Genomic DNA, 144,179 nt, shown 5'->3' with positions numbered 1-144,179 from the left:
GACAAATCGATCAACCAATGTTCCAGGTTCATCACAAACCTAGCGATTCGATTACCAATGCGCCCTAAAGACAAAAAAAAGCAGAACTCGAATTGCCCAAAACAAAAACAAAAAATCATTTAAAAAAAAAAAATAGTACATGCCAATTAAAGAGATATATATATATATTCTATATTATTTAAACGTTTTCCTTCAATAGCTCCTTCAAGTCACACAATACCAACACTTAATAGAAGATGCAATAAAGCAGATGTTAGGGCTTATTCAGACGAACGTGATATACGTCCGTGCAACGGACCTATATTAGTCTATGGGGCCGTGCAGACAGGTGCGTGATTTTTACGAAGCGTGAGTCCGCTGCGTAAAAGTCACGACATGTCCGTTCTTTGTGCGTATTTCGCGCATCACGCACCCATTGAAGTCAATGGGTGCGTGAAAATCACGCGCACCACACGGAAGCACTTCCGTGTGCCGCGCGTGATTCGCGCAACAGCAGTGAAAAGGATGAATGTTTACAAACATACAAATGGAGTGTCATAATGATGGCGGCTGCGCGAAAATCACGCAGCCGCGCATCATACAGGGCTGACACGCGGAGCTGTTAAGTGCCTTTTGCTCACACAAAATGGCGCGTTGAATCCGGCCTTAGGGTTTGGTCAGACTGGGGCAGTGTCTAAAGTTGTCAACCAAGAGGAGGTGCAGTGAAGGAAATAAGTATTTGATCCCTTGCTGATTTTGTAAGTTTGCCCACTGTCAAAGACATGAACAGTCTAGAATTTTTAGGCTAGGTTAATTTTACCAGTGAGAGATAGATTATATAAAAAAAAAAAAAAGAAAATCACAAAGTCAAAATTATATATATTTATTTGCATTGTGCACAGAGAAATAAGTATTTGATCCCCGACCAACTATTAAGAGTTCAGCCTCCTCCAGACCAGTTACACGCTCCAAATCAACTTGGTGCCTGCATTAAAGACAGCTGTCTTACATGGTCACCTGTATAAAAGACTCCTGTCCACAGACTCAATTAATCAGTCTGACTCTAACCTCTACAACATGGGCAAGACCAAAGAGCTTTCTAAGGATGTCAGGGACAAGATCATAGACCTGCACAAGGCTGGAATGGGCTACAAAACCATAAGTAAGACGCTGGGTGAGAAGGAGACAACTGTTGGTGCAATAGTAAGAAAATGGAAGACATACAAAATGACTGTCAATCGACATCGATCTGGGGCTCCATGCAAAATCTCACCTCGTGGAGTATCCTTGATCCTGAGGAAGGTGAGAGCTCAGCCGAAAACTACACGGGGGGAACTTGTTAATGATCTCAAGGCAGCTGGGACCACAGTCACCAAGAAAACCATTGGTAACACATTACGCCGTAATGGATTAAAATCCTGCAGTGCCCGCAAGGTCCCCCTGCTCAAGAAGGCACATGTACAGGCCCGTCTGAAGTTTGCAAATGAACATCTGGATGATTCTGAGAGTGATTGGGAGAAGGTGCTGTGGTCAGATGAGACTAAAATTGAGCTCTTTGGCATTAACTCAACTCGCCGTGTTTGGAGGAAGAGAAATGCTGCCTATGACTCAAAGAACACCGTCCCCACTGTCAAGCATGGAGGTGGAAACATTATGTTTTGGGGGTGTTTCTCTGCTAAGGGCACAGGACTACTTCACCGCATCAATGGGAGAATGGATGGAGCCATGTACCGTCAAATCCTGAGTGACAACCTCCTTCCCTCCACCAGGACATTAAAAATGGCTCGTGGCTGGGTCTTCCAGCACGACAATGACCCGAAACATACAGCCAAGGCAACAAAGGAGTGGCTCAAAAAGAAGCACATTAAGGTCATGGAGTGGCCTAGCCAGTCTCCAGACCTTACTCCCATCAAAAACTTATGGAGGGAGCTGAAGATCCGAGTTGCCAAGCGACAGCCTCGAAATCTTAATGATTTACAGATGATCTGCAAAGAGGAGTGGGCCAAAATTCCATCTAACATGTGTGCATACCTCATCATCAACTACAAAAAACGTCTGACTGCTGTGCTTGCCAACAAGGGTTTTGCTACCAAGTATTAAGTCCTGTTTGCCAAAGGGATCAAATACTTATTTCTCTGTGCACAATGCAAATAAATATATAGAATTTTGACTATGTGATTTTCTGTTTTTTTTAAATCTATCTCCCACTGGTAAAATTAACCTAGCCTAAAAATTCTAGACTGTTCATGTCTTTGACAGTGGGCAAACTTACAAAATCAGCAAGGGATCAAATACATATTTCCTTCACTGTATGAACGGTTTTTCGGCTGTGTATGGTGAGGTTTGTTCAACTGTTTTACTATATGCCAAGTGGGCGTTGTACAGAGGAGTGTATGACGCTGACCAATCAGTGACCAATCAGCGTCATACACTTCGTTCCATTCATTTACACTGCAGATAGCGATATAGCTATATCGCTATATGCAGCCACATAAACACACTATAACATTACTGCAGTGTCATGACAATGAATATACATTACCTCCAGCCAGGACGTGATGTGTATTCATTATCCTGACCACTTCTGTAGCGTCTGTGTGAGACTAAAGCACAGCACAGCGAGATCTCTCTGTAAATGACAGTTTACACCGTAATGTCGCGAGACTACGCCTGCTGTGCTGTAAATCACAGAGCAGTGCAGAGAAGTGGTCAGGATTCTGAATAGACATCACGTCCTGGCTGGAGGTAATGTATATTCATTGTCCTGACACTGCAGTAACGTTATAGTGTGTTTATGTGGCTGCACATAGCGATATAACTATATCGCTAGTGCTGTGTAAATGAATGGAGAGAAGTGTATGATGCGGATTGGTCACTGATTGGTCAGCGTCATACACTTCTCTCCACAACGCCCACTTGGCCATATAGTAAAACACGAACAGTTGTCCATTGAGAAACTCATTAGCATAAAGCTAATATAGGTCATAACTCGGTCAAAAATTATCATTTTTCCAAATAAAAAACACCGCTGTTATCTACATTACAGCGCCGATCACATCATGTACATTATAGGCCATTTATAATGTGGTGACAGAGCCTCTTTAAGATGTGTTTAAGATATGTTTAAGATTCAGAAGTGTCCTGATAATGAAAACACATGATCATCCAGCCTGGACGTCATGTGTATTCATTATCAGGACACTTCTGAATCTTTTCTGTGAGATTTCCAGCAAGGGAAACGAAATCTCGTTTACCTCCGTAATCTCGCGAGATTTCGTTTCCCTTGCTAGAAATCTCAAAGAAAAGTGTCAGAAGTGTCAGAAGTGTCAGCGCCGATCCCATGCAATAGGAGATAGTGATTTGAGAATCTGGTGACAGAGCCTCTTTAAGCATATTCTGCTATACATTTCAGTTTTTAGCATTTGAAATACCACAGTATATTTATAGTTTACAGAAAAAAAATATATAAATTACAAACGAATCAATATGACAAAAGCAGAAACTTCAAGGCCGATACATACTAGGCGAGACCCTCCCTCAGGCAGCGCTTTACACTATGTCATCAGCAACAATGATGAATGGGACAGGCTCAATTAGTTTTGCATGACATATGGCTTGTTTGCGACGTAATCCTGCAACGCATCCTACTGTATAGGCATTTAGTGACATACTCTTCACTCAGCCCCCCATCCTTCTGTGTAAATGCTGCACGGGGCAACTGACGGGCTGTGGAGAACTGTAGCAGCTGGAATCCCTGATGCTATGTCCAGGGAATCAGGCCCTGGGGAAGCTCCTGACAAAAAAGGTACGTCAAGCACTTCCCCAAAGTCCCCAGGTACTCACCTTCTTCACTGGGAGTGTACTCACCTCCTGCACCACCCTCGTCCATGCTGCCTGCACCCCGGCCTCCCTGCAACAGAGGATGTCTGGTGACCCCTCTCTTGATGCCCCATTCCCAAGGCCTTTGTAACCCCCTGCCAACCGCACGGCAGCCCGACTATCCGCCCTGCAAAGAAGTCGGAGCCCCAGGAACATAATTGTCCATATATGCATCAAGGGACTTCAGCTGATTTGAAGGCGGAATAGTCGGGCCGCCATGCCAGTGGCAGTAGCGTACAAAGGCCACACAAATGAGGCATCAAGAGAGTCATCTGACTCCCTCTAGAGCAGGGAGGCCAGGATGCGGGCAGCATGGACGAGGGCAGTGGAGGTGGTGAGTGTGCTCCCTGACCACTTCCCCCTGTGGCCCTGTTCAGGAACCTACAGTAATAGAACTGTCCATAGAAGGACAGTGACATCACTGGCAAAGAAGAAAAAATATCACAGCACCGGAGACATAAAATAATTTAAATATAACGGGTGCAAGCCTCAAAGGAGCCTGATCCAAAGTTCCATAGGTACAATCCAGAAATAAGAGACAAGGCAGCACATCCCAAGACAAGTTGAATTTATTCACCCACAACTGCGACGTTTCAGTTCAACAGGACCTTTCTCATGCACTGAAATGTCGCATTTGTGGGTGAATAAATTCAACTTGTCTTGGGATGCGTTTTGCCTTGTCTCTTATTTGTGGATAGTGACATCACTAGGGCTTCCCAATGTATCCATTAAAACAGAGACCAGTGACAGATACCTTTCCTAGACACTTTTCATATTTGGAAAAGTTGCAAGCAAAAGCAGGGGAAATGTGGTATTACATGACACCTATTTAAAAAACAAATAAAACATGGATGACCATGGTTGCACCTAGTCTGCCAATATGGAAGGTGGACTTTCCAGACATAAGTATCCATGAGAATAGTATTTTTCAATAGTGACAAAGGGGCGCACATACAACCAATGTAGAAGTTGCAGCTGCGTAGAGGCACCAGAAGCGAAGTAATCAAGAGACCGAAGTCTTGACAGACGTAGGTAGTGCAATGTATTAGAAAAAAAGAAATCTGACAGGTGGGACTTAAAAAAAAGTATAAAAAAAAAAAGTGTAAAAAAAAAAAAAAAAAAAAAAGTGAAAAAAAAAAAGTTTTAAAACATAATAAAAGTTTCAAGTAATAAAATAAAGCACAATCGCCCTGTTCCCTTTTTATTAAAAAAATAATAAACCATACGTATTTGGTATCGCCGCGACCGTAATGACCTGAGGTATAAAAATATTATATTATTTATTGCATGCGGTGAATAGCGTAAAAAACAAACCCGTAAAAAACGATACCAGAGTTTCTGTTTTTTGGTCACTTTGCCCTACAAATATTGAAATAAAAAGTGATCTAAAAGTCGCACATATCCAAAAATGGTACCTTTAAAAACTATAGCTCGTCTCGCAAAAAACAAGCCCTCATACAGCTCCGTTGACAAAAAAGTTAAGCAGTTATGGTTCTCACAACTTGGCGACAGAAAAAATACATTATTTTTGCAAAACTTATTTTATTGTGCAAAAAGTTGTAACACATACAAAAAAGTGCTATAAATTAGGTATCGCCGGAATCGTACTGACCCGCAGAATAAATTTAACATGTAATTTATAACGCGTGGTGAACGCTGTATAAAAAAAACCATACCACAATTGCGTTTTTTTGGTTACCTGGCCTCCCAAAAAATAGAATAAAAGGTGATCAAAAAGTCGCATGTACCCCAAAACGGTACCAATAATAAATACAGCTCATCCTGCAAAAAAAAAAAAGCCCTCATACCATTACGTCTATGAAAAAATAAAATTAGTTAATGCTCCAATAAGTCAGGAAATAGAAAATATGCAGTTGTGCCGGCCTGAGGGGAGCATTTCCTCTGTTTCAAGAGGCGATTTATCAGGGCCCTAAAATTAGGGAACCAGGAAGGGGAGGGTCCAAACATATCCGCTGGAAGCGACGGAGCCCGTATTATACCAGGACAACACTTTCCAGCAAAATTCCCCAAACTGCAAAGGTGCAGAGTGTGGACCAAAAGGGGCATAAGAAAGGACACCATATATCAGTGCGACACCGGCCTGTGCAGAAAGGATTGCTTCACAGCGTAACACACATCTATGGATCATTTTATATTTTTTTTACCCCACTATTATACCACCTGACTATGCCCCTTATATACTCTGCCCAGCTTACATGTACCCCCACATTATAAACGGAAACACCAGCAATACTCAAACAAAACTACTACCAAGCAAAATCCGCTCTGCAAAAGCCAAATGGCGCTCTCTCCACTCTGAACCCTACAGCGTGCCCAAACAGCAGTTTCCTTCCACATATATGGCATCGCCATACCCGGGAGAACCCTTTTAACAATTTTAGGGGTGTGTGTCTCCAGTGGAACAAGCTGGGCATGGCATATTTGCCACTGAAATGGCATATCTAGGGAAAAATATAAATTTTTAATTTGCACCTGTGGGGTGAAAATGCTCACTACACCCATTAATAAATGCCTTGAGGGGTGTAGTTTCCAAAATAGGGTCACTTTCTTTTTATTATTTCACATCTGGGCCTCTGCAATTGTGAACCAATACTTTGTAAATCGCCAAATTAGGCCTCAATTTTACATGGTACTCTTTCACTCCTGAGCCTGCTCGAATTACAGGCAAAAGATTAGGGTCACACGTTGGGTGTTTCTAAAACCGGGAAACAGCGCATAATAATTAGAGAGCCGTCTTGTTATGGTGGCATAAGCTGGGCACCACATATTGGCATATATATGGAAAAAAATCCCATTTTTACTCTGCAACATGGAGTGCACACTAATTTCTACAAAACACCTGTAGGGTTAACATGCTCACTACACCCCTAGGAGAATGCATTGAGGGGTGTAGTTTCCAAAATGTGGTCACTTCTGGGTGGTTTCGACTGTTTTGTTCCCACAGGCTCCCAGAAACCAATCCAGCAAAATCTGCACTCCAAATGGCGCTCCTTCCCTTCTGAGCCCTGCCGTTGTCCAAACAGCAGTTTATGACCACATATGGGGTATTGCCGTACTCGGGAGAAATAGCTTTACAAATGTTGGGTTCTTTTTTTCCTTTATTTGTTAAGAAAATTTAAATTTTCTAGCTAAAGCTACATCTTATTGAAGAAAAAGGATTGTTTTTATTTTCACTTCCCAATTCTAATATATTCTATGAAATACCTGTGGGGTCAAAATGCTTACTACACACCTAGATAAATGCCTTAAGGGATGTAGTTTCCTAAATGGAGTCACTTTTTGGGAGTTTTCATTGTTTTGTCCCCTTAGGGGCTTTGCAAATGCGACATGGCCTCCGCAAACCATTCCTGCTAAATTTGATCTCCAAAAGCCAAATAGCGCTCTTTCCCTTCTAAGCCCTGCCGTGTGTCCAAACAGCCGTTTATTACCACACGTGGGGTATTGTTTTACTCGGGAGAAATAGCTCTACAAATTTGACAGTGCTTTCCTCCTTCAGTCCTTGTATAAATGAAAAAAATAAATAAATAAATCGCTAAACCTACATTTTCTTTGAAAAAATGTAGATATTCATTTTCTCGGCCTACTTTCAATAATTTCTGTAAAAAACCTTTGTGGTCAAAATGCTCACTACACCCCTAGATCATTTCCTTGAGGTGTGTAATTTCCCAAATGGGGTCACTTTTGTGGGATTTCCACTGTTTTGGCACCACAAGAGCCCTTCAAACCTGACATGGTGCCTAAAATATATTCTAATAAAAATAAGGCCCCAAAATTCACCAGGTGCTCCTTTGCTTCTGAGGCCGGTGCTTCAGTCCAGTATCACGCTACGGCCACATGTGGGATATTTCTAAAAACTGCAGAACCTGGGCAATAAATATTGAGTTGGATTTTTCTGGTAAAACTTTGTGTTACAAAAAAAATTGATTAAAAATGAATTTCGGCAACAAAAAAAAATACGAAATTTGTAAATTTCACTTCTACTTTGCTTTAATTCCTGTGAAACGTCTAAAGGGTTAAGAAACTTTCTAAATGCTGTTTTCAATACTTTGAGGAGTGCCGTTTTTTAAATGGGGTGACTTATTGGGGCTAATATATAAGGCCCTCAAAGCCACTTCACAAGTGAACTGGCCCCTGCAAAAATAGCCTTTTGAAATTTTCTTGAAAATGTGAGAAATTGCTGCTAAAGTTCTAAGAAAACGTCCTAGAAAAATAAAAGGATGTTCAAAAAACGATGCCAAACTAAAGTAGGCATATGGGGATGTTAATTAGCAACAATTTTGTGTGGTATAACTGCCTGTCTTAGATAGTTTCACTGTATAGTTAGATAGAATCTAATTGTGCTCCCACAATATAAAGAATTTTAATTATAAGGTTCACTGAATTGACAACTGAGTAAAAAGATATCTTTAATAGTAACTAATTTAAAAACAGGGGTAACACACCACTGTGACATAAGCCCCACCGTGAAGATTTAAAAAAAGTATTAAACAAGGAAACACTGAGTTATTATGATACCTATATCTCTGTGTATAAACGATATTTGTAGGAATCAGCATATACCCAGGGCACAACAGTAGCCTGTCTTACAAGCAGATACATTTAAATTGAGAAAAATACTAATTTTTGCAATTTTTCGATAAAATTTGGTCTTTTTCACAATTAAATACTGAACATATCAATCAAATTTTGCCAGTTAAATAAAATCCAATGTGTCACGAGAAAACAATCTCAGAATCGCTTGGATAGGTGAAAACATTCCGACGTTATTACCACATAAAGTGAAACATGTCAGATTTGAAAAACGAGGCTCTGTCAGGAAGGTCAAAAGTGGCCAAAGAGGGAAGGGGTTAAAAGCTATGATCGGTCATGTATGGGGATGAACAAACGTTACTATGCTATGATCGTTTGTCCCCATACATTTTCAGCATGTCGGAAGCACATCTTCCTGTTTACATATGGAGATGTGCTGCCGACCACGAGTCGATTAGCCGATAAACGAGCTCGTTCATTGGCTGATCGTTGCCTAGTTTACACAGGGCAACAATCGGGAACGAGCGCTCATATTAACAATCGTTGCCCGATCATGGGCCCGTATAAAAGCAAACGCTTGTAAAAAGGGCCTTTACATTACGACATTGGAGGTGACTAGCAGCTGCTCATCCCTCCCGCCTGTAAAGAAATAATATAGTATGTACATAAAGCGGAGCTAGGTGGCTCAGCAGTAAGTGCCAGCAGAATAATATTACGTCATTCATATACTAATCATAATGCGAAGGAAAAAAAATAAAGAAAATCCACTTACCAGTGAGAGGATGGGCTCTTACTATAAAACTTCTGTCACCGAAGAGCAGCCAAGTAGTGGAGATATTGTTACTGCAGCTTGCGGGGGTTCTCTGCCCGGCCGAGCGTTCATCCCACTGACAAGAGTGCAACCCTATCTGGAGCGCTATTGTACGACTGATGTAATGAGCCTGTAATTACCCTATCAATAATGTATACATCTATCACTTTTCCTAGGCCTGCCTTCAAATTATAATGTGTATATATGTAAAAATCCTTTATTCCAGCAGGAGTGAGCAGAGAGCGTCCAGAGAATCACATGGATTTAGAAAAGGGAATTATAGGGTACACGTAGCGTATACACTGTGGATTTTCCGCAACGGATTTGAACAAATCTCTTCCACACGCTGTGCAAAAAAAAAAAACTTTCCTGAATTGACCTGCGGTGAGGTTTTTTTAATCCGCAGCATGTCAATTTATGCTGTGGAATCGCTGCTTTTCTGTTGCAGGCTTTCCCCATTGAATTCAATGGGAAGGTAAAACCTGCAACAAATAGCAGATGTTGAGATTTTTGCAAAGGCAAAGATGCGATTACGCCACAAAAATTGCAACTCAGAATAATTTAAAAAAAAATAAATTTTATACTTACCCAGCTTTTCCGTCCAGGCCGGCCTCCCGGGATGATGTTTCATCCCGTGTGACTCTTGCAGCAATAACTACGAATAAGTGTAAGGTTTTTTTTGTACCTGCTGTTTTCCACAGCACAAAAAAACTGCACCACAACTTGGTGCGGTTTATCAGACGGAATTTCCTGCATGCTCCAGGGCGGATGCACTGTGTGCTTTTACGCGGCGTATCCTTCCTGTGTGAACACACTCTAAAAGGACGAGGTCAGAGGTATTTATAAGGCCGGATTCACAGGAGCGTGTGCGTTTTGCGAGCGCAAAAGGTCAATAAAAGCTCCGTGTGTCATCATCATATGATGCGTGGCTACGTGATTTTCGCGCAGCCGCCATCATTATGACACTCTATTTTTATGTTGCACGTGGTGCTTTTCTGTTTTCATTCATAGTTTTGACTATAGTAGCGCGCATCACATGGAAGTGCGTCCGTGTGCCGTGAGCAGTTTTCACACACCCATTGACTTCAATGGGTGCGTGATGCGCGAAAAACTGGCAAATATAGGACATGTCATGAGTTTTACGCAGCGGACATACGAGGCGTGAAAATCACTGACAGACTGAACGGCCCCATTGACTAACATAGGTCCGTGCGAGGCGCGTGAAAACGTATTATACGTTCGTCTGAATAAGCCCTTAGAGAGGACATGCTAACAAAAGCCCCCAGACCTGCCCTGGCTATTTGTCTATTAGGCCGTTTTGCACTGAAAGGCCATAAAGCTTTGGTATACTAAAAATTATTTCAGCAATACAAAGATCGCAAAGTGAAGTTCCCTAGTGCAACTAAAACAATAATGAAGATGAAAAAGGTACGTTTAAAATGCCCTCTCCCTCCCCCACATAGCTTTTTCAGCAGTTTTGATGTTTAAAAAAAAAGCTGAAAAAGCGATATGGGGAGGGAGAGGTTCCATTTAAATCTACCCATTCAAAAAATTTAGAGCTGTGTATCAGAAACCCACAGATTTTTTTTAATTTTGAACCTAATTCCATTTAAAAAAAATTAATTCAAGGGTGAATAGTCCCTTTAAAGCCCCTGTTTCTCATCCATTCCACAAAGGAACCGACGACAAATTACTAAAAAAAAATTATGCCATTGTCATAAATCCCGCAACGCATAGCAGTTGTTGCCTTTTTTGCAGCGGATTCGCAGCGATTCCGCCACAAAAAACGCAACTCAGAAAAAAATCTTATACTTACCCAGGATTCTGTGTTTCTTCCTCTAGGCCGGCCTCCTGGGATGACGTTTCATCCCATGTGACCGCTGCCACAGCCAATCAGAGGCTGTAGCAGCAGTCACATGGGATAAAAGTCATCCCAGGAGGCCGTCCTGGATGACATCAGAGGGCAGGCCTCCTGGGATGACGCTTCATCCCATGTGACTGCCGCTGCAGCCAATCACAGGCTGCAATGGTCTCCTGGGATGAAACAAAGCAGACCGGCTATGTGCTGCAGTTTTCTGCAGTGGACATTCCGGGCAAAAAACGGCACCACAGTTTGGTGCGGTTTTTAAGCTGCGTGCTTTTACGCAGCATATCCGCCCTTATGAGTTAGTGCACCGCTCACTCGGCTTTCCGAGGAAAGCCGATCCGAAAAAGAAGCGGCACATCGCTAACTAAGATCGCTTCGCTTTAGCGATCGATGGGGGTCTCAGTGCTTGGACCCCCACCGATCAAAACTTCAGACATGTCACTATGACGTGTCAAAAGTTTTTTTAAAACTTTAGTTATATTTGTCCAAGCCAGAGAGTGCCAGCATACAGTGTCAGCTAATGTTTCCAATTAACACAAAAAAAAAAAAACGCACATCCTCCGCCTCCTCACTGCCAGGAAGTGACATGTACACTGCCAACAAGCAGCGCCTTGCACGCCACTTCCTCTCCTGCCGCTGATCTCCATCAATAGAAATCACCGCACTAGGAATCTGGCATATTCAGTGACTGCTCCTGCTGAAGAGACAGACTTATCTGCAGGTAGTCGGGGAGATCTCCCCTCGTTTTACGAGACTCTCTGACAATCCAATGGGGTTGGAAAATATGTGTATTCATAAACAACGTGAATCTACAGTTCTGGTCAGTCACGTCACTGGACCCATTGATTCCAATGTTAAAGAAGAGACAGATCGGATGACGTCATTTACACCAAATGCTGTCCGTAACTCCAGGGTGTAACAAGGTGCTCCTGGGCCCAAGTACAAAATCTGGGAAAGGGCCCCACATCTACGATCTGCCATTTTGGCCACGTGCACATGATGCGTATTACATGTGGATCTGCTGCACAGATTTTCTTGAAGAATAATACAAGAACCAGCAAAGTAAACTAGAACACAAGTAATCGCAGCTACACGTTGAAGAATTTTCCGCATGTAAATTAACCTGAAGTGCGAGTTTTAAATTGTTTCCGTTCTTGTTTACTGCAGTAATGATGTACCGTTTATCCACGTGACCAATCACTGGCCTCAGCGGTCACATACATGCTAGAATGGCGGAGGCCAGTGATTGGTCACGTGGATAAACGGTACGTCATTACTGAAGTAAACAAATACAGCGGAGAGCACCGGCGCTGGAGCGGAGGAGTTTTTATTGGCGATGTTACGTTTGGTTTGTTACTTTTTTTCGGACACGCCCTTTAATAATACCAGTGTCTTCTTATGTGGCAGAAGGGCCTTTGGGCCAACTCAAGCACCATGGCCTGGGTGCGGCTTCTACCTCTACACCCCCTATAGGTACTATACAGTCATTGCCACAACAAACAATTAGGCATGTTTATCAGCGCCATTACATTAGCTTTCTGGCGTAACCGCACTGAAGATTATTGCGTCCATGTTGAACGCCATATCTATCGAGCCCTCCGACACATTCTAGTAAAGTGGGTGTGGTCTACAAGTTACACGGTCCGACTGATTCATACATTTTCTGCGCAAAAAAGTGTCGGTTCGGTAGCCATGTTGTATTCTTTGAATAACATGCGGCCTTGTACGTGAGCCTGACTGATACCTCTACTTATATCTGATATTCACCAAGCTTGGTGACAAACTTTGATATAGCATTATGGATCTGGAGATTCATCACTTCAAATAAGTCAATGACAAGTCTAGGAAAGTTGGGTGACGACCTGTATGGGCATAGCAAGGGCAGCTATAGGCACAGATACAACTACAGGAGGAGCATAGAGCAGATTAGATTTAGAGGGGAGTTCTCCATTGTGAATGAGTAATGTAGCAGAGTTGTATCTAATCACTGGCGCCCTGCACTGTGCAGGCGGCCACACGGTACACACTGAGGAGAGGACAGACATGGCTCCTACCTCCCGTACAGTCCGGGTCCTCCGGTGTAGTATACCACAGACGTTACGTAGTCAGCAGTCCCGCCTCTTACTCTACGGCGGTGTCATCCGGCAAGCTGAGGCCTCGCGCCGTCTCCTAGCAACACAGCAACCTTCTCCGTGTAGTCAGGGGGCGCGTCAGGACGTCACTCGCTGCTGAGATTTCGCCATTATTACAGTGGTATACCTCCCAATGTATAGTGACCACGGGGGTGACGTCTTGACACTATAGAAGAAGCAGGCTTTATTTTCATTACAAGCCACTCCCGCACAGGGGACCCTGAGGATGGCTGGAAAGAATGCTGGAACGTTAACAGCGTCCCTAGAATACTGCCGCCTGACCGCACTATACAGTACAGGCTGCGGTACCGTCACTATACAGTACAGGCTCTATACAGTACAGGCTGCGGTACCGTCACTATACAGTACAGGCACTATACAGTACAGGCTGCGGTACTGTCACTATACAGTACAGGCTGCGGTACCGTCACTATACAGTACAGGCTGCGGTACCGTCACTATACAGTACAGGCTGCGGTACCGTCACTATACAGTACAGGATGCAGTACAATCACTATACAGTACAGGCTGCGGTACAGTCACTATACAGTACAGGCTGCGGTACAGTCACTATACAGTACAGGCTGCGGTACAGTCACTATACAGTACAGGATGCGGTACAATCACTATACAGTGCAGGCTGCAGTACAGTCACTATACAGTACAGGATGCGGTACAGTCACTATACAGTACAGGATGCAGTACAGTCACTATACAGTACAGGATGCAGTACAATCACTATACAGTAAAGGCTGCGGTACCGTCACTATACAGTACAGGCTGCGGTACAATCACTATACAGTACAGGCTGCGGTACCGTCACTATACAGTACAGGCACTATACAGTACAGGCTGCGGTACCGTCACTATACAGTACAGGATGCGGTACCGTCACTATACAGTACAGGCTGTGGTACAATCACTATACAGTACAGGCTGCGGTACACTCACTATACAGTGCAGGATGCAGTACAGTCACTATACAGTACAGGATGCAGTACAATCACTATACAGTACAGGCTGCGGTACAATCACTATACAGTGCAGGATGCAGTACAGTCACTATACAGTACAGGATGCAGTACAATCACTATACAGTACAGGATGCAGTACAGTCACTATACAGTACAGGATGCAGTACAATCACTATACAGTACAGGATGCGGTACAATCACTATACAGTGCAGGATGCAGTACAGTCACTATACAGTACAGGATGCAGTACAATCACTATACAGTGCAGGATGCAGTACAGTCACTATACAGTACAGGATGCAGTACAATCACTATACAGTACAGGATGCGGTACAATCACTATACAGTACAGGATGCGGTACAGTCACTATACAGTACAGGATGCAGTACAATCACTATACAGTACAGGATGCAGTACAGTCACTATACAGTACAGGATGCAGTACAATCACTATACAGTACAGGATGCAGTACAATCACTATACAGTACAGGATGCGGTACAATCACTATACAGTGCAGGATGCAGTACAGTCACTATACAGTACAGGATGCAGTACAATCACTATACAGTGCAGGATGCAGTACAGTCACTATACAGTACAGGATGCAGTACAATCACTATACAGTACAGGATGCGGTACAATCACTATACAGTACAGGATGCGGTACAATCACTATACAGTACAGGATGCAGTACAGTCACTATACAGTACAGGATGCAGTACAGTCACTATACAGTACAGGATGCAGTACAATCACTATACAGTACAGGATGCAGTACAGTCACTATAAGGTGCAGGATGCAGTACAATCACTATACAGTAAAGGCTGCGGTACCGTCACTACAGTACAGGCTGCGGTACAATCACTATACAGTGCAGGATGCGGTACAATCACTATACAGTACAGGATGCAGTACAGTCACTATACAGTACAGGATGCAGTACAATCACTATACAGTAAAGGCTGCGGTACCGTCACTATACAGTACAGGCTGCGGTACAATCACTATACAGTACAGGCTGCGGTACCGTCACTATACAGTACAGGCACTATACAGTACAGGCTGCGGTACCGTCACTATACAGTACAGGATGCGGTACCGTCACTATACAGTACAGGCTGTGGTACAATCACTATACAGTACAGGCTGCGGTACACTCACTATACAGTGCAGGATGCAGTACAATCACTATACAGTGCAGGATGCAGTACAGTCACTATACAGTACAGGATGCAGTACAATCACTATACAGTACAGGATGCAGTACAATCACTATACAGTTCAGGATGCGGTACAATCACTATACAGTGCAGGATGCGGTACAATCACTATACAGTACAGGATGCAGTACAATCACTATACAGTACAGGATGCAGTACAATCACTATACAGTACAGGATGCGGTACAATCACTATACAGTGCAGGATGCAGTACAGTCACTATACAGTACAGGATGCAGTACAATCACTATACAGTGCAGGATGCAGTACAGTCACTATACAGTACAGGATGCAGTACAATCACTATACAGTACAGGATGCGGTACAATCACTATACAGTACAGGATGCGGTACAATCACTATACAGTACAGGATGCAGTACAGTCACTATACAGTACAGGATGCAGTACAGTCACTATACAGTACAGGATGCAGTACAATCACTATACAGTACAGGATGCAATACAGTCACTATACAGTGCAGGATGCAGTACAATCACTATACAGTACAGGATGCAGTACAATCACTATACAGTACAGGATGCGGTACAATCACTATACAGTACAGGATGCGGTACAATCACTATACAGTACAGGATGCGGTACAATCACTATACAGTGCAGGATGCAGTACAATCACCATACAGTGCAGGATGCAGTACAATCACTATACAGTACAGGATGCAGTACAGTCACTATACAGTACAGGATGCAGTACAATCACTATACAGTGCAGGATGCAGTACAGTCACTATACAGTACAGGATGCAGTACAATCACTATACAGTACAGGATGCGGTACAATCACTATACAGTACAGGATGCGGTACAATCACTATACAGTACAGGATGCAGTACAGTCACTATACAGTACAGGATGCAGTACAGTCACTATACAGTACAGGATGCAGTACAATCACTATACAGTACAGGATGCAGTACAGTCACTATACAGTGCAGGATGCAGTACAATCACTATACAGTAAAGGCTGCGGTACCGTCACTATACAGTACAGGCTGCGGTACAATCACTATACAGTGCAGGATGCGGTACAATCACTATACAGTACAGGATGCAGTACAGTCACTATACAGTACAGGATGCAGTACAATCACTATACAGTAAAGGCTGCGGTACCGTCACTATACAGTACAGGCTGCGGTACAATCACTATACAGTACAGGCTGCGGTACCGTCACTATACAGTACAGGCACTATACAGTACAGGCTGCGGTACCGTCACTATACAGTACAGGATGCGGTACCGTCACTATACAGTACAGGCTGTGGTACAATCACTATACAGTACAGGCTGCGGTACACTCACTATACAGTGCAGGATGCAGTACAATCACTATACAGTGCAGGATGCAGTACAGTCACTATACAGTACAGGATGCAGTACAATCACTATACAGTACAGGATGCGGTACAATCACTATACAGTTCAGGATGCGGTACAATCACTATACAGTGCAGGATGCGGTACAATCACTATACAGTACAGGATGCAGTACAATCACTATACAGTACAGGATGCAGTACAATCACTATACAGTACAGGATGCGGTACAATCACTATACAGTGCAGGATGCAGTACAGTCACTATACAGTACAGGATGCAGTACAATCACTATACAGTGCAGGATGCAGTACAGTCACTATACAGTACAGGATGCAGTACAATCACTATACAGTACAGGATGCGGTACAATCACTATACAGTACAGGATGCGGTACAATCACTATACAGTACAGGATGCAGTACAGTCACTATACAGTACAGGATGCAGTACAGTCACTATACAGTACAGGATGCAGTACAATCACTATACAGTACAGGATGCAGTACAGTCACTATACAGTGCAGGATGCAGTACAATCACTATACAGTACAGGATGCAGTACAATCACTATACAGTACAGGATGCGGTACAATCACTATACAGTACAGGATGCGGTACAATCACTATACAGTACAGGATGCGGTACAATCACTATACAGTGCAGGATGCAGTACAATCACCATACAGTGCAGGATGCAGTACAATCACTATACAGTACAGGATGCAGTACAGTCACTATACAGTACAGGATGCAGTACAATCACTATACAGTACAGGATGCAGTACAATCACTATACAGTACAGGATGCAGTACAATCACTATACAGTACAGGATGCGGTACAATCACTATACAGTACAGGATGCGGTACAATCACTATACAGTACAGGATGCAGTACAATCACTATACAGTGCAGGATGCAGTACAATCACCATACAGTGCAGGATGCAGTACAATCACTATACAGTACAGGATGCAGTACAGTCACTATACAGTACAGGATGCAGTACAATCACTATACAGTACAGGATGCAGTACAATCACTATACAGTACAGGATGCAGTACAATCACTATACAGTACAGGATGCGGTACAATCACTATACAGTACAGGATGCAGTGCAATCACTATACAGTGCAGGCTGCAGTACAGTCACTATACAGTACAGGCACTATACAGTACAGGCTGCGGTACCGTCACTATACAGTACAGGATGCAGTACAGTCACTATACAGTACAGGATGCAGTACAGTCACTATACAGTACAGGATGCAGTACAATCACTATACAGTACAGGATGCAGTACAGTCACTATACAGTACAGGATGCAGTGCAATCACTAGACAGTGCAGGATGCAGTACAATCACTATACAGTACAGGATGCGGTACAATCACTATACAGTACAATCACTATACAGTACAGGATGCGGTACAATCACTATACAGTGCAGGATGCAGTACAGTCACTATACAGTACAATCACTATACAGTACAGGATGCAGTACAGTCACTATACAGTACAATCACTATACAGTACAGGATGCGGTACAATCACTATACAGTGCAGGATGCAGTACAGTCACTATACAGTACAGGATGCGGTACAATCACTATACAGTACAGGATGCAGTACAGTCACTATACAGTACAGGATGCAGTACAATCACTATACAGTACAGGATGCGGTACAATCACTATACAGTACAGGATGCAGTACAGTCACTATACAGTACAGGATGCAGTGCAATCACTATACAGTACAGGCTGCAGTACAATCACTATACAGTGCAGGATGCAGTACAGTCACTATACAGTACAGGATGCAGTACAGTCACTATACAGTACAGGATGCAGTGCAATCACTACAGTGCAGGCTGCAGTACAGGCACTATACAGTACAGGATTCAGTACAGGCACTATAGAGTACAGGATACAGTACAGTCACTATACAGTGCAGGCTTCAGTACTGTATAGTGATCTTGATTACAAGCAATTCCCCATACAAGCAGAAAAAAAACCATTTTGATTCCTATCAATCAGTGTTTGCAATGCAAAAAGTAAAATCTGCATAGAAAATCTATGCCGCATCTGAACATACTATTGGGGCTAGTTCACACGTAACATAAATACTGTGGATTTTCAGCAACGGAATTTGTTGCGGAAAATATGCAGCGAATACAGTAGCAGCAAAGTATCCACACGCTGTAAATACTGAGCAGAAAAAGGCTCATAAATTTACCTGCGGTGCAGAGTTTTATTCCGCAGCATGTCAATAGTATTTACGTAAACACTGCTTATTTGTTGCAGGATTTCCCCATTGAATTCAATGGTGAGATAAATCCTGCAACAAATAGCAGTTGTTGCGTTTTTTTGCAGCGGGTTCGCAGCGATACCGCGGCAAAAAACGCAAATCCGAAAAAAAATAATCTTATATTAATTATACTTACCTAGTAGACTGTGTTTCCTTCTCCAGGCCGGCCTCCTAGGAAGATGCAGCGGTCTCCTGGGATGCTAGCAGGCCGACTAAGTGCTGCAGTTTTTCGCAGCGGACATTCCGGGCGAAAAACTGCATCACAGTTTGGTGCGTTTCTTTGCCCGGAATTCCCTGCGGCGCATACACTACCGTTCAAAAGTTTGGGGTCACCCAGACAATTTTGTGTTTTTCATGAAAACTCACACTTATATTTATCAAATAAGTTGCAAAATGACTAGAAAATATAGTCAAGACATTGACAAGGTTAGAAATAATGATTTTTATTTGAAATAATAATTTTCTCCTTCAAACTTTGCTTTCGTCAAAGAATGCTCCATTTTCAGCAATTATAGCATTGCAGACCTTTGGCATTCTAGCTGTTAATTTGCTGAGGTAAATCGGGAGAAATTTCACCCCATGCTTCCAGAAGCCCCTCCCACAAGTTGGATTGGCTTGATGGACACTTCTTGCGTACCATACGGTCAAGCTGCTCCCACAACAGCTCTATGGGGTTGAGATCTGGTGACTGCGCTGGCCACTCCATTACAGATAGAATACCAGCTGCCAGCTTCTTCCCTAAATAGTTCTTGCATAATTTGGAGGTGTTCTTTGGGTCATTGTCCTGTTGTAGGATGAAATTGGCTCCAATCAAGCGCTGTCCACAGGGTATGGCATGGCGTTGCAAAATGGGGTGATGGCCTTCCTTATTCAAAATCCCTTTTACCTTGTACAAATCTCCCACTTTACCAGCACCAAAGCAACCCCAGACCATCACATTACCTCCACCATGCTTGACAGATGGTGTCAGGCACTCTTCCAGCATCTTTTCAGTTGTTCTACATCTCACAAATGTTCTTCTGTGTGATCCAAACACCTCAAACTTCGATTCATCTGTCCATAACACTTTTTTCCAATCTTCCTCTGTCCAATGTCTGTGTGCTTTTGCCCATATTAATCTTTTCCTTTTATTAGCCAGTCTCAGATATGGCTTTTCTTTGCCACTCTGCCCTGAAGGCCAGCATCCCGGAGTCGCCTCTTCACTGTAGACGTTGACACTGGCGTTTTGCGGGTACTATTTAATGAAGCTGCCAGTTGAGGACCTGTGAGGCGTCTATTTCTCAAACTAGATACTCTAATGTACTTGTCTTGTTGCTCAGTTGTGCAGCGGGGCCTCCCACTTCTCTTTCTACTCTGGTTAGAGCCTGTTTGTGCTGTCCTCTGAAGGGAGTAGTACACACCTGTTAGGGATCTGCCAGGTACTTCATCTAGCTATACTCCTGGGATTAATCAATCCACACCTGAGGCCAGACCTGTTCGACTGACACCATCTCCCACCAACCAGGGTGGCAGGCTCAGGAGTGGGAGAGCCTATCGCGGCCTGGTCTCTCGGAGTTAGCTCCGCCCCCTGCCCTTTATTACCTGCCCTGTGCTCTCCCTCAGTGCTTGTAATTCTTTTGGATTCCTGGCCCCACTGCTGCTTGCTCCAGCCTGCTTCTGCCGTGCTTCTGCCTTGCTGCAGTTCTGCTTGACCTGCTTTGCTTGCCCTGGCTTGCTTCTGTCTCCGTGCCCGCTCGGGTGTACTCACTTCGTCCTGGTCCTGACTGTTCGTTCGCCGCCCCGTTTCCTCGTGGCGTTCAGTGGCTACTGCCCCTTCCCTTGCGTGTTCCCTGTTTGTCTTCCTGTGCACTTAGCCAGCGTAGGGACCGCCGCCCAGTTGTACCTCGTCGCCTAGGGCGGGTCGTTGCAAGTAGGCAGGGACAGGGCGGTGGGTAGATTAGGGCTCACTTTCCCTTCACCTCCTTCCTGCCATTACATAATTACAAGCCCCTTACCTAGTCTACCATTTCTCCTACGCTGACGCTATCATGGACCCCCTTGAGACCCTGACCCAGCAGATGCAGGGCCTCTCCCTACAGGTCCAGGCCCTGGCCCAAAGGGTCAATCAGGGTGACGCTGCTTTAGTAGTACCCCTCACCTCACCTCTAGAACCCGACCTCAAGTTACCTGACCGGTTTTCAGGGGACCGTAAGACGTTTCTCTCCTTCCGGGAGAGTTGCAGACTGTATTTCCGCCTAAAGCCCCACTCCTCAGGTTCCGAGAACCAGCGGGTGGGTATCATCATATCCCGACTCCAGGAAGGGCCCCAAGAGTGGGCCTTCTCCTTGGCTCCTGACGCCCCTGAACTTTCCTCTGTTGATCGTTTTTTCTCTGCCCTCGGACTCATTTACGACGAGACTGACAGGACTGCTTTAGCCGAGAGTCAGCTGGTGACCTTACGTCAGGGTAGGAGACCGGTTGAGGAATACTGTTCTGATTTTAGGAAGTGGTGCGTAGCTTCTCAGTGGAACGATCCGGCCCTAAGGTGCCAGTTTAGGTTAGGATTATCTGACGCCCTGAAGGATCTGCTGGTTAGCTACCCCTCGCCTGACTCCCTTGACCAGGTTATGGCCCTAGCAGTACGACTTGACCGACGTCTCAGGGAACGTCAGCTAGAACGCTTCAGTGTGCTCCCCTCTGACTTTTCTGCGATTCCCCCCGAGGTCCCGTCTCCTCGCCCCTCCACGGAGGACTCGGAGGTACCTATGCAACTCGGGGCCTCCATGTCCCCTCAACAACGTAGGGAGTTTCGCAGAATGAATGGTCTCTGCTTCTACTGTGGGGACGACAAGCATCTACTGAACACCTGTCCCAGGCGCAAGAATAAGAAGCCGGAAAACTTCCGCGCCTAAGTGATCATCGGGGAGGTCACTTGGGCGCACAGGTATTTCCCGTTAATGTGAAACGCAATAAAATTTTGCTTCCCTTTCAGGTCTCGTTTGCTGGCCGGTCTGCCACGGGCAGTGCTTTCGTGGATTCTGGCTCATCTGCTAATATCATGTCTGTGGAATTTGCTATGTCTCTAAAGATGCCTTGTATTGATTTACCTTATCCTATCCCTGTAGTAGGAATCGACTCAACCCCCCTTGCTAATGGTTATTTTACTCAGCATACTCCTGTTTTTGAACTCCTGGTTGGCTCCATGCATTTGGAGCAGTGCTCTGTACTGGTGATGCAGGGATTATCGTCTGATCTGGTTTTAGGCCTTCCCTGGTTGCAGTTGCATAATCCCACATTTGATTGGAATACTGGGGATCTCACCAAATGGGGTAATGAATGTCTTATGTCATGTCTTTCTGTTAACTCTATTTCTCCCCGGGAGGAGGTAAACACGCTTCCTGAGTTTGTTCAGGACTTCGCCGATGTGTTTTCTAAGGAGGCCTCCGAGGTGTTGCCTCCCCATAGAGATTACGATTGCGCTATCGATTTGGTGCCTGGTGCCAAGCTTCCTAAGGGTAGGATATTTAATCTTTCATGTCCTGAACGTGAAGCGATGAGGGTGTATATCCAAGAATGCCTGGCCAAGGGTTTCATTCGCCCCTCGACTTCTCCTGTAGGTGCTGGCTTCTTCTTCGTGGGGAAGAAGGATGGTGGTCTTAGGCCGTGCATTGATTATCGTAACCTGAATAAGGTCACCGTAAGGAACCAGTACCCACTTCCTTTGATTCCGGATCTTTTTAATCAGGTTCAGGGAGCCCAATGGTTTTCTAAGTTCGATCTACGGGGGGCATATAACCTTATCCGCATCAAAGAGGGGGATGAGTGGAAAACTGCGTTCAACACACCCGAGGGTCATTTCGAATACCTGGTCATGCCCTTTGGGTTGTGTAATGCCCCTGCTGTCTTCCAGAATTTTATTAATGAAATCCTGAGAGAGTACCTAGGTAATTTTCTTGTTGTGTACCTTGATGACATACTGGTGTTTTCCAAGGACTGGTCCTCCCACGTGGAGCATGTCAGGAAGGTGCTCCAGGTCCTTCGGGAGAATAATCTGTTTGCTAAGACTGAAAAATGTGTCTTTGGGGTACAGGAGATACCATTTTTAGGGCAAATCCTCACTCCTCATGAATTCCGCATGGACCCTGCCAAGGTTCAAGCTGTGGCGGAATGGGTCCAACCTGCCTCCCTTAAGGCGTTACAGTGTTTTTTAGGGTTCGCCAACTATTACAGGAGATTTATTGCCAACTTCTCGGTCGTCGCTAAGCCTCTTACGGACCTTACCCGCAAGGGTGCCGATGTCCTCCATTGGCCCCCTGAGGCCGTCCAGGCCTTTGAGACTCTCAAGAAGTGCTTTATCTCGGCCCCCGTGCTGATTCAGCCCAACCAAGAGGAGCCATTTATTGTGGAGGTTGACGCTTCCGAGGTGGGAGTGGGGGCCGTCTTGTCCCAGGGTACCAGCTCCCTCACCCATCTCCGCCCCTGTGCTTACTTCTCTAGGAAGTTTTCGCCCACGGAGAGTAACTATGATATTGGCAACCGCGAACTTCTAGCCATTAAATGGGCTTTTGAGGAGTGGCGGCATTTCCTGGAGGGGGCCAGACACCAGGTAACTGTCCTTACGGATCACAAGAATCTGGTTTTCCTAGAATCGGCCCGGAGGCTTAATCCTAGACAAGCTCGGTGGGCACTATTCTTTACCAGATTTAATTTCTTGGTTACCTATAGGGCTGGGTCCAAGAATATTAAGGCTGACGCTCTGTCACGTAGTTTCATGGCCAATCCTCCTTCCGAGAAGGATCCCGCTTGTATTTTACCCCCTGGTATAATCGTCTCTGCCACGGATTCTGATTTAGCTTCTGATATCGCGGCTGATCAGGGTGCAGCTCCCGGGAACGTCCCTGGGGACAAACTGTTTGTTCCCCTGCAATACCGGCTGAGGGTACTCAGGGAAAACCATGACTCCGCTCTATCTGGTCATCCTGGCATCTTGGGCACCAAACACCTCATTACCAGAAACTATTGGTGGCCTGGGTTGCCTAAAGATGTTAGGGCTTACGTCGCCGCCTGTGAGGTTTGCGCTAGGTCCAAAACCCCTAGGTCCCGACCTGCGGGCCTACTACGTTCCTTGCCCATTCCCCAGAGACCTTGGACCCATATCTCCATGGATTTTATCACCGATTTGCCTCCATCTCAGGGCAAGTCGGTGGTGTGGGTGGTAGTCGACCGCTTCAGCAAGATGTGCCACTTTGTGCCCCTTAAGAAGCTACCTAACGCCAAGACGTTAGCTTCTTTGTTTGTGAAACACATCCTGCGTCTCCATGGGGCCCCAGTCAATATCGTTTCTGACAGAGGGGTACAATTTGTTTCCTTATTTTGGAGAGCTTTTTGTAAAAAGTTGGAGATTGATCTGTCCTTCTCCTCCGCCTTCCATCCCGAAACTAATGGCCAAACGGAAAGGACCAACCAATCCCTGGAACAATATTTAAGGTGTTTCATCTCTGACTGTCAATTCGATTGGGTCTCATTCCTTCCCCTTGCTGAATTTTCCCTGAATAACCGGGTCAGTAACTCGTCAGGGGTCTCCCCGTTTTTCTGTAATTTCGGGTTTAACCCAAGGTTCTCCTCCGTCTCCCCTGGTTGTTCCAATAATCCTGAGGTAGAGGAGGTTCATCGGGAACTGTGCACTGTCTGGGCCCAGGTTCAGAAGAACTTAGAGGCGTCCCAGAGCGCACAAAAGATTCAGGCGGATAGTAGACGTTCTGCTAACCCCCGGTTTGTCGTCGGGGATTTGGTCTGGTTGTCGTCCAGGAACTTGCGCCTTAAGGTCCCGTCCAGGAAGTTTGCTCCCCGATTTATTGGACCTTATAAGATCATTGAAGTCCTCAACCCTGTATCCTTCCGTCTGGAGCTCCCCCCATCCTTTCGCATACATGACGTCTTCCATGCCTCCCTCCTTAAACGCTGCTCCCCGTCCTGGTCCCCCTCGAGGATACCTCCTGTTCCCGTTCTCACCCCTGAGGGGGTGGAATTCGAGGTGGCCAAGATTATGGACAGTAGGATGGTCCAGGGCTCCCTCCAGTACCTGGTCCATTGGAGAGGATACGGGCCGGAGGAGAGGACTTGGGTACCTGCCCGTGATGTTCACGCTGGGGTATTGATCAGGAGGTTCCACCTCCTCTTCCCCACTAAACCGGGTCCCCTTAGTAAGGGTCCGGTGGCCCCTCATAAAAGGGGGAGTACTGTTAGGGATCTGCCAGGTACTTCATCTAGCTATACTCCTGGGATTAATCAATCCACACCTGAGGCCAGACCTGTTCGACTGACACCATCTCCCACCAACCAGGGTGGCAGGCTCAGGAGTGGGAGAGCCTATCGCGGCATGGTCTCTCGGAGTTAGCTCCGCCCCCTGCCCTTTATTACCTGCCCTGTGCTCTCCCTCAGTGCTTGTAATTCTTTTGGATTCCTGGCCCCACTGCTGCTTGCTCCAGCCTGCTTCTGCCGTGCTTCTGCCTTGCTGCAGTTCTGCTTGACCTGCTTTGCTTGCCCTGGCTTGCTTCTGTCTCCGTGCCCGCTCGGGTGTACTCACTTCGTCCTGGTCCTGACTGTTCGTTCGCCGCCCCGTTTCCTCGTGGCGTTCAGTGGCTACTGCCCCTTCCCTTGCGTGTTCCCTGTTTGTCTTCCTGTGCACTTAGCCAGCGTAGGGACCGCCGCCCAGTTGTACCTCGTCGCCTAGGGCGGGTCGTTGCAAGTAGGCAGGGACAGGGCGGTGGGTAGATTAGGGCTCACTTTCCCTTCACCTCCTTCCTGCCATTACAACACCGTTGTAGGAAATCTTCAGTTTCTTGGCAATTTCTCGCATGGAATAGCCTTCATTTCTAAGAACAAGAATAGACTGTCGAGTTTCACATGAAAGCTCTCTTTTTCTAGTCATTTTGAGAGTTTAATCGAACCCACAAATGTAATGCTCCAGATTCTCAACTAGCTCTAAGGAAGGTCAGTTTTATAGCTCCTCTAAACAGCAAAACTGTTTACAGCGGTGCTAACATAATTGCACAAGGGTTTTCAAGTGTTTTCTAATCATCAATTAGCCTTCTAACACAGTTAGCAAACACAATGTACCATTAGAACACTGGAGTGATGGTTGCTGGAAATGGGCCTCTATACACCTATGTAGATATTGCATTAAAAACCAGAGGTTTGCAGCTAGAATAGTCATTTAGCACATTAACAATGTATAGAGTGTATTTCTGATTAATTTAATGTTATCTTCATTGAAAAAAACTGTGCTTTTCTTTCAAAAATAAGGAAATTTCTAAGTGACCCTAAACTTTTGACCGGTAGTGTATGTATGTATGTATATATATATATATATATATATATATATATATACATATATATATATATATATACATATAGAATCTCTTTGCTTGGCATGTAGTCAAATTTATTTTTATCTTTTTAGGCAATTCGAGTTCTGCTTTTTTTTGTCTTTAGGGCGCATTGGTAATCGAATCGCTAGGTTTGTGATGAACCTGGAACATGGATTGATCGATTTGTCTTCTGTATTTGCGTCTAGTTCAGAACACAATCGGGCTGCGACTAGACCAAGACTTTTTTTGTAGTGAGCGATAACTCGCTGTTTAGGCTAGGACTACACACAGAGAATTTATCTCCGTACAAATAATCGCTTTCTTTCAAAAATAAGGAAATTTCTAAGTGACCCTAAACTTTTGAACGGTAGTGTATGGCGGATACGCTGCGTGCTATTACAAAGCGTATCTGCCCTGTGCGAACTTAGCTTTAGGCTACGTTCACACAGCAGATTTGCTGCAGATTTTCTGAAGGATTTATCGTAATAAAAGTGGCAGCAGAATACAGTAGCAGTATAGCTGTAGAAATTGTCGGCGGTGGAGATTTTGAAATCTGCTGCATGTCAATTTCTAATGCGGAAAGTGCACAGATTTGTTGCGGATTTTCCTTATTGAATTCAATGGGGAAGAAGAAATCCTCAAGCAAATCCCATAACTGTGGATTACGTGTGAATCCGCATCAAAGTGTGCAAGTCCACGTCATCGCTGCAGGCCGGGAGAGAGACTGGAGGGAGAAAAGGGAAGCGTTGCCACAGAAGAGTAAGGGGAGGTGAGCATAGTGTTTTGTTCTTTTATGCATGGGTGAACCTAGCCCCCCTGCTGCCTGAGGCAAACTATAAAAAGACACCCCCCCCCCCCATCTATCCGAGTTTTCTCATTACTGGCTTTACAAACACGCAATATATACATTTTTTTAAATAGGAAAACATTTGTTTATTTGTTAAAGTGCTGTTTAATGTATAGAAAATATTTAAAGAATTATTTTTACTGTATTACTTTAGTATCATAGATCAACAACGCAGCATTAAGGCTGGGTTCACACGAGCATGTTACGTCCGTAATGGACGGAACGTATTTCGGCCGCAAGTCCCGGACCGAACACACTGCAGGGAGCCGGACTCCTAGCATCATAGTTATGTACGACGCTAGGAGTCCCTGCCTCTCCGTGGAACTACTGTCCCGTACTGAAAACATGATTACAGTACGGGACAGTTGTCCTGCAGCGAGGCAGGGACTCCTAGTATCGTACATAACTGATGTTAGGAGCCCGGCTCACTACAGTGTGTTCGGTCCGGGACTTGCGGCCGAAATACGTTCCGTCCATTACGGACGTAACATGCTCGTGAACCCAGTCTAACACGGAAAATGGTTTAACACATCTTCTATGCCCCCTTTTTATTACCTAATTGACTTATGATTTTTAACTGAGTTCAGTGGCCCGGCGTGGACGGCATGATGCAGTGACGTCATCGTGCCCGGGCAGTTGACATCATCAGCGTGCTCCCGATCTCTTGTAGGCCTCAGGCCTAAACCAGGCTGTGGCCTACAAGAGCAAACGGCGGAGCAGGGGTTTCTATTGTGGCAAATTTATTTATTTTTTTAAATTTTATATTGGTAACTTTTTTTTGGTAGGTTCCGCTGGACCGTTTGCACTACGTCGTAGATTCATTGGATTACTTCAATGATCTACTTTAAAAAAGAAAAAATTGTGAAAGGGGGAGTTTTGATTTCAATAAAAAAAAAAAATCTTATGTCTGTTTTTTTAATACTTTATTATGGCCTTAGGGCTGCTGTCTGATTGACAGCATTCAATTACTAAGGCTGGGGCTTAGCATTAGCCAGTAAAAAGGCTATCACTAACCCCTATTATTACCCTGGTTCCCACTGTCGCCAGGGATACCGGGAAGAGTCGAGTACGATTCAGTACCTGGCCATCTGAAACGACGGTTAGGCCGCAGGCTGGTATTATCAGGCTGGGAAGGGCCAAAAAAGTGGCCCTTCCCACCCTGGGGATGCTAAGCTGCAGCTGCTCTATTGTATCTGGCTAGTTATGAAAAATAGGGGGAACCCCACATAATTTTAAAAAAATAAATGTAAATTGTTTTTACATGAGATCCCCTCCATTTTTCATAACCAGCCAGATACAATAAATGATAGTACCAGCCTGCGGCCACTCCAGTACCCTTCACTTCAGATGGTCGGGTGCAGGATCGTACCCAGCTCCTCCCGGTACTCCTGGTGGCGGTGGGTACCGGGGTAATAATATGGGTTAGTGATAGCCTTATTACTGGCTAACACTAAGCCCCTTCTTAGTAATGGACGCTCTCAATCAGACAGCAGCCATTGCTAAGGTGGTAATGAAGTATTAAAAAACAGAGACATAAAGAAATTTATTTTATTGAAATGACAACTCTTCCACACAATCCACTTTAACCATTTTATAAAAAAAAAAGAAAAAAAGCTTACATCAGCGAAGTAGTCCAACAAATCTACGACGTAGTCCAAATGGTCCAGCGGAACCTGCAAAACAAAAATTAGCAGTATGAAAAATAAAGATGGCTGCCCTCATAGACGTACAAACATATGAATAAATAGTTACTATAGGGAATATATTAAAATAATTAGAAAAATTAGGCCCATAAAATAAAACATATCAAATAAAAAAAAATAATTATAACACCTTTCTTTTAAACAGAACCTTACACCTCCCCATACATGTTCAGTTGAGTGCAGCATGTAATGGGGAGGGCCGCACAAACTCTTGGGCACTTTACTTTTTTTTTCTAGCCTCCTTCGTTATTTAGATATCGGTGCTGTAATATTTGGCGCCCGATATTTAAATAACCCCATGAACTGTCAATGGGGAGGTAATTGGCAGGGGGCGTGTAACATCGCTGTAACACTGTCCAATCAGCTACGGACAGCGTTACAGCAAGAGCTGGAGAGAGAGCGCGTGCACGCGCAGCTCCGCCACCACTAAGGGACAGAAGAGGAGAAGAGTGTGAATTCTTCTTCTTCTGTTTCATGGCATTCATTTAGCTCTCGGCAGACAAGGACGACAAGACTGATCTCTCGCAAGAGATCACATAGTCTTGTACTTGCCTGCCGAGAGCTGAAGAGTGAGAGCGTGTGCACGCGCACATGATCTCCTCTCTCCAGCTCTTGCTGTTGACATTGTCCGTAGCGGGTTGGACAGTGTCACAGCGATGTTACACGTCCCCTTGCCAATTACCGCCCCATTGGCAGTTCATGGGGTTATTTAAATATCGGGCGCCAAATATTACAGCACCGATATCTAAGTAAGGAAAGAGGGTAGGGAAAAATGTTTAAAGTGCCCCAGAGTTTGTGCAGCCCTGACCATTACATGCTGCACTCACCTGTGGGCAGGTGAAAGGTTCTCTTTAAAGTGTAACAACTTTTTAAAAAACTTTTGACATGTCAGAAGTTTTGATCAGTGGGGTCCGAACACTGAGACCCCCCACTAGTCGCTAAAACGAAGCAGCAGAAGTCCTCGGGTGAGCGGTGTGCCGCTTCAATTCTGTTTGGCTTTCCTCGGAGCAGTGTACGGTCTCAATAGAAAGTCTATGAGTCCGTACACCGCTCACTCGGCTGGAAGTCGATCCTAAATGAAGCGACACATCGCTCACCCGAGAACTTCTGCTGGTTCGTTTCAGCGATCGGTGGTGGCCTCAGTGCTCGTTCCCCCACTGATGAAAACTTCGGACATGTCACTATGACATGATAAAAGTTTAGTTACAGTTTAAAGGCTATGTACATATATATATATATATATATATATATATATATATATATATATATATAAAAGATATTTATCAATGCGATTGGTGCAAGTTTTAATTACTTTTTATTGAAAATTATTGTTACTTTTTGAGATACAGCTGCTTTGTATCCTGTATACAGAGCAGCTGTATATAGCGCTGAGACCTGAATCCATTAGGTCGCCTATTATCGATCACATCTAAGTTATGAACTTAGATTTGATCGGTAAGGCTGGGTTCACACACCCTATTTACGGATGTAATTCGGGCGTTTTACCCCCGAATTACGTCCGAAAATACGGCTCCAAAGCATTGGCAAACATCTGCCTATTCATTTGAATGGGCTTTACGATGTTCTGTGTCGACGGTCATTTTTTTTACGCGCCGCTGTCAAAAGACGGCACGTAAAAAAGACGCCCGCGTCAAAGAAGTGCCTGTCACTTCTTGAGACGTAATTGGAGCCGTTTTCCATTGACACCATGGAAAAACAGCTCCAATTACTTCCGTAAAGGACGCAGCGAAAAACTCCGGCAACATGCCATCACATCTGAAATGCCGGAGCTGTTTTCTCCTGAAATCAGCTCCGTAATTTCAGCCGTAACGGAGGCTGCCGTGTGAACATACCCTAACAGCTCGATCCTGCAGGACACTGAATCAGTCAGTCCCGCTTACCTGACGGATACAGGATTCAGCTGTAAAGGATCACATCAGCGTTGGCTTTCCGTTCCGGGGTTCCGTCTGAGGTTTCCGTCGGGTGAACCCCACAATGGAAAGTCAAACTGAAACCGCAGCTTCCGTTTCAGTCACCATTGATATCAATGGTGACGGAAACATTGCTAATGGTTTCCGTTCGTCACAATTCCGGCAGGTTTCCGTTTTTCTGACGGAATCAATAGTGCAGTCGACTGCGCTAATTGTGACGAAAACGGAAGCTGTGGTTTCAGTTTGACTTTCCGTTGCGGGGTTACATCCGACGGAAGCCCGGAACGGAAAGCCAACGCTGATGTGAACAGGCCCTTATACTGCGCTCAGCTTCCTGCCCCTACTAATTTAAAAGGGGTCGGCCAACGCTGGGGGGCCGGGAGTATACTGCAAGCAGAGGGCTCTATAGGGGGGAATAATCCCCCCCATAGAGCCCTGACTAGTTACTATACTGCAAGGTTAGGGGGGTCTGAGCATCTGACTGACTGCTCTAAAGGGGGGGCAGAATCCCCCCCCTATAGAGCCCTCTGCAGTAAGTCAGACCAGACCCCCCCCCACACTAATCCTTCCATTATAGTGATGTGCGGGCTCTATGGGGTGGATGCTGTCGGTAAAATGCCCAGCCCCCCCCCCCTTGCAGTATACTCACGGGTCCCGGTCCCAGCAAGGCAGGAACGTACCTCGTGCGTCTCGTCGCTCGACCGCTCCTCCTGCAGACTTGCTCCTGTCTGGCGGCATGTGCTGCGTACAGCGCCAGAGAGGAGGAGGAGTGTTACAGACGTGCCCTTCATGCGGCACGTCTGGTATGTGTGTCTGCATGGCCCCCGCCCCCGGTCCAGTACGTCCCTGGCTGAAAATGCCGCCCCCCGTTTTCGGGTAGGTGGTGCCGCCTGAGGCTGTCGGCTCACCTCGCCTCATGGCAGGTGCGGCACTGCTTTCATGCTGCAATTTTCCTGAAGCAAGTCCACTACATGTGGACGTAGACTTAGGCCTCATGCACATGACTGTAGTGGTGTGCATGGCCCGTGATTTGCGGCTCGGACAGCCACGGAGTGTCACCCGCGGGCCGCCCGCAAATCACGGGCCGTGCACATGGCCGTGTACATTCATTTCGATGAGCCTGGACCACAAAATGCGGCTGTAATAAGACATGTCCTAACTTTTTGCGGTCCAGGCTCCCGGGCAATGCACGGACCGTGGAAACCACGGTCATATGCATGGGCCCACAGAAATGAATGGGACCACAATTCACAAGCGGATTTGCAGGTGAATTGCGGCCGCAAAAACACGTTCGTTTGCATGAGGCCTAAGGGTATGTTCACACTCTAGACTAAAAACGTCTGAAAATACGGAGCTGTTTTCAAGGGAAATAGCTCCTGATTTTCAGACGTTTTTTAAGCCATTCGCGATTTTAACTGCGTTTTTTACAGCCGTTTTTGGAGCTTTTTTCAATAGAGTTTATGAAAAACAGCTCCAAAAACGTCCCAAGAAGTGACATGCACGTCTTTTTCGCGGCCGTTTCTCAAAACGGCCGCGTAAAAAAATGGCCCATCGGAACAGAATGCCGTTTTTCCCATTGATTTCAATGGGCAGATGTTTGGAGGCGTTCTGCTTCCGATTTTTCGGGCGTCTACGGCCCGAAAAACAGCCGAAAATAGGCCGTGTGAACATACCCTTACTGAATATGGAATGGAGACAGATTAGAGTTGCAAAACTTCAAACATAACTTCAGGCCGGCGCTAATGATGCACGCGGCCAAACTTACACGCTCAGCCATCTGTACAATGGGCATCTCACAAACCACCCACTGCTCGCTCTTCAGTGCCTTTGCGACACAGGCCCAATGATAGATACTAGCACTCGCGGTCCTCACCAGTCCAATGCAGTGTCCTGGTTTCCAGTCCTCTTTTCCTTGAGTCAGTCTCTCCTTCCACTTGCTAGTAGCTTTTTCACTTTCCTCCTGCAACAACGCCATTCACTCATTTAGCACAAGCCGCATGTTCACACTGCGCTAAAAAAAAGCAATGTGTAATCGTGTCAAATACGCTTGTGAAGAGCTTTTTAAAATACAGGCGTTTTTGGACTCCTATTGACTATTGGAACATTTGGCGCATTTTCGGCCTCAAAGAATTTACCGGACCTTTTTTTTCTTTACTCGACCAGTTTTTTTTAAATACTCTTGCATGAAAAAAAACCTAGCTGTATGTACTAACTGCGTGATTTCCCATTGATTTGAATGGGAAGTTTATCAAACTTTTTTTGACGCGTATTTTGGTGCATAGAACGCACCAAAATACACGCCAAATGCACACTGTCTGAACAGGGCCATTCATCCCACCAACTGGACGTGGTTTGGAAGACTACCCGGTTGTTTTATACACTAAGCGCCGACACCAGGTGTGATGATGCACGCACGCTTATGCACAGGGCCGGTGTCAGCACCCGGGGAAGTGCCGGAGCCCACTACCCTTGGGGGGGCCCTCTCGGCCGCCAAGTGCTGACGCTGCCGTTATGGCACCTCCAGGAGTGGAATCCTCGGCCAGATTCTTGCTGGGGATTCTGGTTTTAGAGGGAGTCCCTGTCTAACTACTGCTGTAGAAGCCATAGCGGCTGCCACAGGGTCCGCGGAATGAGGGGGCACGTGCCGCCCGCCGTCGCCCCATGCCCAGCGGCCTCACTAGCAGCGGCTAGGGCTGCTACAGCGGTATCTCCCCGCTCTGCCATTTACTACGCTACAGACTCAGAGTGCTAGTAGCTAATAGCGCTCTGCCTAGGACTACGGCTCTGGGGATGCCCCGGACATCACTGTCCAAATATGGCACTATCTACAGAGGGCACTAAATTTATGGGGGTACAAACTGGGGGCATAACTTCTATATGGGGGCATAAACAGGGCCTAACTTCTATATGGGGGCATAAAGTAAAGTTTTCTGCCATTTTACTACCGCCGTGAGGTTCCCCGCAAAGGGGCCTACTAAGTCTGTGTCGCACAAGGGCCCACATAAACCTGGAGCTGATCCTGCTTATGTATCTATCACCCTGTTACTGAGCGACATGTGCAGCTCTAAAAATGGTGTCTGGGCCGTAGAATCCTAGGACCCTAAATGTAGCTTCTGCAATAAGCCATGCACCTTTTGCCTTACCTGATAAAAACAAAGAACGTAACAGGATGCAATATGTACATGACGTCTTCGGTGGCCTGTATACTGCCGTATTGTATTAGGGGTGTGCGTTGTGGTACGACATGTAAAAACCACAATCCAGGTTTTTAGACTCAGTTTTTAGTACCGTCGTTCTCCCATTTTTTTTACTTCATGACGGGGTGAACACATCCTATGTAGACGATGAATGACTGTGACGTGCCTGTGCCGGTCATTTCAATAATCTCCCTCTCACCACTCAACGATTTTGCTTACACCCTAGTGTATAAGACCTTGTTCACACATTCAGGATCCTATCAGGATTTATGCATGGATTCCATATGTAAATGAAGTATTTTATACCCCACTTCCTCAGGAAAATAGCGCAGAATATAAAACGTGCTTATGATTTTAAAATTCTGCAATGTAAAGCTCCGTATTAGCTCCATTGAATTACAAATCCACACCAAATCGTGTTACAGAAATGCAATCCTCCGTCAGAGGCCTGATCGCCCCTTTTGGACAGTGGAAGTAGAAAGTCGCAAATTTTAGAGCAACTATGTTGTGCGACAAAGTGTGCAACTTACTTACGCCAGAAAAATGGCGCAAACTTTTTAAATATATTCCCCCCACTAAACTCACTTCCTCTGGTGCTCTCATGACAGGGCTCCCCCGCTGGTCTTCGTATAGCTAGCATAGAGCAACGACATGTCGTCACATGTGACCGCCGCACTGGTCACATGTCAAAGTGTCATCAATGCCTGCGGATTTTGCTCCGGAAACTGGCTCTGATTTTGACTCACAAATTCTGAAACAAAATACTGCCCTAAATACTAGAAATAAGTGAAGTGCAAACTGAAATGTGTTCTCTATAAAAAAAAAAAAAGACCCTAAAATGTAAACATACAAAAACTTATTTATAAATGTATTGTTTTTTTTTTATCACAAGATAAACCAGTAGAAACCAATCACTGGACACCTTCTTATTTCTCTAGTGACTCCCCCCTCCAGCTTGTTCTAATTTCAGGCTCGGTTAATAACGCGAGATTCCCAGCGCCCACCTCCTCCCAAAATATGTAGGCGGAATGATCTATCACGCCCTTATTCTCAATGCATGCCGGGTAGTGTAGTCCTACAGGCGCGTTCGAAGCCATGGATTGTTAGCACGCCAACGTGTAAAAAGACTACAAAACCTTGTCACATTAGGAAGAAAAGAACCGAACCAAATGGGGGGTGTGTCAGTCACGTGTGTCTTTGCGGCTGTAGAACTGCTGGTAAAGGTGACCTGCAGCCAGTGTGACAGAAGCTACTGAAACGAAAGACATCTCCCTCCGCCTGCTGCCTGTCAAGCATCATGGTTTGTATAACGCCTCCGCTAGCTATGTACTAGTGCGGCCTGCTGTGACCCTGCAGCGTATGTTGTATAACGCTTGTAGAGGCTCCATTATTCTGTTCCATGGTCGCCTTATTGAGTGTTAGTAGTCCCACAATGAATCCTGCAGTGAGCTGGCCTGTGCCGTAGAACTGTGGCATGTTGCCAGGAGACTAGTACTGCAGTGTCTAACCTTGTGTGCTCTATAGGTGGTAGTTTTATGTAACATGCGACTTGGAGGATATTGATGATCGAGATTATATATATATATATAATCTCTATCTCAGCCTGATATATTTGTGTTTTGTGAAAATTCTAACTATAAGTTGCCCTAAATGCATATAAATTGCAGATCTGTGTTAAGATGTATCAATTCACAATACCATGCATTAAATCTGCTGGATGGGCCATATACATGTGCAGTCTTGTAGATTTCTCCCTGCTCTTATTGGGTTAAAAGCAGTTATAAGATCCCTCTACAGATCTGACAATGGTTAAAAAAAAATTTTTATTCAGCGTTAAAATCCTATTGTGCATAGTCCCAGAAAACAAATAAAATGTCTCAATTATTCAGATGTCCTAACATTTAATGTTCTGTTCCAAAGGAGAGCCTGTTTACAGCTTCACTTGAGGTTGAAGTTCATATGTGAAGACTGCTTTTTGTAATCTAAATCACTGGTTTGGGCCCCCTGCACGCAGCGATAATCCTGTTCTGTGATTACGGCTACAGCCGGCCACGGACAGTCGTCAGCATTTGCCAGCTGAGCTCCCATCATAAACTACAGTAGCACTGTCTGTAAAATAAAAAATAGGACATGCCTGTTCTATGGCCCGGAGGCCTTCCTGTAATTATGCGGGAAGGTGTCTGTCGACCATAGAAATTAATGGGTCTGTAATTCCAGATGAGTCTTTCTGTCAAAAGATGGGGGGGGGGGGGGGCATCGAGGTCTTAGAACTTCCAATCTAAGCTAGCAACTAGCAGTGGCAACATGAAAAGGTTAGCCATGGTGTCCACACTTTCAGATATGCTTCATGTTTCCAGAGTTCCCAGCTCAAGAGCTCCTACATATGGGGCCATCCTACTCAACCACTCATTGAAGCTCCATTGGCTTCCACTGGAGTGGAATCCATAATTTGGCCACTGATCATCTGTGTAACCAGGTCATTCGTTTTTGGGGTGAAAATTGTCTGGGATACAGAGAAGAGGGACGTTAAGGAGGATCTCTATTGATGTGACCTTTTGTATAGCATCAGCCACCATATCCCAGAAGGGTTTAATTAAAGGGCAATCCCTCCAAATATGATATATTACCAACTTGGGATTTGCATCTCCAACATTTGTTGGATGGGATTAAGTTCATTTTATATTTTAAAAAAAACCCCCACAAAACCTGGTGTTCTGTACCATCTGGTTGCGACTTTAAAAGAATTCTCCTGGCTCTTGACACATCTGGAGAAGCCATGTATGTGTTTTCAAAATAAAGGAAGTATTTTTCCCTACTAACGGTGAGATCCAGTTCCTTTTCCCAGGCTAGTAGGAAGCTAGGTTTGGCAGAAGATCCTTCCAAAATCAAACCAGAGTATATCTTCGACAGTAGGCCTCTGGGGATAGTAGGTGATAACGGGTATGTTTCTAGCCATGTGGGTTCTGGGATGTTAGGGAACTTCTTTAGGATGACATATTGTTCTGAAGCCCAGGGGATGCAAGAAAGGAAGGTTGGGGTGTGTATTTCCAGGAAGAGGAGACTGCAAGGTAGGGATCTGACCCACTCCAAGAGTGTGCAATGGTATAGTCCTTTTAAAGAGAGGGCCAGAAAGCTTAAAGAGGCTCTGTCACCAGATTTTCAAACCCCTATCTCCTATTGCAGCAGATCCGCGCTGCAATGTAGATAACAGTAAAGTTTTTTTTTGTTTTTTTTTCAAAATGAGCATTTTTGGCCAAGTTATGACCATTTTTATATTTATGCAAATGAGCCTTATGTCCAACTGGGCATCCGAGTCTGGGGGTTCAGGCAGATTATAGAGTGACGTATAGAACTTAAGCAATTCACCCGTTATAACTCCGATATCAGAAGATGGAGAACCTGAGTGGGTCTTGATGATCGATGTTTTACCTATATTTTATTTTTTTTAAGAAGCTTGTACATAACTTTAGATTCCTTGTCTCCATCCATAAAATTTGAAAGAGCTGCATTGGTAAAGTTTGGCCGACTTAATATGCAGCAGGTCCTTCAACTTCCGTAGGTCACTTAAATCCTGCTGCGTCTCGTGCTTTCTAGTATTTACCCACTCTCTCAAGGGCAGAGATCTATGAGAGGATGGAGTTAAGCTGTTTTTCCCTTTGTGTTTTACAATATGCACCAAGTGAAATGAGTTCGCCTCCGATGAAGGCTGTGTGTTTCCCACACAATTGAGGAGACATCAGAGATCTCGTTCCTACGGAAGAAGTCCGTAAGGTGGTCTGACAGATGTTACGTTATGTTATATCTATGAGGGTCTTATTCAGAGACCAAGCCCTAGGGGGGCAAGTTATCAATGTTGATTATCACGGATATCGGGGCCTGGTCAGAGGGTTATCGAACCAATCAGAGGGACAGTAGCAATGGGCAGGTGTCTATTAGATATGGTCTATTCTATGGTTGGTCCCATGAACGTGTGACTAAAGTGTAGTCGTGGGGAAGTGGAGTTGCCAAATGTCTATCAGGTTGAGGCGTTGGAGACTGCTTTTAATTCTCTTGAGGGAGGAGCAAGCAATATTTGGTCTGGTCGACGAGGTATCAAGAAGGGGGTCCAGTGGAACATTAAAGTCCCCAACTACAAGAATTCCTTTGGCAAAGACCTTAAATAGGTCTAGTGTTCTAATTAACCATTGGGATTGTCTCTGAAATGTGGCATATAAATTGGCAAAGAAGATTGGCGAACCAGCAAGAGTTCCTTTGAAGAGGTACCTGCCCTCTGGGTCTGATTGGGATGTTAGGTGGGTGTAGGGTATGTTTTTCTTAAAGGCTATGCTTACCCCTCTGGAGGGCAAGAAAGGGTGGGTACTATGGAATCGGGTAGTGATGTGGGTAATTTGATAGTTTTAAAATGGATTTCTTGTAAAAGAATCACATCTGCCTTTTCAAGAGTGCAAGGATCTAGCTCCTTTTTCTGGTGTCATTCAGGCCTTTGGTGTTGAGAGGTTACACAAATATCGGAGCTAGCCATAGACCAGTATGTGGAGCGAAGAAAGACGGTCAGGACCACCAACGGTTCCAGTGGTGTAGAAATTAGAAGTACACAAGAAGATAGCAGGCAGAGATCCACACATGAAAGCGATATTTTCATAGTGGCTACAAAAAACCTCTCGATCGATGTTAAACTGATGTAACAGAACAAAATGGCCTGCCTGGCAGTAGGCAGAGTGTGTACCATATGAACAGTACATCTCAGATCGACATGTTGGGATATGTGCTATGAAAAATCTATATTCTATAGAATTATATGAAGAGAAGTAAATGGGGTGCGAATCCTTGATGTCCAAGCCCAGACAGGTGGCACACAATTAAGATCAAAGCTGAAAATCGAAACTTGATCCAGCGCTGGGTTTAAAAGTAGGTAATAGTCCAACTTCCAAATGTATTAAGTCCATATACATAGGGGTGGATGCATCAGATAGCAGGCCTACGCGTTTCAGACAAATCGCTTGTCCTTACTCATGGTGTTATGTATCATAATATATTTGGAATAAAGTTGAAATATTACTTTTTAAACCCAGTGCTGGATCAAGTTTCTCTTTCTGCTTTGAGAATTATATAAACATACATTTTGCAGTATTATGTAATGGTCTAACAGGAGGAAGAAATTGGTAAAAGGTGTTAACCTGCAGAATGTAAATAACATAAGTGTAAAAAAGGAGACACCGCTACAGATAAGGAACTATAGTGCAAAGGATATGAGGGTCAGCCGTCGTCCGCTGAAGTCTTCAGGTAGCGTCCATGGAAATTTGTCTGGGTGTCATTTTCCCAGGTGTTTTCCGGCTCTTGGTCGTCTTTGTGTTTACTGTCTCCCATGGTGTATGCAGAGGGATAGATGGCAGGTTGGTCAAATTTTGAACGGCAGCCCAGTCCGGAACTTACAAATCGGGGATACCTAGGGCTTCTAAAGAATCTCCAAGGTCCATGTGTTTGCCATCTGTAGCCTTCAATCATGAAGGAAAGGCTGAATGGGAATAGCCATCTGTATGCAATATGTTGACGTCTGTTTCAGTAAAGGGCTTAAGGATCTGGCGTTTGGACAAAGTGTCTCTAGACCAGTCCTGGTAAATGCAGATCCTTCCCATAAGAGGGGTTTGCAGGTTCTTGAATTCTTAAAAAAATTATCACAGACCCTCGAGCTGAAAAGTTGGCAGATAACGTTCCTAGGGGGCTGCTGGGGTTTAGGCTTGGCTCTCAGAGCCCTGTGGACCCTCCATGCTGACTTCTTCCTGGTAGTTGTTGCCAAGTATTTTAGTAAATTCTTTTAATCAAAGCGTATAAAGATTCATTAGGGATGGATTCAGATACCCCCTTCAAGCGTGAGTTGTGGTGCTGTTTGTCCTGGTCCTCCAACCAGTCTATGACCATTCAGGTGTGACTGACGGGCAAGGGAAGAGGACGTAGAAGCTTCAGTGTAATTGACAAGCTGGTTGTTCAACTATTGCCGATTTAGCAGACTTCCTGCTTGATGTCACTGAGTTCTCGAATGACCGGTTCAATCGCTTTGGTCAGTCCTGGTGACGAAAGATCTGGAAATGGGTAAGTCCCTATTGGTCAAGGTATCCTCAGTGTCACTTATCTGCCATTGGTGCAGTCTGGGCTCCGAGCCGGGCTCCTAGCAGCATACATGATTACAGTACGGGACAGTAGTTCCACAGAAATGCTGGGACTCCTAGCATTGTACATAACTATGATTCTAGGAGCCCGGCTCCCTGCAGTGTATTCGGTCCGGGACTTGCGGCCAAAATACATTCCGTCCTTTATGGACCGAACATGCATGAATCCAGCCTAACATCAGAAGAGTGATCCTTGGAAGTCAAAGTTTTACTTTTTAATGTTATCAAGGCAGTTGAATTTAGAGGGTACAGTAGCGTCCCTAGATTTTTGTTGACCATTTGTGACCATCATACACTCAGCAAAGTCTGCGGGTTGTCAAAATAGTTGAGTTAGACCATCTGTTACATTATGGAGAATGCATCGAACGTGGGGGAATATTTGGATGTCGATCCAAGACTAGTAGCAGAGTTAATGTAGCATAGATGGGTGTCACACCCACAGGAGATGAAAAACTGTGGGTTGTTAGTCCTCCTCAAATTAGAGCGTGACTCTCTGTAGATGGATGTGGCAAAAGTCAAATCTGGTCCATTGAGGGATTGTGCTGTAGTACTGTGGTGCCGCAGGTAATATGTGGTCTGGCTGCTGGCCCAGCACGGCACTGTAAAGGTGTGGTGTAAAACGGCCAAACCACTTAACGGCGTGCCTAGTGCGTTATGTTCTGTTGAGAGTAGTGACTGGAGGCACAGGATTCTATGCAGTCCCAGAAGCAGGTTGAAGTCGTAATGGGGGGGGTGGCCGTGAGATGGAAGGAGGAATGGTGACCATACCCCCCCCCCCCTGTGTAGATTGTGTTCTTACCTAATCTCACCTGGTCTCTGCCCCTCTCACCCTCCTGCCAATTCGATCAGGACCAAAGGCTCTCCAACGAGGGTTACGATTCTGTCCCTGGCGATAGAGAGTGCCTCGTATGTGTTCGCAGGTGGCCTCAATCTAGGCCACGGTTTCACATGCGGTTCTAGGCTGACGGCTCAGACAAATTGACAGTGCAGCCCTCTATCACTGACGCTGGGGTGGATGAGGGCACTTACTGTGGAGGTCAGCAGGTCTGTACTGCAGTCTGGTGACTTTGGGCTCCAAGGAAGTTCCAGGACGTTCAGAAGAAATTTTGTCCGTGGTTACTGGTGCATTGATAGGTGCACCAGGGGGTAACCCTCCCTTCTGGCGAACTGCCTCTCAAAATGCTCCTCACAGCTCTGAGGAGGCAGTGCCGGCCAGTAGGGCTCCCCAAAATAGTCATCTGGCAGATTGTGGCAGACGCAATGGCGGGAGCAGAAGCAAAGGGAAAATTCCAAGTTCCCCATATTTTGAGCTGAATAGGAGTACTTGACAAGGGTGCCCTTTGTCGCCTCTCATTTGCTGTAGCCATAGAGCCTATGGCTCTTTGCATTAGGAAGGACCTGATATATAAGGGAGTGGGCATGGAAGTCAGAGGTTGGGTTGGCTTGGATGCGGTTGACCTGATTTCGTTAGTGTTGAAAGTGGATGTCCCCTTACCCAGAGTCGCTGATATCATTGACTCTCTCTGCTCCTTTTCTGAATTCCATATTAATTATAATTTTACCAATATTGGTTTGCTATAAGTACCTAGGTTTGTACATTTACACAGAATCCCACAATGTCTCACTCTAAAAATATGAATCCGTTAGAATAACTTTTTTTTTGTGGGTAAGTTTAAGGCATGGAAGTCTTTGCTGCTATCTGTGGTGGTTTGGAGGGCTTTCTCTGCCAAATCTGTCTACTTTCTGGCCTGGCAAATGAGATACTTGAAGCTGTGGGTCAGAATACCCAGGTCTAGAATAATTGCTGGGTAAATGTTTAGATATCCGGGTTTTATGGCCAATCCTAGATGGCCCTGCTGCTTTCCTAAGGAAATTTCTCCCTACATAACTCATGTCCGGTATGGAGATTTTGAAAGACTCATGAATTTAGGTACTCGATAGAGCATGTTCCACCAGGGGATAACCTTATGTTCCCGCATCTACATGGCTTAGATGGTACGAGATTTTGGCAGGATCATGGGATACTCTTGCTTCAGGATTTATATGTAAATCTCATGTCATTTGCTCAAATCCAGGTGAAATGTCCTGTACATGCTTCTATAAACTTCTCCGGCCGCGCCATGCGCTTCACACGCAGTTCATGAATGACTAACTAACCATTGATTGGTTTGCTCAAAACACAGGGCCCGAAAGGTATGGTGTCCAATTTTTGGTACTGACTGTCCCTCTTTTATCCTCCAGCCTCAAGCTATCAGAGTCCTGGTGACCGGAGCTGCTGGTCAGATTGCCTACTCCCTGCTGTACGGAATTGCTAAGGGTGATGTCTTTGGAAATGACCAGGTAACAGTAAAGAACCATTGCAGGGTGACTGTACTGCTCTATGCCCTATAGATGGCATGTACTTAGCATTGTCTTGTCGCTTGCAGCCTCTTGCGCTTGTTCTCCTGGATATTACCCCCATGATGGGAGTGTTGAATGGTGTAGTGATGGAGCTGCAGGACTGCGCCTTGCCTCTGCTGAAAGGTAAGGTCATGTGTTTACTCCATCCGGGTAATTTCATGAATGCAGTACAATATTGCTTGCTTTGGCTCTACACAAGGGTTGCCACACCTATGATACACGTATCCTTGGAGGCACATTTTGCAGATTCAATGGGGTACTTTTCACATTGTTTTAAATAGAAAATTAATGGAGTTTCCAGATTAACAACCTTTAGAAGAGCCGCATCTTGCCCTACATTTACCTTCAGCAACCACTACAGGGGAAATGGCGTATTGGGGCTTATCGACATGTAGCGAAATTGCTGCGTATTTTCCATCCTGAATTGTGGACGGACAATACACAGCAGAATACAGTCGCAGCAAAGTGGGTGAGATGTAACAAATCTCTTCCACATGCTGCATAAAGTTTCCGACCAGAACGTTTAGATACATGAAGTTTATATTGGAAGGGTTTGTGTTTCTAGCTCTGCTTGGGTCAGACTTTAAGTCAGTAACTTATTTTATTTTTTGAGTAGTGTGAAAATTGTCCCATGCGGTATCTTTACAGTTTATCTTGCGTTTTATCCACAGAGGTAATTGCTACAGACAAGGAAGAAGTGGCTTTTAAGGACCTGGATGTTGCTGTTCTGGTGGGCTCCATGCCAAGGAGGGAGGGCATGGAAAGGAAAGACTTGCTAAAAGCCAATGTGAACATCTTTAAGTCCCAGGGTGCTGCATTGGATAAATATGCAAAGAAGACGGTTAAGGTGATTTAATAAAGGCTATTATGTGCATTTGGTTTCTAGAAGGGTATACGCTCAGTTTTCTAATCTGGGGGAGGGGATCTATAGTAGGGCAGTGATCACCACATACTTTTCAGTATAAGTAGCTTGGTCAGTCTACCATCACATTTATCTCCAATGTTTGGCCTGGAAGAAAAATAGGATTCATTTATGTAATTTTATTCATGGCTGCTAAAATAAAGCTTGTATCGTGGCTTCTTTGGGTGGAAGGGACGTGGCTCCAAATTATTGGCACCTTTCACTGCCTAGCACAGTACTAACTAGCGGGTACAACTGAGACAAAGAAACTGCTCCTAAAGGGCCGATTTAAAGGGGTGTTTTTTGCCTTTCCCCACAGACTTGTCAGCTGCTGAGTGGGGTATTGGGTATTGGGGATTGGAAACATGTTCAGCCCTGCAGTGAGAAAAAAATTCCTGTTCCTAGAATTGGCCATACACCTTAACTTACTGTCGGTCAAATGAGTGTTTGGCCCAACGTTTCTTCTTCATAGACATATAGTCTTGGTTTGGCCAAGCATATTTATTTAAATAAGAGGAAAGGAATAAGCCACTGCGGGACCCCTGAAAGTGGCGTGTCTCCTGTGAATATAAAGGATCGCATATGTTGAAATCTAACATGGCACGTACGCGTCGGTATCTTAACTGATGCGTCCGCTATAGGTAAGGATTTTGTATAGTGAAATAAGAGGGGAAACCTTGTTAAAGTGAACCTGTCACCAGCATTTCACCTATTGAACTCTCCTCGCCGGCTGCTGCTGTCAAATTCATTGGCGTTATCCCCTCTCCTAAACCCCTCTGATCGTAAATAAAGGTCTGCAAACATTCTGCACCTTTTATGGTAATTGTCAGTCTCTGTCGTTCCTCTTCTTATGCCCGCCCATCCACCAAAAAATGGCCTGCCCTGAATGCTGTCAATCAAAAGTAAGGAGGCGGGGTTAAATCAGAGGCTTGAATGAAGAGCTGATGCTTTTCAAACAAAGATAAGACTTTTATGCTCATTAGAATACGGCTCAGGAACACTAGAAAACTGAATACTAAAGGTACAGAGACTACTTAGAAGATAATTATATGTTACATAAAAATGACTTCACCCACTTCCACCAGGTATTGCTGGTTGAATAGGTGAAATGGCAGTGACAGGTTCCCTTTAAAGCACGGCCACCCTCATTATGTGCAATGTTAATCAATCTTTTTTTTAAAATTTTATATTTATTTTTAGGTTATTGTTGTGGGAAATCCTGCAAACACCAACTGCTTAACTGCACTAAAGTCTGCTCCATCCATCCCTAAAGAGAACTTCAGCTGTCTCACCCGTTTAGATCACAACAGAGCAAAAGCTCAGGTACGTTTCCCTGCAGTTCTTGTAATCTAGCATCACTAAAAGGCAAAGTGTTAAGACCTGTGGCGTTTTTTTCTTCTGTTCTAGATTGCTCTCTTTGTGAATGTGGCATCTGATGAAGTTAAGAACGTGATCATTTGGGGGAATCACTCCTCCACTCAGTATCCTGATGTCAGTCATGCTGTTGTAAAGCTGCAGGGAAAGGATGTTGCTGTCAGTGAAGCTGTGAAAGATGACAGCTGGCTGAAAGGAAACTTTATCTGCGTAAGAAATAATGAATATCAGAATGTGCATGGCATTCTACGCCACTCCTAATACACTGCCAGTTGGCTTTTCCAGTTTGCCATGTGCTTTTTAGTCTCAACAGGGAATATTCTTTTGTAGCACTTCAGAACAATATTGCCTGGATCCCATAAGTAGCCCATAGTTTCCTGATGGGGGTGGTGGTTCGTGTAGCTGCAATGATTTTGGTTTTTCTATTTCCAGAAGGCTCAAGTCTGTAATCTGCAATATTAAATTCTCCAGTAGTCTTTAGCAGAGCATGCGAACGCAGTGCGGTCTTGGTTTACGCAAATACACTATTTGCCAGGTAATCTGCACTGCAAACTGGCATGGAGATCAGAGCCATTGTAATTCGATGCGTTCATTATTTTTCAGCTTGTGTTTTTTTTTTTTTTTTTGTTTTTTTTCCCCCTGAGCATGTAAATGGGAGCATAAATTACCCCATTCACATGAATTGCTAGTGGATTCCACTCCTGATTCCAGACAGAATCCTCACTAAGGATGTAATCACACCCGTATCTGACGCAGTTCTTCAAAAAATGTGAACCAGCCGCAGTATGTGAATACACCGCTACCATCCAGCGGGTAGGGCTAGCGGCAGCTCGTGAATACACCTGACTTCACTCTAGTGGTGCTGCCCAGGCTCTGCAAGTTCTATGACACTATTTAATAAAATAAGTGACAGACTGCTGAAATGAGCGTGTCACTATATTATGCTGCCCCAGTGAACTATTTTAAGTTACGGTAACCTTTTACTAATGGGGACACTTGCTAAGGAGCATGTAGAAACGACCGCTTTAACAGTCCGATATGCGGAACAGTTATAATGTACTCCATTGTACAGCATTTCATGAGTTTTGTGTGTTTTTCTAGACTGTTCAGAAGCGTGGTGCAGCTGTTATCGCAGCAAGGAAGTTATCCAGCGCTATGTCTGCCGCCAAAGCCATCTGTGATCATGTGCGCGACATCTGGTTTGGAACCCCTGAGGTAATCCATGCCAAACCTTGTCTTTACACTAAAGTTGGAAGTCTTCATAGCAGAAATTTACTCTTGGGGAATCCCAGAACTAAGTGCTTTATGGATGCATTGTCCGTATTTATAGGGGTATTCCGGAGAGAAAATTTATGTCTTATCCATAGGATAGCATTGGCAATGAAGGGGAAGCGCAATCACCAAAGTGTTGTGGCCCTCTTCAAAACAGTTGTTTGGCAGGGGTGCCTAGAGTTGAACCACCACTGATCAGATATTAATGGTCTATCCAGAGGCTAAGCTGTCAAGTTTCTCTCTAAACACCTTAAAAAAATATATATATTCTCTTAGGAAGATGGGGGGATGGGGGGGGGGGGCACTAAACCATGGCAAATGGCTGTGACCATGTAGTTTTGATACCAACCCTGACCAGTCCTTAAGATCTACTAAAGTCAGCAGCTAACATGTGAAGCTTGTCGAAAGAGCTGCCTTTAGGCCTTTGCAGACTGGTGTCATTAGACTGCCATCGGAACCAGTATAGATAGAAACTGTGGTATACGTGCCTCCATAGGTGTTACCACCATATTCAGGATCTCTCGTAACTGCAGATTACACTTCTCCATGTAGTTGGGGATAGTTGTACTTTGTGTTTGCACATCTGTCTTGTTAACTGCTTTCTCTTCTAGGGAGAATATGTTTCTATGGGTGTGATCTCTGATGGAAATTCTTACGGAGTACCTAATGAACTTCTGTATTCGTTCCCTGTTACCATCAAGGTACGATACTCTGGTTACATTGTCAGTGAGTGTGAAAAGGTCTTAAAAAAAAAAATAAGATGACAAATATTCTGCTGCTTAGTTTCTCAGATAGTAAAGTCAATGTTCTGATTTCTAATAGGACAAGACCTGGAAAATAGTTGAAGGCCTCAAAATTAGTGATTTCTCCCGTGAAAAGATGGATGCAACAGCCAAAGAACTTCAAGACGAAAAAGATACTGCTTTTGAGTTCCTCTCAATTGCATGACTACAAATTGATCCAAAACCGCACTTAAGTCCTGAAAAAATGAAAAGTTGCCTTTAGGCTTTAGTCTGCAGTGCTTATTTATGTCTACAACTGTTAACTATGGCAAAGTCACACCAGATTTAGTTTTGTATCTGTGACCAGTTTAAGTCATTCCTAGTAATAGTGAATAAATATAACCCTGTTGGGGTAAATAAGTTCATCTGCCTGTGTTTTTGTTTTTTATGCTTCCAAAAAACAATACTCCGTTAAACCTCTGTCTGCTCTTGCTGCCTCCCAACCACTTCCTGGGAGATTATATGGTCTGGAATAACAGTGTAGCTCCCATAGAAGTGAATGGCCGTTATGGAAGCAGCATGGCATTCGAGCTACACTTTTCCGTAACTGCCAGTCACTTATATGCGAGCTATGCTGTTCGTTACTTCCGACCATATAACCTTTTTCATGGTCTGAATTCACCTGGTTCAGCCACAACCGTGGCAGAACAGGGTTTAGGGAGTCCCGTTCTAGAGATGGGTATGGGTCCCAGAGGTGGGACCCGCATTTGTCTGACAACTGACATATCCTGTGGATGTCATAAATGTCTCAGGAAAACTCTTCACAGTAATGGTAGGGTTAGTATATAGCCGCGCTGACATGCCTCAGTAACACGTGCAGTCAAGATTGATTCCATAATCTGTAAATCCGATTGTCTTGTTACTTAAAAATCGCAGAGCTAAGGTAATTAATAAGAAGCTGATTATGGTCTTTGTCTTGCTAAAGTAGCTTAAAAAATAAAATTTAAATTTCCTGGTTTAATCTGTGAACACAACATCAAATATTTTACAAATTCTTTGTAAAACTGTTGCCCCTACAAAGTAAATGACCCCCTAAAGGTCTTACACATGCAGATTTTCTGCCTGTAACTAGCACCAAATGACAACAGCATGTCAATCTGCCTTTTGTTTGAATCTTGCAGACCGGACATCTCATGTCTAAAATGTATTTTGCTCAATTGTCAGCTGATCGCTGTCATTTTTATATGGGCCAATGATCAAGAATGATTGTTGGATCGGGCCATGTAGAAGGGTCTTAAACGTATTTAGCGCACATCATATTACACTAACCGTAAGGCTGGGTACACACGACCATGTTACGTCCGTAATGTACGGAACGTATTTCATAATGTCATAGTTATGTATGATGCTAGGAGTCCCTGCCTCTCCGTGGAACTACTGTCCCGTACTGAAAACATGATTACAGTACGGGACAGCTGTCCCGCAGTGAGGCAGGGACTCCTAGCATCGTACATAACTATGATGCTAGGAGCCCGGCTCCCTGCACTGAGTTCGGTCCGGGACTTCCGGCCGAAATACGTTCCGTACATTACGGACGTAACATGGTCGTGTGAACCCAGCCTTAGTCTGCTTTTTATTTTTTTGGTGAAGTATTGGAACACCCGCATACACATTAGATGGTCCTGCTGAAAACGAAAAATACTGCTCTGGCCACAGGTGAAGCACAAATGGGCTTTCAGGAAGCTTATCAGGAAATATTTTGTTCTCAGTCTGAACCAGCTGAGAATGAGTTCTCTTTTAGGGTATGTTCACACGGCCTATTTACGGACGTAATTCGGGCGTTTTTGCCCCGAATTACGTCCGAAAATAGCGCCTCAATAGCGCTGACAAACATCTGCCCATTAAAAGCAATGGGCAGACGTTTGTCTGTTCACACGAGGCGTAATTTACGCGCCGCTGTCAAAAGACGGCGCGTAATTAGACGCCCGCGTCAAAGAAGTGACCGGTCACTACTTTGCCCGTAATTGGAGCCGTTATTGATTGACTCCAATGAATAGCAGCGCCAATTACGTCCGTAATTGACGCGGCGTTCAAGCGCCTGCACATGCCGTTACGGCTGAAATTACGGGGATGTTTTCAGGCTGAAACATCCCCGTAATTTCAGCCGTTACGGACGCCCTCGTGTGAACATACCCTTATACTGCCATTCTACTGCAGAGGCTCTGCTTCTTCCCTGACAAGCAGGGCAGAAAGCGATTTTATATTGGCTGCTCTGCAGTGAATGGAAGATTACTGAAGAAACCTGGCTTGGGACTGAGCATGCCTGTCCACCAACACTTGACTCATTAAGTTGATGTGCATGTTGCTATATGTTTTGAACACCAGGTGGTGCAATATTCTAAGTAAATGCGGTTAGTCTTCACTGGATTAGGTTTTGTTTTTTAACAGCATTTAAGTCGTTAATTGTTTTTATGATCTCCAATGAATGACATTTAAGGGCCGGTTCACATGGAGTTTTTTTTACGCAGAAACAGTGTCTGAAAACGCTCCCAAAAACGTCCGAAAATGCCTCCCATTGATTTCACCGTTTATTCTACAATCAGGTCAGACAGGCTCTTCTGTGCTCGTGCACACTGTCATTTAAGGGAGTCAATATAGGAATGAATGGCATCCAGGGCCGGATGTAGTTGTGTGTTGCAGTTGCACAGGGCATTTTCTGTATAGAGGTGCAGGTAGATGTGGGAGTTTTTTGTTTTTTTTTGTTGTCTTCCCCCCCCCCCAATATAAATCCGTCCATAGGAATGCATTAGTTTAGAGCTAATTATCTCACTGTAAAAAAATCGCTATCCATAGGAATATAGTGAATAGCTTGTAAATCTTTCCTGATAAGTGTTTAGTTCTGAAATCCCAGGATGTAGCGATTAAAAATAAATCCTAGGACCTAGTAAAAAAAAAAAAAAAAACACATGCAAGCAGATCTCTGACTGGAAGGTTTTAAAGAGCATTTCAAGCTACTAAATGCATTCCTACGGACAGCTATTTATCAGTGTTTTTTTTTGTAGTGAGAATAGATCGAGCTTAATGTAGTCCTATGGATGGCAATTAATTGCTTACTATAGCCTGGACCCACTGTTTCGCGTTTCTTCTGGCACAGCTGTCCTGCCTCCTGTGGCCATGTTCCTCCCCCTGCTTGTGGTCGCTTGTCTCTTAGGGCAGGTGTGCAATCCCTGGCTGCTGCTTAAAGGGCCAGTTCACGTTTCTCCCTAACCAGTCCCTGTTGCTCCATGCTTGTTTAAGGCAGCTCCTCTGATCACCTTGTGCCTGAGCTACTTTGGTGTAACTTAGTTGCTTCCTGCGAAGGTTCCGGTTTCCATCTCGCTGCCTGCTATCAGCCGCCATCTCGCTGCCTGCTATCAGCCGGCGGTCTACTACCTGTTGGCAACTTGTGTCCCACTGAGAGCCTGAATGCCTGCTTCCTGTTATGAACTGTGCATTCAGATCTGCCAAGGTATCATCTGCAAGTGCTTCCACCCACGTTGTACTAGACCGTTTTCGCCTGGTCCAACTGCTACTCTCACTGCGATCACCTCAAGTGCTAATGACCTGGTAGCCTCCCTGCAACGAAGTGCAGATCCCTGTACGGGGGTTAAAGGGTGAATCTGGAAAAGCTACTTTGATAACGCCCTTAGAGGTGGCCCTACGTCATACCAGTTGAGTAGCACCGTGGGTCCACCAACCTTCACCATGTTTGATTGGTGCCTGCAGACATTCATTGTTGCACCGCCCTCCAGCAAACAAACTGCCTTTTGTCACAGCCAAATATATCACATTTTGACTCATTAGTACAGACCCACTGTTCCTATGTTTTTGTGCATAGCTGAGTCACAATACCTTGTTTCCACATTGAAGGTAAAGCTTTTTGGCCGCAGTTCTTCCAAGAAGACCACTTCTGGCCAGACTTCTCCAACAGTAGATGGGTGTACCTGGGTCCCACTGGTTTCTGCCAAAGGGAAGCAAACATGATGTGTCTTATCTGTTGCACTAAGTTTCCTTGGCAGACTACTGTCTACGGTCCTCAACATTGTCCGTTTGTGCTTCTTCAAAATAGCTTGAACAGCACATCTTGAAACTCCAGTCTGCTTTAAAAATTTTGCCTGGTAGTGACCTTGCTGATTCAGTATAAGTACCTTGTACAGGGGCGTAAATAGGACAGACTGGGCACCATAGGTGCCACACGCGGCTCCCCCTTGAAGATAGTGCACCCTGTACATACTGCCCCCTGTAGATTGTACATTACAGCCCCCTGTAGACAGTGTCACAGCCCACTTGTAACTAGCACACCCCCACCTCCCCCTGTAGATAGCGCCATACAGCTCCCCCTGTATATAGTGTCACACAGCCCCCTGTAGATTGTGCCACACACATCCCCCTGTAGATAGTGACACTCAGACCCCTGCAGCTTGTGCCACACACAGACCTCTGTAGACTGCGACACACAGCCCCCCTAGTAGTGACACACAGCCCCCTTGGTAGTGTCACACAGCCCCCCTTGTATATAGTTGCACCGTGCTTCCCCCCCCCCCCGTACATTGCCACACAACCCCCCCAAAAAGATAAATATATTGTACTTACCTTGCCCCGTTCCTGCGACGGATGGAGCACTTCACATCCTTCGGGCAGGACGCATGCGCAGACTAGAGTGATGCAGTGATGTCATCACGCTGGCCTGCGCAGGGAGTCTTCCCAGCGCCTTATAGGCTGCAGGCCTAACGTGGCGAGCACCCTATAATATTCATTTGTATCTGTGTCCTGAGGATGCAGATACAAATGAATGTGGCTGGTGATAGTGACGACACCGGGCATGAGGGGGCCTGTGCGACCCGACTTTTAAATGTTAGGGGCCGGGCATCGCGGGCCCTGTAGTGGCGTCACTACCGCTGTAGCAGACATAACGGCTGCTAGTGGCGCCACCGGGCATGGAGAGGGGGCACTAAAATGCCGCAGGGGCCATGTAGCAGCCGCTATGGCTGCTACAGTGGTAGTTACGCCACTGACCTTGTTGCTGTGTTCAGTCTTTTCATGGTGGACCTGCCACATGAAACTGCCTTCCACAATCTCACCTTTGTAGCAGAGTTTGGCTGTTCCTCACCCAGTTTTATGCCTTCTACACAACTCTTTCTGTTACTGTTAAGGACTGAACCTACATATGAAAATGATGATCATTATCACCTGTTTGGTATAGTTGGTTAATAATACACCTGACTATAATCCTACAAAATCCATGAATTTGTGCAATTGTACCTATGAGAAGAACTGATGCTGTTTTGAAGAATATTGATTTGATTTAGAGTTCTCTTCTGTTCATTCACTATTAAAACTATTAACACTTCTATTTTTGAAAGCATTCTTACAGCATTTTTCCATGTGTGAGTGTATTTTTTTTTCATTATTATTTTAGGATAAAATTCTCTTAAGTTTAAGGCTGGTTTCACATGAGGTCATTACGTCCGTAATTGACGGATGTATTTCGGCCGCAAGTCCCGGACCGAACACAGTGCAGGGAGCCGGGCTCCTAGCGTCATACTTATGTACGATGCTAGGAGTCCCTGCCTCGCTGCCGGACAACTGTCCCGTACTGAAAACATGATTACAGTACGGGACAGTTGTCCGGCAGCGAGGCAGGGACTCCTAGCATCGTACATAAGTATGACGCTAGGAGCCCGGCTCCATGCACTGTGTTCGGTCCGGGACTTGCGGCCGAAATACGTCCGTCAATTACGGACGTAATTAGTGTGTGTGCACATACCCTAAGGGTTCTCAATCGTGATGGGCAGTTGCAGAGCCTATCCCACTTCTCTGGGTTTTTTTTTCCCTATCAGATTGAAGGGTGGAGTATTTAAATCTGGTTTGGTTCTGCCTTTGCTTGTGATACTCCTTGTTTGCATGTGTTTGATCAAGCTCCTGATTATACCCTGTACCTTTGACTACTTGAACTTTTGGAACTAGACCTCGGCTTGTCCAACACCGAATTCAGTTAAAGCAACCTGGGTTCTATGCAGCCAAATCCAACCTGCCTTCCGGTGGGCTCTGGTGAAGACCATGGAGTAGCCTTAGACTCTGCTGATCAGAGTTGTGATGGATTTAAGGTAGCGGATTTACTTGCATGCTTGTTCCAGCCAGTCTCCAGCTGCCTTTGGGAAATCCTCACATAACAATTCCATAAACTTTTACTCTGGTAATTGCTCAATTAGTGATTCCAAAACATTCCCCATGGAATAATAATACTGAAGAATCTTTTCTTAGAACTCTTGGTTGAGCTGTCCCTTTGTAATTCCTCCTGGAAATGTATAGATTGAAAACTGGGTGTGCTATTCTTTATAATTAAGCTGATAATTGTAATCTTTACCTTTTTCACAGCTGAAAAATCTACCTGGTGATCGAGATAAAAAATTTGGCAAAAGCAAAGGACGCTTAGGTAGCAACACAATTACACATACACAATTATGTATGGTGGCAAAGCATTAAAAACTAATAAAAATGTTTAGGTCATCCATTCGATAACCCAAATCATTCTCATAATATAGAATGGACGGTTGTTGATGAAGTCTGCCTCTTGAATAGATAATCAATGTATTGATGTTCCCTGCACTGAATACTGATGTAAACATTTCCCTGAAATCTCAGACTGTCAATAAGTAAAGAGGTTGGTAGTGCACAACTGTGATTTGATCTCATTTAATATCCTTCTCAAAGATGGAATTCTTAACTGGTTGAAGAATATTTTTTCATTATCTACGCAAAACCTTATATATTTATCACATAATTTGTTCCCTCTATGTACAACATGCACTATGTATTAATAATTATTTTAATTGTAATGTGCTGCACAATATGTTGCTGTATGTTTTGTTAGAGGGCTGGACCCCCTGCGATCAGCTGTAATCCTGGCAGGGACCTGGCGGCAAGTGTTCTATTTCCCTGCAACGCCACCACAGGACTCACAGCTCTGGCACACGACCGAGATCAGGCTTTGAAAAACTGTCCATGTGTCGGCCGGCTTGACCACAATACAGGTAAATGGGACTCCTGGCATCATAGACATTTATGATGCTAGGAGTCTCGGCTTCCTCCCCCATGGAACTGCTGTTCTGTACTGAACAAAATGATAAAGTACGGAACAGTAGTTCTATGGGGAGTCAGAGACTCCTAGCATCATAAATGTCTTTGCTGCCAGGAGTACCATTCACCTGTACCATGGACAGCCCAGTATTATGCTATGCTTGTGGATGCCAATTATTGGCATATACGGTCACCAGTGCTAGATGGTCCGAGAGCATTTAACTGGTACAAGTTTCAATTGAAAGAAATACATCTTCGCACAGCACATCGGAGTTCAAAGCTATTATATAAAATATACAATAACTTTCTGGATCGGTCTGGAAAAACTAGGGTTAAGGCCGCGATTATAACTTTCCTTTCTATGCAGCCAGTAGTCACCATGGTACTTCAACAAGTTCCTTCTTTTTCAGATGGCAACACAAAGCCAAAGTCAGTAGGTAGCACTCTATTGTTGTAATGTGCAGTCTTTTATAATGGCAAATAATGTGTCACTGTGGGTAGCTGCATTTCTTCAAAGATCAAAAATGAAAACCAGTAATTTCTGAGCGAGGCTTTCACATCTGCTTTTCTGAATTTTTCCAAGCTGTGCCATATACATGCTGGGGATAAAACACATTAAATACTGATAGCATCTTTATATAAGATTTCTAAGTCATTTTTAAATGTCGACCCTGTATATCCACGTTTGTGGTTTGTGCCCTACGATTATTTTAAAATCTTCTCCGTTGTATCCTTGTTTTGAAAGAGGATCTACCGGGTACGCCAGGAATTTTAGTGTAACGTGCGCCATATTTTTTAACAGTTGAAGATAACTACAGAGTTATGCCAAGTTGTACCCAACTACCACTTTGTGCGTAATTGTGAAGGAAATCTTTAGTAAATGCAAGCCATGGATACTTTTTCCAAAATTTACAGAAAAATTGTAAGCATTCAAAACAGCTGATCAGCGGGGTCCCGGGAATCGGACCCCGACCCATCAGCTGTTGATGGCCTATCCTGAGGATGGGCCATCAATATTTACTGGCTGGAAAACCCTATTTTGTTAGATTTGCCCAACAGGCACATAAGAAATAACATAAGACAAAACATAAGACTAAGGGCTCATTCAGACGAGCATAATATTCGTCCGTGTGCTGTGCATAGAAATCACTCACAGCGCACGGACCCATGCAATTCAATGAGGCCATTCACGCATGCAGTGTTTTTCACGCAGCGTCTGTCTGTTGAGTGAAACTCACTACATGTCCTATGTTGGATTTCACCTAGTCACCCATTGAATTCTATGGGTGCGTGAAAACCACAGACAGCACACAGACGACATTGTGTGCTGTCCGTGTTTTACGCATCAAATACATTGAAAAGCAGAGAAATAAGTTTAAAAAAAATAAAATAAATGAAGTCCTGGCTCCAGCATTCAGGAAGCGGGACTAGCGCGGTGAGCGCTGTGTGGCAACGAGGGCCCTGTAGCCCCCCAGGTTTAGGGGCCCGGTCGCTGTTGCAACCCCTAGAGCTATGCCACTGTATACAGTAGCCTATGGCAGGTCAGGGAGATACCTCCATGCTCTGATACATCGGCTTTTCGGAAAAAGACGAGCAGACACGAAGCAGCTGAGCGCCCACACGAGTGCTTCAGCTGCTTTGTTCTAGCGATTGGTGGGGGTCTCAGTGCTCGGACCCCCCCCAATCCAAACTTCTGACGTGTCACTATGATATATGCTACAGATATTCAGGGAAAAAGCCCAGTGGATCACACTATTTACCTACAGGACGTCTTTTTCTCAAGGACTTCAGTTGGATCACTGGTACTTTGCTGGCCCCAGGACTTGGTTGTGAGGTGGTTCTCTCCAGGCTAAACTCCCTGAATAAGCCTAAGGATCAGGCGAGGGGTAGTCAAACAAACAAGCTTCGCTTTTGGAACTCAAAAGATCCAGGAAAACGGACAGGTAGATAGCTAAGTATTAAAGTACTATTACTGGCACCATCATGGAGAATTATTTATCTGATTGGCAGCAGTCCATACTATACGTGCTATGCCCGGTATCCTGGCCAGTCCCCTAAAAAAAAAGTCACAAAGAATATATGTGAGACTAAGCACACAAAAATTGTTTATTGTCCATCATTTGTGTCTCTTCTGCACCATCTATTTTCTTTTTACACCTGCCCTGAACATTTTGTACATGGGGGCTTGGTACCATTGTGAAGACAATGTATACAAATTAAGGACAGGAGATCTGGGGACGTATACTCTCAGGTGTTGGATAATAGACCATACATATTTTATAGTGTTTTACCTAGGAGAATTAAAGGGAAAATTTTTCGGGTATCATTGGTTAAAACTACGGATCTAGACTGCAAAAGGTTTTTTATATACCACAAGAAAGTCATATATATCCTACAAAGAAAAAACGAATTAGGTAGACAATTTTTTTTAACATATTCTTACTTTGAATTGTAGAAAGAATGTAGAAAAAGATGAATTCGGCTTTGGACACTGAGGTATCAATGACAACCAGTTTTAAAGGAGGTAAATCCCTGATTTTTGTTATTGTTCTTGTTATTTTATAGTTGTTTTATGAACAATATTGCAATGTATATGCAATGGGTGCTTCTTTGGACTGCTTTAACTTACCTCATCCTAACCCTAAAAGTAGGTAATAAACAGGTAATGGAATTTATTCAGGAAGGCAATAAGATGCAAAATATTAAGTCAGTCCTTCAACTCTGCTGCAGTCAGTGTTCTTGTGTAAATGAATACATTGCAAATCATAATTCCTGGCAAAACCAGACATTTGTATATACATTTTACATTGGAAACCTGCTTCTTCACGTAGCGTAGTCCTTTTTGAAAATAAAATTTTGTATGACCATTGCGTTTGAGGTGTTATCCTTTCTTTCAACAGTTAGTCAATGTCATGTCAACCATAGTGCTTTGAGCTAGTCTAAATAGGACACATCCATTGTATTATAGTGATATGTAGTAACAAGTTCTATAGGATCTATTTAAACTAATCTCCAATGACAGATTAGACCAGATCTCCTGTCAGCATTGAAAACCTCCAGACTGCTGAAGGAAAGATTTTCATTAAAGACAATTATCTTCTCCATAACTTCAGTCAAGCTGTGTCTCAAAGACCTGCATATCATGAGAGCGGCACTGTACTACCGGGATATCTTACAAAGGGCGGCATTGTAAAACATTGCATTATGAGAACCTAAAATGTAAGAAATGGACCTGAGGTGGGGAAGGGGCAATATTTCCCACGGATACATTTTGTATGAATTCACGACATGAGCTGCACAAGGAATGCACAAGGTTTATATCAGATCTCTACATGTAACATGAACATCGTATTGCATTGGTAGAAACTGAAGGCCGCACAATAATGTCTCCCTTTTTTAAAGGGGTTTTTGTCCCACTGAATTTTAAGAGAACTTTATTTTTATAGTAATAAAGAAGTTTATATTACTATTTAATAACACAATATATAAACATATATTTCAACTGGGAGCAGCAAATGAATTAAAATAACAGTGTGTACAAATTCTTCAAAAGTTATATATAATGCAAAACATTCATTGCGCTCTACCAGTTCGCCGTGACGAGGGATATAGCAGCGCTCCTTCCCCTCTAGTTCCAGGAACAAGGTCATTCACCAAAAGCTGGTCACTGCGTTTTCGAAGGGTTTTTCATCCACATTGTGAAATATAATATATCCACACAACTATGAAATATAGACTATAGAGATAGGACAATAACACCTTCACAGCAGGTAAAATATCCAAAGGAGGTTTATTATACTCACAAGCGAGCTATAAAAACAGGCATAGAAAATATACAAATTCAGCATGGCATCCACCATTGACACAGCCCAACTCGCATTTCGCCTGGAATGGCTTCTTCCGGGAAGAAATCCTGCCATGCTGAATTAGTATTTATTTATTTTTTTGCCTGTTTTTAGTTTAAATCATGGATTGAAAATGCAGTGACCAGCTGGTGGGAATTGACCTCGGACTGGTAGACCGCAATGAATGTTTTGCATTATAACTATTTTATAACAATTTTTTTTATATAAGGGGCCAGTTCAGTTGTGAAGTGGCTTTGAGGGCCTTACATATTAGAAACCCACAAAAAGCCACCCCTTTTTAAAAACTTCACCCCTCAAAGTATTCAAAACAGCATTTAGAAAATTTCAGGACCGCGCTATTTTGAGCCTTCAGGACCAGACACCGTTTAGCCCTTTTTAGCACGTGTTAGTTAAATGGCTAATACTTTTTTATTTGTTTGGCTAACAACTTTCTTTTTTTATCATATACACATCCTTTTTGCTATTTTAGAATTTTTATTCTTAAAGTTTGAAAATAATAGTAAAAAAATAAGCTTTTTTACTTTTCAGCTATTTTTTTGGTAATAACATAGTTTTACCCTAAAATAGACCTTTTATTTGTGATCGTCATTGTCTACCGTAAATTTTTATATATTACATGTCTATATTAGGGTAATTGGGTCAGCGCTAGCGTTACAACAATGATTGGCAGGGGGGGGGGGTTTTGGGGTAGGTATTTTATGTGTATTTATTATAAAAAAAAATTGCACTTTACTTTACTTTTATTTTTTTATTACTATGGTCTGTCCCTCAAAGGTCAAAAAAGACCTTTGGGGAACTTTATATATATTTGGGGAACTTTATATATACTTTATATATATTTTTTCTTTCTTTTACACCATGTTTTTCCCCTGTAACTCGAGCTGCACAGCAGCCCCAGTTACAGGGGAAATCAGCCCTCTCATAGTGACGATTGTCACTAATAGGGCTGTGCTGGATCTAGTAAGACCCAGCAGCAGTCTGTCACTAACGGCACCCGGCGATCATGTGACCAGTCACATGAACACCGGGGCCGCTGCCTCTATTCCTCTGCACAGCGTTCATTGAGTGCTGTGTGTACACGTGATCAGAGAAGACAGAAGCCGCGAAAGCTGCTTCTATCCTCTCCTCAGGGTCCCCGGCAGTCACTGACAGCCGGAGACCCGACATTCAGCTGCCCGATCGCTCGGGCAGCAAGTTAAAACCCCAGAACCGATGAGCTGCAAACACCTTAAATGCAGCGATCGTGTTTGAGCGCTGCATTTAAGGGATTAATGGCGGGGATCTAAGCTAATTTCTGTCCCCGCCATTACAGTCGGATGTCAGCTGTAATACACCGCTGACATCCGGCGATGATGGCACAGACTCAGCTTCTGAGCCGGTGCCATGCATTTGGCGTATGGATACGGCAAAATGCGGGAAGCACTAGCTCTCCATGGCGTATCCATATTGCAAATGTCGGGAAGGGGTTAAAGATAGTTATAAAAAAAAAAAGAAGAGAAGAATTGATGTCACAGAGAGTTTCCAGAATGTTGGAAGATATCTTTGTGTGATACTGTGTGCTTTTGATTGCAAGGGTATGTTTACACCTTAACAAAAAACATCTGAAATACGGGGCGTTTTTTTATTCAAACTCATGTTTTTCTATAGAGTTAATGAAAACGGCTCCAAAAACGGCTCACGAAGTGACATACACTTCTTTTTTGCGGGCGTTTTTTTACTCTGCCGTTTTTCAAAACTGTAGTGCTGTAGTGTTGCACTCATGGGGGGACGTGGCCCAGAGCCAAGGAGGCTTGGCACAGCCTGATAGCATGGGTGCTTTTGGGCCTCTGGGTTGCTCCTTCTGCAGGAGCAGTGCTGCGGTGGCAGTGGCCACCATGCGGTGCTGCAACTGATAGAGTAGGGACCCACTTTGAAAGAGGTCGCCTTGAAGTGGCAAGTGGGCTTATACAGTTTGATCAAAATGTTAACAAAGAACCTCAAGTTCATGTTTATAAGTTATGCCTAGCGGCTCAGATCAACGTATATATTGTGTATGTGCGGTTCATGTCAAGATTCTCACTATGCTTTTACTTAGTGCGTTCACCGTGTGTGAACTCAGCCTTCAAGTATCTCTGTCGGGTATCCTATGTTGAGATAAATGGAGAAAAAAGTGGATAAAATTCCCCAGCGCTGTCCAATTGTTGTGAAATTGAAGGATTCAATCCAAGGCAAGAAGTTTAACCCGACATTTGACGTATCCATACGCCAGAGTCGGGTAGGGGAAGTATGGAACGGGCTCCCGGTGTCCCGCTCGTTTAACTCGTTAAATGCTGCGGTCAATAGCGACTGCAGCATTTAAATTGTTAGAAAGAGGGGGCGACCCCCTCTAACAGCTCATCGCACCCCCCCGCAACGCAATCGCGGGGGGGGGGGCGGCGATGGTTGCTATGGCTGCCTGGGGGCCTAATGAAGGTCCCAGGTCCGCCATCTTTGTGCTCCTAGTAAGCGCTGCCTCTGCACCCACACTTCATGCATCACTCACGTTCCTGACCCTTTTAGTACTGCCCCCTATATTTTTGACCTGGCTGCGTCCTGTTGGGATTATACCTACCCAATTTGTGAGTATGGCCATTTTTTGTGTTTTTAAGCGCTGCCTCCGTCAGGGCTTAATAGTTGCCTGTCAGAATCACGATATACTGCAATACATTAGTATTGCAGTATATTGTGCAAGCGATCTAACAATCGCTGGTTGAAGTCCCATAGGCGGACTAATAAAAAAAGTAAAAGTTGTTTTTGTGTAAAAATAAAATAAAAAACTAAAAGTTATAAAAAAAAAAACCTTTTCCCATTTTCCCCCTAGAGCATAGTAAAAAAATAAATAAATAAACATAATTGGTATCGCCACGTCCGTAAAAGTCTGAGCTATTACAATATATCATTATTTAACCCGCACGGTGAACGGTGTAAAAATTTTTTGTACACACCAGAATCTCTATTTTTTGGTCACCTAATCTCCCACAAAAAATGAAAGAAAAAGTGATTAAACCGTTGCATGTAAACTAAAATGGTATTATTAAAAACTACAGCTTATCTCGCAAAAAATAAGCCCTCATACGACTTAATCAACTAAATTTTCTTTTTTACACTAAGGTTTTTACTTGTAAAAGTAGAAAAATATAGAAAAAACGATCTATATTTGGTATCGCCGTAATCATATTGACCGACAGAATAAGATAACATGTTGTTTTAATTGCACAGTGAATTCTGTAAAAACGGCGCGCAAAAAACTTTTTCCCATTTTATACCCCACAAATAATTTTTTTCCCGTTTCCTAGTACATTATATGGCAAAGTAAATGGTGCTAAGAAAAACTACAACTCGTCCTGCAAAAATCACGCCCTCATAGTACTATGTAGACGGAAAAATAAAGACGTTATGGCTTTTGGAAGGTGGGGAGGAAAAAACGAAAATGAAAATCTGAAAAATGGCTGCGGCAGGATTGGGTTAAACAAGAGATGATGCACGATGTGCGCCGGGTGTTTTTTTTTGGTTTTTTTCTCCTTGTCTATAGGTATCCTATGTTAACCTATCTGAGGGCAGCCTATACTAGAAGAGGAGATGCTAAGCGCAGGGATATATGGTTTTCTAGGTTTAGGTTCAGTATTTTCAGGTAAAAAGCCGGGACCTCTAGGGAAAGCCTGTGAGTCCTACTTCCCACCCTCATAGAATGATTGACAGATTTTCTTGTATGAATTTGCATACTGGCAGATCTGTCAATTACTCTGTCCAGCTATGTATTACATGGTCAGCCATTCATTTAAAGACCACACTTCCCCTGTATGGTGAGTGGCACCTTTCCCTGGCGATACCAGCTGGTTTCAGGAGCCGGCACAGCTGATCACCAGACTGACTTGATGAGACAGCCCCTATAATGAGTTCTCAATCATATGGTGTTTCTTTTTACATATTTTAGCCCCTTAATAGAACCCTCAGCACCTAAGGAAGAGACTTGCTATGGCAGCCCGGAGCCTAACAAATGCTCCCAGGTGGTCGCTATGTAGGTGAGCCTAATAGGCTGCCTGTCAGGTATTGGTATTATACACTACAATACAGAAGTATATAGAAGTAATCAAAGGATCACATGTTCATGTCCCAAAGTGGATGGAAAAAAATTTCCCTTCCAAAATGTTTTATTATGAATAAAAAATGAAAACGATGCATAATTGGTATCCCCGTAACTGTAACAAGCCATACTATAAAATACAAAACAATGCGACAATTGCTGTTGTTTTGTTTATCCCCCCAAAAAAAGGAATAAAAATTAGGCAATAAGTCCTAAATATCCCAAAATGGTGCGAATGAAAACTACAACTCACCCTAAAATAACATGCCCCATAAAGCTTTGTCGATGGAAAAACAAAGTTAAGACTCTAGAAACATAGCAGCAAAAAAAGTAAAATATAAAAAAAATACAGAAATTTGGTGTTACTGTCAAATTAACAGGTTAACTTTAAGCTTATTAAATACATTATATGAACCCCAAAATGGTGCTATTAAAAAATAAAATTTATCTTACAAAAAGCAAGCTCTCATGTTGCTATGTGGAAAAAAAATGGTTATGGCTTTTAGAGTGAGGTGATGAAAAAAACTGAAAAAACACGCTGCGTTCTCAAAGCCTAAACAAGGCCGCGTCCTTAAAGAGTTAACATATAGTCATAGGTCTTTTTGGGCTGGTATTTGTCCTGGTTCTAGTGTATTGCTGCCGGTATTGCACTGTATTCAAAAAAGTAGATTTTATGTTTTAAGCTTTTTATATGTGTGCAATTATTTGGGGTTACAGCTTTTATTCCATCTGAACACTATACTGATGATTGATTATTGCTCGGCTTGTTTCCAGTAATCAGAGTTCTCAACCATTTCCATTTTCATTTTTTTCTTTACATCACGCATTAGACATTTAATGCATTCTCCACAGACGATGGTTAAAGACTGGAAAAAAGTGGTACGCTGAAAAGTCAATAAATGTATATATTAGGTTGTAGGTTTTTACAATCAATAGTCCTGAGTATGTATCTGACCACATCTGCATTGGATACTAACGTATTGCAGTATATCATAATTTTTACAGGCAGGGGGGAAGGTGTCATGAAATAATTTTTTTTATATAATATTGCTTTTAGTATGATATTAAAATAAATTTTATTTATTTATATTCTTGTGTTCTACTTTGTACTTTTTTCTTACTTTTACTTCTCTATGGGGGCTGACTTTTTTTTTCATCTCTGTATGTGTTGATTAGCGACACATACAGAGATTGAATACGGCACATACATCCCCATAGAGAATGCGAACGTTCCATTCCCTGCAGCTTACGCCGTCTGTGTTCGCAGGGCGAAATCCGGTGCCATTTTGTTGTGGACCGAAAGTCGCTGCCGGACATTAAGATGACGACTTCCGGCTGTGGCTTCCGGCCATATGTTCAAGGAAGCTAAGGAGCAAGGAATAGGAGCGGAGGCGGCAGCAGCAGGTAATTTATGTTCGTGTATGTGATGTGTGTATTATGTTTGTGTATGTGATATGTGTATTATGTTCGTGTTATACTGTCTGTTGAGCCCTGTATCTAATCCTCCTACACTGTGCAGTCGCTCAGAAAATGGCGGCACACAGTGTAGGAGGTTTGAAGATTCAATCCCCTCCTTTTCCTGGCACTAGCCAGAATAAGGGAGGGGGGATTGTGTGAGGACACTAGAGAGAGTGTGTCTACCCCAAATTTGCAGCATAAAGCAATGTGGTTGCTTTACCACATTGACCATGCTGCAATTTTGGGAACTGCTCCCTCTAGTGCCCAGCACATGGAAATGTTATAAATTAGAATCTAATTTATAATATTTGCTGACTTGTGAAAAAATTTAAAACATTAAAACAATGTGTAATCACTCAAATAATAATAGTTTAAAAAAATAAAAATAAAAATTCTAGCGACACATTCCCTTTAACAGAGGCAGAGTGAAGGCAGCGTAGCTCAGCTGTTTCCGTAACTCCTAACCATGTCCCGCTAGAATTGGGTTTAGGGTATCCGGTTCTAGAGATAGGTGCGGGACCCACATCTATCTGACATTTATGACATATCCTGTGTATATATCATAAATGTCCCTCATGGGAAAACATTTTTAAGGAGTAAATATTAAAAAAAATATATTAAACAAATATATATTAAAAAGACATTCCTCAGCCTCAACCATTGCCTACATTTGTATGAGTTTGTAAAATCGAAAAACATTCAAATGACTTGGAATCTCCTGTGGTTTGAAAGGTGCCTCAGTGTCTGCACTCCATATTCCTCTAATATAATCCTTATTGCAGTGAACGTGCTTCCAAGGCTGCTATCAGTATTTTAAATGCATTGTCTATGCAACTTTTAGGATCAGTTCACACTGCAGCATAATACAGTAACAGCAAAGTGGATGAGATAGAACAAATCTCATCCACACGCTGCATAAATACTGAGCGGAAAAAATGCTCTGAAATTGACATGCGGTGCGTAATTTTATTCCGCAGCATGTCAATTGTATTTGCGTAAACTCTGCCTATTTGTTGCAGGTTTTCCCAATTTAATTTAATGGGGAGGTAAAACCCGCAACAAATAGCAGTTGTTGCGTTTTTATGCGGCGGAATCGCAGCTGTTCTGTCGTAAAAAACTCAACTAAGAAAAAATAATAATCTTATACTTACCCAGAAGTCTGTTTCTTCCTCCAGGCTGGCCTCCAGGGATGACGTTTCATCCCATGTGACCGCCGCTGCAGGCCATGTCACAGTGGTCTCCTGGGATGAAACGTCATCTCTGGAGGCCGGCCTGCTGCAGTTTTCAGCAGCGGACATTCCAGGTGAAAGACTGCACCACAGTTTTTGGAGCGGTTTTTCGCCCGGAATTCCTTGTGGCCACCGGGGAGGATACGCAATGTAACTTTACACAGCGTATCCGCCCCATGTGAACTCAGCCTTAAAGAGTAACTAGACATTCAACAAACTTCTGACATATCATAGTGACATGACAGATGTTTTGATTGGTGGGGCTCCGAGCACTGAGACCCCCACCGATCACAAAAATTAAGCGGCAGAAGCACCGAGCTACTTCGCTTCTGTTCGGCTTTCTCCGGAAAACCAATGTAGCGGTGTACGGGCTCACAGGCTTTTTATTGAGTCCGTACACCGCTACATCGATTTCCGTAAAAAGCCGAACAGAAACTAAGCAGCTCAACTCCCACACTAGTGCTTCTGCCGCTTTGTTTTAGCGATTGGTGGGGGTCTCAGTGCTCGGACCCCCACCTTACAAAATGATTAAAATGACTCCCGGAAACTTCCGGTTAGGGGGGATTCACACGAGCGTGTATTCGGTCCGTGCGGGCCGCGTGGTTTTCACGCGGCACGCATGGACCAATACAAGTCTATGGGGCAGTACAGACAGTCCGTGCTTTTTGCGCAGCGTTTGTCTGCTGCGCAAAAAGCGCGACAGGTTCAATAACTCTGCGTATTTCGCGCATCACGCACCCATTGAAGTCAATGGGTGCGTGAAAATCACGCGCACCACACGGAAGCACTTCCGTGGGACGAGCGTGATTCGCGCAACAGCAGTGAAAAGGATGAATGAAAACAGAAAAGCACCACGTGCTTTTCTGTTTCCAAGCATCCAAACGGAGTGTCTTTGCGAGGAGCGAACCCCGACAACCGAGGCAAACTTCACCGGGTTCGGCCAAACTCGTTTTGGCCGAACCCGGCAAAAAAATTTCCGGTCCGCGACGTCGGGAGAGATTCACTGTGCATGGTGCTGAAAGAGTTAAACTGTTTCAGCACCATGGACAGTGACTTGCGATCCCAAAATACATGAACCTGTAAAAAAAAACGAAGTTCTAACTTACCGATTACTCCTGTCTCCTTCCTGCAGTCCGACCTCCCGGGATGACACTTCAGTTCAAGTGACAGCTCCAGCCAATCACAGGCCAAGCACAGGCTGCAGCCAATCACAGGCTGCAGCGGTCACTTGGACTGCCGCGTCTTCCAGGGAGGTGGGGCCCGATGTCAAGAGAGGCGCGTCACCAAGGACGCGTCACCAAGGACGCGTCACCAAGGCAACGGCCGGGAAGTTCTCGGTAAGTAGGAACTTTATCTTTTTTTTTAACAGGTTTTTCGCTGTTGTGTTCGGCATTCACTGTCGAGGGTGCTGAAAGAGTTAGCTCTTTCAGCACCTTGGACAGTGACGGGCGTCGACAAGCCTCATCTCTATGATGCCGGCTGCGCGAAAATCACGCAGCCGCGCATCAGACACGCATGACACACGCAGCTGTCAAATGGTTTTTGCGCTCGCAAAACGCCGCGTTGTTTGCGCGCGCAAAAACGCAACGTTCGTGTGAATCTCCCCTTATAGTCATTTTAATGGGGAGTGCTGCACAATTTGCAAGTGCCTTCATTAGTCGTCATCCGCTCTACCTTGTGCCGTCACGCTGACCACCAGTATAAGGAAGGTATGTACTCTGATGTTGTAACATATATGTGTCTATTGATTACATTATGTGTAGTGAATTGGATCCAGAAATTGAATGTGACAGAGTTTTAAATCGTATAGAGCAAAGCCTGTTTCTGAGGCTAGCTATTGACCCGTAAGTCATAGGCGCTCGATCTTGTTTGCATTAGTTTCTGCGCCTGGCAGCCAGTTCAGAAGCACTGTCTTTGACTTCTCTGGCTGTGGGTTCCCCAAAGATAACAGCTGATCGCCAAAGGGTTAGAGAAACCAACTTATTTTTAAAAAGTTGTTGACTGCGTGAGACAACTCTTTGGTTGTAAAATGATCAGTTCTGAGCGCTGGGGACCTGATTCATTATCAGACATGATGATAAAGTTACATTGGTCTGAAACCATTGTATGGTCATATAAATATACAACCATATTTTAAATGGAGTTTGTCACTACATTTGTCGCCCCACACCGCTAACACCGCTAAATGGGTGTAGAGGAGACAATTTTAATCGTACCTATGTTGGCAATGATACTGCAAGCCACACTAGTAAAATGAACTTTTAGTAATCGCGCACTGTATGCTAAAGAGATATGAAGTGCCCCCTCCCCTCTGCTCTTCAGCGAGCTGTAGCGGAGAGCACGCAGAAGACCGCTAGAGCCGTCACTCAAGAACAGAGGGGAGGGGTTGAAGAGGGGTTACAGCAGAGAAGATGGACTGTTCACACTCATACGGTAGCATACGGCATGTGACAATTAAAATAAATTTCCCTAGTGTGGCTTACAGTATTATCGCCAACATAGGTATGATTAAACTGGTCTCATGTGTGTGCAAAAGTTGTGACAGGCTCCCTTTAAGATCAGTATTATGGCCCCAGGACCTGGATTCCCCACCCAGGTTCTACTAGAACTCTATGGTAAGTTTGTTCAGTAGAACTGAGGGGTCCGGGTGTTACGTGCGTAATATGTAACAGCTTCCCTTCTCTGTTATTGGAGGGCTCCTTCTTATAAAGGAAGCATTTCTGATGATAGATACTGTATATACTAGAGCAGGGTATGCAACGTTTTTTTAGCGTAGGTCCATTTACCTGGGTTTGCCGTCAGGTGTAGCTCTAAGCTGAACACCAACAGTAAGGCTATGTTCACACGTTTCGGATTTTCCATAGTCTATGTTTACATGGGTTAAGTTTGCCATAGGCAATTCCGAGCTGTGGATCTGTGGCAGAAATCTGAGGCTTATCTGCCCCTTGTAGATAGTTGCCACACAGTGCCCCCTTTAGACAATCCTACACAATGCCCCAGTAGACAATGCCACACAATGTCCCTAGTAGTGACACAATGCCCCTTGTATACAATGCCACACAATGCCCATTGTAGATAGTGCCCCCCATTAGTGCCACATAGTCTCCCCCTGTAGAAAGTGCCACACAGTGCCCCTTGTATAGTACAGATCTGTCACGTTGGGTGCGTGGAACCACTGGGCCGTACCGCATTGACGGTATAGCAGCTGGCCAACAGGATACCAATCAAAGTCCATAGTTCGGATAGGTTTACCTGTGGTAACTTCAGACAGTAGCGAAGATAGGCTCGGATGGGACCTTGGTATCAGGAAGGCGTAGTACACAGCACAAAACTACTCCAACTCTAAACGGCACTTGGACCAAGATAGCACGGGATACAGGTAAGCAGGAACGGGAACACTGGGAACTGGAAAACACTTAGGGGACCATTTGCAGAGACGAACATAGGTAAATAACAACAACGCTCAGGCAATGCAGGAAGGGACAGGGCCCTTCTTATAGTCCAGGGGGATCATGGGCTAATTTGGTATCTAATTGAGGTGCACGCGCTGGCACCCTACGGGACACAGCAGAGTGAAGCGGAAATGAGCGCTGGCGTCTCCTGAGGAGATGCAGGCCAGCGCTCACTGATCCATGGCTGCGATCGTCAGGAGGTGAGTAAACCTGACGGTCCGCGGCCATGGGTGTTACAAGATCATTGTAGATAGTTTCCCCTGTACAGTGCCACACAGTGCCTCTATAGTGTCACACAGAACTTACTGTAGATAATGCCGCAATGTGCCCCCCTGTAGATAGTGACACGGTGCCCCTGTACAGTTCCCCAGTATAGTGCCACACAGTGCCTTCTATAGATAATACCAGTGTCCTCTATAGATATTATCGCACATTGTCCACCGTAGATAGTTTCACAAAGTACCGCCTGTAGACAGTGCCACACAATGCTCCTTGTAGATAGTGCCACACAATGCTCCTTGTAGATAGTGCCACACAATGCTCCTTGTAGATAGTGCCACACAATGCTCCTTGTAGATAGTGCCACACAATGCTCCTTGTAGATAGTGCCACACAATGCTCCTTGTAGACAGTGCCACACAATGCTCCTTGTAGATAGTGTGCCACACAATGCTCCTTGTAGATAGTGCCACACAATGCTCCTTGTAGATAGTGCCACACAATGCTCCTTGTAGATAGTGCCACACAATGCTCCTTGTAGATAGTGCCACACAATGCTCCTTGTAGATAGTGCCACACAATGCTCCTTGTAGATAGTGCCACACAATGCTCCTTGTAGATAGTGCCACACAATGCTCCTTGTAGATAGTGCCACACAATGCTCCTTGTAGATAGTGCCACACAATGCTCCTTGTAGATAGTGCCACACAGTACCTCCTGTAGAAAGTTTCAAACACACCACGATTCCACGCTGTGATCCACCGATGCTGGCCTGACCTCTTCTGGCAAGGCCTGCTCCATCGGAATGACACCGGCGGAATGATGACGTCATTGCGCTGCCTACATTACGGGAAAAGTGCCGCACGGCAGGGCAGGGAACTAAGGTTCCCTTGCTTTGCAAGTGCTGTTTAGGCTTTTCAATTGTATTTTTTTTTTTGAACAAATGTTTTTATTGTTATTTTCACCATAAACAACTCTTTTACAATGAAACATCAAAGCGACAAGGGCATTGTGGTAATAACAACTAACGATACTATAGCAGAAGATACAGCTAGTCATGTGCACAAAAACTTTCAATTGTATTTAATTATTATTGTTTGTCTTTTTTAAAATGTATGCGGTTCATTTAAAAGTTTTCCAGTTTTATGTCAATAAAGTTTAATAATCGTGTAATAAAAAGCTCTACAACTCAATAGACCATTTTTTTCCTCACCATCTGTTCTCAGTAAATACATCAAACTACAAACCGTCAGTAGTCATGACGAAGAACAGGTGAAGTACAACTGACAAACATGTAATGGAATGCAGCCGACGTCAACGAGACTCGGCCTCCGGCAATTTACATGTATTTGGCACAATCTGATTGGCGACAACTCACGTCATGTAGAAAAGTTTATTAAAAAGCTAGAGTTAGCGCCACGTGACGTCATGCGGCCAGTAACTGTGCGGCTCCAGTCCGAAAACAGCAACTCCAACACAGGAGACATTTCCTTTACATAAACAATACTATTAGTCATCACTAGGTGGCGTGTCAGAGTTCTTTTTTCCAATTGGTTATGCCGGGACAGCGGTAGAAATAAGTAAGCCCCTCCCATTTAAATTAGGTCACCTGATATACTTAAAACCAATCCTATTTTAGCAGCAGTCTAACACGTACACATCATCGCCATTTTGTCGTAGGAATCCACTACAGCATGGCGAGTGGCTTCAAGAAAATGTCCGGTGTAGTGGCGACACTAGTGGTTTTGGCAGTAGTCATAAACCAATAAGGGGAGGGGGTGCTGAGTGATGTCAGCGGGTGTCGGAAGTGTTCCAGGCGCTCATTTGCAGGGCGCCTCGGCCCAGCCATAGCTTCTCTTATCAGGTGCGTATCAGTGGCTCAAACTCCCCGCTGCATGTGTAGCACAGAGCTGCTGGTTACCTGTAGTACAGATCTGCACTTACCATATGTGTCTACACATGGCTTGTCATTCTGCATGTTCCTATGGAAGGGACGCATTTTTCTATATGCATGATAGTTCTAAAATCTATATCAATCCCATAAATCAATGTGACGTTTTGCAACGTTTTTGGTGGACTATTAAATGCTAAAACAAAACAAAAAAAAACCCAAACGCTCCCATAGTTGTCCTCGGGTGTGAGAGGTATTGTAATAATTCATGAATCCATTTGAATTATATCTGTTTCTGAGAAAGCTGTGTGACAAACATGGGGGGAGATATTCAAAACTGCAAAGGAGAACAGTAGTTGCCCAAAGCAGCCAATCAGGTTCAGGCTTTCATTTTTCATAGGCTTTTTTTGAAAATGAAAGAAGCAATCTAATAGGTTTCTATAGGCAACTATTCCTCATTTACTTCTTGTTTTGATAAATCTCACTGCCATTACAGCTACTATTGGGTGTTATCCAGCTTTTCGCGAGTGCTGATTGGCAAACTGGGTGTAACTATAGGAAGTACAAGGGTTCAGTTGCACCCAGTCCCTATGCCCCGTGTGAGGAGACCTGTAATTTAAATGATGGCGATAGGTTGGGGGCCCTTATACAGCTTTTTCATTGGGGCCCAATAGGCAAAGCCGCCTAGTCATGTAGTGATATAATATAACTGTCACCCAGCTTTCCCTGAATCGGGTCTAAAAGATGTTCAACAACTGGGGGAGATATTTAAAAAGTGGTGCGAAGGAAAAGGGCAGTGGACTAGTTGACCATGTCAACCAATCAGGTTGCTGCTTTCATTTTCCAAAAGGCCTCTGAAAAAATGAGGTGGAATCTGATTGGTTGCCATGTGTAACCGCTCCAATCTCCCTTTGCACCGGTTTTGATACATCTCCTCTAGTGACGTTTATATTTGAGGGTGATTTTCAGGGGTAAATGCCCTTTGAGCAGTAGTCACACTGTACAGCAGCTCCCTGTGGCTGTAACACGTTCTCCTGGTAAAGGTCAGGGTATGACTCTGTATCTGCCAAGAACCAGACATCACACTGACCGATTACTCAATGACTTTCTTAAAATAAGCCTGCACTTTGACACTCTGCAGCACGGCCGTCTCTTATAAGGGACACGTTATCTGTCACACACAAGCCAAGGTCGTGCTGTCCTATGCTGCTGAGAATTACTCTCTCTATTCAATAGATTTCAGCCTACATTCACACGAGCGTGACAGATTTACACGCGTAAAATCCGCGCGTAAATCTGGTCCGTGTGCGATGTCATTGCATTGTTGCTTTGCGAGTGGAATGCGTTTTTCACGCACTCGCAAAGCACATAACTTTTTTTGGGAATAGAATTGATGCGCAAATCACGCACAGCACACGGATGAGTTTTACGCTAATCTGAATGAGCCCTTACTGTAAGGCTAGACAGGCGTTGTGCATCTCGACCGCGAAAAACAGCCGTTTTTCACGTGCAAGGTGCATTCGTGCTCTAGAGTCTATGGAGGGATGCGTGAAGCGTGAAAAAATAGGACGTGGCCTATTTTCTCACAGACCCTTCACACGGTCCGTTGAAACAACGGCCGTGTGAACGGCCACATTAAATTATATAGGTCCGTGTGACGGCCGTCGCATGGACGTTTAACATGTTCATGTGAATAAGGCCTTAGGGCGCCCCTTGAAGTCAATTTGATGCCCAAAGCGTGTATATAAGCCCCCTTCCCTTTTTGAGTTTAGTGGTCCCTGCAAACAGCAATCCAGTATGTACAGGGAGCTAGAGGGGACGACTACGACAACTTCTGCCTACAGTGGTGGTTGGCAATGTTATGTTTTATAGTCATGCACTGTAATTCTGAGGTGATACTTGTTTCTAGTTATCATTGAGTTCTAAGGCTCTGTTCACATCTGCGTTCAGTGTGTGCTGAACTCCGTCATAGAAGCAGAACAACGAAAATACTGGAAGCCCCCAATTCCGATGCATGACGGACACCAATGGTGCACGATGGAGCCCATTGACTTTAATGGGTCTATTGGTTTTCCGTCCTGTTGTCCCTGTTTACCTGTCAAGCTCTGCTATTTTGTGCAGCATTTTCGACAGAATTTGCGCTGGAGACTAAGATGAGATAAAGAAATCTCTAACTCAAATCGCATCAGGCATATAAAGCCATGAATTTATTTGCTTGAGTGGCTGTCATCTTTTGTATGTAGATGAATAGAGCACGTAGCATGTTCTTGTATCTACGTAGATGTCAAGGACTTGGGTGCTTGAGTTTTGTCAAGCGCTTAAAAAATCTGTTCAGCCGTTTTTTAGTTATATCTAATTCTTTAAAAACTGGGTGACCATAAAAATGGCTGCTGTCACAGGGCGCATCATCCAACTTTTCCAAGTTTCTGAATGGCAAATCCGCCTTGTGACACGACCTCAGATCCTATATTACTGCAGAACTAGGCAGATTTGCCTTTCAGGATCCAAGGAAAGCTGGCTGACCATATACTAGAACTGTAATATCCATATTAGTGGTTAATAGCTGGGATTTCCATGAACCAATGTAACTTAGTAATGTCTGAATGGAATTGAACAGATGAGGTCAAACTCAAGGACACTTCCATTCACTGGTGGGGTTTGATTGTTGGGGGGAAATGCTCTTCAGTGATCTGCTGTGTTCTGCAATGTTGCTGCAAGCAGATCCAGTATAGGAAGCCTTGGCAGCCTCCTCTGGCATGTGTGTGTCTGTGGTTGGCTGGTTAGTAGTGGGTGGCAGTCTGCTGGGATGGATCTGCAGAAGGCGGAGTGGAATTCCTCTATCCACCCTGATGCATGGATCTGCTGTATACTGGTCAACTACTATGTGTGTATATATGTATCAATGCAGTGATCATGTGTTCAGGACGTGACTGCTGTGTCCTCTCCTGGGCTGCACAGTATAGAGGCCATGCATTACACATAGGAGGTGGAGGAAGAGGAGGGAGAATACGTGCTATTAGTCTATGGTCCCCTGGGCTGTCACATGTCATGTCAGGCACTCCCACTCCCATTGATGAAATGTACATGTCGAGTTCTGTGCATCATCAGAGGAGCTGCTGCTGTACACACAGAGGGGGCACTGGTGCCAGTCAACTTTCCCTGCCTGCACCCCATCTGTGGGGGAGGAGAACATCCCCCCCCCCACTGTAGAGGAATTTGTTTGCCTTACCTCCTACTTGGAAGCCAATATTAATCTGCTGATTGTTGCCACTTCCTAATTGATTCAAGTGTGACCAGTCTACATTATTCCTAACGGGGACACGGAACATCGGCAAACATGTCTTCACTCGCAAATGGTAAGTGGACTCTATATTTGCATTGTATGTAAGGGGACGGGCTGCACAGCATTGCTGCCCTGTGCTAGCGGAGGGGGTAACAGAGAATTCCAGCTAACCTTTGGCTGGGGGCTCAGGGCTTGGTATGTGTGATTTTTGCACTAGGGTCATTGAGAAGGAATAAGGCACCAGATGTGACAGCAGCAGGGCCAGGCATGTTTGCTGGATGTGTTGCATAAGGTTTAATACTATATTTGATTGTCATGGAGCTGCTGTGGACGTGGTCTGGATCCCTGATTCCCGGCTGGCAATAATAGCAGGAACTAGTCCTCATGATCTGGAGGTCGTAGCTGGAGCTCGGATGACTGCTGCATTGCTGTAACTGTGTGATCCATGCATGTCTGCATACAGATGCAATGCTGGAATATTAGCTCTGTCTGTTCACAGCCGGGACTGGTACTGCTGGGCACTGGATGGATGCTCTGGATGCCCACTTCAGGTGTCTGATGCCGGCCATGGGCATTTTTTTCTTCAAGAGCGGTCTTTACTTATGTATGTTCATGCAAATTCAGTGCAGCCTCATGAAGGAAAAAAATATTGAAAACCTTGTCATTCCAATGGGATCACAAGCAAATAATAAATGTAATGCTTTGTTTATGAGGTAAGGGGGCTGCGTGTATGGGTATGTATGTATAATACAAATGAAATATAAATAGTATGTATATATGTGTGTGTGTATATATATATATCCAACAATTTATGTTCTTATCTTCTGAGATTAGTGATCTTGTGACGTCCAATATATTGCCTTATGTTATAACCTGTAGTGTTATCTAAGATCCCCAGGGTTCATTTATTAATTTGTCATTGTGGTAATGTGGGGTATGTGAAACAGCAGAATATGAGGACCAGTCCCTGTTATGACCCCATGACATTGAGCTGAATTGCTGCTTGTAGAAATATGAATAGTATAAAGAACAACATACGCCTGCCGTAGAGTATATTGGTCGTCACCATTGGTGCTGTGGCTAAATTAACTTTGTATCGCGACAGAACCTCAATGTGGTTCTTAAAGGTGATCTCCGTGTCTTGGTTCCTTTCAGGAAACATTAGTGAAGATCCATGAGCAGAGACCCCCCCCCCCCCCCACTGATTTCCAGATCGAAGACCCTTCTACGCTCCCTTTGGCACTAATTAGGGATTTTGCTGACTTGGAAACTCGTACACAGCTTTTCTTTGGCAGCACCATTCATTTTCGTGGTGCTGTGTCTGCACACTGGGTATGGCGTCATCGATATGAATGGTGTTTCATAGAACGACTGTGTTTTGAGGTTGTTATGGAAAACACTAATTAGAGCTCATTAATAAGCCCTGTAGGCCCTTTTATTCTTGTAATCGGTGGGGATCCCAGCTCATGGACCCTCACTAATGTTAGATGGGATTACATATCCTATCTATCTCACCTGGTAATTATCACATATTCGGTACAATGTATGTTTCTACTTTTGTCGTGTTTTCCATTAAGCAATAACATTGTTGATACTGCAATTTTAATGAAGAAATCTAGTGTTGCATTACCCAACATAAGCCTCTTAGTAACCTGCGGCAAACAGAATATCAAGATCAGGCCCTGTTCACATCAGCCTTGCCGTTCCGTTGAGGAGTTCCGTCTGAGTTTTCACAGTCGACTGCGCTATTGATTCCGTCAAAACAGCGGAACCCGTTCACAACGGTGACAAAAACGGAAACCATTAGCAAAGTTTCCGTCACCTTTGAGATCAATGGTGATGCAAACGGAAGCTAAGGTTTCTGTTTGCCTTTCCGTTGAGGGGTTAACCCGACGGAAACCCCCGACGGAACGAAAGAGCAACGCTGATGTGAACAGGCTCTTATATATCGGTCTTTCTAAAGCAGAACTCTGGAAAAGAAATGAACGTAGTACTATTTGCTTTCCACTCTAGTTCACTTGCCATCAGAGAGATTTTCCTGGATGACAAATATAGTATATATCTGCGTAATTGAAGCAAATGGGTTTTTTCTGTAATGTGGCTTTGTGAACTTCCCTACTGTACGCCTCCAATTTCATATGGAAAAATTTGTAGATTTTTTTTTTTTCTGTCCGATTCCATATTCTACAAGAAAGACATTGTGACGTGCTCCATTGGATGCCCGTATAATGGGAGGTATTCTCGCCTAGAAGCAATGCAGTGTGCGGAGCCGGAGAGTGTATGCCAACACATGCTCTGCTGTTTGCATAACGCCTAATGTGCAAACCTAGAGTAACTGTTTCCTATTCCCTTCCTTCCATATTAAAATGTACTTCGTAGTCTATGTTCACATCTCGTTTTTACCCTATGTCTAGTTAAAGCTCCTAATGTATACGCTAGACATATCCACAGGGCTCCATTAGACCGAAAGAGTGTCTTTTGGCCTTTGTCGGCCTGGTATACGTTGGTATAGCTTTTTTTTTTTTTTTTTACATTTGCAATAGTGTAGTTAACTATCATTTTCCAATCCGCAAGATCTTGCAAAAAAAAAGTATGGTTTGTTTTTAACATTGAGCCTATGGGTGATGTATGGCATACAGTAGCATACATTACAGGTATCTGTTTAACGTATAAATCATGGGCTTTTCAACCGCTTTTCATGACGTATCTGTTAAACGGATACCATAATCCATTGGTGAGGTGTGCCTGCAACAGAGGCCTTAAATTATATTAAATGGCTTTAATGGTATTCGTTTAATGGATACGTATCTGTTAATGACTTATGTTAAATTGATTCTATTCTCGCCAATGGGTGACGGATGCCACGACCTACATTTAATGTATTAAATGTAGGCAAACAATAAGGCTTCATGCACACTAACTGGTTTTTGTGTCCTCAATTCATCCGCAAAAATGCGGGTGAATTGCGGACCCGTGCACATGACCGTGGTTTATACGGTCCGTGCATTGGCCGAGAGCCCGGACGCAAAAAAGATAAGACAAGTCGTTCTACTGGCCGCATTTCTAGTCCGGGCTCATTTCAATTGATGTGTGCACGGTCCGTGAATTGCGGACGGCCCACGGATGACACTCCGCGGCCGTCCGTGCCGCAATCACGGGCCGTGCACACGGCTACGGTCGTGTGCATGAGGCCTTAGGTGTTAATTGGACCTTACTATACAGCGGTTGCAGCAATTCATCAGTGTATGATCTTGAGGATTTTCTTGCACCCCTGGTGCTACATAGATGAGCTGCATTGACATGTATAATGTTGTATTGTCTACAAATACTAACCTTTACCACACTAACAACCTCAACTCCCTGAAATTCCTCAATCTCATCTAACTGTGCTTTACCATAGGATAATTATTTAAAGGGTTTTCTCACCGCAAACTTTTATGGCATAGAGATAGGAATGCATTTAATGTTTTATTGGTGGGAGACCGACTTCTGGATCCACCACAATTCCTACTTTCAAAATGGGCGTTATTTATAATAGGTACAGTATAGTTTAGATAATTTATGTTCATGTCATTCGGCAAGGTAATTATTGCATGTACTTTGTTTTTAAAATACTTTGTTCCACAATTAACTTTTATTGCATAGACTATAATGTAGAGTAACCGCGCAGTAATGACCAATTCTCTGTCGGCAATGGGAGACCTGGCGCACCTGTTTTTGACTGCAGGGACCCCACCGATCAGACATTGTCATTTTTAGTATATCAAGCTGACATACTATAAATGTTTATTGCTGGCTTTAGAAACCAATCTGATTAATCTATGAACCAGTTTGACTTTCTTAGGGGCCGTTCACATATGTCCCGCGTCCGCTTCAGTTTACCTCCGGAGTGTTGAAGAAAAGCCGGAGGCAAACTGATGCTAGAACAGATCCCAAAGTTTTCTATGGGATCTGTTCTGGCAGAGGGGACATCAGTTGTGGCGCCGGACCGCCCTGGGAGCCGGATCCAAAAACCGTTGCCTGCAGCGTTTCTAGGTTAGGGTCCTAGGACGGTCCAGCGCTGTATCCTATCTTAGTACATTGTAGCCGTATGAACGCCGGGTGCTGCCGCATGCACCTTCCGGCAGCACCTGGCGGGAGGGTGGATGTGAGCTGGGAGCGGAATCCCCGGTCATAGCATTGCCGGGAATTCCGCTCCAAGCGGAGCCCCTGACTACCTCCCAACCGTCGCGGTATGTCCCGCTGTCCACTTTTGAACTAATACTGAAGCAGGAAACCATCAGGTCCCTGCTTCGGAATTCGTTCACAGCAGAGGAGCAGAGATAGCTCCTCTGCTCGCCCAGGATTCCCCGGGCACAGCGCTGTGCTCGGGGAAGCCCTTGACATCTCTGTCCATATATGGACCGTGACGTCAGTGGCTACTGATTTAGCGGAATCCCCATTGCCGATGATCTGGCCGGGGATTCCGCTCCTAGAGGAAATCCCCTGAGGTCACTGTCAATATATGGACAGTGACGTCAGGGACTCTTCCTGGAGGGAGTCCCTGGCCACAGCGTCGGCAATGCTGTGGCTGGGGATTCCTCTGCTAGAGGGAGCTTCAGTGGCGCTAGCTACAGTACAGGGGAAGGGGGGGTGCTATCTACGGGGGGGCACTGTGGCGCTATCTACAGGGGGCTGTGTGACAACTCTACAGGGGAAGGAGGTAGTGATATATACAGTGTGGGTGGCGCGATCTACAATGGGTGCTGTGTGGCGCTATCTACAGGGGAGCTGTGTGACATCTACAGGGTGTACTGTGGCATTATATACAGAGGGCACTCCGACATTCCCTATAGTGGGCACTGTTTCATTATCTACACATGAAATTCATCTTTCTTTTAAAATTTGTCAAAAACGGGAAACACGAACACGGATACAAAACGGCTGTCAAAAACAGACCTAGATGGCTGTTCTTAATGGCCGACACACGAACCCTGTTGTCTGAATAGAAACAGCCATCCCTGTGTGTGGGTAGTAGATGTGGGTTGGGATTGGGTAGCTGTAAAGGTGCCAAACACAATCTACTCCCTGAAGTAAGGGCTAGTGTTTGGCGTCTTGTGAGCACAAGGCTGCGTCGAAGATCTGATCTGAGTGGACAGCAGCTGCCTTGTGGGCTCCCTCTTGGCGCTGGACTGAATATGACACACGTGACATTACAATGTGTGTGTCAGCATTCAGTGTAGCGCTGAGGCTGGAGCCAAGGAGAGCCCTGACATGGTACACAAGTATCTGGATACATGATGGACTAATCTATCAAAAGCCATGCACCACTCTGATAAAATTGTCATATTTTCATACCCTAGAGGACCTTTTTGGTAGACCATTTGTGGTAAAAACTGATGTTAAAAGCGGATGGTGAAAACCGATGACAACTGATGGCTTTGTAGTAAAAATCGTGAAAAAGCCTGATGACAACTGATAGATTTTTGCATCCGTTGTAATCACTTGAGACCAAAAAACTGATGCTGATATGTGAACGCACCCTTAGTGGTCACCCATACGTAATAGACAACTGAAATAGTTACGGACCAGTAGTACATTTCTTGTGCATTAGGCCACGTTCACATCTGCGTCCAGAGCCCTCGTCGCTTGTTCCATCGTATTTGAAAGTAAAAATAGCGCAGCAAGCACTATTTTAATCTGTCAAAATGACGGACACCATATTGAACCTATTATAAACCGTAGGGTCCATCGGGCACGGTTGGATTGTCAATTTGAGGCAAAGCTGAATGAAAATAAAGGTGAGACATAGGATTAATAACACAAACGTATACTGTCATACACAAAACCAACTGTTTTTGAGGGGGTATTTATAGTAGAGGGAGTGTTTACTGGGGGCTCACAAAATTGGTCATAGAGGTGTTGTAGTCTAGAAACGACGGCAGCTGTATGAGCAGCAGGAAGGGATTAATAATTCTCTGGAAACTGTAGTTTTATCCTTCCCTTTCTGTAAAGTTTAGTAAGAATAATCAAGGTTCAGATCGATGTATTGGCTTTTGGCCCAGGAAAAGCTTTCCTCCAAAACTGCTGAGCCCTCTTGATACACAGCGCTTGTTTGCAACCATTCCCCAGGACGCTTGTTTCGCTGTAAATTATATCAGTTATTGCCATCAAGATTTCCCACACCACTACGTTCCTTAAAACAAAAACCTGTATTATGTTGATGCTCCATAGGTCTGATCACGGGTATAAATATAATTTATTATTAATTAAAAAACAGCCTCTAAATAGAGCACCTAGTGTTCATTGTCCTGGGCCCCTAAATTTTAAAGAGGCTCTGTCACCAGATTTTCAAACCCCTTATCTCCTATTGCAGCAGATTGGCGCTGCAATGTAGAGAACAGTAACGTTTTTTTTCAAAAACGAGCATTTTTGGCCAAGTTATGACCATTTTTATATTTATGCAAATGAGCCTTATGTCCAACTGGGCGTGTATTGTGTGTGTGTAACATCTGGCCGTTTTTACTTGTTTTACTAGCTGGGCGTTGTGAATAGAAGTGTATGATGCTGCCGAATCGGCATCATCCACTTCTCTTCGTTACCACCCAGCTTCTGGCTGTGCACAGACACACAGCGTGTTCTCGCGAGATCACGCTGTGACGTCACTCACTTCCTCCCACAGGAACTTCATCTCGTCGGATGAGTGAGGACACGCTGTGTGTCTGTGAACTGCCAGAAGCTGGGTGTTAACGAAGAGAAGTGGATGATGCTGATTCGTCAGCATCATACACTTCTATTCACAACGCCCAGCTAGTAAAACAAGTAAAAACGCCCAGATGTACACCCACAATACACGCCCACTTGGACATAACTTTAAACACGCCCAGTTGTACATAAGACAGGCTCATTTGCATAAATCTAAAAATGCTCATAACTTGGCCAAAAATGCTTGTTTTTGAAAAAAAAAACGTTACTGTAATCTACATTGCAGCGCCGATCTGCAGCAATACGAGATAGGGGTTTGAAAATCTGGTGACAGAGCCTCTTTAAGTAATGCCCAATCTCCTAGCTAATCTAATAGGCGCTGTCACACTGATACTAGTGAAAATTGTGTTCCAAAAAGTTTATTTTAGAAGTTATGAGCTTTTTTTTTTCTAAATATGCAAATGAGGCTATAATAGACAAGTGGGTGTCAACAGCAGCAGTTCTCTTGAAGTGGAGCTTCCTCACAGCCTCTGACACTGGCTGGGGTTTTGGTTTCCTTGTCTCCCAAAAAATGTAATAGAAAGTATTAAATAAAACAAAACGCGTTTAGCCCAAAATGGAACCAATAAAAATTACAGCTCATTCCACAAAAACCAATCCCTCACGCAGCTCCGTCAACGGAAAAATAAAACGTTATGAGTCTCGGAACAAAATGAAGTAAAATGATGGCCTAGACAAATTTTTTAGGTCCAGTAGTTTTTCACATCATCATTTGCTAGACCCCACAGGTGAACCCCGTAGATGCAGCAGAGATGAGGACACTTTCGGGCCCTGTGCTGCTTATAGGGCTAGTGATTAAGTCAAAGATTAGGCAATACTGGAGCGCAGATATTTTGTACAATACCCCGGGTTTACCACAAAGCCGTGTCCCACGGTACATAAAGCTGGCCGTGCCCATCGTACAGATGACATTGTATAAGGATTTCTTGCTATCCCGTTGTGCAGGTCAGTTGGGAACATTTCTTCAGTTTTAAGAGGTAATAATCAAGGAAGGCCCCTATATTTGGGAACTGCGGAGGACCCAAGCACGTCTGCCCCAAAACTTCATCTCCGCTTGAAGCGAGGCTGCCTTATTGCAGGGCAACTCTTTCTCAGCGAAGTTCCCCAAACGGCAAGCCAAGGAAGAACCCAAAAAAAGTGCGTAGTGTGTTCCAAAAAGGGTATAAGGGCCTGTTCACATCAGCGTTGGCTTTCCGTTGAGGGGGTTCTGTCAGAGGTTTCAGTCATGGAACCCCTCAACGGAAAGTCAAACGGAAACCGTAGCTTCCGTTTGCATCACCATTGATATCAATGGTGACGGAAACATTGCTAATGGTTTCCGTTTGTCACCATTTAGTCATCATTAGCAATGTTTCCGTCACCATTGATATCAATGGTGATGCAAACAGAAGCTAAGGTTTCCGTTTGACTTTGCGTTGAGGGGTTCACTCGATGGAGACCTCAGACGGAACCACTCAACGTAAAGCCAACGCTGATATGAACAGGCCCTTAGAAAGGACACCATTTATCAGTGTGACACCTGCTCCAAAAAACATGGCCTGTGCATAAAGGATTGGTTCAAAGCATACCACCGCAATCCATGGATTATTAATTTTCTTTTTCATTTACGCCATTATTACATCACCCTATTATGTCCTGATGTACTCCGCCCAGCTTACATATACTGAGATCTACTCTGCCCAGTTTACGTATGCCTCCACATTATAAGCTGAAACGCCAGTAAAACCCCAAAACAAAACTACTACCAAGCAAAATATGAGCTCCAAAAGCCAAATGGCTCTCCTTCTGAGCCTGGCAGTATTCCCAAACAGCAGTTTATGCCCAGTATTGCCTTACTCGTGAGCAATTGCGGAACAAATTTTGGGGTACCTTTAATCCTGTATTCCTTTTAAAAACAAAAAATGTTGAGCTAAATCTACATTTTATTGGGAAAAAAAAATGCAGATTTAAATTTTCTATCCCCAATTCTATAAAACACCTGTGGGTCAAAATGCTCACTACACCCCTAATTTAATTCCTTGAGGGGTAAAGTCTCAAAATGGGTCAGATCTGGAAAATTTCTACTGCATTGGTATGTCATGAATCTCTGCAATTGTGACAAGCATATGCTCTCAAAAAGCCAAATGGCGCTCCTTTCCTTCTTAGCCATGCCGTGTGTCCAAATAGCCGTTTCTGACCACATATGGGGTATTTCCGCACTTGGGAGAAAATGCTTTACAAATGTTAACGTGCTTTTCCCCTATAGTTTTGTGAAAATGAAAAATTTCGAGCTAGAACTACATCTTATTTTAAGTTTTTTGTTTTCACATCCCGATTCTAATATATGCAGCAAAAAACTGTGGAGTCAAAATGCTCACTATACTCCTAGATGAATTCTTCAAGGGGTCTAGTTTGCCAAATGGAGTCACTTTTGGGGGGTTTCCACTGTACTGGTACCTTAGGGGCTTTGCAAAAGCGACATGGTGCAGAGAAACCAATCCAGCGAAATCTGTGCTCCAAAAGCCAAATGGCGCTCCTTCCCTTCTGAGCCCTGCCGTGTGCCCAAACAGCAGTTTATGACCACATATGGGGTATTTCCCTACTCTGGAGAAGTTGCTTTACAAATATTGGGGTGCTTTTTCTCCTTTCTGTTGAGAAAATGAAACCTTTTCAGCTAAAGCTACGTCTTATTGGGAAAAAATAAAATTTTTCATTTTCACAGCCAAATTCAAACAAAATCTATGGATCGCCAGTCAAAATGCTCACTACACCCCTAGATAAATTCCTTGTGGGGTGTAGTTTCCAAAATGGGGTCTTTTTTGGGCTGTTTCCTTTATTTTGGCACCACAAGACTTCTCCTAACCTGACAAGGTGCCTAAAATATATATTCTAATAAAAAGAAGGCCCCAAAATCCACTAGATGCGCCTGTGTTTTAGTCCATTAGCATACTAGGGCCACGTGGGATATTTCTAAAAGCTGCAGAATTAAAGTCAATGGGTGCGTGTAAACAACGCATGCCGCACTTAAGCACTTCTGTGCAAACTGCGTGATTCGCGCAACAGCTGTCAAAAGGATGAATGAAAACAGAAAAGCACCACGTGCTTTTCTGTTTACAAACATCCAAACGGAGTGTCATTATGATGGCTGCGCGTAAAGCACGCAGTCGCGCATCATATGCTGCAGCCACACGGAGCTGTTAAGTGGCTTTTGCGCACGCAAAACGCCGCGTTTTTGCCTGCGCAAAAACTCCACACTCGTGTGAACCCAGCCTAATGCATATTACAGCAGTGTGTTTTTATTTAGAAAAACAATAGTTTTTAACGGAGTTATGACCTATTTTAGATTTATACTAATGAGTTTCTCAATGCCCAACTGGGCGTGTTTTACTCTTTTACCAAGTGGGCGTTGTACAGAGGAGTGTATGACGCTGAGCAATCAGGCTGGGTTCACACGACCTATTTTCAGATGTAAACGAGGCGTTTTACGTCTGAAAATACGGCTCCAATACGTCGGCAAACATCTGCCCATTCATTTGAATGGGTTTGCCGGCGTACTGTGCCGACGACCTGTCATTTACGCGTCGCTATCAAACGACGACGCGTAAAAAAGACGGCTCGTCAAAAGAAGTGACACTTCTTGAGACGTAATTTGAGCCGTTTTTCATTGATTCCAATGAAGAACGGCTCCAAATTACGGCCGTAATTGACGCCTCGCAAAACGCGAGTACATGCAATTACGTCTGAAATTACGGAGCTGTTTTCTCCTGAAAACAGCTCCGTAATTTCAGACGTAAATGCAGTTATCGTGTGCACATACCCTCAGTGTCATACACTTCTCTCCATTTACACACCACATAGTGTTCTTACTAGATCACTATGTGCAGCCACATACACACACACATTAACGTTACTCAAGTGTCCTGACAGTGAATAGAGATCACAACCAGCCAGGACGTGATGTCTATTCAGAATCCTGACACTTCGCTAATGTCTGTGTGCGATTTACAGCAAGACCAGCGTAATCCCATTTTAAATGACAGTTTACAGCGTAATCTTGCGAGATTACGCTTGCCTTGCTGTAAATCACACACACACGTTAGCGAAGTGTCAGGATTCTGAATAGACATCGCGACCTGGCTGGTAGCGATCTCTATTCACTGTCAGGACACTTGAGTAACGTTAATGTGTGTGTATGTGGCTGCACATAGTGATCTAGTAAGAACACTATGTGGTGTGTAAATGAACGCCCACTTGGTCAAAAAGTAAAACGCAGTTGGGCATTAAGAAACTCATTAGCATAAAGCTAAAATAGGTCGTAACTCCATCAAAAATGATCGTTTTTATAAATAAAAAACACTGCTGTAATCTAAATTACCGCGCCGATCACATTATGTACAAGATAGGGCACTTCTAATGTGGTGACAGAGCCTCTTTAATTTCTAAATGCTGTTTTGAATACTTTGAGTGGTACAGTTTTTAAAATAGGTTGATTTATTAGGGTTTCCCAAAATATAGGCCCCTCAAAGTGACTTCTGAACTGAACCCTGTAAATATAGGCTTTTTGAAATTTTTGGGAAAATTTGAGAGATTGCTTCTAAATTTATAAGCCTTGCAACGTCCTAGAAAATGAAAAGGACGCTCAAAAAACGATGCAAATGTAAAATAGACATATGGGAATTGTTAATTAGTAACTATTTTGTGTGGTATTACGCTCTACAAACAGATACATTTAAAATTCTACAAAATGGAAATATTGGGAAATTTCAGTGTTTTTCACAAATAAGCGATGAATTTATCGACCAAATTTTACCTCTGACATAAAGTACAATTTGTCAGGAGAAAACAATCTCAGAATAGCTTGGATAGGTAAAAGCATTCCAAAGTTATTGCCACATAAAGTGACACGTCAGATTTGAAAAAATAGGACTCTGTCCGGAAGTCCAAAAGTGGCTGCGGCGGGAAGGGGTTAAATGACCTTTTCTTCAATCCATAAATACCCTCGGTTTAAAAATACGGCATGTGTAACAAATGGTGCTATGACCTCTGGTATTTCTTTCTAGAGGAGTAGTGTTACAGTATAAATGTACAATATGTCCCTGTGGGGATTTCACATTGTAGTGTAGGTTATTAAACGTCATCGTGTGCCTTAGCTTCTCTGTATCTTCCCAAATTTTTGACGTAGAAGTCTTCATATCTTTACCAGAATATGTTGCTTTACATGTGAATTAGGTTTTTATTGAGAATTATTCATTTAGGAATATGGTATTCTGGATGTGGATTATAATAAATGTTTATTTATCCTCATGCTGTTCAAGTGATTCTAAAGAAACCATACTTTGATTGTTAATAGAAATCCCCAAAAATGTTCCAGTATTCTAAAAATTTGACTTGAGTGTTCAAACTTCTCTCATTTTCGGATCACTTCTGTTAGAAAAGTTGATTTCCTGGTATCATATATAGCATGCATATCCCCATACTCCATGCAGTTCTTGTCCAAACTTTTATGGTTTATATCCGCGGAAATTAAAAATTGAGTGTTGAGGGGTAGAATGTAAGTTTTATATAGGCCATTAATAAACTTTGGGGAAGCTATGTAAAACATGGATGGCTCAAGTCACTTATGCCTCATGCACACGACCGTTGTGCCACTTGGGCCGTTTTTTTGACGGTATCCGAGTGGCACCCTATAGTATGCATTGACCCATTCACTTTAGCGGGTGAATCGGCTCCGTGAAAAATGGTCCGAGTTTCCGATCCGAGGAAAAAATCTTGACTCGGACGGCACACTCGGTCGTGTGCATGAGGCGTAAGAGAAACGGCCAGCCTTTGTGCGCCTCTCCGCCCTGGCTCAATGGGGGATGGGGGGGGGGGGGGCTGCTGTCCGTCCTTATTTCATCTTTGTGAGACCAACCCTTTTATGACCTTTCAGTGTATATTAGTTTTATGGGTAGGTCCCTCGCCCAGGAACCTCCTCTGAGAGCTGCTGTAAAGAGCAACTCTAGTTCTGCCTAACTTAGGCCATGTTTTCAGGCATATTTTGGCGGCACGTAAAACGCTTGTATTATGCGCTGAAAAACGTGAAATATTTTTCACTGCTAAATTAAAAAGCGGCATGTAAAATATGCTTTGTTAAAAAGAATTGATGTAATTTCTTGAAGCCTTTTACAAGCTGATTTTTCCCTTTTGAAGTCTTTCATTAAAACCTCAAAAAACGCTCTGAAAATGCATCTCAAAATATTTTTTTCCCTGACCATGTCGTGTCGACTTGTGTTACATTCTCAACCTCCCCCCCCACTCAGTTCATTTGAATGGGCATCATGTATATATGTGCAATGTAGCTAGACCAAGTTTTCAGACAAATGATGGTTTATAAACTTTGCAGATTCGACAATGAAAATCTACTGTAATTTACAGTACAACATATGCCGTTGTAATTTTACAAACCCCAGTCACATTTAGCGGATACAATCTGTGCTGAAATTTCGTGCATGCTGTGGATTTTCTAATGTAACACATTTGGATTTGGTTACGGATTCACTTTGAAATCCACGGGGGATATACCCTTATTCACACGACCATATAAGATAACGGCAACATTACATCTAGGAAACTTTGTTGTAAATGGGCTTCTTTTAACCCTTTCATGACCAAGGGTCATTGATGCCCGTGTCCAGGTCAAATTGTAAAATTTTTTTATATGCGCTCCTTTAAACGATAATATCTTTGGAACCGCTTTGAATATCACAACTATTTTTACTTTGTTTTTTACAAGACCTACGAGGCTTTCATTTTCTAAATTAGTTTAATTCAGTGTTTTTAATTTGTCATCCGTTTTTCTTGGACGTTAAAAAAAAAAATAAAAATAAAATTAAAAATGGATGAATTTTTTGTTAGGATTTTTTGTCCCAACCCCCTGAAAACACCACAGTGTCCATGTCGATAGTGACGCAATACCACTGTAGATAGTGCCACAGTGCCCACATAGTGCCACAGTTCTCCCTGTAGATTCTGTTCTTCAGTAGCGGAATCCCTGGCCAGAGTGTAGGCCGGGCATTCCGCTCCTAGAGAGAGCCACTGTCACTGTCCAAATGGACAGTGAGGTCAGGTGCTCTCTAGAAGCGGAATCCCCGGCCAATGCAATCAGACACCGGGGATTCCGCTCCTAGAGTCAGTTCAGGTGGTGCTATCTACAGTGTGGGGTGTGATGCGATGTACAGCGGGGGGGTTTCTATCTACAGCGGGGTTGGAAAGATGACGGGGCTCCCTCTAGGTTAGGAATCCTCAGCCAGAGCGCTGGAGGGAAGCTTAGGTTGCGCTATCTACAGAGGGTTTTGCGCTGCCTACAGGGTGTTGTGGGTGGCACTATCTACCGTAGGGGGTGTATTCCGGGGCTCTCAAAGCCCCGGCTGACATGAGTGCAGTGCTGCTCACACTGAAGCAGCACTGCACTCCTTAACCCGTTAGTGACCGGCCCATCGCATCTACTCCAAAATGGTACCAATAAAAACTACAAGTCGTCCCGCAAAAAAAAAAGCCCTCACACAACTGCATCGGCGAAAAAATAACGGCTCTTCAAATATGGAGACACAAAAACAAATAATTTTGAAAAAAAAGAGTTTTTACTGTGTAAAAGTAGTAAAACATACAAAAACTATACAAATTTGGTATCGTTGCTATCGTAACAACCCGCTGAATAAAGTTATTGTGTTATTTATATCACACGGTAAACGGCGTAGATTTAAGACTCGAAAAAGCGTGGCGAAATTTCAGGTTTTTTTCTATTTCCCCCCAAATAAAAGTTAATCAATAAATAATATGTCCCCCAAAATGGTGCTATTAAAAAATACAACTTGTCCTGCAAAAAACAAGACCTTGTACAGCTATGTCGACGCAAAAATAAAAAGGTTATAGCTCTTGGAATGCGACGATGGAAAAACGTAAAAAATGGCTTGGTCATTAAGGTCTAAAATAGGCTGGTCATTAAGGGGTTAAACTCGTTCCAGTCTGTCAACGTTTATACACGTGCTAACGCACGGGGCATCAGCAGTTAGAATGTATATAGCCGTATGGCAGCCGTGAAGGGGTTACTCTGTATTGAGTTCAGTAAGCATGTCCATATTACAGCCGTATGTTTTCGATCCCTAATAAATCTATGTTGGATCTGTATTGGATATGTTTGTTACATCCGTAAGTATTCTGAGAAATCGGCAAAAACAATCCTCTATTGTCGCAGCTGTAATATGTATCCAATAAGGATACTTTTTCAGGTGCGTATAACGGATGCGATTATTTTGGGTCTCAAATGGCTTCTATGCTGATTTCTCAACTGTAAATAGACATCCTATGATTCATTCGAAATTTTTATTTTTACGGCAGTGTATCCATACACAAAAACATTAATGTGAGTAGAACCATGTAGTATTTTAGGGTCGGTGGCGAGAATGTATTGCGGCTGGATTACACTAGGATACTACACGACGATAAGAGGTTTGTATGAATTAGGCTTTACTTATCCTTTCACTAATTCCCTGTTAACTTGGGCTGAGAAATAGTGTTAATGAAAGAACTAAATCTATACGTATGGTTTTTTTTTTTTCATGACATCAGGTGGTGTCTTAAAATATCACTGCCTGGTTACTATGGGAATATGTCTATTGAGCCGTAATTAACGGAGCCCAAATAAAGAAAAAAAATGATTTGAATTCTTTGCAACAAATAAAAGCAAGGGTGTGAATCCCTTCTCAGTAACTCATTGCCTTAAAAGTTTTTAATTAGTGTGCTGAAAAGCCTCTGCGAATGGAATCCATTATTAGCAAGTCTACAATAACAATGGGAAGCATAAGTTACATGCAAATACAGATATATATTTATATTTTATTTTTTAAGTTCGAGGAGAGGCAGGCGTATAAGTATAGTACAATGAGTTCTAGTTCCTCACTTGGGGATAAATAGTCAAGAACATTTATAACTGGAGGTTCAGAGACTGTAGACCGGTCACGTCAAACCTTTATTAACTCACAATAAAAGAGAACCTGAAGATGCAGTGTATTGTTACATAGGTTGAAAAAAAGACACCGGTCCATCTAGACCACCTTTCCTTTATCACGCAATAACACATCATTCATTGCTAAATTAGTTATAAATCTGAATTTCATTAGTCATCTAGCCTTTTTTTTTATGCTGACCTATAATTTGCCGTTACTACCTCTTTGGGCAAGGCATTTCATAGTTTTACTACTCTAACTGTAAAGAACCCTTTCCTATATTGATGTCTGAAACCGTTTTCTTCCACATGTAGTGAATGTCCCCTGGTCCTCTGTAAAGTCCTTGGAAAGAACAGATTATGTGCTAGTTCTCTGTATTGACCACACATATACATGTTAATAAGATCACCTCAAAGCGTCTCTTTTTCCAAACTGAACGAGCCCAATTTTTCTAGCCTTTCAGTCTAAGAGACACCTCCCCTCTTGTTTAATAATGTAGTTGGGATGTTGAATGAATTTAAAGAGGCTGTCACCAGATGATCAAATCCCTATCTCCTATTGTATGTGATCGGCGCTGCAATGTAGATAACAGTAACGTTTTTTTTTTTGTGGTTTTTTTAAACGATCATTTTTGGCCAAGTTATGAGCAATTTTATATTTATGCAAATGAGCCTTTCTAATGGACAACTGGGCGTGTATTGTGTTTGTAACATCTGGGCGTGTATTGTGTTTGTAACATCTGGGTGTGTTTACTTGTTTTACTAGCTGGGCGTTGTGAATAGAAGTGTATGATTCTGACGAATCAGCATCATTCACTTCTCATCGTTACCACCTAGTTCTGGCAGTGCACAGACACACAGCGTGTCCTCGTTCGTCCGACGCGATGAAGTTCCTGTGGGAGAAAGTGACGTCACAGCGTGATCTCGCGAGATCACGCTGTGTTGTCTGTGCACTGCCAGAAGCTGGGTGGTAACGATGAGAAGTGAATGATGCTGATTCGTCAGCATCATACACTTCTATTCACAACGCTCCTTCGGAACAGAACGCAGTTTCCCTATTGAAATCAATGAGCAGATGTTTGGAGACGTTCTTCCGATTTTCTGGCTGTTTTTCGTCCGTTTACGGCCCGAAAAACGGCCGAAAATAGGTCGTGTGAACATACTCTTAAGCTGGAAAACTGGATTGTTTAAACCTACCGCTATTATTATTACAGTAATGTAGTATTTATAGTAGTTCAAATAACTAATTGATTAACAATAATTTTGTATTGTATCAAATTTGAATGTAATGCGGCCCGTCAACTTCACATTTTTTCTATATGTGGCCCACTTCCCCGGCCGAGTTTGAGACCCCTGTCCTAACTAATCTAATAGATGTTATGATGCTGATAACTACAGTGTAATTTGTTTTAAAAAAAAAACGTTATTATTTTAAGAGTCGTGTGCATTTTTGTACATATGCTAATTTGGCTCTAGTAGCCAAATCGGAGGTTACTCTTTCTTTTCTCTCTGGGCGGTGTAAAGACAACTTTATGATGCTGTCCAGTCAGCGTCATACAGGTCTCCTCTTCACAGCCCAGCGTCATATCTGCTTCAATCGCGAGATCATGCTGTGTCTGCAGGTCCTTCACCTCAACGGTACTCCTAGAAGACGGTCCCTACATTGCCTCCTGCCGTGACGGACAACTCTCATCCACAGCAGTGCTATATGCTGTGGATGAGTCATCCGTCACGGCTAGAGGCAATGTAGGGACCGACTTCTTGGAGTACCGCTTAAAAAAAATTTAATTTACATTTATTTACAAAAATATTTATGTTCTTGAGGGGGGCTTGTATTTTTACAAATAACACAGGTACCCTATTGCTTATAATAAGTACTTCAATGCATTCATTATTACTGGGAAAATGTTGATCGTACAACCCATATGTTTGCCCATCGGTCTATGGCTACTAAAGCTGTGGCAAGAAATACAGAACTTCGAATAATGAATGCCTTATGTTATATTTGATTATAAGGTTTTTGATTTTGGTGAATTAAAGTGTAGGGTTTTGGATTTATTTGCAGGTCTGAATGAAATGTACCTCATCAGTATGCAAAATACTCATTGTTTGCCCTGATTCTCACAACAGAAGGTCTTCTCCCAGGTATCTCTTCCAGATCATGATAGGAGAGTGAACAATATCTCTCAACCTTGCAGTACAATGTGTAAATGAAGGCCGAACTCCGAATCCCATAATATGATAACACTGGTTGATAAGGAACCATTTTCTTTGTTCGTTGTTAAAGGGGAAGTTCAATCTTATCAGCAGCTGTGTCTTTGATCATAAAGGTGGGACTGGGCGTCTCCAAACAGGGGGAAGCGGACAGCAAGGGGTTATAATAGACCCAAGCAGGGCTCAGATAGGATATGTTTCCGGAGGTATACCAGAGAGGAGCCTTACTTGAGGGAACTCGCTTAGGAGAGGACAGACGGGAGATAGAGACCTGAGTGTGTGGAGGGTCCATGTATGGTAACTATAACTTGGAATGTAATTATTGTACACGAGGAAAAGTAATGTTTATTACGACCTCTCTGTGCAGACCTCCATATAGTTCCCATAATTACCGGAAGTCATTTCTCTCTTTATGCAGTCCGTATACATTTTCATACATTCTAACCTTAGAATGTAAGGGCATGTATACACAGCGCTAAAAAAATGATGTGCAAACGTGTTATACGCTAGCATTTCTTGTAAAGCGCTTTTTGAAATACAGGAGTCTTTGGCACGTTTTCATTGCGTTTTTTTAATGTGTTGTTGTTGTGCCTTTTTTAGCGCTCAATTAGGACTTCCATTGACTACGGGAACATTTGGAATGTTTTCGGTATGTTTTATGCGTCAAAGAATTGACCTGATGCTTTTTTTTTAAGCGGATCTATCACTAGTTTATTAATTCCCGATCTCCTAACTAATCTAATAGGCATTGTCATGCTGATTTCTAGTGTTTTTGTTTTTTCAAGAATGTTTATTTGCAAAGTTATGAGCATTTTTCTAAGTATGCTAATTTAGCTATACTTGTCAAATGGGAGGGGACTTTCTTTTCACTCTGGGCAGTGTAATGTTTTCTGTATGACTCTGTCCAATCGTCATACAGCTTCTCCCCCCCTTTACTGCCCAGCAACATCATCTAGTATACAGCTTCCATTCTCGACTGTGCTTTCAACAGGTGATATGTCCGGTTGTTTTACAGCTAGAACTTAATCTTTCATATACCACCAGAACCGCTGTTCTAGGTGGACCACAGCCGGAGATATGGCTCTTTGAAGTGATCCCCCTTCCCTCCAGCCTCAGTCTCTCACACTGTGTGAAGCAGCTTCATGCTGATTGGACAGCGTCAGAGGCTGTGAGGAGGCTCCACCTCAGGAGAATCGCTGCTGTTGAAAAAAAAAGCTCATAACTTCCAAAATAATAGACCTTTTGGGACACCATTTTTACTAGCATTATCAGCATGATCGTGCCTATCAGATTAGCTAGGAGATTGGGCATTACTAAACTAGGGACAGATCCTCTTAAAATACGCTTTCGTAAAAAAACGCGTTGCATGTACTCAATGCGCACTTTTCCAATGATTTGAATGGGAAGCTTAATCAAGCACTTTACGCTTATTTTGGTGTGTAGAACGAGCCCAAATACACGTCAAAAACACGCTGTGTGAACAGGGCCTTACTCAGTAAGGCTCCATGCACACGACCGTAGGTTTCGTCTGTAATTACGGACCCATTCATTCCTATTGCCGATGGACAACTTCACGTATATTTACGGCAAGGTGTCTGTGCCGTAGAAACCTTCCGTAAAAAATAGGACATAGAACCGTGATTATGGGCGCTGTCGTCTGCATGGGGCCTCACAGGGTGTAAAATTCTTAGGGGTAATACCCACAGTTTTTTTTGTAGACAGAAAAAATCTGCCTCAAATTTTAAGGCAGATTTAGAACTGCCAGCATTTTCATTCTTTTTTTTTTTCTGCGTTTTTCACTGTTTTTTTCTCTGTGGCCAAACGCCTCTGCCTTCCTTTTTAAAATCAATGGGGGCGGGGAGGCACAATTTAGGCTGTTTTTTAGTGTCAAAATCTGCGAACCTTACACTGTAATCCGACTTCTTCTGGCCTCTTAACGGGAAGGGAGAAATCTTAAATCATTCAAGATTTCCATATTCTTGTGAGGAAGCTCTGAAAGGCTGAGCATCTTCTGCAAAGGATTTTAAGACAAAACTTTGTACATTTCTTCAAAAATCTTTTTGCTGGTTGGGTTATAGAAGCGATGAAAGAATACACTGGACTGCAATCCCCACTGGCCCTCTCCGCAATAACGGACAGGCGCTTTGTAAGGACATATACACATCGGCCTGTCAGTCGCCACCGAGAGCGGCTGGGGGAGCGCACCATAATGAATTCAGCGGACTAATAATTATGAGTCCAGTGTTTTTCTTTCATCGCTCCTATTGCCTGAGCGGCACAAATTTGTTTGCCATTTTTTAGATAAAAGGAATATGGACCTGTAGCTTTAGTATGATGCCCTTATATGGGGCGGTATATTTGGCTGACAGATCCACTTTATTTTTTTGTTTGTTTTTTTTACATTATTCCTAAAAATGAGCTCCTTTTGATTATGGTGTGGATGTTACATTTTTACCACGTCTTGCCAAAAAGAGGCGTCGTTGGACTTCAGAAGGTTAAATACTTCTGAATGTTTGAACTTGAGCGTGTATGTTTAGCTTGGAGCTTTTTGTCTAGCATATAGCGATGATCCTATGTCATTGTGGACATACTGATTAATACGCTTGTTGATTAGTCACAGTAATCTGGATGTTTTGGATCTCTAATGTTTAAAATTGCACAGATAAAAATGGTGCCAGGGGAAAGAGGAGATGAACAGGATAAAATGCTGCCAATAATCGTGGCCACATGTATTTATTAAAAAAATTAACCACAGCGTTTTTATTTTTAGGGCACAATAAAAAAAAAAAATCATGGTCTGAACAAGGCCTTATTCACACTAGTGTCATGGCTTCTGATCCTTAGGCCTCGTTCACCCCCCCCTGCATTTAGAAATGTAAAAGGCGCAGTGCATGTCAAACTTTTTTAAGGCATTTGTTTACATGTGTTTAGTGCCGTTTTTTTATTGTCATTTTGTAAATGCCACAGAGCATGCTGTGTTTATTGAAAACCCCCAAAAAAACACTACAAAAATGTCAAAAAGCAAGACACGCTGGGGAGATGTATCAAAACTGGTGCAAAGGAAAAGTGGAGTAGTTGCCCATAGCAGCCAATCATATTCCACCTCTCATTATGCCGTTTAGAAAATGAAAGCAGCGACCTGATTGGTTGCCATAGGTATCTTCTCCACTTTTTTCCTTTGCGACAGTTTTGCAATATCTCCCCCAATGGGAGGAATTTATTTAAGACTGGCATTTCTTACGCCAGTCTTAATGGGAAACACGCTACAGTAAGATTCACCTGATTAATGAGGCGCATGCCTCTTAATAAATCAGGCACACCTCTGGCAGTCAGTGTGCCAGAAAGTCAAATCTACGCCAGCTAGGAACTGGCGTAGATTTTGCTATAGTTTATGCCAATAATAAATTTGTTGGGTCGCAGTTGCCTCAGAGTTTTTGCGCAAATTGCAACTTTTCTACGCCAGAAAACTAGCATAGCGTGTTTAATTCCCCCAATGTGTTTTCCTATTCGCCATGTATGTAGGCTTTCTCATATTTCACTATAGATTTTAAATGAACATCTGGACACAATAGCGTGTGAAAACACCACCAAGTGTGCAATTTTTCCATTGACACGGGGTGCTTTAAAAATAGCAGATGTCAGGAGTCCTATGTAGATGTGCCTTTTAACAGCTAGCTAATTCCATGGAATTTCTTGGTTTTCCTGACACAAAGGGTCCTTCTTCGAGGGTTTATGCGAGCAGTTTATTCGCTCACAGCATGTATAATCCAACTATTTGGGCTTTCTCCAATGTAACTTGCTTGCCGCAAAAAATGTGTAGTTCCTTGTAGGACTGAGGGTCATGTGAGATTCCTCAAAAATAACAGTGCTGTACGACAAATGGTTATAAGGTGGCTGTCGAAGGTATTTACTGTGGTTACTAGTGTGAGGCTTTGATGTGGTTCCCTTTCTCCTTTTCTAGAGACTCATTTGCAGCCCTTCATTTCATTGGTTAGGGCTGAGTCGAGGGTTAGATGCAGTAACACCGCCTACATGGGCTTACAAATGTATTAAAATGATAAAGTTATTAGAAGTTCCCTAAATACAGTAAAGTGGTTCTCCTCTTTGGACAATCCCTACTTGTTAGAAGGGTCCCTTGAGAATAAGCCGATCACAGTGTCGCCCGTGCTGGAACCCAAAGCGATCCGTTGTAATCTGTGGGGAAACTTGGCAGTAAGTGTTCAATTTCCCTGCAGCGCCACCACAGGGAAATCATTAAGCATAACACACTGCCCATTCATATAAATGCATTTTCTGTGTACAGGCTTGTCTACCCACTCTGGCCAACTGAGAAGGATCTTAAACAATGGATCCCTCTGTATTAACTCCAAATTTCCTTAAAGTGGCTACTCTCACCTTATGTTCACACTGAGTTTTTTTAAAAGCCAAAAAAACAGTTGCTGTTTCTGCCTCCAAAATCAGCCTTTTTTCCAGGATGTATTTCAAGGCGGGTTTTCAAATGCATGATGTTTTTGGCGTTTTTCAGCGGATAAACCGTGCCCAAGCTTGTCGGCACCGTTTTTATTTTTTTTTATTCTCCCTGATTTCCACTTCTATCAATAGGAATTTGTGTTGCAGAATCTGCACCAAGATCATTCAGGAGATGTTAAAGAGGCTCTGTCACCACATTATAAGTGGCCTATATTGTACATGATGTGATCGGCGCTGTAATGTAGATTACAGCAGTGTTTTTTATTTAGAAAAACAATCATTTTTGACGGAGTTATGACCTATATTAGCTTTTATGCTAATGCAATTCTTAACGAACAACTGGGCGTGTTTTACTTTTTGGCCAAGTGGGCGTTGTACAGAGGAGTGTATAACGCTGACCAATCAGTGTCATTCACTTCTCCCCATTCATTTACAGAGCACATAGCACTACTGTGCTGTAGTGTCGGGATTGTGTTAGCGAAGTGTCAGGATTCTGAATAGACATCACGTCCTGGCTCGAGGTAATGTATATTCACGGTCAGGACACTGCAGTAACGTTATAGTGTGTTTATGTGGCTGCACATAGCGATATAGCTATATCGCTATGTGCTGTGTAAATGAATGGGGAGAAGTGTATGACGCTGATTGGTCAGCGTCATACACTCCTCTGTACAACGCCCACTTGGCCAAAAAGTAAAACATGCCCAGTTGTTCATTAAGAAAGTCATTAGCATAAAGCTAATATAGGTCATAACTCCGTCAAAAAATATTGTTTTTCTGAATAAAAAGAACTGTAATCTATATTACAGCGCCGATCACATCATGTACAATATAGGGCACTTATAATGTGGTGACAGAGCCTCTTTAATGTCTCTGCTCCAAGGGACTCAAATTATAGGGCAGCAGATACAGACCATCACATTCAGATCAATGTAAAGCATAAGAAGCTCTCTAGTCTACAGCATGATCTAGATTAGTAGGCCTTTGTCTTGAATAGGGAATTATGGGAATAGATAATGTAGTAAAGGCCCCGTGCCAGCACTGCCCGTAACGCTAAGACACTGACATTATTCTAACACTTATAACATCACAGCAGCATCAATAACAGCTGTTTGGTTTTGTTGGTTTTGGCTGTGTAAATGTGTGTCTTTCTTAGGAATAAAATAGTTGAAGAAAATGTACTACATTTTTGGCAGCTACGATTATAGTATCCAGGCAGATGAAGGAAAAAAAATTGTGTTTAAAAAAAAAAAAAAAAAAAACAATCCAAAAACTAAATGCACAAAGTAATTTTTTATATATATATATATATATATATATATATATATATATATATATATCGATCGTGTCCCACGGGCCATTTGTTAGTAGTATACAACATCTGCCATTGCCAGAAGGATGATCGGTGTAGTGGCTGAGAAGCACCAGAAGGGCTTTGACATGTCAGACAGTGGTTGGACCCCACTGAGCCAAGTGCAACTAGTTCCCGGTCTTGGTTCTTGAAATGATCTAGAAATAGTTGAGTTGGCCATAAGGGCAATACCTATCTGATTCTTTGTTTCACCCAGATAAGTGGTGCTAGATAGTCGCTTCTCTCCATACCTCCATCGTTATAGCTTTTTTGGCTGAGCTAAACAGGCACGTTCTTGATGTTGGTTAAATGATTGTTTGGTCGCCAACTAACTATCTATGGCCCATATCCTATATTGAGCGGAAAAACACCTCGACTAACCACTTATGATCCGCAGTCCGTGATACAGTACTTGGAATATAAACCTCATATGTAGAAGAGCAAAAACTCTGGTTCAGGATCCAAAATGAAGTCCCGGTTATACTCCTACTTTGCAACATGTTAGGGATTGCCTAAGTTATTGGTAATCGAAAAAATGGCACTTTAACATATGGGCTCTCGCAGCAATAGGATAATGGCGACGGGTCCCGATAACTGATGATAGGCGAACATGATGCCCCAGCCAACATAAAACGGTTATGTACCCCTCTAGTGGTACGTAGTTATCCTAAATCTAGAAATGTATACTGCTAAGCCAAAGATTGGAACTACGGTAGCAATATAAATTCATGCTTCCGTATTCTTGAGAATAATCGTCTGATAAACCAATTTATTTTATCTCTTTTTTTATGCGTGCTGTCTTCAGTCTATGGGATGTCGTCCGCTGTGGCTGGAATTCTTGAGTGAATTAAATTATCTACATTTTATTTTGATCTATGGAACTCCTTCCTATTCATTACTAATTTATTATAGTGTAATTGTCTTATGTATTTAGTAGCTGTTGCCTGATGCCTGTTTTTCTTGTTTTTTTTTTTCCCTCTCCGGTATATGACACAGCTTTTGCATCTGCACGGAATATCTGTTCTTCATTAAACCGTGGCTGCGTATTAGTAGACCTAATTTATCTCTTGTTACAGCTGGGCCTCTCGCTACTCGGGGGGCTTTACCGTCCTGAACCAGACTCCTGTGCATTACGCTTACATAGTGTTTCAGCAAGCATAGGGCAGCATTTTACTTAAGCCATTAAAAATCCCTCAGGGTTTCTGAAAGGCTAACGTCTGAACTAGATGTATTAGTCAATGTGTGTCATGTGCAATGTGCTTATATTGGCTGTAAATAGTGTAATTCTGTCTGTCCTGCTACACGAACGTGAACGGCTCAGCCGTATCCGGCACGAGTACCCTAAGGGTAAGTCCACACGTAGTGTAAATACTGCAAATTTTGTTGCAGAAAATCTTCAGCATAATACAGTAGCATCAGCGTGTTTGAGATTTGGACAAATCTCATCCACACGTTGCGTAAATGTGAAGTGGAAAAAAACGCTCAAACTTTTACCTGAAGTGCGGTTTATTAATCCACAGCATGTCCATTGTATTTTCGTAATCGCTGCTTACTTGTTGCAGGTTCTTCCCATTGAATTCAATAGGGAGGTAAAAAATTGAATTTTTTTTGCGGCGGAAAAGCAGCGATTCCGCCTCAAAAACGCAACTAAGAAATTTAATGAAATCTTATACTTACCAAGAATTCTGTGTTTCTTCATCCAGGCTGGCCCCCAAGATGATTTTTCTCCCATTTGAGCACTGCATCCAATCACAGGCTGCAGCGGTCACATGGGATGAAACGTCATCCCAGGAGGCTGGCCTGCAGGACGGCAAAGAGACTCGCCACTGTGGCTACGTATGTATCCAATGTTTTTTTTTTCCCTACGTACAGATTTCCGCAGCAGACATTCCGGATGAAAAACTGAACCACAATTTGGTGTGGTTTTCCAGCCGGAATACACTGCAGCGCCCAGGGCAGATACGCTGCGTAAAAGCACACCGCATATCTGCTCTGTGTGAGCTTAGCCTTAAGGTTAAGATGTTTATGGCCTGATGAAGACTCATGTCCTGCGTCGAAACGCGTAGCCTATATTTGCCTGTATTTAATTAAATATGTCTCATAACAGCAGCGCCTAGTATATTTGGTCCATTTTTTTTTTTCCTATTTTGCATCCTTAGCCTTAAAGAGGCTCTGTCACCAGATTTTGCAACCCCTATCTGCTATTGCAGCAGATAGGTGCTGCAATGTAGATTACAGTAACGTTTTTATTTTTAAAAAACGAGCATTTTTGGCCAAGTTATGACCATTTTTGTAGTTATGCAAATGAGGCTTGCAAAAGTCCAAGTGGGTGTGTTTAAAAGTCCAAGTGGGCGTGTATTATGTGCGTACATCGGGGCGTTTTTAATACTTTTACTAGCTGGGCGCTCTGACGAGAAGTATCATCCACTTCTCTTCAGAACGCCCAGCTTCTGGCAGTGCAGACAGCGTGTTCTCGAGAGATCACGCTGTGACGTCACTGACAGGTCCTGCATCGTGTCAGACGAGCGAGGACACATCGGCACCAGAGGCTACAGATGATTCTGCAGCAGCATCGGCGTTAGCAGGTAAGTCGATGTAGCTACTTACCTGCAAACGCTGATGCTGCTGCAGAGTCAACTGTAGCCTCTGGTGCCGGTGTCCTCGCTCGTCTGACACGATGCAGGACCTGTAAGTGACGACACAGCGTGATCTCTCGAGAACACGCTGTGTGTCTGCACTGCCAGAAGCTGGGCGTTCTGAAGAGAAGTGGATGATACTTCTCTTCAGAGCGCCCAGCTAGTAAAAGTATTAAAGACGCCCCGATGTACGCACATAATACACGCCCACTTGGACTTTTACTTTTAAACACACCCACTTGGTCTTTTGCAAGCCTCATTTGCATAACTACAAAAATGGTCATAACTTGGCCAAAAATGCTCGTTTTTTAAAAATAAAAACGTTACTGTAATCTACATTGCAGCGCCTATCTGCTGCAATAGCAGATAGGGGTTGCAAAATCTGGTGACAGAGCCTCTTTAAAGAGGCTCTGTCACCAGATTATCAAATCCCTATTTCCTATTGAATGTGATTGGCGCTGCAGTGTAGATAACAGCAAAGTTTTGTTTTTTTACAAAAACGATCATTTTTGCCCAAGTTCTGAGCAATTTTATATTTATGCAAATGAGCTTTTCAATGGGCAACTGGGCGTGTTATATAATGGTATAAGGCCTCATGCACACGACCGTATTTTTTCACACCCTTAAATACTGGCGTAAATACGGGTCCGGTGTCACACGTATTCCACCCGTTTTGCACCAGTATTTACGAACCCGTGCTCGTAAATATGGGTCCGGTGTCACACGTATTCCACCCGTATTTACGAGCACGTTTTTGGCAGCAAAATAGCACTGCACTAATCGGCAGCCCCTTCTCTCTATCAGTGCAGGATAGAGAGAAGGGACAGCCTTTTCTGTAATAAAAGTTAAAGAAATTCATACTTACCCGGCCGTTGTCTTGGTGACGCGTCCCTCTCTTCACATCCAGCCCGACATCCCTGGATGACGCGGCAGTCCATGTGACCGCTGCAGCCTGTGATTGACCTGTGATTGGCTGCAGCGGTCACATGGCCTGAAACGTCATCCAGGACGTCGGCCCGGATGTCGAGAGGGACGCGTCACCAAGGCAACGGGCGGGAGACCGGACTGGAGAAGCAGGAAGTTGTCGGTAAGTATGAACGTGTTTTATTTTTTACAGGATAGGGGATACATGTCTTTTGTTTATGGCAGAGCGGGGAGATACCTCCCCGCTCTGCCATAGTTTTCATTGTAGTCCCTACGGTAGTTACGCCACTGGGCTGTGGCCTGCAGACCGGGTAGTCCCCTGACCTCACCTCGCAACGCTCCCGTAATCACGGGTGAACACACGCAGCCACCCATGATTACGGGAGCCCCATAGACTTCTATGGGATGCCCGTGCCGTTATTACGGCATGAAATAGGGCATGTTCTATCTTTTTTAACGGCACGGGTACCTTCCCGTGAGCAAACGGGAAGGTACCCGTGGCTAACAGAAGCCTATGAGCCCGTTATTGCGGGTCGTAATAACGACCCGCAATAACGGGTGTTTTTACGGTCGTGTGCATGACTCTTACTAAAAATTGCAGCAGCGTCTGTTTTTCTCTTTACCTCGGTTTCCCTGCTAGCAGCTCCCTCCTTCCCTCTCCATAGACTTTCTATGGGCAGCATGTAATCTGATCTCTTATTGAGTTGAGAATCTGTCTCGTCTCTCAAGACGGACTTTAGCAGAGAATTGATCGTGAATGATCAGTGCAGGGGGTAGAGAGGGAAGTGCCTGATAAGGCGAAAGAGTCCTTTTTCTCTAAGTATTACAAAGTTTTGTATATATTCGCTTGTACTATTTATTTAGTTTGTTGAAAGGTTAGGGACCGTTTAACTATTGCGACAATAGAGAACGAGTTCCAAGAACTGCAGTTATATTTAAGTGTATCATTGCACATGTGGTTTTAATAGCCGACAGTAGACGTAGATCTGCTTCTTAAAAAAACAGACCCCCCCCCACCCGTGCGCACATAGTCAACCAGATCTTCGTTTTGACTACATTACATTTTGTGTCAGGCTTTATAAAGTGATGTTTAGAGAAGACTGCAGAGTACTAGTGTGAGACATTGTGGCTGCTGCCAGTAAATGTGGCTGGATAGGCTACACTTCCTGTCGCTCAGAATATCTCCATATAGACCATTTCATGGTATTTGTGTTTCATTTCCAATAAACGCATCGGCCATAATAAATTCTTATTCACCTTGTGCACTATGTAGTCTGCAGCATAATCTAGTTCTAGTTATTGTGCTACCTCATGCCTTACAGGCACAATTTTTGCCACAGGTTTGCCTCGCTGTCTTTCTTTTGTGTGGGTTTGGGTTTAGGACAAGCGTTTAAAAAGTGCGCTTAAATATAATCACCCAGAAGTTTGCAAATTCCCACTTGTACAGTGCAGCAGAAGCGTAGGTCCCAATGCAAAATTGGTAACATCCCCCCCCCCCTCAGCTATCCAATGTCATTTATCACATTTGTCTTATACGGGGCAGAAGGACCTTTTGGGCCCCCTCAGGCTTCAGGTCCTAGGTGTGACTGCAACCTTTGATTCCCCCCGCCCCCCCATAGTTACGCCCCTGCGGTGCAGCAATTCACTGTGCAGTTTTTGGCTTTTGGTTTTTACGACAAACATAGGAGTGGACACACAAGAATGTAATCTAGAGACCTTCATTTTGGATCCACTTTTGGCTTTGACTCAAAATCTGAGCCAAAAACTTTTGTGTGTGACCCTAGCCTAAGGTGGAGGTTTTATACCACCTCTGCCAGTTTTCTAGCAGAAAAAGTTTTGCAGATCTATTTTCTTTTTTTTCTTTTTTCGATGCCCTTTAAACTTCAAAAAAGCAGGCAAGTCCTTGTGGGACTGGCCGCCACCTGCGTCATAAAGTTTCTAATTTACGCCAAATTTTTCATAGCTGTCGTAGATTTCAGTTTGTGCCGCACAGACAGCCCAAGCCCTTCTAAGGCCCATGCACACAAATGTGCTTTTGCGGCCGCAATTCCCCTGAAAATTCACTTTCTCAAAAGTCAATGGTGTCCATGTAAAATGGATACAAACGGATTGTAATCCGTTTACATCTGTTATTTTGATTTCAATGAGATTTTTAACAGATCCATTTTTAGATCGAAATAAGGATAAAAATGGATCAAAGTAACGAATTTTACAACGCAAGTGCGAACTTCGCCGTAGCTGAATAAAACAACTTTTAGCAATAAGACCTAAGAATGACCTTATACTAAGCTCTGTACGGAGGCTCAGTGGTTGGCGTTGTTGCCTGGCAGAATTGGCACACGGGGATGTTACATCAAGAAGCTTTTGTTTGTTCTACTCATTTTTTAGGTTAATTGGGTTTTGATCTGCCGTTACGGTTTGCGTGCCAACAGTGGAAAAACCTTTTGGTCTCCTGATAAATCAAGAAGTCAGACAATGTTGTGGGTGTAGATCTCAAATGTAAAGAATGTAGACTGTACATATATAAATATGTTGTTGTTCCCTCATTTTGAAGTGTTACTCCCGGAATAGGACATGCTGCAGTGTTAAAAGAACACAATGTGCTCAAAATATTCATGCACATAGTGTGAAAAATACTATTAACTAACAGTGGAAAAAGTGGCTAACTCCGAGAATCCCTGCCTAGGAATTATCTGCTAAAGCTGATCTGAACCTTATATTTTCCTACTATTGTGCAAAGCAATTGCGCTCCTTCTTTGAGATCAGTCGCATGGTTATCCCGCTGTGCCCAATTTTCTCAACACCATTCCGATGGTCCTTATATTGCTCAGAACAGGTTCCTTGTGTTTTGTGGCAGATCTGAACAAAACTTCAAAAGCCATTCCCAGCTTTTTTGTTTAGGAAAGGTTCTCCCTGTTTGTTGTGATCAGATCCGATCTAGTTCTTGCGACCCGTATGGAGCCATGTTACGGCCAACTGAATGAGGTCTTCTTCCCCTTGCTTGGTCGGTTAGTCGGTCATGATTCCTACTTTACATGTTAGAAAGATATTGTGCGGGGGACCAGGGTAGGAAAATGTTACGGTTTTACATTAAAAGAACACCAGCCGTAGACAAAACGTCCTCGGTTTATCCTCCCCAATCCCTCTTCCAAATAATGGAGAGAATAAAGAGTTTGAAAATGTAGTCCTCAGCATTTTTTAGATGGAGTAGACTGGTTTCACACAGACATGGTTGCGCTTAAAGGGATTTTCCAGCCAGCTTCCTGCAAAACGCCGGGTCCGGTGCACAACAGAGACAAACGGAAACCATGGGCATCGGATCAGTCATCATTGAAATCAAAAGTGATGGAAACGTGTCAGTTTGTGTCTGTTCAGGGTCCCGTTCTCATGGAAAGCTCCGATGGAACGTCAGAACAGGACCCCAATGCAGATGTGAACAGAGCCTAATACAGACCATAATATGCACCCATATGATCATGTGGTATAGAGTTCTGTTCACACCTTATTTGAATACATATGGTTCTGACAAAGCTTCTGGTTCAGAAGCCATGCATATCCATAGGGCCCCATGTATCCGGTGTATCCAAAAGTGTATCTTTTTGGCATAGGTGGGGCCGGTATGCGTCGGCATCCTTCTTATTTTTTTTTTCAACTTCTGTATAGAAAAGTGTATTCCGCTGCGCTTTTCCTATACAGAGGGATACAGTACAAAATGTGTCCCACACGGTGTACATTTTTTACAATGGGAGTCAATGCGTATAACACGGTATTCTTTTACAGTGGCATACGTTGCGGCCTTCCATCAGAGGTATACTTCCGACTAATACCTCAAACAGAAGGAAAAAATGAGATGTGAACAGAGCCCTTCTGCTTGTGCATTATGTCAATAAAGAAAAAAAAATGGTTAAACAATATAAAAATGTTATAACTTTCTCCTGGATAAATTGTTATGGTTGATTTCTGGTTAATTATTATTATATTTGTAATTTTTTTTTAACTACTCAAGTCTTTGGTTGTTCGGATGTACTTTAGTGAATCGAGCGAGCCAGGACTCCGTATATGTTCGCAAGTGTCTTGGCAGCTAAGGGGTCTGTGGGGTCTTTTGTCATTGAGGATATATTTGTGAGTACATTTCTTTTGCAGCAACTGATTTATTTATTAATTTTCACTTTTTTAGATTTAAGCAAAGCAATGTCTGGCGGCGGGATGTCGCAGTTCCAGGAAGCCATCAGACAGGAGCTGGAGGAGGCCATGAAGATGGACCTGGAAAAAATTTTGTCTACGGCACCGGAGTCTGAATTAGAGGTACATCTTTAAGTTAAACTTTTTTTTTCTTCTTTCTTTTAGGGCTCATTTGCAACAATTTGCAACAATTTTTGGAATCACGGCAAAATCGCCCAAACCATAGCGGTATTGACACAATTCTGAAATGCGTTGAAAAAAACACACCGGAACGACTTGTGAAAATACACCCTTAGATAACAGGTGCTGTGTGTTGGTTGTAGAGCAGATGTCTGACCCATAAGGCCGGGCTTCCACCTTTGTGTAGATAATACGTTGTTGAACTAACCTGAAATCTACATGTTTCATGCGTTTTAGACAACCGCAACATGTCTGAAATCCGAGGCATATTTTTTACGCCACAACTGAATGGGGTCTGTTAAGACTCAATTTACCTACATTGTACCGTACTCTGTTGCGTAATTTCAGGGCAGTTTCTGTAATCGAAATTCTACAACGAATACGCTAGCTGAGTTAATTGTGTTGTCCTGTTAAAGAAATCCATTATTTGGAAGGGAAGATCGATTTTAGTAAAATATATTTGCACATAAAAATAAACAAATGGTATATCCCAACAAAAGGAGTAGTTGTTAGAGGTCGCATGCGACCATTTTACTGCGTATTGTGAACGACCACATGTCACAATGTAATCGTAGCCTAAAAGTGTACCAAAACATTGTGGTCGGAATTATTTACGTGGGTGGAAAACGGGCCAAATTTATTAAAGAGAACCTTTCACCTGCCCTTACATGTGCAGCATGTAATAGGCCGGGCTTCACAAACACTGTCTAACTTTAAAAATTGTTCCCATCGTCCTCCGTTTTTCACATATCGGTGCCGTTATATTTGGCGCCCAATATATAAATAAGCCCCTGAACTGTCAATGGGGCGTTTCTAACTAAATGACAACGGGGCGTGATGTCTTCGCTCTGACACTGTCCAATCCGCTACGGACAGTGTCAGGGCGGCTCGCGCTGTGTTTCCTTCCGCGAAAACACACACACACACACACACACACTGGTGGTTCTGCAGAGAGCGCTCTCTGTCTGTGTGTGTTCTCGCGGGAGGAAACTACGGTTTCAGTTTGTGTCAGTCAGGGCTCCGTTCCGACGGAACGGAGCCCTGACGCAGATGTGAACATAGCCTTACTTGCACTAGCTTGGTAAATCTGTCGTTCTGGTGGAGGCCCCGTTCCCTTTTCGAAGTCCTGCCCTCTTTTCTTTCTTGCTACTTTCTGCACGTATTAGAGAAACTATATTGTGTGCCAAAATGTACACGTTCTGATAAACTTTTTGATATATTGCCCCCAGTATATCTATTTTCAGTAGCTCCACATGCTCTCACCATATTGTTTTTATCAGTTAGAGGTCATTGTCGCGATGACCTCTAGTTATATATGACAACTAAACTCTGTCATCGATGCATTGTGCCGAGTTGATCTTTATAGCACCTTGGATGGCTTCATCACTTTATTATGCAATGTGTCATTAAATGTGTAAGTCCTCATCAGTCATAATGGATTTCAGCCGTATTTAACTTACCAAGCAAACATGATTGTAGCAGTGAATAAAAATGAGTTCAAGTGTAGTGAAAGCAAGTTTATTGACCTAATTTAGATTCCTGGTTAATCTTTAACTCCACATTTTTACATTGCATAGCTCTATCGTCTGCAATGTTACATCCACACTTTGGGTCCCTTGTTCTGCCTTCTTCTAGGGCTGATAGTTTCCTGCTGTGTCTACTCTTTGGGCCTCAATCATGCAGCAATTCCATGTGCACGGACCCGCATGGTGGTTTATGGACTGTACTATGGGTCCGTGGTGCGGATCCTTAGGCACTCCATGGTGTTGTGTCTTCATGGGGCACTGTATTCTTCTTTTAGAAGCAATACTTCTAGGAGCGATTACCTCTGTAATACGGCATAGGCTGGAGCATGCAAGTTTTTTGTTTTTTTTTTCCTCATGGATTTTCAGCAGTACACAAATATAAAATTATTTATAGACTTTTATGGGCAGAGTTTCTGCCACTCTCTGCTCCCCCTCCCCTCTCCATAGACTTCTATTGGCAGTGTCTCACTCTGCTCCTTCCTCCACTCTCCCTCTTTCTTTGAAGAGACATACAAGCAGTCCTCCCTTCTGCTCTGTAACTAGAGGCAGATTTTGCTTGACAACAGGTGGTGGACAGAAGATTACAGGAAGGGAGACAGCTAGTGTGGCAGTAACTTCAGACAAAATTTGTAGGCATAAAACAACAACATTTTATCAGTAAGTAAATTATAACGTTTTTCTATATCAGATGTACCATTAGATTATCATAAGTTGTTTGAAAAGTTAGTGTCCATTTAAAGAGGCTCTGTCACCACATTATAAGTGCCCTGTCTCCTACATAAGGAGATGGGTGCTGTAATGTAGGTGACAGCAGTGCTTTTTATTTAGAAAAACAATAAATCTTTACCACTTAATGAGCGATTTTTAGCTTTATGCTTATGAGTTTCTTAATGCCCAAGTGGGCGTGTTTTTACTTTAGACCACGTGGGCGTTGTACAGAGAAGTGTATGACGCTGACCAATCAGCGTCATACACTTCTCTCCGTTCATTTACACAGCACTAGCGATATAGCTATATCGCTATGTGCAGACACATAAACACACTATAACATTACTGCAGTGTCCTGATAATGAATATACATTACCTCCAGCCAGGACGTGATGTGTATTCAGAATCCTGTCACTTCTGTAGCGTCTGTGAGATTTACAGTAAGGCAATCGTAATCTTGCGAGATTACGATGTAACCTGTCATTTCAAACGAGATTACGTTTGCCTTGCTGTAATCTCACAGAAAAGATTCAGACGTGTCAGGATTCTGAATACACATGACGTCCTGGCTGGAGGTAATGTATATTCATTATCAGGACACTGCAGTAATGTTATAGTGTGTGTATGTAGCTGTACATAATGATATAGCTGTATCGCTAGTGCAGTGTAAATGAATGGAGAGAAGTGCATGAAGCGTCTAGAGTCCTTTAGGGCAATAAGATTTTGTTTACATTTTGCTCTTCCCTACAGTGGAAGTTATTACACTTTTTATTCACTAAATAATTCCTCTGCCATACACATTGTTCAAGTAATAAGCAGAATATATGTGTTTTCTTTCCTGCAGCATACGAAGAAAGACTTGGAAGGCTTCCAGAAATTGTTTCATCGGTTCTTGCAAGAGAAAGGTCCTTCTGTTGATTGGGGAAAGATCCAGAGACCCCCAGAGGATTCGGTAAGTTACTATATTACGTTACGAACTACAACACTGTGGCATATGGATATAAATACTGGATGTTGTATCTTTACACAGTTACAGCGGTATTCCTTTGTCTGTTTTCTATAGTATGGATTCTTTGTGTTTTTTGTTATGTTGGCAGCTATCTTGGGAATTATATTACCGGATAGGTTTAAAGAAAGGCTTGTATCAGCAAGTACTATTCTGCACGTTAAAAGGTTTATGCCACGTTCAGTGTAGATTAGGATGCTCTGTTGTACGTCATAAAGTGGGCAGACATTTTAAAATTACGTATTGCGCTAAACGGAATTCTTGCGATTGTCACACAACTTTTTTCCCCTATAGGGAAGCGGTGAGGTTGCGATCATAATACAAGAGTCAAAATTGAGCCCTAGCATATAACAAACCATAAATGATTCCAATAAAGTTAGTTTCAGACACTTGCATTCAGTGGAAAAGAATAGAAAGTGGCAGATTTGGCAGCACATTAGTGGTGGGATGAGGAAGTTTAGACACTGAGTAAAAGATCAAATATAATGTGTAGAGTATTAGTGTTATTGTGAAATTTGTACTTTCAGGCTACATGCACAGGTTGAGTATTTTGTAGCCGGAAAATATGCACCAAATCTGCAGCGTTTTTCGGTGCGGTTTTTAAGTTTTGCTGCGTTTTCACGTTGCGGGTTTTGCTGCGTATTTCTCCAGAACTAGCAAGAGAGAATTCGCAAGCGGAATCGCAGATGTTGTTTCCTGAGCTGTAATTAAAGGGTTCAGTCTCACAATTATGTGAGAAATTGTACAGTTGTACATGTCTCACATTGTTTTTATTTTATTTTTTTTAAAGATTCCTGGTCTTATCGGCTGCAGTTTATGATTATAACATTATATTAGATTGTTGTGAATCGCCACCATTTTACACCATGTTTTTAAGTTCAACGTTCTGTACGGATATATTGTTGTGCTTTTTTTTTTTTTTTTTTTACTATCTTTTTTTTTTTTTAGCAAGTTACATTTATACAATACTGGCTGCCTACTACCACCTCTAGGGGGAGCTTACTACATACCAGTTTTTACCATTTAAAAGAGTTGTACCAGAATTAACAGTTATCACCACGTATTCCCAGGATAGGTAATATTTGTCTGATCGCTAGGACCCCCACCGATCAGGAGAATGGTGGTACCGAACCCCATGGTTCTCCTCAATGCCCTCCCCATAATGAGGAGGAGCTTGAATGGCGCGGCCATATTGACTATAATGGGTGCTATCTGGTTTCCATCATGGTGCCTCTATTCTGGACATAACAGAGCCTCTGACACAGATCTTGAACAGGGACATAACAGGACGCTGAACACTGCGTGCAACGACTTAGCAAAAATACCACACGTACATTATTGTGGTTGAACAGGCTTCCTCCTGGATTTTCAGGTAGGCAAACAGAAATAGTTTGCAACTAATATAATTTACCCAGTGCAACAGCCTAAACAGTATTATCTAATGTATCAACTCCGGACACCACTCTGTAGTCAATTCACACTGAAGAGCTGGTGAAGTGCTATGAATCCACTCTTGTTATACTTTGACTTGGACGTGTCTCTGTAAAAGTGGAAAAAGGCCAACGCTGGCATACACCCAGAGCATAACAGCGTGATGGAAAACACTGAGGCTCTTTTTACAGGGTACAAGTAAGCTTATGTGTGAAGTTGTCCCACTGTACCATGTTAATGGGGCTGGGTTTATTTGGGGTGATTTTTAATTTTTTTTTAACTTTCCATAGTATGGATACTGTTTTTGTGTCCTTATTCACCTTTACAATTAATGGTTCGTGTATGTTATTTTTCTTAGCATAGTGACACACGGCAGGTCGCGTTTCATTGTTCTGGCACACGAGATTCATCACATTAATCCTTGTGGTCCAGCAACCGTCACAAATATTCTGAATAGTCCTGAACCAGAGGTGTGGTAAGAAAGGAATGGCAGGTCCGGTGAAGATCTCAGAGCATGGAGAGTAAAAACTCAAAGGCGTTTGAGATCTTCTTACAAACAAAATCATTTACGAGAACTTTTTGTGCTGTGCGTAGGTTTTACGTTTTCCTTCTGGTTACCGTGGCTGCTTCCAAGAACATGTATGTGTGTATACTGTATCTATCAATAGTTGACACCTTTACAGTAGAGGTTTTATATGTAGAGGTTGTTGTGTTCTTTATTGACCCTTTTGGATGCAGCCTGAAAGAGGGATTGTAATGTTAATAAATAAATATATATATATATATATATATATATATGGTTTTGCCTAATTAAAACTAGATAGTGAAGCGCTATTTTTTTTCTTCTATGATTGTAGATTTTTATTGTTTTCTGTACGTGATAATGGGGCAGCCATCTTGCCTGAGCAGCTGTTACCAGCATTTAGAGATATACATAACTGGTTCCTATGATCCATGTGGCTGCTGTAAACATGAAGGGTCCATTGACTTCTATGGGAGTGTATTCTAGGCATGTGACCTGTGCAGAGGTCGTTGCGCAGGAAGGATAAGAATCAAGCTGTGTCCATCATCTATTTTGAATGGTGGTTCCTGTGTTACCTATATGGAAGTGTAACCTTTCATTGTAATCCGGTCTGTGATGATCATGAGATGACTGCTGAGAAGTGATCTCTACGGAACAGGAAGAGTCAGTTTATTGGGAGGCTCAGTGGTCAGAGTGAACTCGGCAAGATTTTAGGATTATTTTTTAAAATAAAAACTTTATTTAAACAGTCATTTTCTGATGACCTGCTCCCTTTTAATGTCATTTCTGTCGTGCCCTGACGTCACTTAAAATTCAGCTCTTTGCTCCTAGGTAAAAGTGTTTGTCAAAACAGCCCTACACCATCTAATGTGCATGTGACAAGACATTGCATGAGATTGGGATTGTCTAAAGACAGTTATACCCATTATATAGCTGAGCCCAGATTCCACCCCCCCACCCCCATAACATGCATGTTTAGCTCGGACAATTGGGCTTGTTGGGTGGGTTTCATCCTACCTAACATTGGATGGCTGGCTGGCTGGCTGGCTGGCTGGCTGGCAAGGGGTTTTCCCATCTCGGACATTTATGCCAAAACCACAAGATATATGCCGTAAATGTCTGATAATTTAGGCGTTCCTCTTGGAGACCCAACTATCAAGAGAAAAATTACGTTTAGTAAAGCTGTATTCTTCTCCACTCACTGTTCCCCATCCTCTCATATTACTAAAATCCCAAAAACCCAATGAAAGCTTTTATTTAAAACTCCACATGTGATTCCCGCTTCAGTGGCCTAGTTCACAACAAACCTCATTGTGGCTCTTAGGACTATAATTACAGGTTTATTATTGAGTAATTATGTCATTTGTTCTAAGCCTTGTAGTTATGGCTTTATACTGTAGTGTCCGGATTATAAATTACTGCTGGAAATCACTTGGATTAGACATCAATTTAGTAAATCCCTACAATCCTGGTCTTTTGGTGAGTGATATAACTTGGGTATTCCTTTCAGAAGAAAAAAGCAAGACTTGTGTAGGGGAGAGTATAGGCTTATATAATTTTTCTTAACATTAGCTGTTCAGCCAGCAAATGTCAAATGTAGCATCTTTATCATATATTTTCATTGAGTCTGTTTTTACTCCTGTTGCTGCATAGAAACAATCAGCATTCAGGTGAGCAGCTGTTGATGGATCTTATTTACTCTGTGCACAGAAGTTTACTTTTCTGAGTAAAATGTGTGTCTGAAGATCTATTATAGTAGATACTGACTACAGAGTTAATGTAAAATAAAGACGGTACCTCACTTTAAAACTGGTTTACCTTTGGGGGTACATGTGGATTATACTAATGTGACGCCCTCGTTTCTCCAAAATGCTAATTTGCGTAAATGTAATAAAAGATTTTTCTCTTCATTGGAGGCACTCTGTGGAAAAGCATAATACATGTTAGAATCAGGTTAGCCGAATCTATAATAGCCTGTTGGTAGTTCAATACGGACATCTGGTGAAAGACTCCCTTTAAAAAGGTTCCATAGAATTGGATCATTTTGGTCGACTATCAACCCTTTAAGGTAAATTCAGATGTACGTTAAATTACAGTACGATTCATGTGGATGGGGGTTTCAATACCCCATCCACATGTAGCAGAGAAATTCTGTTGCGGACTTGTCACGGATTGCACCCTTTGCAATGCATAGGGTGACATCTGTGTCAAAATCCGCATGTAACACGTGTAGATTTTATTGCGCATTTGCCGTGAAATCCAGTGGTGGATTTCTAAGCAAATCTGCATTAAAACTGGATTTTGACGTGGATTTTAATACTACTACATGTAGCAGAAAAATCAGCCCCTTAATTGAAGGCTTGCTGCAAATTTTCTGGTCTGCAGCATGTTCATTCTATCCCAGATTTTGATTGCAGGTTTCACCAATTGCTTTACAGCCACAGAAATGTCTGATATGAGTCTTTTGAGGTGGGGAGGTAATGATTTTTATAGACACATTAGGCCGCCTACATTCAGGATTTCAAAATGCCTTGCTTTCCAAGCGGTTTATTACATGCGTTTTTGGTGGCGTATTTTTTTTTGGTGCTCTTTTGTACAGATGTTTTTTTTCTGGAAGTTTTAAAGAGAAGCTTATGGAGAACATGGCAGAAAAATGCCATACTCCGAGCATGCTGGGTTTTAATAAAAGAACGGCACTGAACCCTAAACATCTGGCCGCAGCATTTAAGGGCAAAAAGTGCGCAAAAACGCCACCGATAATATTATTGTTGATGGCAGCACGTCTCCCTCTGTAAATGGGGAGATGTGCTGCCGACAAGATAGAAATCAATGGGGACGAGCGATCGAAGTAACGAGAGCTTGTCCTATACTAGCTCCTTAAAGCAGCAAACGAGCACCGATTACTGAGCTTTCTTGTTGATTGGCGCTCGTTTACACGGCCCATGTCAGGCCGTGTAAGAGGACCCTAAACAATAATAATAATTTACATGAGAAGACACTATTTTCTTTGTCAAACTATATATACAATGGAAAAGAACAATCCTAGCACTCAGTTGAAAAACTACTTTTTCTACGAAGTGCTAGGGTTGTTGTATCTTATATGTTCAATTTGTAGGTTATCCAACCCGAACCGCACTGCAACACTCCATTCCAGGAGGGCAGCTCATCGTCTTTTCTATATATACAATGCAAGACATGGAGAACAGCCGGCTTTCCTAATCTCAGAGTAGCACTTGTGTACCTTTTTTTATTTTAAAACCGATTTTTTTATATGTATTATGTTTAGGTTGTATGACCTAAACAGAAAAGCCAGAAATGTTTTTTTCTAATTTTTATCGCTGTTTCTGCCTTTTCGATTCATATATAGCTAATAAGGTGCCACTACCTTTTATTTATGCCAGTGATTATATGATTGCCGGCTGGGTATAACTAGATCCAGCGGAGCCCAAATTGGGACGACTAACATTATAAGGATCCTGTTATAAGTCAATAGGCTTACATTTGGCGCCGGTGGAGTCTCATACAACAAATTCGACACTGCATCCCGGTTTCCGTTCTAAACAGAAACCAGGACGCAAATGTGAATAGCTTATTTTTGTTATTTAACTATCAACTAAAGAGAGGGAATGTGGGCAAGAATCTACAAACACCATACAGACGCTGGGAGGTACCAGTACTAAACACTGAGACTACCTCATTTGCATAGAACAATAATTGGTCACTGAACATTACATTTAAGGCTGTGTTCACAACACCGTCTGTGTTCCGTTGAGGGGTTCCGTCTGAGGTTTCCGTCTGGTTAATCCCTCAAAGGAATGGCAAATGGAATCCTAGCTAATAGTTTCCGTATGTCACCGTTGTGATAGGGTCCGTCGGAATTGACGCAACAAATAGCACAGTCGACTGCGCTATTGGTCCCGTCAAGAACAACGGAACCCTGTCACAACGGTGGCAGACGGAAACCATTAGCTAGGTTTCAGTCAACATTGATATCAATGGTGGGGGAAACGGAAGCTTAGGTTTCCATTTGCCTTTTGAGGGGTTAACCCGACGGAAACCTCCGACGGAACCCCTCAACGGAAGGGCAACGGTGATGTGAACAGGCCCTAACCTTGATTTGTCTTGAGAGGGGTAATTTTCAGCACATTCTCTCTGTTTTAGGCCCTGTTCAGTGTGTCTGAATCAGCGTCATAAAACGTCCGAAATTGCCCCACCATTGATTAGAGTCGTGGATTTTGTTTTCTTTTTCTCTGCAGGCTTTTAGCCGCACGCGGGGGAAAAAAAGCAACATGTCCTTTCTCGCTGCGGTTTCTGCCTCTGACCTCCCATTGAAATCAATATCAATGGGAGGCAGAAAAAAACAGTGGCGCTTTATTTTTATTTCTGAAAGTTTTTCGCTGGCGGTCCTTGCATTAGCTTCAAAGGCCGCGGGCAAAAAAATGCCACAAAGCGCAGCCAGGTCAAAATCTGCCCCAAAATTCCTAAAGGGGTTCTGAGGAAGATTTCTAAAAACTCAGTCTGAACAGGTCCCTTACTATTTGAATGACTTTACTGTAGATGAGTTAAACTTCTGAATTTTTTGAGACTTTTCACCTAGTTGTTCCTACAGTGCACAATAACTTTTGACGTTATACGGAGTGTCACTCCTATTACAACATATTTCCATGACACATGGTGATGTCTGTCATACACTTACATGCTATTACATGTAGGCACACCCTTGTCATTCACACTATAGACGTAGAAACACTTCCTATCCCAATTAGTGACATTTACGAAGAATAATGCTTCATATCCTATTATGGTCCAGTTATGTTATTGCCACACGCACAAGGCAGGGACTTTTAAAGATAACCTTTAAAAAGCTCACACCTTATTAAAACGTAGACCGGAAATGAGAATTAAAGAAAGTTTACTCCATTTGTGAGCTAGCTGTATGTAGTGTAAGGGAGTCCTGCTAAGCAAAGCGTGAAAAAGTCCACTAAATGGGCCAGATATTGAGGGTCATGAAGCATCTTGTAAGGTTTAGCATTCATTTCCCTAGAACACAAAATTAGGAAATTTCATAGAAAAAGTCATGTCTCCCTTTCCGTTTTTGTGTCATTAGGACTAAATGAATCATTTGATGGAGAAAATGGTCACCTTCGTATGTTTTAAAAGGAGATCTACAAGCAGAACTAGTGCCCTTAGAGTCCTTTCACACGTGATTTGTGAACGCGAGTGCCGTTTAACGATATAGCTTACGGAGGACCTGTATTTATACGTATCTTTTGATCGCTTATAGGAGCTTGTCTTTCCTACTTTCCTCCCGTTTCCGAACAGGTGCCTGTATAGACAAACGGATATAACCCAGACAAATGATAATTGTGTCGCGTATATAATATGGGAAATCTTATTTTGTCTCTTTTTTTTCTTCTCAGAACCGATAAATCATCTTTAAGCGCTAGTTATAAAGTGGTAGTTCTTTTATAATGTATTTTCATTTCAACATTGTTTTTGTCATAATGTAGACCTTTTATAATGTGGTTGACTGAACAGGTGATAAGCAATAACCCGGACATAAGCATTAAATGAGCGGACTTCAAGAATGGTAGAAAGGCATTGATGATTTTACCAAAATTCTATGTCATTTAAAGTGTACCTCCAGGAAAATATGAATAAACTGTAATATGCTATGGCCACGATTAATACGCAAAATTGCTTCGCTTTTCATTATACAACTGCAAAACCCCTGTTTGATATGTCTGAATATGTTAGGTGCATTTTATTTTGCTGTTATGACTACTCACGGCACCATCAAAGTGATAAAATCTTAATGGTTATGATTCTCCCCTTTTAGTCCATTGGCATAAGTGAAACGTGCCTCTGGGCGGTTTTGTTCTACATGGCCACCAAACAGTATAGTGAAGTTGACTGCTATTGGCTTCTTGCCTCTCTCATTCTGTCCATAAAATCGATATCCCTGTTTGTGGTCAGTGCGTGCACCATTTTGCTAACCCTTGCCTCCTGGACTTGCAAATGTGAGCGGTGACTATGTGAAGGTATATTGTCTAAGGCAGAGTTTCCCAGAAGACAGCAGCAGCAGAGCTGTCGATTTTTACAGTAGCGATGGCAAACCTATTTCAGCCTGGTCGAAGATGCTTCGCATGGGTGCAGGCAAGGCAGTCGACGACTCTTGGCCAGAATATAATTCTAAAATGCTCTACCCATCCATACACAAAGATTCTTTGAGGTAGTAGTGCAAAACATTTTTTAGGGGTTCCTTACATAGTAATAAAGATGGGGATTACTGGTCTTAAGGCATTAGGATTTTTTTGTTTTTTCTTGTTTCTAGCCTTTTTAGTATATTACCAAAACTGAGTAGGATCGGACATAGAAACAATGAAAACATCTAAAGAACTGTCAAAATAGTTAGTACATTACAATGATTCAGGGGTGGATTAAAGGGTACCATGGGCCCATGGCACTTTTTCCAAGTCTGCCCCCGCCATATACTCTGAAGACATAACTCTGAAGATGCTGTACCGTGTATATATTTGCAGGTTTCTGTTTAGGTGGCCACAGATCTGGCACGGTTTTGAATTTGCTGTAAAAGCAGAATGAGCCATACAGAAGAGAAAAAGCAGAATACTTTGAGACACTAAAGAGGTCAGGAGCTTTATAACTTTTTTATTTTTAAGTCAATGGAGTGGTGTGTGAAGGTTTATTTTTTTGCAGGAGGAGCTGTATTTTTTGACACCATTTAAATTAACAAATAATGGGTGAATTGAAAAAAAAGATTCCTCCGTGGCTTTTGGGGTTAAGTTTTTACTCTATATATTTAACATCTACTTTTACCTTTTAAGATAAATATATACAGCCCTAGGAACCAAGCTCCGTACATATGTACAGCCCCAGAACCAAGCACAGTACATATATACAGCACCAGAAACCAGGTGCGTACAGAGAGCACCAGAACAAATACAGTTCAGTACAGAGATTATTTGCAAATTCAGTTGAACCCCTGCCGTATAAATTTGTACGACAAAACGACAGCTCCCAGTACATCCTGAACAATGGTTAGGATATGCTGGGAGTTGCAGTTTAAAAGAATGCTACCATCCTTCATCTCGCTGCAGATCATACAGTGACTACAGTACTTCTCAGTCACAGACAGAATAAACATTTACATTGAGTGACTCACAGGTGACGTGTCACATTCTTTTTAGTTCTTTTTCTCTCTTCTCCATCCGATCCAGACCTCCATGATGACTTTTCCCACGCACGACCCATTTCTGCAGTTTGCAGCTCCGATGTCTTCAGCTCCTCACTTTTCCAACATTTCCGCAACTATGAACGAAGATAAAATTCTCATGATGCCACACTCTATGCTTCTAAATATAATAGTATTATACACTGTTCCCCTGAATAGAATAGTATTATACACTGTGCCCCTGAATACAATAGTACTATACACTGTGCCCCTGAATACAATAGTTCCATACACTGTGCCCCTGAATACAATAGTTCCATACACTGTGCCCCTGAATACAATAGTTCCATACACTGTGCCCCTAAATATAATAGTACCATACACTGTGCCCCTGAATACAATAGTACCATACACTGTGCCCCTGAATACAATAGTATTCTACAAGGCACCCCTGAATATAATAGTACTATATATTGCACCCCTGAATATAATAGTATTATACACTGTGCCCATTAATTAAATTGCCAAACACTGTAAAGTAAAACACCACACACTAACCATGCCCCCTGTAGGTAGCGCCCGTCACAATGCCCCCTGTAGGTAGCGCCCGTCACAATGCCCCCTGTAGATAGCGCCTGTTAGAATACCCTCTGTAGATGGTGCCAGTTACAATGCCCTTTGTAGAGAACGCCTCTTGTAGATAGCGCCAGTCGCAATGCCCCCAGTAGGTCGTGCCAGTTACCATGCCCCCTGTAGATATTGCCCAGAAAAAAACAAAAACATTCTCACCTGTTCCTGCACTGTCCTTCAGCGACGCAAGACTCGTCAGAGACCAGACTGTGTCATCCCATATAACGGCGCAGTCACCGTGCCGACTGTGTCATTCGTAAAGCGCAAAATGGGAGGAAGGGAACGGATAGTTCCCTGTCTCGCCAGCGCGAAGGTAAACAATTGTATCCGCATCCTGAGGACGCAGAAACAATAGGGTGAGAGGTCCCGCTTCACCCCAGTCCTCTGAACCGGCTATAATTTTAAGAGCCGGTACGGGAAAACCGAGGCGAACTGGGCCCCCTTCCAGCCTTGTGCCCCAGGCACTTGCCCAGATTGCCCTCATTATAATCTGTAGACGGCCAAGGTTTTTCATACTATAGAAGCAGACCATGCAGGTCCTATGGAGGGAGGCGGCCCGGCACTGGTTGGTTCCATCCCCTTTGATACTTGGTGGGGAGAATCTGTGTAGGACTCCCCTTAAGAAAATCTGCATTGTTAGCAAACAAGGTGGAAAGGATGTGGAGGGACAAACAAACCTCAGACCCATCTGTCTTGGGTGCCAAAACCCAGTACTTTAACATGGAGTTTTATTTTTATATTTTCTATATGGCCACTTCTATTTTCTATTCCCCACTGTAGATAGCACATGCAAAATTAGATTTTACATGAAGTGAGCAGAATATAACAAATTCTACAGCAAGGACAAACAAACAATGTTACAAATATTGTAGATTGTAGATGAAAATATTGTAGATTGTAGATGAAAATTGATTATACATAAAAATCGGCCTCAAAATTCAGTTAGGATTTTCACAACGTTTTTCCCCGCGGCCGTTGAATGCTGCGAAATACGCTTTCTCTGCCTCCCATTGATGTCAATGGGAGGTCCGAGATCTAAACACCCAAAGATCGGGCATGTCCCTTTTTCACCGCGAGCCGGAAAAAACTCCTCTGCCTCCCATTGATATCAATGGGAGCCTTTTTTGGCGCGTTTTCCACGTCAAAAAACATGTAAAAAAACTCAGTGTGAAATTACCCTAATACTGTATTGGTGCGATGATCGGATATGTTTACGGAACTATTCCTAATATGTGTGATATAATGGCATAAACTTCCATCTATTGCTCATAATCATTTCATGGATGGTTTAAAAAAAAAAAGTTACCTCCTAAACAACTACTGAAACTTTTGGCATGCATAAAGTCTGTGCTTAAAGTTTATTGCCGCCTCTGTAGAGATCAAGGTTTATCTTTATAAATACTTATCTGCTGGATAATTATTAACCTATATATAAGTATAAGAGAATGTATTATGATACAGAGCTCTTTAAAACTTATGGCACCCTTAAGGAGACTCTGTCACCACATTATAAGTGCCCTATCTCCTACATAAGGAGATTGGCGCTATAATGTAGGTGACAGTCATGCTTTTTATTTAAAAAATCTATCTATTTTCACCACTTTATTAGCAATTTTAGATTTTTGCTAATGAGTTTCTTAATGGCCAAGTGGGCGTGTTTTACTTTAGACCAAGTGGGCGTTGTACAGTGGAGTGTATGACTCTGACCAATCAGCGTCATACACTTCTCTCCATTCATTTACACAGCGCATAGGGATCCTTTTAGATCACTATGTGCTGTCTTATACTAACACATTAACGATACTGAAGTGTTTAAACAGTGAATAGACATTCCACGGGATGTCTATTCACAATCCCTGCACTTACTGTTTCTATGGTACTTACAGCAGAGCAAGCGTAATCTCGCGAGATTACACTGTAGATGACCGGTTACAACGAGATTACACTTTGCTGTGTTGGTCCGGTACGTACAGGGGGAAGATGACCGCTATGCATAAGATGCTTGATAAAGACCCATTCATGGGTTGAAACGTTGCAAGTGTTTTTATGCTTGGTGAATAAATCAAATACACTTCTTTGGATTATCTTGAGTGCTGCAGTTCCTTTCTTCGATTGCATATTGATTGTCTCCTTTGGACCTGGGATTCTTTACTGCGTGCACCACCCATGTTTGGGGAGTTGTCCTTTCTCACTGAAGATTTTTTTGTGGCTGTGCTGCTGTTTTCCTGAATAGCTATGCATAAGAGCAATCAGTGCTCCCCAGCGTATAATAATTGAAATATAAATATAAACAGCTATTATAGATATGCTGAAAATAGGGGGTAAGGCATGTTGAAACAGCAGGAAAAAACAATACCAAAAGCAGAAAACAAATTAGACATCCTACAATAATCGGGAACAAAAGAAGACTTCCAGGTCCTAGAAACTCAATGGCCGGTAGCAAAAGAAGTCCTAGAGTTTATAAACAGGACAACGAACGCGTCAAGCTATCAGGCTGAACGGGCAGAATCTCTAGGCGGTGTAGGCTCCCTTTCGCGGCCGCGACCAGACGGTCTTCTGGGACCTCGCGGGGGGCGACCCCCAGCAGGTGGCGGGTGCGAGAGCCTCTGCCTGCAATGGGAGGAAGGCCTAGATCCCGAAGGATGTCAGGTAAGTCACTCGGAGCTCTCAAAGTGTAGAGATGGCCTTCTTGTCTGACCATTAGGGCAAAGGGGAAGCCCCATCTCTAGATGATACCTCGGTTCCGAAGTACCTCCAGAAGTGGTTTGAGAGCAGATGGTTGCGCCAAGGTTTGTCTAGACAGATCCGGTAAGATACGTATCTGCGTACCCTGATGGAAGATGGCAGGTTGGTGCCTGTTTTTTTGCAGAATAGTGTCCTTTATGGCATAGAAATTAATCCAACAAATGACCTCTCAGGGCCGCTGGTCATCAAGATTCAGTGGGCACAGGTCTCTGTGAGCACGGTCAAGTTCAATATTTGGTGGACGACCCAATAAGTTATTGAAGATGGAAGACAGAGTAGAAAAAAAAGATCTGATGCAGGGATAGATTCAGGTAGACCCCGAACACAAAAATTGTTCCTCCGATTACGATTCTCAATATCATCCAGATGTTGTTACAGAGCAAACAGGTGAGCAGAATGTTGTTGCAGAGTGGATTGCATAGTTTCCAACGTAGTAGTCAGTGACACGGTCATGAGCAAGAGTATCCACTCTCGTAGAGAGTGAAGAAAGTTCAGCACGGAACTGGGTAAACTCCACTTTACATTCGTCCACAATCTGTTTAGCAAAGGAAGACCTATCCGCCCTAGTGGGTAACGTTTGAGCCATCTGACTGATATCCGAAAGAGTGGCCGGATGATTTTCACAGACAGGGACAGATGAGGAGTCTGGATGACTTAATCTGAAAACAGCCGGAATGTCATCCGGGTCGTGAGCAGAACAGGAAGACTGGATGAAAAAATATCGGAACCTTGACTATGCACATGAGAGGAGGACCGAGGCCAATGGTGTGGAGGAGACAGCTGGAGCAGCAAGGGTGGAATGGTCGGCTGGACAGGCGGGAGGCCACCCCAGGGAGAGCCTGAGGACCACGAGGGGGCAACCCCTAGGGGCATGGGGCTCCGTAGCGTCTGCAAGAGTACCTGGGCCTGTGACCCTGAGGTTGCAACAGTTGGCTCGGGGGAATTAGGTCTGTGACCTCCGTACTCACAGTTCCTGTGGAGGAGATGAGACGAGGACTCCTGGGCTGGCTCAGTTGCAGGACGAGGCAGGTCCAGAGGGGCAGTGTCAGCGGATCCCGGATCCCCCATTACAGATGGGCCCAGATCCGGTGCGGACAGCAGGCAGGTAGACATTGCAGGATGAGGAACAGTGTACAGCAGAAACGAGGCCTGCAGGGATGCAGCCTCCAGAGAGGGCCGAGCAGAGACTTCTGGCCGTCGCGACCCTGATGAGTGCCAATGGCAATTTTGGAAGGCCTCACACGTGGGCGGGAGAGGAGCGGCGGTTCCGGAAGCCGACACTGCAACAGCAAGGCTATGCAGGGGAAAATCCCCGCTTCGGGCTTCCTCAGCAGGGGAGGACGGCTGGTGCACATCAGCAGCCTGAGGATAGACCGTGGGGAGATCCGGTCGGCCATCTTGGATGGCAGCGGGTCGGGATTCCCTGGGCCCTGCTTCAGCTATGCCCCTGGAACGGAGCGAGCAGCTCGATGTCCCCTGCAGCTGCATCTGAGGTCGTAGGGAGATATCGGCAGACGGCTGTTCGGTGCCCCCGGAGCCCTGGCATAGCACAGAGGGAGATGGCGGTCGACCATCTTGCTCACGGACCTCAGGTCGGAGCCTGGAGTTGCATTGGAGTCGGTCTCCTGAAAAAAGTCCTGCTGAGATGAGGGACGCGTAGAGGATGGTGCCTTGGTCTTTTTAAACGCCTTCCACATTGAAAACGCCGGCTGGTAGCTGACTGCACGTAAGCTGGTGGAGGAGCTCAGGGAAACACGTCCTCACACTCTCATAGCTGGCCACGCCCCCGACCTATTGAACTTTACTTATCCCTCCCTTGCCGCTGCTATCAAGTTCATTGCTGTTATCCCCTCTCCTAAACTCCTCCTCCGACTGTAAATAACGGTCTGCAAACATTTTGCGCCTTTTATCGTACTAATTCGGTGTTCCATTGTACGCACACACCAGAAGACATCCATGTTCAAGCGCAGGATTTTGTGTGCTTCGGGAGAGCGAGGAGCTGTCAATCAAAACTAAGGAGGTGGGGTAAACTCGGAAAGACTTGAGGAATAAAGGTTTGACTCTTTTCAAACGAAGATATGACTCTCTTATGACCATTAGCATACTGTTTGCGAACACTAAAAAACGGAATACTAAAGCCACCAGGTATTGCTGGTTTAATAGGTGAAATGCTGGTGACAGGTACCCTTTAATGAACTGTCATTTTTATAGAAATAAAATATTGTGGGTTAGTAACTCTTTACTGATCAGGATATACTAAAATGTCTATTCTCCGCTTTACTACTCCAACAATCAATTCACTTTTAAAATGACTTCCATATGTGGAGTAAAGCTTTTTGCTGGTTAGCTCTGCCTGGAATTAGTGCTGGGTTTATCGTGAACAATACCCTAAGCTGAAAAGAATGTGTGGTCAAATGGAAAGTGTACATCTTCCCATATCCATGCCTCACTGCTCCGTTTCTGTAATAATCGGCATTTGTCATATATCAAGGACTCCATAAAGAAAGAGGACAAAAGAACAACATGGCCCTTGGGACAACTTAAGCCTCAATCTACCTGAGCCTACCAGAGAAAAATGCTCCCTCTTTGCCAAATACATGTTATGTACAATGCCATTCATAGGGTTTACCGGCTGTCCTAGCGTCCTTAGCAGAATTGTGAAGGATCTCTACCCTGAAAGACTCTGTCATATTCACGGCAAGGTTTCATCCATCCAAACTCACTGTCCCAATATTTTTCTTCGGGGCAGATCTTTCGTATTTATAGCCATAGCCGTGGTTCACCACCAATTTATTAAAAAAAAGTTATGTAAAGGGCTCTCTAAATATGACAAATTATTAACAAAGTTACTAATTAAACGGGTATTCCCATATTAAACTATTATGGAATATTGTTAGGATATTACATATCGGTGACCCCGAGAACGAAGGGACCTGGGTCACTTGGCTTTTCTAATGCACAGTGGCGCTCCTGGCCGCCTGCTGTTCAGAAAACTGCAACAACATTCAAGTGAATCGCATTGTTACAGTTGGCACGGTGCATCGCTCTGAGAGACCCCTTGACCGAGCTGCAATGCTTAACCAGTTTTGCGGCCCCTTCATTCTTTCGGATTGTGGGAGTCCTGGCACTTGAACCCCCACTGATCAGTAGCGATATGCCTTTACTTGTTCTATTGGGGAAAGCCCTTTATGGGGTTACCCCAGAATCGACTATCACCTACCCACAGGAGAGGTGATAATTGTCTTATCGCTAGGGGCTTCAACGCTGGGAACCCCAATGGATTTACCGAAACGGGGGTACCTGATCCCCAGATCGTCCTTAATGGACCCCCCCCCCACAGTGAGGAAGAGCTTCTTGAATGGAGCCGCTCCATTCAATGTCTACGAGGCTGACTGAAGCAGCTGAGTGCTGTACTCGAACGGTAAATGGGTGTGCTAGTGAAAAAAACGATGTCCCTGCATGCAGCAACCATCCCCATGCTGCGGCATGCAGGTAACTACATATAATATGCGGTGTGTAATCTATAGATTGTGTTTGATTCCAATATTTAAGCCACTTTCACCTGATCATAGGGAGCTAAGATCTGAGATGATATATGCAGGAACCTTATAATCTATAGATTTTGTAACTGGCATTGTGCAAAACAGATGTGGAAGGGTATACTTGTATATTAAAAAAAAAATAGGGAATCTGCAGGGTAAACTAAATCTGCATTTTACTGTTTCAACCTGCAAAGTCAGTGAAAAGAAAGCACTGCTATCCCCTCTGCTCGCCACTCCTATGTCGGTTCTGCAGGGACGGTGGTTGTATACAGCAGACAATATCTCAACATCATGTACCCCAGGGTTATGGCTACAGGAGATTGGGCAATTGTTTAGAAGTCCAGTCAGAGCAATTTTTTTGGCTTCGGGTGGTAATATGGTCACTACTATAGTATGATAGGGATAGAAGAGGTAGAAGTACGTGTGTTCTAATCTTTTTCCTATCTTATTCATCAGTGGAAACAGAAATGTTTACTTTTCGGAACATATCCAATGATGAGTCCGGTGTCTTCATCTTTTAGAAATAGGTGGTGGATTTTATAAAGTGGTCAGACTAGTAGTTCACATTGACTGGGAGATATGAGGAAGTGTCAACGTTTTAGGGAGAGGCAGCATTATGAATTGATGGGGCTAGGAAGACACCGCAGTCTTAAGTGTCCCCATTGTTTCATAGAACATATCATGGGTAGCTGGGGCAGTCTGAGTGTACGTTCAGTAGAGGATGGTTAAGGTAAATAATTGAACTTCAATTGTAGTAGAGCGGCCTAGTGCTGAAAGTTGTAGACTGGACTAGAATTATCCTAGAAATGTTTTTATTAATTTCATGTAGGTTAGTCGCTTGCATATGACAAGTTCTGTATGATGGAATCCTCAATTCTTGTACTATTGTCTATGCTTATTTACTGAAGATATGTGTCAATATGCTGTTCGTCTAGAACAAGAAACTATCTCCTATCTCTCATTTGATCTCGCTCTCTCTCTCCATTTCTCTCTCTCCATTTCTCTCTCTCTTTCTCTCTCCATCTCTCTCTCTCTCCATCTCTCTCTCTCCATCTCTCTCTCTCCATCTCTCTCTCTCCATCTCTCTCTCTCTCCATCTCTCTCTCTCTCCATCTCTCTCTCTCCATCTCTCTCTCTCTGCATCTCTCTCCATCTCGATCTCTCTCTCTCCATCTCGATCTCTCTCTCCATCTCGATCTCTCTCTCCATCTCGATCTCTCTCTCTCCATCTCGATCTCTCTCTCTCCATCTCGATCTCTCTCTCTCCATCTCGATCTCTCTCTCTCCATCTCTCTCTCTCTCTCATATATATCTATATCTCTGGAGGCCACCTATGTGTACAGTATATATTCCCATCAGCTCTCACAGACTGGCTTTCAGCATGCATTATAAGACGTTTGAGCATATTTTTGTAGTCCGTTTTTAAGTTTGCCTTCTGGTTTTGTGGATGTGTTTATAATAAAAATAACCCATGTAGCGTGGTAAATTGAACTGTATGTGTGACATGTAGTTGTGAACGTGCATGGTTGACAAGCTGTTAGTGAAGTGCCAGGGATGTTTTATTTATTTTTTGCAGTGACTACATTTTCCTTCGTACTATGGGTTTAGTGTAATTATTACATCAATGCGAGATTTCCAAACTGTTCGCTTAAGAATTGCTTCAACAAGTCACGTCAGCAGATTCAATTTGGTTCTGATTATGGTCCGGTCAAGGCTTTCTTGGTTAATTATTGTTCAGGGATGTTTTGTAATTGGGTCAACATGAAAATAATAGCTAAAATATTTTGTTTGCATCACCAGGAGAAATTAAATATATGATCAGATGAGCTACTAGAATGAGTACCAACATGCATATATTTTATATTGTCTATAAAAGATCGATTGGAAGTTAAAATATTATCATGGTAAAATTAATTTAATCTGATATTACAGACAGCCCCTTTTAACATGAGTCGTCTCAGCATTCAGCTGTTGGCTGTGACGGCTAAGACACCCCCCCAGCAAACGGTGGATTTTGACAAGGGACGTTGCTATTGACTGATCATTTTTCTTATAATGCATGGATGTCTCAAGTCCGCCAGAGCGATAGCCTCTGTTTGTTAGCGGCTCTCCTCTCTGGCTCCTCCTATGACGTCTATATATCCTAATAGGGCATATATTTGGGCTGGGGTAATATGATGGGACAACCCCTTTAATAAGTCAAATATCAAAGTCTGGGTTATTGTATGTTTGTAGAAAGATCTAGCGAGAAGCTACAGGAGGACAGCGTGCCATAAAATACGATCATCAAATTGACTTTGTTTTCTTGCTTAGTCCTTTAATATATCTGCTCAATTTTAACAGACTAACCTGCTGGTCCAGAATCTTTGGTCATATAGGCAACCAATTACCCTATGGCCCAGCACCTATTCTATGGTCAATCACAACCTTTCCTGCTCTGTGGTCCAGTGCAGCAGATGTTAAGCTGTGCGGACTATCGGACCTTCTTTTTTTTGCGTTCTTTCTTTGTGGGTTTTACCTCCTGCTTAATTTTTATGCCTCACTCTTCAAGCATATATCCGCTTCCAGCAAGTAATTCATAGAAGGTAAATTGCTTCTACCACTAGCAGAGGATGTTTTATCGACCTAATTTGGTTTTCTCCAGCTCTAAATTGTTTTCTGAGCGTGCAGAATATACAGAAAAATCCGACTGCTGTGATTTCTCATCCTGTCCGCAGACAAATAGTCTTTCTTTGAAGTTTTGAGGCTCCTGTGTCGGTACAGGCTCACATGACAATTTGTTTTGCTCCACTTTTTTTTTTTTTTTAATATAAATTAATCCGCTATGTCAGAAGTCACTGGGGATAATTCCATGAAATGTTTTAGTAATGAAATTCTTCTGCAGTCCATTATGCTAGAGATGTTTTTTTTATTACTGGATACCGGCACAATGTTTGCACTTTTGCTTTTTTAAATCGCATTTCTACATAGTGTATAATATGGCAGAAGCCCTACTTGCTAGGAGAAAACGTCATAGCTTACTGTCGTATAGGAAAAAGTGGAAACCTTTCTAAGCACATTGAGACCCCATGTATCAATCGTGCAATTTGTACAACCCATATATTTTATTACTCTAATACTGTCGAAGATTAAAGGCTATGGAAACCTTTGAAGACTTTGTTTAAGTTTATAAAAAAAAAAAAAATGTAATAGTGTGTGGTGCAAATTTGTACCCTGTTTTTATTACAAATTTATTTTTCCCTTTCAGATACATCTATGTATCCTGGATACATAGAAGCTGTATCCCGTGCTGAAACCTGAATCCGTCAGGTCAGTGGGACCGATGGCTTCGGTGGCAGTGGGTCCTGCATACATAGAAGCTGTATCTGAAAAAGTAAAAATAATTTTTCATAAAAACAAAATACAAAGTTGCACAAAACACTCTAATACATTGTTTTAGTAAAAAAAAACACAAAAAAACAAACCGTCAAAGTACATATCCTTTAAGACCGTGTAAACTTAGACCAGGCAGTCAGACGATTCTCCAAATTGATCACAGTGGCGCAATCTGATACATTTGGCTCATTTTTCTAGACGCTTTACTCTTCCTTTTTACCACCTTTTGGTTGGCATAGTTTACCTTTGAATACTTGACACTTGTCACTATAGGGCTGCTGCATTTATTGTTCAGGCATTTTGCATAGACTGGTTATCCTGCCTGTATTGATAGGAGTATTTGATTTGCTATTCAGGTGGGATCGTTTATTAGTGATTTTTGAGTCCTCGTTTGGAGGAATTGCTATTATAGTTTACTTTTGACACAATCTGACCATGCACGCTTTTTTGAGACCATTTCAAGGGCCAGTTCACACGTTGCGTAAAAACTGTGGATTTTCCACAACAGAATTAGTTGCGGAAAATCCACAGCAAATACAGTAGCGGCAAAGTGGATGAGATAAAACAATTCTCATCCACATTCTGTGTAAATACTGTGCAGAAAAAAACGCTCAAATTGACCTGCGGTGCGCAATTTTCAATGGGGATGTAAATCCCGCATCAAATAGCAGTTGTTCCACTTTTTTCGGTGGGTTCGCAGCAATCCCGCCGCAAAAAACGCAACTCTGTAAACCAAAATGTTAAACTTACCTAGGGGTCTGTGTTTCATCCTCCTGGGATGACGCTTCATCCCATGTGACATCTGCTGCAGCCAATCACAAGCTGCAGCGGCCTCTTGGGATGAGATGTCCTCCCAGGAGGCCGGCCACAGTGTGGTGCTCTTTTTCGGACGGAATTCCCTGCGGCGCAAATTGTATTACGCAATGTATTCGCCCAGGGTGAACTCAGCCTAAAATGTATAGCGAGGCACAAACGTCTGTTCTTTTTGGTACATAGGCTTCATAAATAGGTCTAAAACCTGATGCCACATTATGCACCAGAAATAGTCTAGGCACAAACACATTAGTAAATATGCCCCATTTTGCCCAGCCAAGGAGATTTTTCTGAGGACCCATCCTCCAGCTATACAGAACATGGGCATATCCTCTAACTGCAATTGTAGCCTCTACTGTTATTACACACACCAGTCATGTCCTCAATCAGTCCTAAGGCTGGGTTCACACTGCTGTGTTGTTGCATTTTTAACATGCAGTTTTTAGTTTAGGTAGATAAACTCCCATGTGTCTCAACTTTTAGGCAGTTTTTCCCGCTCTCGACACACTTCAAAAAGTGGATGGAGCTTAGCGGAAGGGGGCTGGCCATCCAGGGCCCATTGAATTTACTACAATTTATGCTAGAAACTGACGTAAGTTATAGTGGAAATCCACGGCAGCTGCGACACATTTGTTAGGGTCGTGTTCCTCTTAATAAACCTGTCGCTTCTTCCTCCAGCTTGTATTTAATGAAGATCGGTGCAGCCCTAATACATCTTTCTCTGGGTGTATGTTCCTGGCCTTGCAAAGACCAATTACTATGAAAATGGAAGACATAACGTTTAGACATTTTAGAAAGGTCTGAAAAAAAAAAAGCTTATTTATCACCTATCCACAGGATTTGATTGGAGGGGTCCGATCGCTGGGACCACCACAGATCACAAGAATGGTCTTACCTTGCAGTTTCTGGGAGCCCCATATGAATGGAGCGGTACTACGCATGCTGGGCTTACTTCGGCAGCCTCATTAATGGAGCGGTGGCCGAGCATGCGTTAACGTTTATGGCATATCCACAGACTATTCCATAAATATCTAATAGATATGTACGGCATAGTCAGAGCTGGGACCCGCATCTAAGGTGGGAATACCGCCTTAATAGCAAGCGAAGGTCATACATTGCTACCCACGTTAATTTGGGTGCGGCTGCTTGCGGTTCCCTACAGCTGCTGGACCAGACATTTAATTTGTGCATAGTACTAATAACTTTAATAACTATATAGACGTTCTGTGGTTATGCTGCTCTTTACGTAGATGAAAATTGGTAGGATTGTGCAATAGTTCTTCAGACTTCTTATTTTTCCAGTAAATCTAGCAGAAACCTGACTGTAATTATGAGGGGGAGGGGGGCTAATAAGGTTGACCGTCTGTTGGGTCCGCTGAGTAATGGAATAGTTGGATCAGGTTTTGCCAGTTACTCCCTGTCTGCACGTTATTTTCTACGCTGATGACATAATTTTGAAAACTCAAAACCTAGGAAATAATGCTTGACACGAGCTAATCCCCATAACCTACTACCCCCACCCCGCCCCCATCATCGCTCGACGGTGAGGGGTAATGTTTTTTGGTCTTTTTTTTATGTCGTGCATGAATGAAGGGGGGGGGGGGGATTCTGGTGTGACTACGAGCTGTGCTCACTCCCAACCACCTTCTCTATACCGGCCGCTTTCTCGGTCTAATTTCCTTTTTATATTCTTGTTTTCTTGTGTTTTTAACATAAAACTGTCTTAGGCCCTGTTCACACAGTTGTTTTTATTTTTCCAGGCAGCAAAATCTAATTTTGAGGCAGATTTTGACCTGCCTGCAAATTCGTGGCGTTTTTCGCCAGCGACCTTTGAGAGCCGCGATTAAAAGAATGCAGCGAAATATGCTTTCTCTGCCTCACATTGATTTCAATGGGAGGTCAGAGGCATTAACTGCGGCAAGAAAGAGTATGCCACTCTTTTTTTTACTGCGAGCAGCTAAAAGCCCCTGCGCAAAGAACTCCTCCAGACTCCCTTTGAAATCAATGGGAGGTGATTTCGGATGTTTTTTGCAGCTGATTCCGACGCGGTTTCCGCATCAAAAATCTCCGTAAAAAAATCAATTTGAACTGGGCCTTAAGCATCAACATGGCAACTTAAAGGGGTTTTCCCACAAGACATTTACGGCCCCCACACGGTTGTGAGTATGGATGGGCTCGTAGAAATTAATGGGTCCGCAATTCATCCGCACTTTTCCGGACTCAAAAACACGTTCGTGTGCATGAGGCCTTAATGCCACAGGATGTCAAATGTCAGATAGATGCAGGTCCCACCCCTGGGACCAGCACCTGCCTCCAGAACGGGGACCCCTAAACCCCGTTCAGCCACTCGGTGTTGTGGCTGAATGAGGTAAATTCCAACCATGAAAAATGTTAAATGGTCGTGAGTTACATAAACAGCGTAACTAGCTGATCTACGCTGTTTCCGTAACTCCAATAGTAGTGAATGGCAGTTACAGAAGCAGCATAGCATGCGAGCTACGCGATTTCCGTAACTACCATTAAGTTCTATGAGACTTACGGAAACAGCGTAGCTCAGCTAGTTACGCTGTTTATGTAACTCACGACCATTTAACATTTTTCATGGTTGGAATTTACCTCATTCAGCCACAACACCGAGTGGCTGAACGGGGTTTAGGGGTCCCCGTTCTGGAGGCAGGTGCTGGTCCCAGGGGTGGGACCTGCATCTATCTGACATTTGACATCCTGTGGCATTAAGGCCTCATGCACACGAACGTGTTTTTGAGTCTGCAAAAGTGCGGATGAATTGCTGACCCATTAATTTCTACGGGCCCATCCATACTCACGACCGTGTGGGGGCCATAATTGTGGCCCGCAAAAACTCCTGGACAAGTCATTTTACGGTCTGCAATTGTGGTCCGGCACCATTGCAATGAATGCACCTGTTTTGTGTGCATGGTCAGTGATTGCGGCAGGCCGACGGATGACACTCTGTGGCCATCCGGGCGATGTATACGGCTGCGGCCATGTGCATGAGGCCTAAGTGTTCAGTATTTCTGCAGCGCCACCACAGGGGAAATTACACATTACACTGTGTCCATTTACATTAATGGGTCGTCTGTTTAATGCAGGACAGAACAGACAGGTCTTTTATCGAAAGAGGTACTATTTGTAACCGCCCATCACTTTGACCAAGAGATGAGGGTCCTGAACAGAGAAACCCCCTCTATTAACTCAAAATTCTCCAGAGGTTATATTAAAATGTGTTTTCTAAAAAAAGACAACCCCTCTAAGTAATCTGTAACCTGGCCATACGACATGGAGGTTGCCTTGCAGCAGTACCGTAATGTGTGCAGGGTCATAGGTAGGACAACAGGAGGTGGGTGTCCTGACCTTGATATCGGAGTAAACTGCATCTTGCCCCAAACATCCCCCTCAATTACACCCATGTGCCTCACAATGTGCCTTTTAATTGGTTTCTATGATACGTGACATTGCAATGAGAATGTCCCACAATAAGATGATCGCAGGTTGTTCTACTGCTGGGAGTCCCGATGTCCAGTAATCTGTAGGGGAAACCTGTTGAACGTATTATATACCACCAGGCATCAGAAATCAAAATGTCTATATTACAGTATCACATAGGAGGTGGCGTAACAAAAAAAATCACAAATCCCTTTAAAGATGGGGGATTCTTAAAGACCCCCCCCCCCCCCTCGGCAATCGTTAGATACACATAAATGACATACACATACACTCAAATATACTAACCAATTTAATACACTTCTATACATATATACCCTGCTGCAAATACGCCAACATAGATACGTTGTAAACATACATACGGACACACACCTGCGTTTCCTGCAAATTGCTTCATCGTTTTCCTTTCCTTTTTGCAGTGATTAAAAGTTAGGGATGTCCTACAGCTGGAGTGTCCAGTACAACTTGTCACAGTGTCCCCTAAGGCCATGTTCATAAAGGTCAGATTTCACACTGATTTTCGCACCAAAATTCGCCTCCCGTTGGTTAAATTCAAAAGTCTGTGGATTCCACGTGCGGCTTAGCCCCATTGAATGGAGCGGATCCTCGGGATATCAAACTGGAAATCCACTGTTAAAATCTGCGCGTTAATGCGCAGGTTTCCCTTGAAGTTTGCGTTGGCTTTTGCAGTCCCAATTACGACCTGTGTGAACATACCCTATAGGTCAGCATCAGAGGTGACAGAGATGCATAACGCTTCGTGATATGAGTGCCTGGGCTGAATGGCCCCGCAGGTGGTTGGCCCGTACATAGGGGATAGGACTCTTTATTTTTATTTTTTTAACCTTGTGATTGTGGACTTCTAGTTCCACCAGCTCTGACCAGTTACTCATGTTTACATGAACATTTTCTGTCCATATTCTAGATTCAGCCGTATGAGAAGATGAAGGTCAGAGGTCTACCAGACAACATCACATCGGTCCTCAACAAACTGGTCGTCGTCAAGCTTAATGGAGGTCTGGGAACCAGCATGGGCTGCAAGGGCCCAAAAAGTCTGATAGGAGTTCGGAATGAGAACACCTTCCTCGATCTTACCGTGAAACAAATCGAGGTGAGCACAAGATTACTGACCTGCTATCCTCCTCCGGATAGGCCAACAATTTTTATTGGTTGGAAAACCCCTTTAAATTACAAATTCAGCTCTGCTACATTTGCACGTTTTAAGTGTTCCTTATGCCCATTGTGAGTTGATATAATACAGTGCTGCTGTATGAAAAAAAGTTACAGTTAGTTGGGGGGGGGTGTGTGTGTGTGTGTGTGTGTGTGTGTGTGTGTGTGTGTGTGAATAAACAAAAAATAGGGAAAAAAATAATTTTATATATATTTTATAACTTTTGGTCACTATTCTTGCTGTTTTAGCACTTGAATAAAACTTACAATACGGATGTCCCTCTTGTGTTGATGAATTCCTTCAATACTGATGAAGACACCAAGAAAATCCTGCAGAAGTACAGCCACTGCCGGGTGAAGATCCACACTTTCAATCAGAGCAGGTGCAGTAATGTGGTTCTGACGTTCGGATTATGTCTTAAATGTATTCTTTATTAACTCTTAGAACCCAGTGAGGCTGCAATTGACATTACAACATTCCTTGGCATAAGTCATTTATTATAAACTTGCTTTCTGGGAAGCTGAGCTATTTACATTGTGCTGAAACACGAGAGAAACCTCCTCGTTCTGCTGCTTAGAAACGAGAGGGCTCCGTGCATAAACGCCATCTAATTCTATTACTGCCATTCATAGCCTATACGACGTTCCGTATTTCTGTATGTAATAATGTGTACATTGCTTGCCTACAAAAAAAAAAAAATTAAAAAAAATCACCAATAAAGTACATTGATTGAATCGTACCTCCTGGTAAAAGAGAATGTCACAGCGCTGCTGGATTCTTGTGTGCAATACTGTTGCAAGGCATTTTATGCTGCAGACATCTTCTTCTTCCTAAGGTCACATGCACACGACCGCGCCTGTAATTACGACCCGTAATTATGGGCACGGCCGGCCACGGACAGCCATCCATTTTTACAGGCCAAGCTCCCGTTGTAAAGTATAGGAGCACGGTACGTAAAAGAAAAAAAAAATAGGACATGGCCTATTTTTTCCGGAAAGTTTCTGCGGCACTGGCACCTTCATGTAAATATACGGAAAGGTGTCAGTCGGCCATAGAAATGAATGGGTCAGTAATTGCGGGAGATTTTACAGTCACTTGCATGGGTACAGATATAGTGGAGGTGCAGCTCGGTCACAGTCACTGTATCTACAAGATTGGCAGCTCACATTATACTAACCACTCATCTCCAAGTGAATGAAGCTAATGAACAGCATAGAGCACGATTTTATTTATTTTGTAGGTTAGAAACTTAAATTTACACACCGAGGTTCATCTCCTAATAGGCTTTGAAGTACATTAGAAACATGGAGAAACTTGTTACTCACCCTGCTGTGCTGCTGTTACCAAACGTAGTAGAGAACCCCCTGTAATGAGAATTACTGCAAGATTTGCAAACTACATATTTAATAGCGGTGACACATTGTACTTTATTTTTGTCAATGACTGTACAGTACAGTGGAAAACCAAGCAAAGTGCAAGTTAAAAGTGGGATTTGACCCTTTTATGGTGTGGGCTTCAGCTAGCCCATTCTTCATATGACCCTCTATCACCATGTCCGTCCAGAGATCTGCGTGTTGCATACTGTCCTGCTTCTAGCTTTGGGACCCTGGAACGTTCTGTCCTCGAAACTGCAAAAGAGGAAATTAGGAGCAGATCTCCAGAAACCTGTATTATCTCACACCAGTCTAACCGGATTACATTTAAAAAAACAAAACATTCCATACTGGTTAGTTTAACAATGATGCTGATCTAAATTTTTATGTTTCCTGGGATCTTTTTAAAAAATTTTTAATGATATATACAGTCCATGAAATATTAATTTCCATATTTGCGGTGCCTTAGTGATGAGAAGGATTTCAAGGGAATTTTTTTCTGCATGTCAAATATGTCAAAATGATCATGCAACTAAATATCTTTAATATCGCTTAGAATTTGGCAGCGCAGTGGTGTGGTGGCTGCCATTGTTGGACAGTTCTAATTATTGCTTCTCATTGCTTTTATTGGTTTTAACCCCCTCCACCATTTTTTAGACATAGGCAACAATTTCCAGTGACCTCTCCACATTCAAATTACTTAGTTACATGCAAGGCTGGTACCGAAATGGCGCCACCTGTCTGACACTTTACGCATCTGATAATACCACCGCTACATGTATAGCACCGATACGGCCACGGAACAATTGTTCCGGTTTTTGTACTTGTGTTTCAGGTTTGTCTTAGGGGGTCATCGTTTTTATAACTTGAAAGGGGGAATAAATAGTTCTCTAATTTACAATGTATCTGTGCTATTCACAAACCTTTCTGAACCCATCATGGTCCAGGGTGTAAGAAGAATGATTGTCACGGCTCCACCCACTGTTCTAAAATGAGGATTAAATACTGTTTGTTTTTTTTTTTAAATCAAACTTATTATACTTCAATACCATTTACTAAGACAATGCTGTACTGTAATATTTCATTGAAAGGCTTTGTACATTCTCTATGTATGTTTTACTGTTTTGTTTGTTTTTGATTTTTCCCCCATTCAATGCTGTATCGGGGTGAAACGGTTTCCTAATCAAAATCGACTTTTTTTTTTTCCTTTTTCAGATACCCAAGAGTCAATAAGGAATCCTTATTACCGATAGCCAAGGACTTGTCCTATTCGGCGGAGAATGCTGATGCCTGGTACCCTCCTGGGCACGGTGATATCTATGCCAGCTTTTACAATTCAGGACTGTTGGACATACTCATAGGTGAAGGAAAAGAATATATCTTTGTCTCTAATATTGATAATCTTGGAGCTACGGTGGACCTCTACATCCTCAATCACCTCATGAATCCACCAAATGGAAAGCGTTGTGAATTTGTCATGGAGGTTACAGACAAGACAAGGGCGGATGTCAAGGTGAATGTCCTCTACACCTATCACTAATCTACTTAAGCTAGGAAAAAGTCCGAGCGGAATGGGGGATGCTTTTAGTGCAATTTACGATTTTAAACACCGTAATAATAATCTTTCTTTGTACCATATTGCAACAGGTATATTGAAAGCCTTAAATTGGTTGTCCCGATCTTCACAAAAGACCCCTACCCAGTGATCAAGTGATCGCTGTGGATCTGGCTGCTGTGAACTTAGATAAACTGCAGGTAGACAGCCATTTCCCCTGCAGGGGGAATGAAGTATTACACGGCACCTATATCAATGACTGAGCAAACATGTAATGAGTGGTCGCGACTTGCCCCACAGACGGAAGCTTCTTTTTGCAGTGGCTCTTTGTGGTAGTGGGTAGGGTTTTTTTCCTCTGACCTCCATATGTAGGGGTTGTCAATTTGGGATTAGCTCTTTAAGTTGGACGTAGATGCGCCATTGTTATGGCTGTCACCACTATTCAGTGGTGACAAGACGCTAGTGTATACGACCGCATCCAGTCCACTGTAACATCCAAAGCTTTTGGCAACTTTGCACCCTTTCCCTTGTGCTATTAGAGGTGTTACTTGAAGCTCCTTCGCTCCCAATCCACAACCTATAACAGGGCCCCCCAATTTTACATGTGACTTATAATTCTGGTATCGACTTATGAGGCATTTGAATCTTTGTGCTATTTGAGGCATCCGTTCTAGGTGCAACTGCACCTGACTATGCCTTTGAAAATGCACAATGTGATGTCACTACACAGGAATAATTCTTATAGATACGTTACAGAACATGGATAATGCACTTCATGATATCTAAACACAGTGATGCCGCCGTACAGGAATAATACACACTGGAATGTGATAGTACAGGTATAATAAATAGTCCAATGAAAAGGTTGTTGCACACTCACAGGGGTAAAAGACATGGTAATCAAGTTGAAAGATAATGAACACCGTTCTTTCACCATACAGCGATAATAAACACATATGGGCAGCGTGGCTGTTGGATGCCTAGGTGCAACTGCAACCGGCAACTCCCTATCGTTACGTTCTTGTGTGACACTCCCAATTCACTTCGGTATTACATTTTTGACCAGAAACGTTCATATATACAAACTTTCTTGGTTGCCACTTGGTAACGTAATATCCATGGTAAATAACAGGCAAGCAATAATTTCCCCTGTGGATGAATATTCCTATAATGAATGCACGGCAAAACATTCCATCACAGTCAGATCTTTGACTAACGTTCGATGTAGCTGTGGAAGGTTTCTTGTTTGGTATAAATAAGTAGCATAAAATTTCATTTGCTTTGTTCCTGTATGTAATTCACTATTCCAGCCATGTACACCCTTTTGAATCCATTTTTTTTTCAATAAATCAATGTTTCAAAACAATTTTTTTAAATTGACAAATATTAAAAAAAAATAATTTACTTTTTAAGATACAGCTTCTATGTATCCTGTATACATAGAAGCTGTATACTTCCGTCAAAGCCGATTCTGTCAGGTCAGCTGAACGGACTGCTTCGGTGACAGCTGCTCCTGTGGGTCTCTGCCACGCAGAATCCGGGTAATCACATCGAAGTTCATCAACAATCGTTCTTAGCTGGATCCTAGAAGCTGTGCGTAGACGCTGTATCTTAAAAAGTACATTTAAAAATTGTTTTAAATCACTTTGAATCAAATCTTTTTTTAATAAATCTTTGTTTTAAGGTGTACATATCCTTTAAGAACACAACAAGACATTGGTTTTCTAAAGGTCCTTTTACACGGGCCAAATAAAAAGCGGCATGTTTTTTTATTTTTTTTTGCTGCGGTTTCCGCCTCTGACCACCCATTGAAATGACTAGGAGGCGGAAAAAAGCTGCGACGCTCGTTTCTCAGCATTTTTCCCCTGTGGTTCTTGCATTATATTCAATGGCCGTGGGCGAAAAACGCAGACCAAAAAACTGCCTCAAAATTCCTGAAGGCAAATGTGTGAACAAGGACGTCCGATTCCTTAAGAACCACAACCGCTCACATGTTTTATAATGACGTTTGCGTGTTTTATTCGTTATGGTTTCTATGTGGCAATCTTCTAATCCATTTTATGAGGAATCTTCCTGTCTAAACACCACTTTAGACCAAGGACACACATCTATGAACTCCTCTGTTTTGGTCTCTTGGACCGCAGCAGGAACTGGTTGGCCATGTGGGCACCACTACTGTAAATGGTACGGATTATGGATTATTATTTCGTTTCCTTCCTTTTGCATTAAACAGAAATAGTAAGTTTGTAGCGTTCGAGATGACAATGTGACTGTTCTATATGTTGTGATCTGGACCTCACGTGTATATATTTCTTTCCTTTACCCACCTCTAGGGTGGTACGCTCACTCAGTATGAAGGAAAGCTGCGGCTGGTAGAATTTGCTCAGGTGCCCAAGCCACACGTGGATGAGTTTAAATCGGTCTCGAAATTTAAGATCTTCAATACTAATAATTTGTGGATATCCTTGTCTGCGATCAAGAGACTTCAAGAAGCTAATGCCATTGACATGGAAATCATAGTCAACCCCAAGGTAAACTTTGGTTTATTCATTGTATACTATTAGACATCCTGTGTTTCTATTTAGTTTCCATGCTACGTAATACAGGGGTGAGAGCTGTGTGTGGAATAAATCTCCTGCTACCATTGTCCTTACAGACCCTGGATGGAGGCTTGAATGTCATTCAGCTGGAGACCGCCGTGGGAGCCGCTGTGAAGAGTTTTGAGAATTCACTGGGTATCAATGTTCCTCGCAGTCGTTTCTTGCCTGTGAAAACCACATCTGATCTGCTCCTGGTCATGTCAAACCTGTACAGCCTTATGGCAGGTTCACTGACGATGAGTGAGAAGAGGGAATTCCCCACCGTGCCCCTCGTCAAGCTGGGAAGCTCCTTCACCAAGGTAAGCAAGGAACCAGTCTGAGGTGCGGTTCACACTGCGTTTTTCTCCTGTGTTAAACGTATACACCAGGAAAAGCTCCCGACATATATTCAATGGAAGCCGTGGCTGATGCCGAACACCCCGTCACCCATAGACTATTGTGGGATCTGTTTAAGAGATATGTCATAAAAAGCGATTGAAAAACTCATGATGTTTCAGTTAAGCGAAGTCATACTTTGGCATCTTTCATCCATAGGTTAATATGGTATCCGTTGACAGGATATGTTTTCTTACAGGAGACTATAGGATGGTATAGGCTAATTCTACTTGCTGCTTCCACAGTCCCATTGTAGCGGGTCTTGAGGACAGTCCGTGTCTTCCCTCCAATCAGTGGTGCCGAGCATTCTGCGCCCTCTGTCCATTTCATAGAACTTTGTATCAATGTCTCGTTACAGTGGAGCTATAAAGTAAATCTCCAACTTTTATCATCCTGTCGTTTTTAGGTCCAAAATGATGTGCTGGTCAGAACTCTCCTGCATAGACATACATTTTAACCCCTTAGTGACCAGCCTATTTTGGACCTTAATGACAAAGCAATTTTTTACGTGTTTCCATAGTCTTTTAAAGAGCTATAACTTTTTTATTTTGGCATCAACATATCTGTATAAGGTCTTGTTTTTTGCGGGTCAAGTTGTATTTTTTTAATAGCACCATTTTGGCATAGAAGATACAGGTCGGCGGGGTGAGAGGGAGCCCCCTCCCTACTAAGCCACTTTGATGCTGTGCTTGCTATTGAGCGCTGGATCTGAGGGGTTAAATAGACTAGGTTGATACTTATTTTGATCCCACTGTTCGAGCAGGTCTGCTCCTAGCCCCTTACCTCTGGTAGCTGAGAGCAGGGAGATTTAACTGCTCCCTGCTGTGTTTCGTTATTTTGATGCAGCGCCGTTATAAGGCAGTTGCATCGGAATAAAGTCCGCCGTAAAAACACCTATGGCCGTTTAACATGCTGGCTACAGACGCCACTAGAGGAAACATGGAAGCGCTCGCTGCACACTGTTTTATTGAGTTCAATGTCTAACAGTACGCAGTTCACTCGTTGGCTCCCTCCAGTGGTGGCCGGAGAGAGCCAGAATGTTATTTTTTTTTTAAAAATTCGATTTGGAGCTCTGTATCAGAAAAACAAAGCTCTGACTGCTATAAAGATATATGAAGAAATTAATCCGCACCAAATTTTTTTTAATCATTTTGGAAATGTTATTCAAGGATGGACATTCACTTTAAGTTCAAATACACCTGTCTAGTTCTGTGTATAGTGTGTAGCTATAATACCTCATGGTACCCCAGAAAACTTCCTATTCTATAGAAAGGGCTCCGCATAATGGTGAGCAAGAACAGTCTGGGCTGCTGAGATCTATGGAGGTTGGTGGGATCTCCCATTTTATTTTAGCTGTGCCCTTCGTTTAGTATACGCTTTAGTTTGCCTTTCCACTTTTATCTCATGAGGGCGAGTGCTGTGTCAGCTGTAATATCACAAATGTTCCATCTCTATAGTAGTTGAGGCGTGATGTACGGTCAGGCGTGGCCGTGCTTTTCGCTATGATGTAAGTGTTTTACTGCTTTTCACCAGTTTTGTGACATTTGCGCAGTGGGACTTAATTTCTTTGTTTATTTTTAGGTACAAGACTACTTGAAGAGGTTTGAGAGTATACCGGATATGCTGGAGCTGGATCATCTCACCGTGTCAGGAGATGTGACCTTTGGGAAAAATGTTGTACTGAAGGTGTGTAAAGAGCGTTTAGCCCAGTCTTGCTGTGCTCAGCCTTTCATCACGCTCCACTTGTCATCACGGTCAGGTGCTATTGTTGCATCATGCGCCTTTCAAGATGAAAAGTGGTGATGTAATTAAGGACAATGGAGGCATAATGAGACTAAAAAACAAACAAGACGTCATTGTCTAAGGAGAGGTGGCATCGTAATGGGGCAGTGTCACTGCTGCTCACTGGTAAGAAAATAACAATCGGGCTATTGTAAGAAAGGCTTTACATACACAACGTGACTAATTCATTACAATATTGTGCTAATTGTTTGATTCATTGGATCTTTATTGCCTATAGGCATCAAAAAAAAAAAAATCTTTATAATCTTACCAACTATTATAAGAGCAGAAAGCTAAGCGAAGACATTGTAGTTACGCCCTGGCGCCTGAGGGGAAAGGTAACAGGAGTGTTAGGCTGGGTCCAGACCTGCTGGATTTGCTGCAGATTTCAAAACCCCATCCACATTTACGCAAAAAATTCTGCACGGAAATCAGAGCATGCTGCAAGTTTTCTATTGCAGAAATGCAGCCGTTTTTCACTGTGAATTTCAACCATCGCAATGCAGAGTCTGATACCACATTAAAGGGAATGTGTCGCTAGAAATTATTTTTTTTTCTTTTTAGTTAAACAGTTAGTGTATAGGTGATACATTGTTCTAATTTTTTCACGAGTCAGGAAATATTATAAATTAGATTCTAATTTATAACATTTCCCAGCGCTGGTCACTAGATGGAGCAATTCCCAAAATTGCAGCATTGCTTGTGGTAAAGCAACCACATTGCTTTATGCTGCAAAATTTGAGAAAACACACTCGCTCTAGTGAGCTCTCAGAATCCCCCCTCCTTTATCCTGGCTAGTGCCGGGAGAAAGGAGGGGATTGAACGGTCAAACCTCCTACACTGTGTGCCGCCATTTTTTGAGCTAAAACACAGTGTAGTAGGTTAACATACAGCCGTAAACACACAGTAAACCACGTACATACACAGAAATAACTTACCTGCTCCTGCCGCCGCCGCTCCAAGTGCACAAGTCCGGAAGCCGCGACCGGAAGTAGTAATCTTACTGTCCGGCCGTGACTTCCGATCCACAAGAAAATGGCGCATGCGCCGTTCCCACACAGACGGCGTACAGCATAGTGAATGGAACGGGCCCCGTTCGCATTCACTATGGGACTGTATGTGCCGTATTCCATGTCTGTATGTGTCGTTAATCGACACATACAGAGATGGAAAAAAAAAATGGCAGCCCCCATAGGGAAGAAAAAGTGAAAAAATAAAAAAAAGTAAAACGCAAACACACAAATAAATTTTTTTTTATTTTAATAAAGCACTAAAAGCAAATTGATCTAAAAAACATTTTTTCCGTGACACTCGTCCTTTAAGATCTGCGACAAAATCCACATGTAAAGGCTTGTCCACACAACGGAATTGCTGCGTATTTTCCGTCCGGAATCGCGGACTGAAAATACGCAGCGGAATACAGCAGCAGCAAAGTGGGAGAGATTTAAGAAATGTCATCCACACGCTGCGGAAAAATTCAGTCCAGAAATTCACCTGCGGTGTGTAATTTTAGTTCCGCTGCATGTCAATTATTGCTGGTGACCTGATCGAAGAGGGGAATGCCCTTTGATCATGCCACGGTCATGGGCCATAACCATTACAGGGTTAAACCGCCAGCATTGGAGGTTCCACCAATCCCAGACATACTCAGGAGACTGTTCTAAGTACAGGAGCTGTTAGAAACAGCTCCTGTAGAGTATGAGAACTCACTCATAAGCCTTTTCTACAGCGACGCTAAAAGACCTCGCTGTTGAGGTCCGTCCGCTATGAAAAGACCATGTGCATTCGCTAAAGGGTTAGAGAAACAATCCCGGCACACATTCACCGTCTCATAGGAATTGGATAGAGAAACTACTGTCGGCGCTCAGTCTCTGAGTACTAGAGCCTGTGCAGTCACGTGGGACAACGGAAAGCATGGAACTGAGCAAATAACTCACAAATGGAGCGCCCGTTAGGAAAGCGAACTACGCTGCTGTTTACCTAATGACATTTTTTTGCTACGAGAGCTTGCCTGTTCTACTGATGGTCAAATTTAGACATTTTAATTTCTGATGTTCATTATGATCACATTTTCTGTTCCCTGACTGTCTAGGCATGTCACCCCTCAGTAATGCCATTTATTATGTTCCATGTAGGCAAGTAAGATGAGGAACACATGGTAACTGGAGTGTCAGCTGCCTTGACTGCAGCAGAGCGCACCATGGGGAGCAGGCAGTGCTTGCCACCTGTCTTTTGGATTGTCCTTCCCATGTCTACCATCTGTAGTTATGGCCACGTTCCAAGAGATCAGATCACTAATATAGCTTCATCTGGTTAGGACTAGTGACTGTTCACTGATAGAGATGATGCTATGGGCTGTGGCAATCGTATCCTCCTGTATTGTGAGAAGATTTACACCTCTAGCAGACTCATAATAGGACGGAACCAAGATCTGAGCTCGGGAACAAGTATAATAAACTCTTCCTTTCTTCTTAGGGCACAGTTATCATCATTGCAAACCACGGTGACAGGATCGACATCCCTCCTGGAGCAGTGTTAGAAAACAAAATAGTGTCTGGAAATCTTCGGATCCTGGATCACTGAGTGGCGTCTGTGCACATCCGTCATTTGACAAATGTACAGAACATACTAAGAATTGTTACCGCAGACGGCTGGTTACTGGCTGATCTGAATTCTGGTCTTCACCTTCTCTCTCCTGTCAGTATTGTAGTTGTCTGTGTTCTCCATAGTCTTTATTTAAAAAAGCCCAACTTATATTTAGAAGCAATAAATAAAATATGTAGTAATGTAATAAGAGATACACCCTGGTGATGTGCAATACCGTCCTGAATTGTGAAAAATAAAAAGGACAAATATAACCTGGTGTCTGGCTTTATTCCTTGGAGTTTGTTCTATTCCGGTTCTGTGAAATATTCAGAAAACCATTTCTGAGACAAGTGTGTGATGTTGTAAATGGTGTCATGAGTGACATTCCTCGTACATTGTGAGACATTTTTGTGCATTAGTGGACGATATGCTCGTGTGTGAAATGATTGTGATTATGTGTAATATCTGAGAACACGGCTAAAGGCCTTCAGGATAGACCATCAATATCTGATAGTTTGGGATCCGGCTCGGCACCCCCGTTAAGTGGCTCCGGCGAGCG

At 43.2% G+C, this 144,179-nt stretch overlaps 3 protein-coding genes across 6 annotated transcripts in view; 2 read left to right on the top strand and 1 right to left on the bottom strand.

The window, feature by feature from the left end:
* The window catches only part of WDPCP (WD repeat containing planar cell polarity effector), a 306,972-nt gene extending 272,098 nt beyond the window's left edge, over positions 1-34,874 (bottom strand). The window contains exons 1-3 of one of the 2 annotated variants that reach the window (XM_075863142.1): positions 34,693-34,874; positions 32,784-32,870; positions 28,896-28,949 (exon numbers count right to left, since the gene is read on the bottom strand). In XM_075863142.1, coding sequence (XP_075719257.1) covers positions 28,896-28,949; positions 32,784-32,870; positions 34,693-34,710 — 159 coding nt within the window. In that variant the 5' untranslated portion in view covers positions 34,711-34,874. Of the gene's footprint in view, positions 1-13,141; positions 13,488-28,895; positions 28,950-32,783; positions 32,871-34,692 lie in introns of those variants that run through there. The other variant, XM_075863143.1, reaches the window with a different exon arrangement.
* A 419-nt stretch (positions 34,875-35,293) lies between these two features.
* Positions 35,294-47,368, top strand: MDH1 (malate dehydrogenase 1). The gene is made up of 9 exons (XM_075863144.1): positions 35,294-35,407; positions 42,516-42,614; positions 42,701-42,797; positions 43,346-43,521; positions 44,776-44,898; positions 44,983-45,159; positions 46,051-46,164; positions 46,833-46,922; positions 47,044-47,368. Exons 1-9 carry the CDS (start codon positions 35,405-35,407, stop codon positions 47,167-47,169), a joined length of 1,005 nt encoding a protein of 334 aa, XP_075719259.1. The 5' UTR covers positions 35,294-35,404; the 3' UTR covers positions 47,170-47,368.
* Positions 47,369-70,065: 22,697 nt separating this feature from the next.
* On the top strand, positions 70,066-143,892 carry UGP2 (UDP-glucose pyrophosphorylase 2). 3 transcript variants are annotated; one of them, XM_075863140.1, is made up of 10 exons: positions 70,066-70,252; positions 105,041-105,168; positions 108,304-108,411; positions 133,104-133,289; positions 133,598-133,731; positions 135,938-136,235; positions 138,611-138,808; positions 138,934-139,176; positions 140,834-140,938; positions 143,510-143,892. In XM_075863140.1, the coding sequence occupies exons 2-10, from the start codon at positions 105,055-105,057 to the stop codon at positions 143,615-143,617; spliced, it is 1,494 nt and encodes a 497-aa protein (XP_075719255.1). In that variant the 5' UTR covers positions 70,066-70,252; positions 105,041-105,054; the 3' UTR covers positions 143,618-143,892. The 3 variants fall into 3 exon arrangements, with proteins under 3 accessions (XP_075719255.1, XP_075719254.1, XP_075719256.1); XM_075863139.1 differs by lacking the exon at positions 70,066-70,252 and adding an exon at positions 73,340-73,635; XM_075863141.1 differs by lacking the exon at positions 70,066-70,252 and adding an exon at positions 74,254-74,275.
* Positions 143,893-144,179: the final 287 nt, after the last annotated feature.

The sequence above is a fragment of the Rhinoderma darwinii genome, chromosome 4 (genome assembly GCF_050947455.1).
Source record: "Rhinoderma darwinii isolate aRhiDar2 chromosome 4, aRhiDar2.hap1, whole genome shotgun sequence".
NCBI lineage: Eukaryota > Metazoa > Chordata > Amphibia > Anura > Rhinodermatidae > Rhinoderma > Rhinoderma darwinii.
The sequence above is the reverse complement of the archived record's forward strand: the minus strand, read 5'-3'. Positions and strand labels throughout refer to the sequence as shown.

Excerpts from the sequence above, each read along its gene's own strand:
- MDH1 (XM_075863144.1), top strand. Across the intron at positions 46,165-46,832 it reads TCTGGTTTGGAACCCCTGAG|GGAGAATATGTTTCTATGGG; the intron begins GTAATCCATGCC and ends TTTCTCTTCTAG. Across the intron at positions 46,923-47,043 it reads CGTTCCCTGTTACCATCAAG|GACAAGACCTGGAAAATAGT; the intron begins GTACGATACTCT and ends GATTTCTAATAG.
- UGP2 (XM_075863139.1), top strand. Across the intron at positions 105,169-108,303 it reads CACCGGAGTCTGAATTAGAG|CATACGAAGAAAGACTTGGA; the intron begins GTACATCTTTAA and ends TCTTTCCTGCAG. Across the intron at positions 108,412-133,103 it reads AGAGACCCCCAGAGGATTCG|ATTCAGCCGTATGAGAAGAT; the intron begins GTAAGTTACTAT and ends TCCATATTCTAG.